Source organism: Glycine soja, chromosome 12, assembly GCF_004193775.1.
Source record: "Glycine soja cultivar W05 chromosome 12, ASM419377v2, whole genome shotgun sequence".
NCBI lineage: Eukaryota > Viridiplantae > Streptophyta > Magnoliopsida > Fabales > Fabaceae > Glycine > Glycine soja.
This window is the reverse complement of record NC_041013.1, coordinates 7,118,235-7,240,130: the sequence shown is the minus strand read 5'-3', so window position 1 is coordinate 7,240,130 and position 121,896 is coordinate 7,118,235. Positions and strand designations below refer to the sequence as shown.

The following is a 121,896-nucleotide window of genomic DNA, read 5'->3' as shown; positions in this document are numbered from 1 at the left end:
CACTGATATACAAATTACTAACATTTTTGCCTACATAAAAAAAAATTTCGATCATTCTCAGAAAAGTGATATTTATTTGGAAATGAAATATGTCTAAAGCTACCATAATGCATTCGGTCTTGTTTTTAACTATTTATTCATGGGGCACTATGCTAAAAAGTTGCTCAAATTCATATATGATAGTATCACAAAATATCCAACATTCATTAAAAAAATCACTCATTATATTATTCATACACTAAGTTCAACATTGTTGAGATGAGAGTCTATTACAAAAAATTCAAGTGATTCATGTTAACTAGAGATAATATTAAAATAGAGTATATAAGTAGAGAAAAATTCATATTCTATGAATTAATTTTTAAGGTTGAATTAAACTTAAATCTTCATTTTAAAAATTGAGAAAAATCTAAATCCTACATTACTAGAGATAGTGCCAAAATAGTATATATATATATATGAGTTAGCTTTGGAAGTTAAATTAGATTCAAATTCACATTCTAATTAAGATGGTAACAAAGTTTATCCTAGATTCATTAAAAAGGATCACCCATCATATACTATTCACACATTAAACTCAAAAGTATTGGACATGAGAAGTTTGGACATACAATTATGTATTTTTAGAGAAATTTTTTTATCACTCATAATGATTATTCCTAGTTCGAATAAAATTGTCTCCCGTAAAAAATAATCTTAATTTATATCAAGAAAATGAAAGTATTATGCATTCCCTCCTTATTTATTAATGACGATAAAACTTGGGTAATGCTAATATGATGTTTACTTTATTGGTCAGTCTTAAAATAATCTTAAGAAAAAAATGTTTGAATTCATATATTTAATTAAGATTCAGATTCTCTAAAATAAGTAATATTTATTTACATTAGAGGATAAAGTAAGTAATCTTAATCATAAAATCATAAATGTATTAAAATACCTACCAAAAAATGAATGTATTAAAATATTAACATTTGATTATCTCATTAACAACTGAAATTACTTACTTTACTTTTATGCCCTCTAAATAAGCCAAATTCTTGTATTTATTTATATAGTTAAATAATTATTTGAAAGTAAATTTATTGCATGAATCAATTATGTTTTTTTAAATTTTATTTAATTTTTCAACCAATTTAATTCCATGCTAATTAAACTTATCCAAGAATCAATGATGTCTCTCAAATTGATGACCAATGCGAATCTTTCCTAATCTGATGACTAGTATTGATTAGAATTCAAAGTTAAGACTATTCTAGGATTCTCTCTAATAAATGGGGCGAGTCCTATTTTTTTGCATGTCATTTTCAATCCCCTCCCATTAGTCTCCCCGTAAAAGAAACAAACAATTAAAGGACAAGAAGGGGAAAATAAAAAGTAAGGGCTAAAAAATAAAGAAAAAAAGAAAAGGTCCATAAAGACAAAGAAAGCCTCATTCCTTAATCAACCATATTATAAGTGCAGGGTTTCTATCATAAAGTCTGAACACACAGACACATACATAGCCCTTTTCTGAGGAGGAGAGAATTTCACCAAATCAAGGGGAAACTCTCTGAAGAACATGGGTTTGATGGAGTGCAATGTGGAGGACAATAAGAATCTATACCTTCATGCTCCTACTTTCATTGAGTGGCTTAAACCATGTTCTTCTCCTAATTCATATCTAAATAATTCCAATACAATATCATACTCATCTTCTTCTTCTCCTTCTTCATCTTCTTTTTCTCTTACTCAGAATGAGTTTGTTCAGGAAACTATCCAATTCTTGCCAATTTTAAGTGAGAAGGCCTCAAAAGATGAAGATCAAAGTTTTGAGGTGAAAGAGGAAAAGGTTGAACAAGTAACTGTGGCTTTGCACATTGGATTGCCTGACAGTAATAAAGGGCATGCTGATGAGGTTGATGAGAAGATGATTTTCCATGTTAAGGAAGAAGAAGAGTCATCAAAGAGAAGCTTCCATGGTTGCTCCTTTAACAACCAAGAGAGAAGGTTTTGGATTCCAACTCCTGCACAGATCCTTGTTGGACCTATGCAGTTTGCTTGCTCCATTTGTAGCAAGACCTTCAATAGGTATAACAACATGCAGGTTAGTTCAATTGATTCTCAACTTCATCTCATATCATAAATTTACTCTATATTTTGCACACAAATCAACTTAATTTTTATATATAAAAGAAGTGGAAAGCTATGTAAAAGGACCATGTGGAAGAAAGAAGAGGAATGAAAGAGTCGCAACTGTGAATTAAATTTATAATTATTATTACTATGTTTCTATTATTTTTTTTAAACATATACATCATAATATGTCTAACTCTGTAAAGTTTATAGGTGTTTGTAAAGAAGTCAAATAAGTATAAATATAAGCTGATTTTACATTGTATGAAAAGTTTGATCAATTTTAATTTATTTTTAAGTATTTGTTGATAGTTTTTTTAAACTGTGGTGGTGGAAGTTAGGGAACTCATGTTGAGATTAGGATCTATTTCTAGGCTGTCAAGTAAAGGGTTCAGCAAACAAATATAGATCACCACCGTAAGAGAAGATATAGTTGCACGTGCTTGATCTACCTTTAATTTCCTTTGAGGGGAACATGATCATAATAGTCACGATTTGGTTCAATTAAAACTGAACATATACTAATTACTTTACGTGATTTCCCCGTTCTTTCTTTTCTTTTTCTTTTTAAAAAAAAATGAGGTTTCAAGATTTATTGTGTGGAGGAATGTAATCTTAGTACTAACAAGTACTCTCAGATCAAAGACTTTGGCACCCCACTTACGACAAACTTGGTTGTAGATTTGATCATTCACCTCAAAAAATGGCTTCAATTTCATTCAGAAAAAAATAGTTCTGAATACAATAAATTTTTAAGTCCTTTGGAAGGAAAAGACAAGTATAATAATAATAATAATAAAAATAATAATATTAATAATTAATTAATTAACAGGCCTATATATATATATATATATATCATGGGGATATATAATTATCACCTAGCTAGGCATTTCAATTTTGTACACATATTCTGGAACCGGGTAGCACTGGACATCTTTAGTGAGTTAGCTTACCTAGCTATGGGCTAGGTATTGAGGGAAGAAAAAATCTTCTATAATTCTTCAACTATATATGATGTTGTTTTTGTTTTCATAATTTTACAATCACATCAATTTTCTTTTCTTGTCATATATGCATTCCATCAAAACCAAACCTATGAAAAGAGTCAATGTTTCTTTTATTTTTCCTCAGCTTCTTAATTTTGTACAGCATTCCGTAGTTTTCAATATATATAGCTTGTGTGTATACCTACTGATGAATTTGAATTGCCTGCATTCTTATCCGCGCCAAAATGAAGTAGATGCTTTACATGATAACGATAACGATGATAATAGTTAAGAAGAAAACAACTATATAATTTAACTTTAGTAACAACGTATACATAACCATTTGATACCTTTTTTCTTTTCTTTATCCTTTTAAATGAAAGGCTTCTTTTTCATCCCATAAATTTCAAAGGGAAATTATAATAATCTTGATCATGCATGCTTTTATATCCTTTCCAATTGGAGCTATTATATATGTCGGAGAAGGTGGCATAATTTATCACAGTAGCTAGGACTAGGATCCATAACTACTAGGCTTAAACCAAGGTTAAGAAAACTATTCAAAACATTGGATTGTCGTTTTAACTAACTAATTACTTCTGTATATTTATAAAAATATTTCTGATTTTAAATAGATAGATATCGAGAGATTTATACATTTCACCGTTAAATCATGGGGCTAACTACAGCTGTAGCTTTTTGACGAGAATTTGACATGTTAGACCCATCACTAAAGAATAAAGATAAACAATTATTTGCAACAATGGCCACTGCTAGGATATATAAAGGACTAAAGGACGATTTTGCTTGGTCAAATATAGCAGCCTTGATTATTTTCTAAAACACGAAATAAAAATGAAAATATAGGCAATATTTCTGTAATTATTTGTAGTTATAAGAAATAAAAATATCACACAATTTTTAAAGCCAAACAAACTTTTTAAATGAATTCACACAAAATGTAACTTCTGAATACTAAAGATTTAAGGAGGAAAAAAAAGAAACTAAACAAACTCCTAGTTAATTTCAAGCAAGTTTAATTAAGATCAATTAGTACTAAGCTTGCATATACTCTAATAATTAATTCAACTAGAACCAACTTTTTTTTTTTCATAATGTGCAGATGCATATGTGGGGGCATGGATCAGAATTTAGGAAAGGACCAGACTCACTCAAAGGAACACAACCAGCTGCAATGTTAAGGTTACCATGCTATTGCTGTGCTCAAGGATGCAAGAACAACATCAATCATCCAAGGGCCAAGCCATTGAAGGACTTCAGAACCCTCCAAACCCATTACAAAAGAAAACATGGGACAAAGCCATTCATGTGCAGAAAATGTGGGAAAACATTTGCAGTCAAAGGGGATTGGAGGACTCATGAGAAGAACTGTGGCAAGTTGTGGTATTGCACTTGTGGCTCAGACTTCAAGCACAAGAGATCCCTAAAGGATCATATTAGGTCTTTTGGAAAGGGACATAACCCTCATCCTCCCTTTGAAGCTTTTGAGGATGAGAAGGAATGCATTACTGGCTCTGATGAAGATGAAGTTAATGCTCATCATACATGATCTAACAACATTCTATAGCTTATTTCCTTTATTATGAAGATATGGTAGTAGCAAGGTTTTAAATTGCGATCGCAGTTACAATTTCGTCGTGATTTTTGGTGTTACCGGAAATTACAGACAAATGCGGTTGATGCAATTAATACCTTGAGTAGAAGTGGTAATTAATGTACTAGAGGGTTTGGTCACTACGCTTGTGCTCAGTAACAAAAAATTCTCAACAACTGCTGAGGCATGAAGACTCAGGGAAAGGTTTGCTACCGAGCACTTGCAGGGTGGTGATAAACTTAGTTATATCAATAGAGGTTTGGAGTAGTTTGCTTTTGGTTTAATTAATAAGATGGTTGCCTCAAGTGATGAAGCAGATGAATTTTCTTCTCATAGCAACAGAGATTAGTGTTATGTCAAGTTTAGTTTTTTTGTAACCTCTTCAATATGGAGGAAATTTATCCGCTTCATTACTAAATGGTAACCCTCACTCATTCTAGGACTTTATTGTATGTAAGGTCTTGTTAAAATATCTTTGTGACGCTTTGATGTGAATTAATTTGCTGCTATAAATGGATAGCCAATGTGTGTGTTTTTTTCTTCTTTTTCTTAGAGGAGCCAATTTGTGTTATTAATATGTGTTTTATAATCTTTTACCATAGAATAATCTTTAAGCAATGCTAAATGTGAAACCAAGTTAAGATGGCTGAGCTATATGCGGCGTTATATATTATATCATTTCCATTAGTGAGTTTCATTTCATATAATATAGACATTTTTTTTTCAATTTGTTTTTAACCTATGTCCGTGATGAAGTTATAGATACAAATTATATTTTAGTTGGAATATGATAAATAGACGCTCATATTCCAGTAGACACTAAAAAATAAAAGAAAAAGAAATATAAGTATGATAATTAATATGATGTAATAGGAAAATTGACGGATATAAATAAAAAATGTTAATAAAATATTTTAACTTTGAAATTATAAAGTGTTCATGTATTATTTTATTTATTAAATATTTTCTTGATGACTAAGTCAAAATTTACTATTTAAAAAATAAAATTAATGCCAAGTACATACCTTTTAATTATGTGAACACGGTCATATCATATTCACTTCATTTTTATGAGTAATGTATTATTACAGTAACTTCTATATATATTTATTGGCTTTATTACATAACTTACCTTATCATGACCACGTTCAAAAATTATTATTAATTATGAAAACTTATTATAAGAATAACATTAATTATTCTTTTATTATCGTATTATATATAATCATTTTATTGTACACATACATAGTGTTCTGTTTCTGATAATTATGCAGATGTAAAGATGTGAAACATGATACAGATAGATGTGATGAACCAACCATTTTTGGTAAAAGAACCATTCAATTATTATGCAGAAGGTAACATCTTCCTAATCCATAAAGGTTTTATACAATGTTTGAGTGTAATTATTAACTGCCGTTCATTTAAGGAACATTAAAAAGTGCTTATCTATAATGCACGATCTCTTTTTCCCTTAACACTTACCCCAAATAATTTACGAGCTAGGGGAAAAAAAAATCATAAAAAGCTTATAATTTTATAGTGGTGACAATATATAGGACTTCATCGACATCAATATCATAGTGTAAGATGATGGTTATGTATATAATAAGCACCAAATTTATATATATGTGAAATTAAGTGGTGTAAGTTGGGATTTGTTTTTTTTTTTTTTCCTTTTCAAAGTAATATACCTGCTCTACTTTCAGGTCACTGTGAGAGTCCATTTTGGGGGGCCTTGCCCACCAAATCATCCACCGATACATAGCTACAGAGATCAATTACCCAATATAAAATCTCAGAACTGGATATAATTAATTAGTGTGAATCCATGTCTCATTCTTAATTAGATTAATATTATTTGGTTAGAAAAATTCCAAACATGGAGATTAAGAATATGTGTGTTTTGACAAGCGATCATGAGTTAGAAGGACCTCCTTTTGTTTTATATACAATATAAAAAAAAATCCTTAACACGTGAGGGAGATAATGAAAGGGAGAGAAAGAGTTTGAAATTTGAGTTTTTTTTGAGATAGTCTTGACCAAAGCAAAAAGTAGTAAAAAAAAAAAATGGAGAGTGTGTATTTGGTCTTGAAAATAAGGGACCTCCACTAAGTTTTGTCGGGGGTAAGAAAACGTTGGAGAGGGGAAAGATCACAATTACTATCTTGAGCAGCATTATTATTTAATTTGCTAAGTAGCTATGTTCTTTCATATTTAAAAGTTACATTTTCCCTGTGCCAGTAGCCTTAATCTCTTAATTTAACGACTCTTGCTGCAATTTTTTTTATCAATGGATCGGAAAAGCAAATAAAGTGTCAAAAAATTTATAGCGAGTCACATATTTTTATTTAATCAATTGAATTAAATTCTGTTGAGGGTGACTTTTGCTAGTTAAGTTAACTTAATCTAAATTAAATCTGGTGATCTTTGGCAATATCCTGCTCAATCAAAGTATCTATCCCATTTTATGTCGTTTCATCAATCAGTGTCAAAAGTAGGTTTAGAGTTTCGTCCATCCTTTAATTCAGTTAGTAAATACCCCGGAGGAAATTATTTCTTTTTTAATCGTTATATTCATATGTATAACTTCTTAATGATATTTCTTTTATTAAACACAATATCTCGAGTGGGTGTTAAAAGATAAAAAGCTTGATTTAGTTTCCAGCTTGTAATATTAGTTGGGCATTTTAATTTTTTAATTTTAATTTTTTAATTAATTATTTATTTATTTTTATAAAAATTAGTACTGTAGTTTTTTTTTTTATCGTTTAGTATGAAAAAAATTAATGTGAACGAATACTAACGGATATTAAATTTAACAAAAAAGTATAATTTTTCACGTGAAGAAGTTTTAAATTTCCATAGAAAGAGATAGTGACATTTAATATTGACACTGTGTTGAACAAAATTGCCATTGAAAGAGAATGTCTTTGGCGAACTAATTAGATCATGTAATTTTCCATATTATTTTAGGGAATTCTTTGATTAACTTATTATAAAATTCAACTCGTTTTATCCTCAAATAAATAGATTTTTGAATATGAGAATGTAAGATTTTATCTATCTATATTCTTACATTTTTGTGTTTCTAATTTTATAGTATTCCATTTAATTTATAATTTATAATAATAAATTTACAAATCCAAAAATAGATTCGGAATTCATTGCAAATCAAATTCAAATTAATATAACGTGAAACATAAATTAATCCAAAATCAAATTATGTGCACCAAATAAAAATTGAATTTGCATTAATGTGAGAAATTGATTGAGATAGTATTAATCAGAAACATCTCAATTCAATTAAAATGAGAATAGTAAAACTAATAACAGTACAATTATTCATTTATAGATACTTTCATCACTATTATAAACTATTCCCTCTAAGAAAAAGTGATCAACTTTTCCTTCACGATACGTGTTTAATTTAGCACAATAATGTGTTAATAACTCCATTATCATAGTTGTTGGGTAAAATTTATTTCTACAACCATCTCATTTTCCTTAACGGAGATGATTGTTGAGTTTTTAATATGTTTGGGTGTAGGATAGTTACGCGAGTCTAATATAATATTTTCTCCTTCTTATTATAATTGTTTGTGTAAAAAAATTCTAAAATAATTTTTATTTTAATTTTTCAATATAAAATTAATTATTTTTTCACTTCTATAATATTAATGGTGAATAAAAAAATTATGAATAAATTAATGATGATATAATATTAACTTTATAAAATTATTACATTTATTATTATTATTATCTGTATAAAATAACTTATTATTTTGAGATATAGGAAGTATATATATCCTTTCATATCACAATAATAACAATTCATTGAATATCAGTTTTATATTTATTAATTCTTTTACTATTTTTGGAGTTATAAAATTGTCTTGTGATTAAAGGAAGAAAAGAGGAAAAAGAGAGTGACTTTGAATCTCAGTTACTACCAAAAACTAATTAATAAATTACTCCATGTGTCCACAATAAGTAATGATGAAAATATATAAAATCAATTCAGAATAATATTGTTTCATAGAATTTCTAGATATTGCAACGAAGGAGCACATTTAAGTCAATAGCTTATTCAAAACTGAAATGGTAAAAGATGTTACCCACTTACTGTTTTAATGACATCTGAAGGGCTTATAATGCTGGTGCTACTCAAGACTCCTCCTTATTATTACTAATTAGGTGCTTAACAAAGACATTGGACTCTCGTTTTTGGATACAGTGATATTCAGTACGTTTCTAATTTATTCTAGCATGATGTCCAAAGATTATGCTGTGCAGAGTTTTTTGAAGTGGTGGAGGTTAGATTCTTGAAGTGGTGATGGTTATTCTACTCAAGTCAGTTCAATGTGGGAGCATGTCTTGCTCAAGGGCGTGACTTTCCTAGCATGACAATAATACTATCCAAATACTACAATTGAAGCATCCAGATTTTTTGTCATTGAAGAAAGTGTGCAAGATTTATTCTATCAACCTCACCATTATTTATTAAAGGTATCATGGCTACGCATTGATATTTAGCTACATTTCTTTACTTTTAGGGATATAGCTTATTATACACTGATAAAAGTTCGCGGAAATATATTAATAAAATTTATTTATATTTAATAAATGATATTTTTAAAATATTTTTAGGAATGTACTCTCAATTAATTATGATAGCTAATTCAACATGTAAGCAATGATCTATGAGTAATTATAATTATATTAGAATATGAGTTTAGGACTAATTTAATTTAAAAATTAGTTTATAAAATAAGAATTAATTTTTATTTATATATCTTTATTTTTAACTCTATCTTCAAGATATTATCTTTAGATGTTTTGAAGTTGGATGCGCATATCTTGTGGCTCATTAAAGTGAATCTTCATTCAATAAAAAGAATGAGAAATGGGATGATGGGAAGGGTGGTCCTGTCGATCTGGGTAGTTTCTTTCCAAGTGAGGTCCGTTTGTGAACTTGAAATTGGTGATGTTACTTGGATTGGTATATGTGGTCATTTGAAGTGAATAGAATAATCATCCCATCAACCATTTTCATTTGTATCTTATAACAAATAGTTCGCTTTGCGATTGTCAGCTGGAATTGTACCAATTAATTATTAAAATAATTTAAGTTTAAGGGATTTTAAATTCACCATCTTCTAGTCATTTCTTTTTATGAAAGGAACTAGTCATTTCTAGACAAAAGGATATTAATATGATTTCAATTTTACTAAAAAATATTATCATATTATGATCTAAGATACTATATGTTTTTATTTATTTCAGACAAATAAAATAAATTTTATATAATAATAGCATGATAATTATCATTAGTTTAATTCGAATTTAACAATATATTTAATATATCTATAATTTTTATATGTAATAATTATATAATGTTTTATGTGTTTTGTATATCTCGTTTATGATAAGTGAAAAAAAAAATACTTATGAAATAAATAAATATTAAAAGTATAATTAAAAAGATAATATTATTTTAAACTTGTAAATAGAAAATAAATATTTTAAAAAAAACGTAAAGTTATAAAGAAACAGGAAGAAACACATATCCGAATAAGTCGAGAGCTATACGTGACTCACATCAATTCATTTATTTAACAAGTATAATTTTAACTCAAATTCAATTTACTTAATTTATGAAGTATGCACAACAAATTAATTAATAATAATTTCCAGTTGATTCGAAGTAAACCCTATCTGTGACTATCGCCAACATATATGATTTATCATTCAACTTTTAACAGAGGTATTTCTTTACCATAAAAAAAATATTGCAAGTTCATGTTTGCTAGAGGACACACAATGCCGATAGGTTCGAAAAGCTAAGCTCAGATGCGTGCTTGACTTGAACTTGTCTGCATGTTAACTTTTTCAACCCATGAAGTAAACACCAACTCCTTTATCTTTTGGGGAAAGAGAAAAAAAAGAAGAAAAACAGAAAAGTTGTTTATCTCCTTCCTCGAATATATAAGCACCGTTTTCTGACGCCAATCCAACCGAATGGTGCATGCAAGGGTCAGCAGAGTCAGATTAAAGGATGTGAACAGAAGAATAATTGATGATGAATGGAACAAGAAACATAATGGCATGATTTTCCCACATGTCACCGTTTAAAGCCTCAAAATGTACATAGTTGGCCACGTGTCAAGAGCTAGCAAACGTGGCATGTTGTTGTGACGACAAGAAGATTTGGTTTTCTTGTGAGAACTGAGAACTCAATGTACGTGGCAGTTCAGGGCTGTTGTTGTTGTCTCAGTTGTTCAGAGAATCAAAGCTTATTTAGTGCACATCATATGCGAGTCCTCAGACTCTGAACTACATGCTTTTGTTCATCATAGTAGTAGTGGAGAGGTCTTTCATTATTCAGTTGGATTTAGCACCACCAAGATGAAGGTTTGTTCTTGTTTTCAGTGTGTGATTGACATTTACTTTCAAAAGGGGTTCTTTCTTTTCCATGTAGCCAACTTGCTAATAATAAAGAGTTGTTTTGTTTTGTTGCTTTTTGAAAGTTTGTTGTTTTGTTAGTGGTGTAGTTCTTTGTTTGTTTAACTAGTTAAGGTGGTGCTTTTTGGGGATTTTGAAGGTTCAAGAAACGAGGTCGCATGTTCATGCACTTGGGGAAGAAGAGAAGGTGATGACAAGGAAGCAGAAGGCTGAGTCCAAGGCACATGAAGTGGAACATTCTCCAAAGAAGGCCAAGGTGGAAAAAGAAGATGGCCACATCAACGGGAAATCTTATACTGGCGTTGCAGAAGAATATGATGAGTTCTGCAAAGCCACAACCGAGCACCTTCCTTTGGAACAAATGAGAGACATTCTGGAGGCCAATGGCCTTGATTCTTCTGGCTCTGATCTTGAAATTACAAGAAGATGGTTGGTTTTGGTTTAAGATTAGACCCTTTCTTGAAAGTAGATTTTCATTGTTAATGACACAATTACAATTACCACCTTTTTGAACAGCCAAGACTTGCTGTTTTATGGTGCATTGGACAAATGCTCGGTTTGCAATGGGAGTTTGGAGTTTGATGGCAGACGTTATGTTTGCAGAGGGTTCTACAGTGAGTGGGCTAGTTGCACTTTCAGCACCAGAAACCCTCCAAGGAAACAGGAACCCATTAAGTTACCTGATTCTGTTCAGAACTCTCTGGCTTCAGACGTGACAATTCTCCCTACTTTTTATTTTGTTTTTCCTTCGTTGTGTATTTCACTGTTGTTGCTTGTATCCTAAGATTTTGTCTTTCTCTTCTTTTTGTTGACTTGTTTTCCTGTGTTTGCCATAGTTGCTAAAGAAATATCAGGACCCGAGTCACAGGCCTCACAGGGATCTAGGCTTAGCAGAAAAACCCTTTACTGGAATGATGATCTCTCTGATGGGTCGTCTTACTCGGACACACGTATGCTGCTGCACTGTCACTCTTGTTTTTGTTGCATTAGTTACTGAATGGATTTTGTTTTTGGCTACTCAGCATTATTGGAAAACAACTATTGAAAAGCATGGAGGGAAGGTGGCAAACTCTATAATTGGTAATATGATAGTTGTACTCTAGATTTGATAGAGTTTCTTTTGTCATCCTTTTGTTGCTGGGAATTACCATAACCTGGCTTGTTAAATTTTTCAGGGTCAACTTGTTTGGTAGCTTCACCTGCTGAGCGAGAACGTGGTGGCACATCCAAACTTGCAGAAGCCATGTAAGTGCACTAGAAGTTTTTTAGGAAACGTTATTGCTTTGTTTTAATCCTTATTAGTGTGATAGGCTAGCTATCTCTGTTTTGTTAGGTTCCATGTCATGAACATTGTGAGCAGCAGTAGATCTTTAAGCATTTCTGTTCAAGAACACCCTTAGCTGCTATCTGCTTCTAGCTTCTATCCTGGAAGGAGAGGTTACGAAGTAGCTCGAACAACGGGAGAGGTCAAAAAACGGCTTTTTCTTAGGCGCAGGCCAGCTTTAATCGAACTCAGGTTCAGCTAAAGAAGATCCTTTCCTGCTTTCTCCCGTCTCAGCAATATCATTGTTTACTTTGACTATATTTCTCTCGCGACTTCCTTTCGAAACAATTCTTTCTGCATGCCCGTCTGTACCCCCACTACCTAAACTGATTATTATGACCTCCTTCAAGTCTAGTAAAAGATTGCTTGGATCCGGTATTCCTAGGAGCTCTGGTAATAGTCATTTGTCCCCTTCCATCGTACACCCAATGCACAGACATGGTACTAAGAAATTCATTTCTCAAACTCAAAACACAAAAGGAGTGGAGTGTGTAGATGGGCTTTGAATAAGAGTTGGGTGAACTATTGCAAAGGATGGACGAGATTCTGGATTACCTGCCGGAAACTCTGATGACCAAGTTGCTTCGACCTGCCTTTGATGGCATAATACGTCCATAAACGATCTTCTTTCTCTTCTTAGTCGAGCGGAGACCTGGAGACCTGCTAATCTGCCCTTCCATTCGCCATAACAATTGCCATTAAAAAAATGATCACGCAAATAAGATACAGTATAATAACTAGGCTTATAAAATGGGTAATGTGCCACATTAATATTAACACAATAAGCATTCCTAGTTTAACTATTAATGTATCTAACTCCTGCAGGGAGAGGAGTATACCAGTGGTTAGGGAGGCTTGGTTGATTGACAGCATTGAAAAGCAAGAACCACAACCTTTGGAAGCTTATGATCTTGTCTCTGATCTTTCTGTGGATGGCAAGGGTATCCCCTGGGACAAACAAGATCCTGGGGAAGAGGCTATCGAATCACTCTCAGCAGAAGTATACAATTTACTATTTCATACTGTTATTTTCTTATCAAGAAATAAAATAACACATGGAGCTCCCTTTTATTTGTGTTTGATTAAATTTGGTCTGTGGTAACAGCTCAAGCTTTATGGGAAGAGAGGAGTCTATAAAGATACCAAGTTGCAGGAACAAGGTGGAAAGATATTTGAAAGAGATGGGATACTATACAACTGTGCCTTCTCTGTTTGTGACCAAGGGCGAGGACTGAATGAGTAATATTATGAAGACCAATTTCACTTATAGTCCATATTGACATTTATAAGATAACTGTGCCTAATTGGTGATGTTAATTTGGAGCAGCTACTGTGTCATGCAACTGATTGTTGTCCCAGAGAATCGTTTGCATCTGTACTTTAAGAAAGGGAGAGTTGGGGATGATCCAAATGCAGAGGAGCGATTAGAAGAGTGGGACAATGTAGATGGTGCTCTGAAAGAGTTTGTGAGGCTCTTTGAGGAAATAACAGGAAATGAGTTTGAACCTTGGGAAAGAGAGAAGAAGTTCCAAAAGAAACCTTTGAAGTTTTACCCCATTGACATGGTACATTACATTTCTATTCCTTCTCATAAATTATGTGTCCATGCCACCTCTTTCAGCTAACACACAGTACTATGAAATTGCATAGGATGATGGAATTGAAGTTAGACATGGGGCACTAGGTCTTCGGCAGCTGGGGATAGCAGCAACACACTGCAAACTTGAGCCTTTGGTTGCAAATTTTATGAAGGTCTTGTGCAGCCAGGAGATATATAAGTGAGTACAATATCTCTGAAAACTATCATGCATGATTTTACTTTGTATTTTCAAAATAACCTGCCTTGTTATTCAGGTATGCATTGATGGAGATGGGTTACGACTGTCCGGACCTTCCAATAGGAATGGTTACAAATCTTCATCTGAAAAAATGTATGTACACGAGCAACACTAGTTTCCTATGTCTCTAATGTCCTTCAGAAAAACTGACATTAGAACCTTATCAGGTGAGGACGTTCTCTTAGAATTCATAGACAAGGTGAAATCATTGAAAGAGACTGGGCCCAAGGCTGAGGCTGTGTGGACTGATTTTAGCCAAAGATGGTTCACTCTGATGCACTCCACAAGGCCTTTCAATTTTAGAGATTACCAAGAGATTGCAGATCACGTAAGAACAATTAGTCGCCACCTTTATTGGTTCAACTCAACAACTTATTAAAATGAGTCTTGAGTCTCGTCCTTATTTTCCTAGGCTGCTGCTGCGTTAGAGGGGGTGAGAGACATAACCCAGGCTTCTCACCTCATAGGAGATATGACTGGCTCAACCATTGATGACCCGTTATCAGAGACATACAAGAAATTGGGTTGCTCAATTTCTGCCTTGGACAAAAGTTCAGATGATTACGAGATGATTGTGAAATACCTTGAAAAAACTTATGAGCCGGTCAAAGTTGGTGACATTGTAAGATAAGAACTTCCTGCTTTGTGTGTTTTATGCAACCATGCGCATATCTTGTTGAGTATTTACTTCCAATGAACTTCAGGAATATGGGGTGTCAGTGGAAAACATTTTTGCGGTTCAAACAGGTGGTTGCCCTTCCTATGAAGACATTATAAAACTACCAAATAAGGTTCTTCTATGGTGTGGTAAGACACGCTAGCATATTGTTCAAATTGAATGGAAAAAAAAAACAACTCATTTGTGATTAGCTTGGTTCTTCTGAATGACTACAAATTTCTATGATGCAAGGATCACGAAGCTCAAACCTCTTGAGGCACTTGCAAAAGGGATTCTTGCCAGCAATATGCTCATTACCTATTCCGGGTTATATGGTAATAGAAAGAGAAATAGTCATTCAATTTTAGTGTTTGTGAACATCTACTCATCCCTTGTTATTTGCTTTTGGCAACAGTTTGGCAAAGCTATTGTCTGTTCTGATGCTGCAGCAGAGGCTGCAAGATATGGTTTTACTGCTGTGGACAGGCCAGAAGGATTCTTGGTTTTGGCCATTGCTTCTCTAGGAAATGAGATTACCGAGTTGAAAACCCCACCTGAGGTATCCAAAATGCACTTACAGTCACCTTTTCAACTTTCACTCAACTAATATATATTTGTTTTCAAAATTTTTGACACAGGATGCATCATCTTTGGAGGAAAAGAAGGTTGGAGTGAAGGGACCGGGGAAGAAGAAAACAGATGAATCGGAGCATTTTGTTTGGAAAGATGATATAAAAGTTCCTTGCGGTAAACTAGTTGCCTCAGACCATCAAGATAGCCCCCTGGAATACAACGAGTATGCTGTCTACGATAAAAAGCGGGTATGACCAAAAATCTCTCAAGTATGATTCATATTATCAATAAAGAAGGAAAAAAAAGAAAAACATACATAATTCTGAGATCTGTGCACTTTTTGCTCACAGGCACGCATAAGCTACTTGGTGAGAGTGAAGTATGAAGAGAAGGAAGAGAAGGGTGCGGTGATTGACACAGCTGAATGATGGGACCAAAAAGGATGTAAGGGAAGCTTTTCTTTTTTGTGATGCGGGAATTGAAAGCTATGACCATCTATGTACTAGTGGTTTCTCTAGTTAGTGGAAGATTTATGTCATTTTGATGTATATTTACATGTGATAAAATAGGCTGTATGTGGTGTCACATTTTGATGTATGTATAGGTAAATGGCCCGTTAGTTAGGGTAAGTAAATATTTTGTCCTACACATGACGGCATGAGAATGGAACTACATCTAACACTATGTTGTTTCAGTCCTAGTTGACTACTCTGTCTGTATGAATGAGATGATATAGTAGAAATGGTATAATGATGTCCTTTTGTTTAACTTGACCGTTATCATCAATGGCAACTATGATAAAGAAAAGGTTTTGATCTATAAACCATAAGAGTCGTTAAAAATAAAAATCAAGTTAATACCTCTAGCATTTGGCCGAATGTAAGCGTCATTGAAACATATCATGGAAGAATGAATCCCAAATGGCCAGACGCCCTGCATATTTAAATGGAAGAAGCGTGTTATGAACTGTAAAATAAGAGGAATCCATCATCAAAAAATAACAAGGGCTGCACTTTAAAAGTGCGTTCAAATTAAAAATCGATTAGTTTCATTTGCAGCCTTCAAAGTTGTTAAAATGTTGCATTTCAGCATCCAATAAAGTGCTTCGTATTCCCTTTCTGTACCAAGGACGTGGCAATTATCACTTTAACTAAAGGATAAAACAGGCAGAAGATGATGTCTATTACCTAAGATGCCCGGCATCTCTTACCATATCATTTGGTTTAATTTGAATCTATGATGTCATATAAGATGCCAAAAGCAAATCATTTTGATTCAATTTGAAGGCTGAAGGCATGCACAACAGAATATGGTTAGCTTAGTCATCATAGCCGGCAAACAAAATTACCCAATTTTGAAAGTGAATCCAGTCTTGAATACACTCACAAATAACACATGGACATGCATAATCATTGATGGAGTCAAAGAACTGTATTGATCTAACCAACAAAATTTACACTTGGTGTTGCCTTGAGGCTTCATGTTGGACAGTACAACACAAACAACAAAAACGAATCTTGAATCAGTATTTTGCTTTCCACTATCTGTGCATTTCACAAGTATTACAATAACAGAACAACAATTCACAGAGGCCCTCCACCACCACTTGCAGCAGCAGCAGCAGTTCAGCACCCATCATTGATACATGACAACAGGAGGAACCTTAAACCTATCCTCAAGAAAGGGTATAGGCCTTTTCCCATCCACAAGGTCCCTATAAAACGCATACTCAGCCTCATAGTCATGCAAGTGAAGCTCAGCCTTCTGGTTAGTGTGGTAATGGTGCTTAGCAGAAGTCGATTTCCCAAACCCAAAAATGCTAACCCTATCACAAATCCCCAAAGCCAGCATCACAGCCTGCATCCCTGAAGAGTAGTGAAAAAGAGAACCATCATGAGCCTCTCCCCACTTCTCCAAACCCTTCCCACTCTCCTCCACAAACCTCTTCAACGAATAGTACTTCACAATCCTCGCACACAATACATCAAACCTAGGATCAGTCACCAACAAAGGAGCCTTGTGAGAAGCATTGCACACAGTGTAGTCCATGAAATGCAAGGCTTGACAAATGTACATAACAATCGGAACACGGTCACCATAAGGGTGGCAGAAACACCCTCCCCTTCTAGCACACAAATGCAAGATGTTACTATTCATGAATGAAATGCTAGTTTTTTTTCCAACCTTGGTCTCAAAGTGATCAACCCTAGCATTGTTCAACCTTATCACAAACTCATGGGAATCAATTTCACTACCATAGTCTCTATTCAACAAAATTCCGCTGTTTCCAACTACGGCACAGGAAGAGTATTTGTTTTTGTTATTGGTTTGTAGTTTGTTGTTGTTGTTGTTGTTGTTGTGTGAATCAATTGGAAGCTTAATTGACCGAGTCAACCCGGACATGATACCGGGTTGGAATCGTCGCTTCCGGAACCAGTCGTGGAGGACCTTCCGGAAGTCGAGCCAGGAGCGGTAGAAGAGCGGCGACCGGATAGTCGCCGGGAGTTTGGCGGCGGTGACTCCGGCGCTGCCGCGGTCGTGGTGGATGAAGCGGCGCCAGGAGACGAAGGTGCGGTGGCGCGCGTGGCTGCCGAAGTTGCCATCAAGGAGGCTCTGGATCTCCTGCTTGAACTTCTCCTCGCCAATTTCGACGGCTGCGTGGTGGAGGAGCGTGGCGTTGAGCTGCGGCGGCGGCGGAATATGGCGGCGGATCCGGACGCGGGATTCGAGCTCGATGGAGAGGATGCCGCGGCGGAGGACGGCGCGTGAGGTGAGCGTGGCGGCGAATACGAGGAGGAGGAGGAGCGCGAAGAGGGGCCGAACGGTGCGTTTCATCGGAAAATGACTCTTCACAGAGAAATTGAAATTAGGTTTCGTGGTAGCTAAATGTGGAAAGGGAAATGGATCCATGATTGGTTTTAGGGTTTCGGTTTCAGATCCATCTTTTTCTTGGCTTATCTTAGGCATGAGTAAAGAAGAAAAATGAAAATGAAATGCGGTGATAGTGAGATCTTTTTTTTCCTATGAAGTTGCTGCTGGGGTTAATGTGAATAGCATTGGGAATGTGGGAGTTGAAACTGTGTTTGGGTCAAAAAGTGATTGTCTTAATCATTGTAGAGTTGAACATTTGAACAGAAAGTGGAAAAAATGGAGAGTGAGTGAGTGAGTGAGGTGAAATAGAAGGCAATATTGTTAAGTGATGAAATAGGTCATGAGGGTTTATAGGAGAAGAATGAATATTTGGTGTAGTTGTAGATGCTGAACATTGTGTGAGTTTGAGTGCATGTAATGGAGTGAAAAATTAGTGGAGGTGGAATAACCAAGCCAAACCAAAACAAAACAAAACAAAAGCCTAAATGAGAATCTAGATTATTAAAATGTGTGTGTGAGTGTGTGGTGTGGGGGAAGGGAATGCATGAGAGGGGGGCATGTGTTGTTAGAGCACATTAAAAAAAGCATGTTTTCTGGGTCATGGGGATGGCAAGTGGCCACTATGGGGAATGATAGTGTGCTTTGCAAGGGAGTGATGATTGTAGAAAAAGGGATGAGGAGTGGGTCCATGTGCTGGCTTAGTTTAGAGATGCCATAGATCTAATCTACCATTCTTGCTACGAATGAATGGATTGAAATAGAAAATAGAACATGGATGGGTAATGGGTAGATAGATCAATGATGTGAATGTGTTTATATAATTGGATTTAGGAGTGAAATTCAGGTATCTTGATTTCGAATTTTGCCACAATCTCTAAAAATCAATGTGGATGTTTTATATAAATTGGGAATTTGGGATTTAAGAGTCGTTACGCGTGATTTCGAATTTTGCAGATCTTGCTAAAAATGGACATCTTTTTTCTTGGTTGTGTTCATGATGTCATTCAGTGTCTTACAGCGCGCATAGGTTAAATTTTGGCACCGCAAAAGATTATTAATAAAGAAAGAAAAGAGGTTAACTTTAATTAGTGCTACGCTAAGAAGACGACGAAACGAAAGCCATGTTGGTTAAAGGTGTAAGATCTAAGGTAAAGAATCACCTAAAAGTAGAAGAGGATCTTGTTTCTATTTTTCACCCTTTATTAGAGAATTACCTGGTTAAATTAAATAAATTTTTTAACTAAAACTGGGTGAACAATATAAGGAAGTAAAATTATTATGAAGTTATAATCAATTTATACGTGAACTCACTGGGGTCAGTCAGTTTAATGAAGGAAGATTTAGATAATTTGAATAAGGATTTAGGTTCAAATATTAATTTTATTACTGTACAAAAAATTAATTAATTTATTTTAATTTTAACTTTTGAAAAAGGTTGAATTTAATTTATTTTTATTTTCTTTTCTCATAAATGTTAATTTACAAGTTTATCTAAATTGAACTTAATAGAAAATACTGAGATACTGTAGTCAATTCAAAATACTAATGGCATGGCCTAGGCATTTTTGGTGTGATGAATTAATGGCTCTAGGCGATTATTAGGCTTCAAATATTAAATTGAATTTTAAAACAAAATATGTTTAGTTGAGATGTAGCAATTATTAGCAACAGTGTAACAATTTTAAAACAAAATAGTCTAGTAGAGATTATTAACAAAATGAAAATTTTTTTGTATAGACAAGCGTATTTTTTTTATTGTTGTATATTTTAGGTTTAGTATAATTTATATTTTTTCAAAAAAAAATTATTCACTTTAAGTAAAAAACAAATTATTCAATTTCTTATGTAGCCAAAAATTATTTTCTTCGTATCCATTTGCAATTGCTATTTATTCTTAATCACCACCGTCATTACTGTTAACCGTCCATATCTATTGACATGTATTCCTCATTATTGTCATCGTTTTCTTTACCATCAATCGACCATCGTTCTTCTTACTGGCTATTATCATTATTATCTAAGTTTCTACCACCATACGTCAAAAGGTTAAATTTATTTGGTTATTAATTTTTTAAAATTTAGTTTACTTATTTATGTTTTAAAAAATTTAATTTAATCATTTTTTTAATTTAATTATTTATCTTTTGAAAAAAATTATTTAATCTTTTATCTTATAATTTTGATTCAATTTGATATCTTTATTTATTTATTTAATTTCATCCTTCAATCTATCTATTTAACATCGATTTCGTTAATCTTTTTTAATTCAACTTTTTTTTTCGGTTTTATTTTTAACAAAAAGTTCATTCTTGAATTATTGATACTGTTAATCTTAAATTAATTTAAGGACTAAACTAAAAAAATAAATTTAAAAGATAAAAGACTAAAACGAACTATAAAAAATAAGACAAATGATTAAATTAAAAATTTAAAAAAAAAAGAACTAAATTAAATTAAAAAAATTAAAAAACTAAATAAATCATTTAGTCTTTATCAAATACAATACATAAAATAGAGGCGCTTGACATTGAGGGGAGTAAAATAGTACTCCCTCCGTTGCATTATGATTATTGTGTAAAAAAAATATCTCAAAATAATTATTATTTTAACTTTTTAATGTAATATTAATTATGTTTTTATTTATATTTTTTATAATATTATATTATTAATGATGAATAAAAAAATTATAAATAAATAAAAAATAATATAAGATTAATTTTAGAAAATTATTATTTTATTTTATCTATTTTTTAGTTTTTATTTATATAAAATAAACTAAGACAATTATTATTATCTGGGACGGATAGAATATCATCTAAGAGGGCTAAAAAACTCTAATGGTGTTATGGGCTTCTCCTAGGAACTTTTTTTTTTTTGACTGAGCTTCTCGTTGGAACTATAAAATCATGCAAGATTTAAATGAAAATTTAGGAAATATTTGTTCACTGAAACTATTTGTGCTATAGCAAGTAATAATTAAATTATATTACTACTATTTTGATTCTCTTATATCCTTTCTTGGGTAGTTGTGTGCCGCACAAAACACGAGAAAAAACGAAGAAGAAAGAGATGGGAACTACCATAACCACTGAAACACATGTTGGAGTCAAAACATCATTATCTACATTATCTCCACGGGAATGTTAGGAGAATATAGTTTGTATATAAAACATTTATCTAATATCGAATGAAATATAATTAAATTTGCATCTTTTCTTCCACGGTTTCACAAGTTATTCTCTTTTGTCTCCAATGCTTATTACTTTGTCTGGGAATAAAAATTGACAATGTTGTGAAGAAACTAGTAGTAACGAACGAGTGAAATTAGTTTGTTGTTTGAGAAACGGTTAGCTAGTTGATGAATTGGCCTGTCAGTTGTCGATAATAACCACTGAAACGCATGTTTGAGTATTTTTTTGCTTCAATTGTAATTAGAATGTTTCACTTTCCATAGGTATTACGCATATTTGATTATAAAATATTAACTTACAAAAGTAAAAGTAAAAAATTATCAGCCCTTAATTAGTCACAATTGATAAGCACACCAAATCAAACTTAGTCTTGAGATTGGTTTTATTTTTCCGAGTTCATGAAATTGGTATATGTAGGAGGATAGTCCAAATTTATTTCGCTATAGTTAATGTAGGTTATAGCATTTCTCACGAAATAAGTCACATCAATTAATATCATATATTATCTTTCTTTTTTTATTTTAAGTAATCAGTTCTTTTTTTAACTGAAAAGACTTGTTAAAGTTTTTTAATAGACTACTAAAGGTGATAAAATAGACTATTTTACTTGATGTATACTAGTTTAATGCAAGTTATTATCATCAACACCATTATGATATTATCATTATGGTTATCATATGTGATACCATCACAATTGACCTCCTCATCAAAATCATTATCATTATTAATTTCACTAATATTAAAAATATTGTCATTGTTGTCAACAATTAACATCACTCTTTCACAATCAAATCTGATAAGTGAGATTCCGGGTAAGTTGTTATTATCACTGTTATTTCTAAACACATATGTACTTTTAATCTAGTTTTAATAGAATATGAAATTTTTAAAATGAGTTTATTTTGAAACTAAAAGATAAAGAGAAAAATTAAAATTAGATTTTTAAAATTAAAAGCCAAGGGTGTGCTTTATTTGCATTTTCATTTTTTGTTTTCATTTCCTGTTTACTGTTTTCATTTTCAAAATATTAGAATTCTAAAAACATGTTTGGTTTGACGTCTTGTTTTCTGTTTTCAAGAAATAAAAACACTGAAAATGTGTTTTGAAGAGGAAATGCATTTTTAAATTTGCTTAAAATTACATTTCTTGCCACCGCATTTTCATTTTACACAAAATGAGATTCTTGGTTTCAAATAAAAACGAAATTTTATTATTTTCAGTTTTTGATTCGTTTGAGAAAATATTTTCACTGAAAATAAAAACAGAAATCCAACCAAACACATTTTCATCACTATTTTCTATTTCCATTGAAAATGAAAACACAGAAAATAATCAAACCAAACACCTCCTTAATTGTTTTTAAAACTTAAATTTAACTCAAGTTTTGAAAATTTTAATAAAATATGCATTAAAGGAGGAGTAAAACAAAGCCTTCTCTCTCAATATTGATTCAGCAACCGAAGAAATTAATGGAAAGGAAAAAAGGAATACTCGTAAATTGTAGTAATTAGTAATACAAACAAGTAGCACCGCAAAGTCTTCTTCTCCTTGATGAAAACAATTACTTTTTGACAGAAACGCACATTCAAAACTTCCATATTAACGCTGTACTACTTCTTCTTCTTCTATGCCTAATGTAACCCACCACAAAGATGGTTCTGAAACCGAAAACTTGAAACCCATCATCAATCCACAGTTAGCAACCACAAAACCTAATCTCTCCCAATGAAACGCTCCCTTCGCCCCCTATTCCTGCTCCTCCTCCTCATCATCCTCTTCGCCGCCATGCTCACCTCCCGCGACATCCTGCGCCATGGCATCCCCTCCATCGACCTCGAATCCCGCGTCCCAATCCGCCACCTTCCGCTGCCGCAGCTCAACGCCACGCTCCTCCGCCACGCCGCCGCCGAGATCGGCGAGGAGAGCATCAGCCAAGAGATCCAGAACCTCCTCAACTTCCGCCACTGGCTCCACTTCCGGAGTCTCCTCCAAAACTGGTTCCGGAAGCGCCGATTCCAACCCGGCATCATGTCCGAGCTGACTCGCTCAATTAAGCTCCCAATTGATTTACACTACAAACTACAAACCAATAACAAAAACAAATACTCCTCTTGCGCCGTAGTTGGAAACAGCGGAATTTTACTTGACAAAAATCACGGCAGCAAAATTGATTCCCACGAGGTTGTTATAAGATTGAACAACGCTAGGGTTGATAGCTTCGAAACCAAGGTAGGGAGAAAAACCAACATTTCATTCATGAAAGGTAACATCTTACATTTGTGCGCCAGAAAAAGAGGGTGTTTTTGCCATCCTTACGGCGACAGCGTTCCGATAGTCATATACATTTGTGAAGCGGTGCAGTTAATGGACTACACTGTGTGCAATGCTTCTCACAAGGCTCCATTGCTGGTAACTGATCCTAGGTTCGACGTGCTGTGTTCGAGGATCGCCAAGTACTATTCCATGAAGAGGTTCGTGGAGGAGAGTGGTGGTGTGGGGGAGGGTTTGGAGAAGTGGGGTGAGGCTCATGAAGGTGGTCTTTTCCACTACTACTCTTCTGGGATGCAGGCTGTGATGTTGGCTTTGGGGATTTGTGATAGGGTTAGCATTTTTGGGTTTGGGAAAACAGATTCTGCTAGGCACCATTACCATACTAGCCAGAAGGAGGAGCTTCACTTGCATGATTTTGAGGCTGAGTATGATTTTTATAGGGACCTTGTGGATGGAGATAAGCCCATTCCCTTTCTTGAGGAGAGCTTTAAGGTTCCTCCTGTTGTCTTTTATCAGTGATGTGGATGCTCTCAATTGCTGGTGGAATTGGTGGAGGACATTTTCTTTTATTAGTGAAATTTTAGGTGACTTGGTTATGAAGACTTCAGATGGAGAAGATATATGAATATTTGTATGACTATATAAATATATATCCAATTTTTTCATAATAAAGTCCAATATATAAGAAAAAGAGCTTTAAGAAAAATGTCAAACATAAATTAAAAACAATAGATTGAAATGATAAATTCAAGTTTATACATAATTGTAAAAATAAATAAAGGAAATACTTAATTTTCGTTCTTTTATTTAAAATATATAATTCTGGCTTTCTATCTTAAAATAAAGACATTTAATCCTTTAGTTTTATAAAATTTTAAAAATGTTTATTATTAAAAAAATAATTTAATATAATTCAAATTTAATGATGTGAAATCATATTATTTGTTTAATTTCTATTATTGTCTCTTAATAATCTAATATTTTCAGTCTAATAGAATGATAAAAATGACAGATTTTACAAAAATAGAAGATTAAATATTTTTATTTTAAAATAGAGAAATAAAATTGTGGATTTAGAAAAATAAGAAGACTAAAAATATTTATATTTTAAAATAAGAAGATTAAAATTATAGATTTTGAAAAATAAATACCAAAATTATATTTAATCATAAAATAAATTAGACAGGGATTTATAATTTTTTCCATGGGGTCCCACTCTTTTATCACTGGCCTAATAACTCGCATATGGAAAAGGTATTGTGAAAACTTATAATTGATGTGTCTTCTAAGATTCAAATAATAATTTATCATTATTTTATAAAAAAAAATATTTCTCTTTATTGGATTATATCCCCATTAATTAATTAATATACTATATTTTATGTATTTCATCAAACATTAAAAAAAATTCTTCCATTAAACTTGTCAAATAACGCAACAATTTCATAGGCCTATGCAAAACAAAAGCGGACTCTTTCATCTCGAAAGAAACTTTATTTATCTATTTTGCCACATATTTTTTATCATAAAATTAAAGATAATGTGAAAAAATTTATAATAAGTCATATATCATATATCATGTTATGTCAAACGAATTATACTTCTTTTTACTTTTGTCAATATATATATATATATAAAGAATAAAAATATATTTCTTAAACTTTTTACTTTTGTCAATATATATATATGTATAAAGAATAAAAATATATTTCTTAAATCTTTCTAGCATGAAGATTAATTAATTAAGAGATATTTAATAGTAATATATTATATTAGATGTTTAAAAGAAATCAACTTGCGATCTATATATTCATGGTAAAAGTAAAAGAAAAGAATAGTAGGAAAAATGCATGTGCTATAAGACTAAGTAACGTCCATAACTGAAATTGAGGAAATATTTACAACATTATCACCACCGCTTTCTCGGTTCCTTCCTTCAAAAACCAGTTATAACTCCCACACCATTTCTTTCTGTTTCCCTCATCACTCACTGCACCAAATTTCGTTCTTCCAATGGCACGAGTGAACCTGGACGGAAACTCGATCCCGATGCTGGCGATATGCATGATCGGCGGCGGCGGGTTCATCGGATCTCACCTCTGCGAGAAGCTGATGGCGGAGACCAACCATAAGGCCGTCGTCGTCGACGTCTCGTCCGAGAAGATCAACCACCTCCTCGACAGGTCCCTCCCCTGGGCGCACCGCATCGAGTTCCACCAAATGAATATCAAGAGCGATTCCCGCCTCGAAACCCTCGTCCAAACTACCGATCTCGTAATCTAATATTCCCTTTTTCTCGCACTTTTTTTCTTCACATTTTGAATATTCTTATTCCGGTGGCTAACTAGTGATGGTTAAGAATGTGATTGAATTAATCTTAAAAAAATATTTCTTATAGTCGAAGTTTTGAAAAACGGTCTGCAATGCATATGTAATTGTGGTCACATTTTTCTGCGATTTCCCACAATATAAAAAATGTGACAAAGTTGTAATTATGTTAGCGACTGTAACTGCGATTTAAAACCTTTCATATAATATAAAGAGTTATTTTCTTCACGAGATAACATAGCTTGTTACTTATCAGGGTCAAAGTTTTAACTTGCAGTCATAGTTGTAGTTTCGTGATTATCCTTGAAATTGTGAAAATTTACGAATAAGTGCAGCTGATCTAGCTGCAATTGGTGTTGCAATGCAATGACAGACTGATCAAGTGATGACTTTGCAGTTGTTACTGCGATTGTGGTTATGATTTCATCTCAATTCTTGATATTGTGGAAAATTGTGTACAAATGTGGCTAATTAATACAACTGCAATTAAGGTTGCAACACCTTGACTTTGTGACTATATATAACTGTAGTTGCATGTATTTTTTGATACCTTGGTAAAAAATGTTGCTATCGTGTTATGTCAGCACTTCTAGATGTTATCTGTTACGAGAAATTACATATAACTATGGAATATGTCTTCATAGAAATTACAAAAGTTTTAGTGTTGCTGCTGGAATTATGGTTGTAGTTCACAATATACAATAAAAATCATAAAAAATTATGAACAAATGTGTAGATGCAGCTATTATCGCATGGCAAGACTGGTAGTAATGAACTGAAATATAATACTTGACTGTTTTGATGAGTTTTGTATTTTGATTATTTTTTGGATGTTCTTTGTTTCAGACAATCAATCTCGCTGCAATTTACACCCCCGCGGATTACAACACACGCCCTTTGGACACCATCTTCGGCAACTTCATTGATGCTATTCCGGTGGTGGGTTTTGAATATTGAGTTGTTGTTTCTTGAAATGGGTGCTCTTCAAGTTCGAGTTTTTACGTGCACGCACGCGTATGTAACTGTGTATGCAATTTGATTGTTCATGTGATGCAGATTAAATATTGCACTGAGAACAATAAGCGTTTGATTCATTTCTCTACGTGCGAGGTTTACGGGAAGACTATAGGCAGCTTTCTCCCAGAAGAATATCGACAGGTAGTTTATCAATGCTAATATAATTTCTGCTTTCTAAATGTGATTTTTTCCTTCTTAATGGGTTTCCAAATAAGAGATGTAAGGTTGACTTGATGATAAATAGTGAAGGGAGGGAGGGATAGGTTGTGGGTTCAAATCCCTTCCGTTAACAAAAACTAACATTTGTCCATAAAAAAAATGGGTTTCCAAACATGCTAGAAAACATATCAGACACTGTTTTGGGATTGTTACTTTTTTATTTAACATGAATCTGTATGATGCAGGACCCCAAATATTTCATGCTCAAGGAAGATGTCACTCCTTGTATTTTTGGTCCGGTTGAGAAACAGAGATGGTCTTATGCTTGTGCAAAGCAAATGACTGACAGACTAATATATGGTACACAATAACCTGGATTTTTCCTTTGTTTATGATAATTATTATGATTAAATTTCCTTTCCCTTCTTAACTTAGTCTTCAGTACTAACCTATAGCTGAGCACGCGGAGAATGGCCTCAAGTTCACCATTGTGAGACCTTATAACTGGATTGGTCCAAGAATGGACTTCATTCCTGGTGTGGATGGCCCAAGTGATGGTGTTCCTAGAGTCCTAGCTTGCTTCAGTAATGTAACATCAGCTAGCTGGTTTTGTTTTCTGTTTATGTCCTCTTGAATCACAATCTTAGCGAAACTATTGTTTTTCACAAAGCTTCTTGTTCCAGAGTCTCCTGCGTGGCGAGCCCCTCAAACTTGTTGATGGTGGGAGATCACAGAGAACCTTTCTCTACATCAAAGATGCAATTGATGCTGTTGCGTTAATGATTGTAAGTTCAGAAGTGAACTTCCATCATCCATGTTGCTATATGAGTTTGCACTGATGTACATGCCAACATGACACAGGACAACCCTGAGAGAGCAAATGGGTATATCTTCAATGTGGGGAACCCAGACAATGAAGTATCTGTGAAGGAACTAGCTGAGCTTATGATAAAGGTAACCCAAAGCTTCAATTCTAGTTGTTCTGCTTTCTAAACTTGGTCTGTAGATAAGCTCCTTGACTTTGTTTTTTACAAAAAAATAAACTGATTTAGCTCTTATTGTCTTTTACATTAAGGCTTATGCAAAGGTGTCTGGTGCACCTGCCTCTAGTCTATCAACCGTAGATGTTAGTGCAGAGGATTTCTATGGTAAAGGCTATGATGACAGTGATAGGCGCATCCCTGACATGACAATTATCACCAAGCAGCTTGGTATTCAACAATTATTCTTTTAAATATATGTATTTTTCAGCAGAATTTTAACATTGTTCTTAATGTGTATTCTTCTGGGTTTCAGCTTGGAAGCCAAAGACACTTCTTGAAGAACTGTTAGATGTAACCCTCCAATATCAACACAAGACATATTCTCGTGCTATCGAAAGAGAACTTTCAAAACCGTCAAATTGACTACAAATTTTCTTGGAGATTCAGCTTTATTTTTTTAATGTAAACACGTCAAGAGGCAGACAAATGTACATGTTGCACTAATTGTGAGGTTATAGATCACAAATCAAGTGTATATCTATAGTCATATATTTTGTTAACTCTTTCCTGTAAAACTATAGCTTTTTGAATTAGAATTCTTCCCTTTCTCTATACTTTCTCTCCCTTTTCTTGGGCTACTATAACACTTTATCACTTATGCAGATATATCATTTACAATATTTCAACATTTACATTGAAATGCATATGACTTCTCTCTACATTGTTCTACCTTCTGCATGTATGCTGATGCTGATTTGTCAAGATGTATAGTGTTCAGTGTTTAGTCAGCATTGATCAGTGAAATTTCATACATACATTAAATCAACAAGTATCCTGAAGGTAAGAGATCTCTTGATGAAATTTCACACCAAACTTGAGCAGAATGTACCTTTAAAATTTTGTTTGTTACACTTGATAATCTCAAGCCAAATCCAATTCAATTTTCATATAAAAGAAAGGCAAGTTCCAAGCAATGGAGCTGATTAACAGTGATGCTTGTCCAGTTATGAGTCTTATGACAAAATTAATGCAACAGAAATACACTTTCTAAGATGAAGTTACGCAACACCAACTATGTAAGCATTCCAAGAATCTTGTTGCTGAAAACTTGTAGCCTCTTCATATTTTACATTCTTTCCCGCACCAAACCCCTCTGTTCTCATAATTTCTGTGGTGTCTGGCATCTCTCGAACCCAAAAGTGAACAGACCGAAATCCAGCCTCTTCTAGGCAATCCCTAATTTCAGGCAATGTCCACCTGAATCACAGCATCACACCTCTTACGATGTTAAAAATTACCATAATGCACAATAAAACCAAGAATGCAATTGAAGATTGAGAAATACTGAGCATAATTTTCAACTCAAAAATGGAAAATCATTTATGAATTAATGTTGGAAAAAGAACAAACAATACAAGAAGTCAAGAACTTACAACCGCCAGCTGTATGAAAATGCATGGCGAAGTTTTCTTTGTTCCTTCTTCATATGAAAATGGAGGCTAATCCTTGTCTTCCGTTGAATAATATCAAATTCAGCTTGCTCCCATACATACTACAGATTTGATTACAACGTTCACATCATAAAATATATACAGGATAATATTCACAACTTCAATATTGACAATCAAAGAAATTCAGTAAGAATATACTTATTTTCATGTACTAATAATATATATGATGCCATTGTGTTGGAACTTGGAAAAACATAACATCCTTGTCCCACAAGTAAAAGGTTCTAGCTCCTCAAATCTGGTGTCATGTAAGTTATATATCATAAGCATGTAAAAATAAATAACTACAAAGGTCAGGGAAAAAGCTACAACAATGGCAAAAGAGAAGAAAAAGCTAAAAGAGAACTGGAATAAGAAAGTTAACCGTGAAGCTCTGACATACCTGCAAATTCAATAGGTCAATCATAAAAGACTTGTAACGAGTGAAAATAATATCAAGGGTAAGATATGGGAAAATTCAGGATCATGTGGCAACAAAATTGAATACAAGTGGAACAATTTTAGTAAAGAATGTTAGAGTGTTTATACTACTCTACGTATCGACTATTTATCTGTCCAGTGTTCCCCGTGCAGGTGTGTCAAAATTTCTTTAAAGTGTGTCCAAGTGGATCAAATCCACATTATCCTAGAAAGGAAATTCCACATAGATTGTGGCAAGGCAACATCTTCATGTTAGTCTAATAATTGTTACAAATTAACATCAAGAATATTATACCGTAAAATTGGGAAATCTTCTCTGAAGCCTCAACTTGTGCTCTGATGACGTACCCCCATATAAATCCATCACAAAAATTCCACCTTTAGTTGACAAGGCCTCACGAGCATGCTTGAAATACAGAACCAGTTCTGCTCGTTTATGTAGACAACAGCAGCTGTAGTTAAAAGCACACACGATATCTCTTCCAGGCAGTATTATGTTTCTCTTAGTATACTTGTCATCTTGAGCAACAGAGCCTGTTGGAGCATCAGATTCTGGCACATCAGTCTGAAGATTTTCTTCATTCTGTGACAGTGAAATGTCACTTACCAGCTGCTGAGGATCTATTTTTACAAGTTTAGACTGAAGAGGTTGTAGGACATTCCCATGAAAGAGAGACATTCTTGAAAATCCATCAGCCCCAACTTTAGGTATGTTGCTTTCCATGCACCAATTGAGTGCCTCAAGATCCAAATCTAATCCTACTACTGTTCTTCTTGAATCACTGCGGAGCCATTCTGTACTGTTAAACATAAATCACTGTCATGTAAGTACACTGGGACTGACAAAAAATAATCAATGGACATCAAAAGAGAAAATGGTTAACAGTGCATTTGGAACTGTGTTACGAAACCGCGTTAGGGTGCCATGACCCATTAGTCACAATATGTAGTGCACAATTGGACAGCCTGAATGTAGTTCAAAACACACACTGAATGAATAAAATCCCATTTTGAAATAGATTTTCCCAATCGGGCATTTAGATTTTATAAGCATAAATGAAATAACAATAAGAAATTTGGGAGTAAAAAATCCCAATTAAAAGGATGCCATTCAGGATACAAAGCAACCACATTTTTTAAAACCAAATCAGAATTTGATATGCACATAAATAATGAAAGAGCATAATTTATGCAAACTCATGATAATATATGGCAAGTGGTCATAACTCATAACCCATAGATTTTGCCTGTAGTATTAGTGATAGTGCACAGTATTTCTCTAAATATGCTAATCTCTGCAAGACAACTTCTAGTCTTCAACTTAGAGTAAACCATTTAGATTGTGAGTGTTGATCACTTTAGGCCTGACTTTACAAAATTCTAACTCAAGTTCTTGACTTTGCAAAATGTCATTCACTTTTAGTCTTTTTTAGTACGAAATGAAGTAGAAAAGAACCGTGTGTTTGGAACTGTGTTTAGAGAGACGAGCGACCAATCATTCGCTACATATTATAGATTCCGTGTCATGGCACCCTAACTAGAGTTTGTAATGCAGTTCCAAACACTAATGAACGACTATTTGCAAAATCCAATACTAAAGGTAGGGATTTGTAATTCGAGGAACCAAAGCAAGTGATGGTAATAATAATCTCAAGGACTAACGAGGGTTTACTCCTTCAAAAAGAGATAACAATTTAGTATGTCCAAAAGAGAGTACTAATAAACTAAAAGAGGCATAGCTAAAAGAAAGAAAGAAAATACAAATGGCAGGATATACCTAAGAAGCGCCGTGCCACAGAAATCTTCTTGAAGATGGAGGGGCATCCTTCCACCCACGTACATGAGAAAGAACTTTTGCAAATAACTTATATCTCCTTTGGGTGACTGCACAAACACAAACAAAAAGCATGATTCACTAAGCCACATTATGAACTTTTCAATCAACACAAAACATCACACAATAATAACCCACCAATTTGGCTGCTAGGGAACTCAAAAACACTAAGAAACACATACATAACTACCAAGTTTGAATATTGTAAATTTCATCATTCATCTATATAATATAACCAACCAAACCAAGCAATCCCATTGACAAAGATACAATTTTTTTAAAATGGGGACACAAACCTGCACAGATTGTTGGTAAAGGAGGAACTTGGAAGGCATATCATGAGATTGGTTTTCATGACCTTCTTCTTCTTCTTCTTCTTCTTCTTCTTTTTCCTCATTGCTGTCATCAGCACATTCTTCTTCAGATGGTGAGGGTCTTGGAGTGTCATCAAAATCATGGTCCTCTTGAAGATAGTTGAAAGACCCTCTTCCACGGTGTCCCTTCTCGTGCCTCTGCTTCTGCTTCTCTCGTTTTCCCATTTCGCCGCTGAAAAGTGAAACCCCCACTCTCTCTAACGTCAACTCTACACAACGAAAACTTTTTTTTTTTTTTTTTGTCGTACATAATTTATATATTGATGCAAATATTAGTTTTCTTACAATATTTGATTCTTTTGCATTGGTTGAAAATTATTACTAAAATTTCCTTAATCATTAAAATTCTTGATTTTTAATCTTTATAAATGAAATTTTATTTAACTTTAATATTTTAAATTATCTTTATAAAGACTTCAAATGTGTTTTTGTATTTTTTTTTCTATTTTTTAATCCAAATATCTATTGTTTTTTGTACAAATAAAAAAATCACTATTAGGACTCACTATTAAGTCTTTCATTTTAAAATTATTTTTAATTAATTAATATTATTTACGATCAACACTTTTAAATTTGAAGGCTAACTATTATTTCATAGAGATATTTTTTCTCTATTAAAATATATTTATTAATTAAGACGTTATTTTTAGGTTATCACGTTTTATATATTTTATATTATTATTTTAATTTGATCAAAATAATTTTTTACTACGACTGCCAATATATCATATTGGAATTTTTAATAAATGAAAACAATCATTCATTCATTGAGATATTAGTTTTTTTAACTTCATTGTATTGCAAAATTTGTTGTAATATTATTTCCTTGATTTAATTAAAGTATAATTGTTCTTGTCTACGGCCTAACACTATTGATAATCCTAAATCTTCCAAAAATATTACCTAAAAAAATCTCCTAAAATATCTTCTTACTAAATCTCTGATTTCTTTTGCATTGTAAGTGTTGAATGTTTTTAATATTTTCAACCCATTAAATACATTTTTTTTTATTGAAAACTTTCTTTATAAAATACTTAGAAGATTTGTAATAGAACTCAATTATGCACCCGCAAGCTGTTTGAGTTGTCTAATTAACTGATCTTTACCTTACTCATTCTTTATTTGATTAATTTACTCTAAAATCTTTTAACGAATATTTGTTTTATGGAATTTTTTTTACTGTCGGAAATGTTATTCTCTGTATATAACATGATAATATCATTCTTTGATATTTTTTTAAAAGTTGCTCGGTTACAATTTTAATATTCCTGAGAATATCTTTTAAAATTCAAATAATTTAAATAAAAAATACACAAAAAAGAAATTAATTATATTTAGAAAATAATTCCCCTCATTCCCATAATAAACATGGGTCATGGACATATAATATTCTCATGTTAATTTCCCAAAAATAAACTTTTAATATATGAAACAAATGTACTCTTACATAAATATTTTCATTACCACATTAAAAAATATTTAAAAATATAAATAATAATAATCGTTATTCTTTTGGTTGACATAAGAATAGGCATAACGATTAAAACTAAACATGAGAGTAACTATTTGTAACTAACCCGACTTTAATAAAGATAAATCCCTTTCGATTGAGATTGAATTTGAGTTATTAGCTATAGTTTCTAAGTTTCTTAATATATTTTAGTTTCTGAATTTTTACCTATATTTTAATTCAAATAATATAAAAAAAGAGAGAGTTGGACTAGTACCATACATGACATGTCCAATCATGTATATGAAAGAATCCATTCCTTAATATACACAATTTGATTGTGTCAGCTTTTATCTTTTAATAATTATCTTTTTTTCTTTATAAACACTTAAATATATTTTTCATATTTAAAAAATAAATTATTTTTATTTTACTTATTAAATTTTTTTTTTTTTCATTTAAGTATTCAATATTTTTTATGTTTCACTTTTATATCTATCTTTAATCTCATTTTGTGAAATAATGACGTGGCAGACAGAATGTCACGTTATTAATGCATAGTCACTAACACGTAAGCAAAACAAAATGACATGTTGTTGCCTCCACTTTCGGCACTGGGTCCCAATGTCATGTGTCCAATTCACCTGTGGAGTTGCCCCACTTTCGACACCACCACCATCACCACTATTGCCACGACCACCACGGTGATCCCTTTGCTCATAATCAAGATCATTTGTGGGCAACTCATACTAACAAATTGAACAAGAATTATGCAATTCCAACAATGGCAAAATGCAATCTGTGTGATATATATACTTATAAGGGATTTACTTCGCAGTCTCACCAAGCTCGAAGGTGTCTTTGCAAACAGTGCACTACGAGGAATCTGACGCTAGTAGCTCCTTAATGACAGAGATGTCTGACAAGCCCTTGACAACGGACTTGGAGGCCGGTGGGGTGTCGTAGTGGTTAAAGTTGTTCTTAGTGAGGTGTTGGATCAGCTCCTTAAGGCCTGACTCGAAGAAGTAGTTGTCATGGGTGATGCCGGGAAAGCGAAAGGCTCCGCCAGGGTCATTGGAATTGATCACGAGTTGGAGGTTGCAACGCTATTAGGGTTTGAATATAGTTATGGAGGAAGACGAGTGAGTTTGTGATAGAGGAAGGGATCTTTGGAAGAGGAGCAAAAGAGAGAACGAGAAGGGGAAGGGGAGATTTGAATTTTTAAATAATTTAAATAATAAAAAATGATATGAAAAGTTTGTTATTGTTCCGTTGATTAGATGTTGATGACGTGATACTCTATCTGTTACATCATTACTTCACAAGATTGAACTAACTAACAGTAGATACTAAAATAAAACATAAAAAAATATCAAATACTTAAATGGAAAAAAATTACATTTTAGGTAGTCAAATGAAAATGACTTATTTTCCAAATATAAAAAATATATTTAAGTCTTTAATAAATAAAGAAATGTCCACGAACTATGATAATATGAAGGGAAGTCGTGATCTCTCGTAGGATAGTGTTTTGGATCTATGCCAAACAGTGATTAATGAACTTGGCTGGGAAACAATGACTGTCTAATGACAAAAGCCAATGATGGAGACTATATACTACAATAAAATTTCAAAATTATTTATTCACTACAAAATTCAATAATCTCCAAATCTCATCAACAAGATACAGGGGCTACACTCTAAGCTGCTCATAATGTATGAGCCAGAAAATAGTAGGTGCAAGAATACATCGACTAGATGTTCTTGCAAGTATAGAAGTAGAACCACTCTAAGCAAGTGGATGGTAAGTATATCAAAGATTGATGAAAAACCGGCATGGATTCCCCTCCAATGACTCCCTATACTCGATTTCTTCAGCTTGGTTTATATAGCCTGTCCTCACAGGAAAGCCGACAGAAGACTCCAAGCACTATTCCCTGGTAGAAAACAAATTAATAAAATCAGAAATTAAAAAGAAAGAAAAAAAGGAAAGAAGTGAAGAGTACTTTGCAAACCAAATTATACTTTCACCCAATTTTGAAACAACTCAAACATGAAGATAAAAATCATTATACTATAATGTGCACATCATAACTATCGTGACTTTTTTTCCATTTTCTTCCCTAAGACGAGGAACTGTGGAACCCCCCACCCCCCGCACCAACTCCCGCTTTAGTTTTTTTAGCCCCCTCCTTTATCTTTGAGAAAATTCTGCAATCAAAATGATTTTCTTAATTCTTCTGTTTATCATAATCTTGATCTAGGCAGTAACCCGTGCCAACAAATAACCAGACAGCAGTGGGAGGGTAAAATGATGCTATGAATAATAAAATATCAAATATTGGAGATGCGCAGGAACCAGCACAGGTCAGACATAAAAGCTATGGCATCAACATCAGATTATAGAACATCAATACATAATATGCATCAATTCAATCAAAAACCCAACACCACACAATAGCTATTTTATGCAACAACTATTGCTTTGGAAATTCCACATCGGCAAATTCATCATGAAGTTAAAGCAGATGACCTCTAATGCAAGAACAAGCAATCATGTCTCACAAATTGACATGCACCAACTTAGGCAACAAGTTTTGCAAACTAACATCCTTGCCTGGATAAAACATTTTATGTGATTTATTGCATAAATAATAACTAAGTATTTGCTAAATAAGATGCGCGGAGAATGAATCATTGATTTTTTTAAACTGTTCAGGCAAAGCAAAAGAGTGTTTTAGAACAAAACAGAGGGTGTCGGGGAGTGTTTAAATGTTTTTGGTAAAGTATACATATGTTCTGTGGTTTTTGAATTTAGGCATGGGTAAATTCATTAATCATTACTATGAAATTCATCCAAAAGGTTACACAATTGACAACAAATACATGTTCAAACAAGAATGTATGCACTGACAATTGACATGCATAATGCACCAACATAAGCAATAATCTAGGCAGACGAGCCTTCGCCAGGAAAAGCAGATAAACTGATTTCATCACCAACCGACAAAAATTATTTCTTCGATAACATGATTTGGTCCGCACTATGATTTCCATAAATTGATATAGCATATAAAGACGCAAGATCTTACACACCAGCCAACAGTTGAGTACATAATTCAAGATTGCTGCTCTGAGCAGCAAACAAAAATACATCCTTTCATTTAAAATCACATCCATATTGACATGTGGCTACATCTAGGGTTTCCAAAATTGTAAACTCTTGTAATTTCTCTAGACTAGGTCCATAAACTATACATCCCTAATTCCTGCAGCATCATTGCTGCTAGAAATGACCTATGATCATAAATATTAGGGAATCAATAATACTCAACTGGGATTATGATGGACAGCATCCAACTGTTCACATTGACTATTCAGGACCCAACCCAGAAATGTATTAGTTTTGAAATTCTTTTATTTCATCATTGAATGCGTGTTTGGAAACACATTTAAACTTTAAAGAGGATAAACATAGATCAATTGAGCCTTTGATGCAACTTCTACTGTGGAGAGTGTTAACAAGGATGTGTGAATCTGGAGTAACGGACATGGTTCCAAACTATCTATAAGTAAACTTTTCATTATAATTTAACGCTACCAATTTATTTTTAAGATAAAGGTTCCATCTTATAGCATGTTTGGATTCCCCTTTTTCACCGACGTGTGCATGTCCATTCTGAAGCATTATAGAGTTGTTTCTACTTCATTTGCATAATATGACATGAAAACATAAATACATGTGCATTACAGTTGAATGTTATTCCAAACGCACACTGAATCTATACTATATGCCCAGGGATGGATCTAGAGGGGGGGGCGAGTAGGGGTTCGAGCCACCCCACCCCCCTCCCCTCCTTGGATCTTTTCAAGTATATACATATATATATATTTTTAAATTAATTAGTATAAAATTAATTTTGTATGTGGTTATTATAATAATGGTTGATGTTAATTAGTACAAAATTGTGTAAGATTAGTTGTGTTGTTTATTGTAATGATTAAAGTGATAACTAGTATAAAATTATGCAAAACTAGTTGTATGTTTGTTGTTATTATGATAACAATTAAAGTTGTCATCATTTAATTAAAGAAATTAGCTTAAATTTTATGTGTAAAAATAGTAAATGTTTTAAAAATGATTAAATATATTAAAAGTTAGACATTTAAACAATTATAAAGGAAGAAAAAAAAATTTCCCGCCTCCCCTTTATAAGGTTTCTGGATCGGTCCCTGTATATACCTAATGCCTACATTCCATACAACTAACTACAAGTAAATAACCTAATGCCCTACAATACAACAATGCCAAACACATTAAGTGCATAGAGAGGATCAAAGCAAAGCAATACAAACAAAAACAGCATCACACATACCACTTAATAATCGACCCGAAAAGAAAATGCTGCATGATGGGGACCTTCTCCAAGACCTCAGCTTTATACATCTTGAGCAACCCACTGTTCACCTTATTCCAATTGGGCACCCCACTGATATCATCCAACATGGGTGAATGCTCAGCAAACACCCCCTTCTTCACCTTCTTGACAAAGGCAATGCCAGCAAGGTACATATACTCATTAGAGAAATTCTCCAAAATATCCTCATTGTGAATGGACTTAGGCTTCATATACTTGTGATCAATCAACTGCGAGGACCCGAATATGAAGGGCAAAAAGTGATAATCATCAAGCCCCCACACACCATGGGACCCAGCAGGCTCCAAGCAGTACTGCAGCTGCAGCTTCCTCATGAGGTCCAGGTACTTCACAAACACCCTGGCCACCACGGCGGGGTAGTCCTCCACTCCGATGACCCCGAGCCGCGCGAGGCAGTACAGCCACGCCGCGAAATTGGTCTCGTGGCCGGTGCCATAGTCGATGCGGCTCGAGTTCCCGAAGGAGTCGGTGAAGTAGGGCACGAGTTCAACTGTTGCGGGGTGGAGATTCTCCGGTAGGAGGGTGAGGATGAGGGATTCGGCGGAATTGGACATCTTTTCGTGCCAGGTGCGGTAGGCGACGTTGCCGTAGCGAGCGGATTGGGGGACCGGGGGGGTTTGGTCGGCGATTAGGGTTAGGGTTTGGAGGATGGAGAGGAGGGAGGTTGTGGCGGGGGAAATGTGGCAGGGGTCGGAGATTTTTTTGGCGCGGATGGATTCGGAGAGGGCGACGACGAAGCCGAGGAAGTTTTTGCCGGAATCGGAGGAGTGGAAGCGGCTGATGTCGTCGGGGGAGTGGATGCGCTTTGTGGGGAGTTGGAAGTGGTGGGGCGGGGGCAAAATGGGAACTTTTTGGGATTGTGGGACCGGGGAGAGGATGATGGCGCGGGTGGAGTTGGGGTCGGGGGGGATGGCGGGGGCGCGGATGGGGCGGTAGGTTGGGGGAGGGGAGGTGAAGGTGGGGGTTTGGGGAGGGGGGGCGAAGGTGGTGGGGCCGCCGCACTTGCAGCAGGTGCCGGTGGCGAGAGGGGAGGAGGACGAAGGTGGGTGGTGGTTGTGGTCGCCGTCGTCGGTGTGGTGGTGGTGGTGGAGGTTACCAGAGTCTTCCATGGTTGCGATCGATGGTGGTGGCGATGTTGCAGTGCAAGTGAAGGGGAAGAGAAAAAACTGAATGAGTGCGTCCGTGGGCCCGGCCCAGTTATAACCTTGAGTTTTCGTAAAGGCCTTTGATTGATTATAATGTATTATTGAGTGTATATATTTTTTTCTTAATTATTTAATTATATTATATATTAGAACATTAACCAAACAAATTATATCAAGGTGGTCCACCCCCTAGCCTTGCTTCGCAAATATACACTAAATGACACATTAAAATGAATTTGAGAAAAGTTAGAATTCACACTAATATCTATAAACAAATCTTTAACCTTATTCATTCTATATATATGGGGGAGGATTTACGTGTCTCATCCTTTAAAAATATTTTTTAAATAGACATTGTTTGTCATTAATTATAAACACACCTTTTAATAAAGATTTGAACCTTAATTTGTTATGTAGTAAAAATAATAATCCTTTCATTATACCTATACTCAATGTTTAATAGGGGACAACATGATGAAAGGAAACACAAAATTTGAAATTTAAATTAAAAGAAAAAATCAAATTTTTTGTAAGTTAAATTTCTTTTTGTTTTTATCAATTTTTTTACCAAATAAAAAATTAACTATTATTTGTATTTTCTTTTATTTATGCCCTATTGCAAAAATGAATTATTGTCTATATTTATTTATTTCTTACAAAACACCCAACTTCCTCTAGAAAAAACAAAATAATTCAAACGCAACGCATTACGCATGCGAGACGGAATTCTCCGTAGTCTCCCTATTCGCGCATTCACACATCTAACAACCAAAACCGTCAAAAAAGATCGAACGGTTCATAATTTTTAGGAATAAATCTATCTTAAAATACGAATCCAAAACAAAACACCATTTGATCTTCATCGAAGGATCCCAATCGATGAACGTATAAATCCGTAAACACACGGAATCCGTCTGCGTTCGAAGGAAGGTTCGACAGAAGAATCTTCTCTGACTCGCCCAAACCAAACGCTTTTCTCTTTCCACGCGCAAACAAAACACCCTTTCCTTCTTCTTCTTCTTCGTTCCGATCAGATTCTTCGAATTCTGAATCAAAATTCATCGAAGAAGAAGGAGAAGGAGATGTATAGCAATTTCAAAGAGCAAGCAATAGAGTACGTGAAACAAGCGGTAGATGAAGACAATAAGGGAAACTACGCGAAAGCGTTTCAACTTTACATGAACGCGTTGGAGTATTTCAAAACGCACCTCAAGTACGAGAAGAACCCTAAGATCAAGGAGGCCATCACTCAGAAATTCACCGAGTATCTCCGCCGGGCCGAGGAGATCCGGGCCGTCCTCGACGATGGGCCCAGCGGCCCGGCCTCCAGCGGGGACGCCGCGGTCGCCACAAGGCCCAAGACGAAGCCCAAGGACGGAGGCAAAGATGGAGACGGCGAGGATCCCGAGCAGGCCAAGCTACGGGCCGGGCTCAACTCCGCTATCGTTAGGGAAAAGCCCAACGTGAAGTGGAACGACGTCGCGGGGCTTGAGAGCGCCAAGCAGGCTTTGCAGGAAGCGGTTATCTTGCCCGTGAAGTTTCCGCAGTTCTTCACTGGTGAGGATTTTGACTTTTCAGTTTTCTTTTTGTTTGAACGATTGAAGGAACTTTGATGTTGAACATTTGAAATTTAAATTGTTCGAATGGAATGGTTTCAGGTAAACGACGACCTTGGAGAGCGTTTTTGTTGTACGGACCGCCGGGGACGGGTAAATCGTATTTGGCCAAGGCCGTTGCCACAGAAGCTGATTCTACGTTTTTCAGGTAGATTTATTGATATCCTATTGTTTGAGATTAGTTAAGTACCTGCTTTGGTGAGCGGTTGCAAAATTGGTTCTGAATGAAATAGGTTTTGATTGAAATTTATTTTGAAGTGACATGATTTATGTAAGGAAAAAAGTTAACCTAAAGGCATTGATTAGCCAATCAAAAGTGGAATTTCAATTCAAAATTTTGAACTCAATCAATTTCTCATTGCGGAACCAAATTTTTGAACATTTACTAAAACTACATCAACTGATATTTCAATGTGGTTTTGAATCATTCAATGTTAATCCAAACACGCACTGAGTTTGGTGGATGAATGTGTGTGCATATGGATGATTTCACATAATCATCAACATTGTTATTTTTAACATTTTCAATTTCTGAGTCTAATAGTTCTGCTTGTCAGTGATTTTGTTTGAAAAATAAGGTCGCAAATGTAAGTGCTTAGGTTAGGTGGGCATTTTTTTGCTACATGTTTTAACTTTTTAATTCTTCACCAGTGTTTCTTCGTCAGACCTGGTTTCAAAGTGGATGGGAGAAAGTGAAAAGCTGGTCTCAAATCTTTTCCAAATGGCACGTGAAAGTGCACCTTCTATCATATTCGTTGATGAAATAGACTCTCTATGTGGTCAGCGTGGAGAAGGGAATGAGAGTGAAGCTTCAAGGCGTATTAAAACTGAGCTTCTGGTGCAGATGCAGGTAATGAATTTATGGTGTCATGGTGTAGTTACGTTAATTGGAGTGATATTTTAGTTGACATTTGAATTGCGTTATCCTGAACAAGTCAAGAAGCTTGAGTCCCAGTTTATGATGTAGCTGTCCTGTAATGCTGTATATATGCATCATTTATTGAAAATTTGAAATCCTAAAAAAATGTCTAGAGTTTAAATACTATGAAACATCGATTCATTCTACAATAGTTGATTTGAAGAGCAGAGTTGAGCTAATTCAGTTTCTCCTTATCAATAGTTTGGGTCTTTTTGTTACATTTGATCATGCAATAACTGCAACTCTTGAAATATCTTGATCTCTATTGGTTCCTTTAATAAGCCATCTGACACAAATGGCCTTTAACAAGATATTTATAAAATATCTTATTATATCTTTTTTGTCTTGGAATACTTTAGAAAATCTTAGGTTCTATCAATTCGTTTCGTTGTTTCTTTGGGTTAGTAGGCTTGTCGTATTAGGGGGCTTGGGCTTGTACTAGTAATACTAAACTAGTCATAGATCCATGTCATAGAGATTCGACAAAGTTTAACGTTGGTTGTCGAAAGCCTAACACAACCCTCTCCTTTTATTCGGGCTTGGGACCGGCTAAGAATAGCAAAGCTACCCTAGGCAGGATTAGTAATACTAAACTAGTACTTCACATTTTTTATTATATCTAGGACTAATGAGAAGAGTAAATAGTATGATTTTTAGTGCTTTGAAAAAGGAGAGAGGGAGACCGAGAAGGATATTAGAGGAAGCTTTTAAAGAATTTTGTGGTGAATAATATCTTTGAAAAGTTGGTCTTTAACCAAACTGAATGACGTCCTGCGATCAATTTACTATTATAGCTAGGCCTAGGACTATTGTATCTATCATTTATTACACACAATATCAATCTGAGAATATTATTGTCTTTATTCTCTCTTTCTCCCTTTGCCTACTACCTAAACATTATAATTCAAGCAGTTCTTATCCTTGACTTATGCTGCAAATTTGTTTTAGTTTTCCACCATTGTGCATATTGCCTTGTATATCCACATCTATTATATTCCATTCTTGCTTCTTTTTTTGTATTTCTTGGTTTCCGGAGTTTTTAAAATCCTAGATAATTATCTTGTTAGAAAATAGAAAGTGTGGTTCTTGACATAAATTATTCAATATTTTAATGGTGTGAACATTTGCAGTTATTTTTTTTTGGGGGGCATCCATCATCACCTGACTATTATACTTGGCTATAGTATTATTATACTATTTTTTGCTGGTAAAAAAATCTGTAAAGTAACTTGTTTGATGGTTTTTAGTCATACAGAAAGTTGCACTCAGCTTTTTGACTAACGACTTAAATCCGGTTGTATTTAGCTTCTTTCTTTAAGCTGAACATAGTAGCTTGTAATTTTTTTCAAAAAAAAAACTGTTCAATCCCTCCCCCAATAATTACTATTTACTATTATCATGCATCCTTATTTTCCTAATTCAGAAGATCCAAGGTTTCCAACAGCTTTGGTGTCAATTTTCTTTTTCGTGTTTGTTCCTAATCATAATGTAGTTTGTCCGCTTTACATTGTAGGGTGTAGGACACAATGATCAGAAAGTTCTTGTTCTAGCAGCTACAAATACACCTTATGCTCTAGACCAGGTAAGAAGACAATAGTTCTGTTTACTTTTTTTATTTTTATTGAGTCAATGGGATGCCGTTTTGGTTAATCAACTTGTAATTGCAGGCAATAAGGCGGCGTTTCGATAAGCGTATATACATACCCCTACCTGATTTAAAGGCTCGCCAACACATGTTCAAGGCATGGGCAATATACATGATGATGTTCATTGGTCTTATTGTGTATTGTGAACCTAGCAAATGGCCTTACAATGTCTTTTTCTTGGTTGATAAATTGAACAGGTGCACCTAGGAGATACTCCCCATAACTTGGCTGAAAGTGATTTCGAACATTTGGCTCGCAAGACAGAGGGGTTTTCAGGTTCAGATATATCTGTCTGTGTAAGTTTGACTTCTATATTTAATACCTGGTTAGAATAATGATCATTTTATTTGGATTAGTGTTAAAGGTAATTGGACCTATTCTACAGGTGAAGGATGTTTTATTTGAACCTGTTCGCAAAACCCAAGATGCCATGTTTTTCTTTAGGAATCCTGAGGATATGTGGATCCCATGTGGACCAAAGCAACAGAGTGCAGTACAAACTACAATGCAGGATCTTGCTGCGAAAGGACTTGCTTCTAAGGTATTCAAGATGCTGCAGATTTTGATGATAGTAGGACTGCATAACTTCTTTTTCTAAATGAGAATTAGAGAATAAGAGTTTTTATGTTCTTGTGTGCTGTACAGATCCTGCCACCACCTATATCGAGAACAGATTTTGACAAAGTACTTGCTAGACAAAGACCCACCGTAAGCAAGTCTGACCTTGATGTTCACGAGCGATTCACAAAGGAATTCGGAGAGGAAGGATAATTCTGACAGAATTTTTCTTCAACCATCTTCACTAGTTTAAACATGTTATGATTTGTAATTTACAGAGCTATTGGATCAAGTGAAATGCATATTTTTACTAATCATAATTTGTGTATAAAAACAGACTGATGAAATGATCAGAAAAATAAATTTTATGTGAATATGTGATTCCAGTTACTCATGTTGGTCGGCTTTTTGAATGTAGATGTCACAAATTTTATGATAGTTATAGATTTGAGTTTTTTCAGATTCCAAGCTGGGGTGAGGGTTGACAATTTCAGCTGCTATGCTTCACCCAGCCGCAAGAGACAAACTAATTTCATCACTAAAGATGCCGATTAAGATATTCGTTTAACTGTAAAATCAAGATTTGAGCAGGTTGTTCAACCAAATGTGATATTACTTAGCAATTCAAATTAGTCCTAGAAAAGCATATAAATTGTCCTAAACGTGGTTTATATATGCGAAAAATGCTTGGAAAGGTCATCTTTATTAGATGTGACTTGTAAGAGAACAGAAGGCATTGCTAATGATGACACGGTCTGAAATTATCAATGGAAACAAAAAAAATTTGGCCACCTCTGATTGTTTGAATCGTAGGGACGGCCAGTTGATAATTTGAAGAAGTGAATGGCATGTAAGCTGTCTAGTTACGATCAGTTCCAAATGTGAGGAGGTGATCTGCCAACTAGATATATTAAAAAACAAAATAGGTTTGTTTACATATTTTGCAGAGGGATTAATTAGGGAAAATTATGAAGTAGGAAAAAGAACTAGTGTAAAAAAGAAAAACCACATTAATTAGAAGGATTCAGCCATTCGTCTCTGTATGTGCATACAATACCAGAACTTTAAAGTTTGATATGGCCCAGTGGTTGGAGAGGGGAGAAGGGAGGAGGGAGAGTCATGAGTTCGAATCCCCCCAAGTGATATTTTTAACAAAACTAACCTTTGTTGATACAAAAAATACCAAAAGAATCTAAGGATGGAACATTTTTGGCAGAGCACCTAGTAATGAAATATAGCTTATATTTTCTATCTTTTTATTTTTTTTTAAGAATCTTAATTGCACTGTAGCTTATGGTCTGTAAGCATATGCGATTTGTGGTTGCCAATAACATACTCTCAAAGTTCAGACAAGGGAACCACCCATCGTCCTTTGCAGTTTAAAATATTGAAAAATTTGTATTAGTTCCAAATAAGGTAGCTGTGAATGATACAAGTATCAATCCAATAATTGCTGTTTATAATTCGTCCAAATGATGTTAGTTCGTTAAATATATATTCATCTTATCTCCTCTTGTGAATGTCATTTAAGTTTTTGAAGAATCCTAAATGTACAATAAGTTATAACCAGAAACATATAAAGCCGGCAATGATTATTTTTATATGTGTGACATGACATATAAGTTGGTCCGTGTATGCTATAAAATAGGTGAATCACCAACCAAAAAATGAATCAACATTTCCACATCTAGCATCTATTCTGGACCCCTTCAACTTATCATGAGGTTTGCCAAAATTTTGAGCTCTTTCACCCTTCTGTTCATTGGGTATACTTTGGTGAATGGATCCACACCAAAGGTAAGGAGCATATTCACTTGAACTTAATGCATGCTGTCAACGTGAGTTGCATGCATCTACAGCCTATGAGCTACATTACTAGCAGCTCCTAACTACTTATATAGAACAAAACTAACTTTGGGATTTGCATTAATGTAGCATTATATAGTTTACATGGGAGATCATTCACACCCTAATTCAGAATCTGTAATCAGAGCAAACCATGAGATACTAGCTTCAGTTACTGGAAGGCATGTCACTCAATTTAAGATAAAACTCATGGAATTCATTATAACTAATGATGTTATTTTAAGCTTGATTTATTCAGAATGGAATAGCGTAGTCTAACATAGTCTTCCTCTGTAAATTCTTTGCACTTTTTAGCCTCAGTGAAGCAAAAGCAGCAGCACTCCACCATTACACTAAAAGCTTCCAAGGTTTCTCAGCCATGATTACACCAGAGCAAGCTAGTCAACTTGCAGGTATTTATTCCAGTGTTATACCCTTCTGTCTTTATCTTTCCCACTATATTGGCCAAGGAAACATTTTGAATAAGAGATGGAAGACTAATTCAATATTTTGAGAAAGGCTTCTCGATTTAAATGGGGTGGCTCCAAGCCTCCAACAATTTGGAGCCGTATATTTTCAAGTTTCAGAGTGATAAGCATATTCTATATGGAATTCATTCACCACTTTCTTGATCAGGCTCTGAATGACGTTTTGAATTGTGTTTCAGAATATGAATCAGTATTGTCCGTATTTGAGAGCAAAATGAATAAACTTCACACAACACATTCTTGGGATTTTCTTGGATTAGAAACTATCAGTAAGAACAATCCTAAAGCACTGGACACCACATCCGATGTCATTGTTGGTGTTATTGACTCTGGTAAATACTTTCTCTCATACTATCTTTTTTCTTTCATTTTGATTACAATGAGTGACTCAACATTGGTTTTCAGGCATCTGGCCGGAATCGGAAAGCTTCACTGATTATGGACTAGGTCCTGTGCCCAAAAAATTCAAGGGAGAGTGTGTTACTGGTGAAAAATTTACACTGGCCAATTGCAACAAGTAAAAACTCTTTTTGGAATTCAAAATCCATCAGACTGATTTTTAAATTGATGTACTGAATATATATATTGATTATTGAAGTAAATAAATTATGAACTTGAAGCTGTTAAAGTGTAATATAAAATCATTTTTGTGTTTACATCTAATAGTTTAAACTTTTGGGATAGTTGATTTATGACATGGTATTAGAATGACTATGACCAAGAGGTCTAGAGTTCCATCTTTACCAGTTACCACCCTTATTCTTCTAATAAAAAAATGAATTTCAGCTCAAGGTAGATGGATCTGTGTATTGTCCACCCTTCAAAGTTCAAGGGACTCTAACATCAGTGAATGAAGACTTATCATACAACTATTCATGTTTCCTCACCTAATAGCTTAAACTTTTGAGACAGTTTATGTTTGTGATAATAGCTTACTCATGATATGCTATAGAAAGGTACAAATTGTCATTTGCTAACTATGTCACCTCACCTGGAGTTTGGATTTTTCAGGAAAATTATTGGTGCTCGGTTCTATTCAAAAGGGTTTGAAGCAGAAGTTGGTCCTCTAGAGGGCGTTAACAAGATTTTTTTCCGGTCAGCCCGGGATGGTGATGGACATGGAACACACACAGCTTCCACAATAGCAGGCTCCATTGTTGCTAATGCCAGCTTATTAGGTATTGCCAAAGGAACTGCTAGAGGTGGTGCCCCAAGTGCGAGACTTGCAATCTACAAGGCCTGTTGGTTTGATTTCTGTGGTGATGCTGATATTCTTTCTGCCATGGATGATGCCATCCATGATGGAGTTGACATACTGTCTCTTTCCCTTGGCCCTGATCCTCCGGAGCCAATTTACTTCGAGAATGCAATCAGTGTAGGAGCATTCCATGCATTCCAAAAGGGTGTTCTTGTTTCTGCTTCAGCTGGAAACTCTGTTTTTCCACGTACTGCATGCAATGTTGCTCCTTGGATCCTCACTGTTGCTGCTAGCACAATTGACAGGGAATTCAGTTCCAATATCTTACTTGGTAACTCAAAGGTCTTAAAGGTGAAGTCAATAACACAAACCATTTCTTAATTTATCAACAGCATACATCTAATGCATATCAGTATCAGTTAGTAAATCAAGAAAGGTTTGCATCTTCAGGGTTCTTCTCTGAATCCAATAAGAATGGATCATTCGTATGGTTTGATATATGGAAGTGCTGCTGCAGCTGTCGGAGTTTCAGCAACAATTGCAGGGTATATGCTACATTATATGGCTAAGCACAAACTTCATTGTTGATAAATGTTTCAGTTTCTACATAACTTTTTGCTTCTTGGTGTCTACTCTCTACTCTTTACTCTAGACGGAAAATGAGACAATATTTGTTGCAAATCTATTTTTTTTTCTTTTTCTTTTTAAAGATAGACAACTCTAGTCTCCTTATCTTCCATATCATTAAACCATTAACAAAAAAAAAATGTGGATATTTAGAATCGCACGGCTTGTTTGTTTGACTCCCAATAGCAAAAACTTGAGTGTCATATTTTGCATAAAGTATCAGAACTATTCTTGGGTGATGATTTCAACTCAAGACATTTGAAGTGACATGATTCAATTTTTTAATCTTAACTCTAATTTCTTTTGTTAACAGCTTCTGCAAGAACAATACTCTAGATCCTACATTAATCAAGGGTAAAATTGTAATCTGCACAATTGAGAAATTCAGTGATGACAGACGAGCGAAGGCCATAGCAATAAGGCAAGGAGGAGGTGTTGGAATGATACTTATTGATCATAATGCCAAAGATATTGGTTTTCAATTTGTCATCCCAAGCACTCTCATTGGTCAGGATGCTGTAGAAGAGCTTCAAGCATATATAAAGACAGATAAGTGAGTTTTAAAAGTGTCATAAGTGTGAAAAAAATCTCTAATATCGAATTTAGTCACACTTTATTGTCAAAAGATTAATCCATGAAACATCGCCTGCTAATGCTTTTATTATGTCAGAAATCCCACTGCTAGAATCTACCCAACAATAACTGTAGTTGGTACCAAACCTGCTCCGGAAATGGCAGCTTTTTCTTCCATTGGACCGAACATAATAACACCAGACATTATTAAGGCAAGTTTACTCAGTAGACTATATGTTTAGACCTGCATGCACCAGAGATCCTCTTCCTAGTTTGATTTTATGTTGACACACCCAAATAGGAAAAAGAGGATATAGTGTTGAAATTTGATCCTATACTAATATATGTAAAATGGTTTGCTCTCATCCAACTATGCAGCCCGACATCACAGCACCTGGAGTGAATATTTTGGCAGCATGGTCTCCAGTGGCAACTGAAGCCACAGTCGAACAACGATCCATCGACTATAACATCATTTCAGGAACATCAATGTCTTGTCCACACATAACTGCAGTTGCAGCAATTATAAAATCTCACCACCCACACTGGGGTCCTGCAGCCATAATGTCTTCAATAATGACAACAGGTAAGTTGTTCTTGCTACACAAGTTCTTGTCAACAACAAAAACCATGAGAATAGATGTTTGTAAGTGTGATCATCCTAAATCAATGCTTTTGTTCTGATAATTACAGCAACAGTTATGGATAACACACGCCGCATCATAGGAAGAGATCCAAATGGAACTCAAACCACACCATTTGACTATGGATCTGGACATGTTAACCCAGTTGCATCACTTAATCCTGGATTAGTATATGAATTTAATTCCAAAGATGTTCTCAATTTTCTATGCAGCAACGGGGCAAGCCCAGCACAGCTTAAGAACCTAACTGGGGCTCTTACTCAATGTCAGAAACCTCTTACAGCTTCCTCCAACTTCAATTATCCTTCAATTGGTGTGTCCAACTTGAATGGAAGTTCATCAGTGTATCGTACAGTTACTTATTATGGTCAAGGGCCAACGGTATATCATGCAAGTGTTGAAAATCCATCTGGTGTGAATGTTAAAGTTACACTGCAGAATTGAAGTTCCGGAAAACTGGGGAAAAAATAACTTTCAGGATTGATTTCTTCCCTTTCAAGAATAGCAATGGAAATTTTGTGTTTGGTGCTTTGATATGGAACAATGGCATTCAAAGGGTTAGGAGTCCTATTGGTCTCAACGTAGTATCTACATAACATTGAGTGATTATACCTTAAGAAGATGCATTTATTTATACCACTTTGATTTCTGCAATAAAAAAAAAGCTCAATAGATATCATTGAGGATTTCCATATAGCGAATTCTCCACAAGCAAGACTGGATCTTTATGTACCAAAATTGTCTGAGTCAATGACAGCAACATTGTCAATTTCTATTGCCTGTGATCATTTGCACATATATTCTCTGACTTATGGCAAACTTTTTTGGTCTTCTATTACATGTGTCAATGGTACTGCTCATTGTGTGGTTTATGGAAGGTTAAACTTTGTGAAAGCATGGTGTTGTTTTATGTAAACGTATTTTAAGGTTAATAGTTGCCACGAGTTCTCAAAACAAAATTATCCAACAATTACATATGAAGTCTAATGATTTGTATGTAATGCAATGAAAATTTAAAAATAATCTATAATATAAATTTTTTGCAAACTAGAAATTTAAAAATAATCTATAATCAAGAATATAAATTTTCTATGAAACTCATTAGATAGAGTGACAGTGGGTTGCACATGAACCGGATCCATTTCTTTATAGATGTATTTCATGGTTGGCTTATCCTCACAATCCACTAAAGACAGCTCCGCAAGTAAGGGAAAAGCACCCCTCAAGAGTGACCAATTCCTAGAATGCGTTAAAAACAAGAAATATGAACACAAAATTCATTATTTATCTAAATCAAAGGTTCATATGATCCAATAATCACCATTTACAATTCTTCCACATGCTGTTATTTTGTTAAACATATATCCATCTTATTCCTTTTATAAATGTCATTTGCTTTCTAAAGAATCCCAAATGTACGCTAAGTTATAAACAGAAACATATAAAGCCAGCAACTGATTTTTTTTTTTTTTTATGCATGACATGACATATAATAATTGGTTCGTTTTGGCTAGAAAATGGACCAATCACCTACTATAAAAAGTGTCACCATTTCCACATCTAACTTTCTATTCTGGACCCTTTGAGAGTATCATGGGTTTTGCCAAAACTTTAAGTTCTTTCACCCTTTTGTTCATAGGGTATACTTTGGTGAATGGATCCACCCCAAAGGTAAAGAGCACATTCACTTGAACTTGATGCATGCTGTCTACGTGAGCTGCATGCATCTACAACCTATGAGACGCATTACTAGCAGCTCCTAACTACTTACATAGAAAGAAACTAACTTTTGAATTTGCATTGATGCAACATTATATAGTTTACATTGGATTCACACCCCGATTCAGAATCAGTAATCAGTGCAAACCATGAGATACTAGCTTCAGTTACTGGAAGGCATGTCGCTTAATTTGAGATAAAATTCATGGAATTAATCATAACTACGGTTGTTCTTTTAAGCTTGGTTTATTCAAAATGGAATAACTTAGGCTAACATAGTCTTCCTGGGCATATTTTTTACACTTTTCAGCCTCAGCGAAGCAAAGGCAGCAGCACTCAACCATTACAGTAAAAGTTTTCAAGGCTTCTCGGCCATGATTACACCAGAGCAAGCTAATCAACTTTCTGGTATTGCATTCCACTATTATATCTTTCTTCTTTATCTTTCCACTATATTAATTGTACTAGAAAGCATTTTAAATAAGAGTAATTCAACTTTTTTTGGTTTAAAAATGTGGTATCCCCCTGTTAAAATAATGTTTGATTCGCTCCTCATTTTTTGGTTTTAAAAACTGTTTTCTGAAACAATTTCACACTGCTCCATAATCAATTTCTTATCCAAAATCCATTAAAATTTGAAAATTGTTACCAAAACATGTGTTTAAAAATTAAAACCAAAAATAGAAACAGCTGAGATATTTTATCTTCTTCTTCAATCAAACACACCATTACCTGCTAAAGCTCGAATGATGTTTTGAATTTTGTTTCAGAATATAACTCAGTAGTGTCTGTTTTTGAGAGCAAAATGAATAAACTCTACACAACACATTCTTGGAATTTCCTTGGACTAGAGACTGTCTACAAGAGCAACCATATATCACTGGACACTGCATCTGATGTCATTGTTGGTGTCATTGATTCTGGTAAATACTTTCTTCTACACTTTCACTTTTTTCTTTCATTTGGAATACAATGAGTAACTTATCATTGTTTCTCTTCTCAGGAATTTGGCCAGAATCGGAAAGGTTCACTGATCATGGATTAGGTCCTGTATCCAAAAAATTCAAGGGCGAGTGTGTTACTGGTGATAATTTTACACTAGCCAATTGCAACAAGTAAGAATTCGCAAACCAATTGCAAGTATGAACTCACTAACCAACTTGGGGACACGTGATTTGAATCCCTCTTTTTTGGAATTTAAAATCTTAGAGTACCAGGTATTGTCTTGCCTCTGATGTGGATAATAAAGTTCTGTAAGACATGGATCATCTACAAAAATAAATAACTTTAGTGATGGATAAATTTGTGTATAATTTTTAAAAATTCGTCTCTAAAATTTTACTGATGGCAATATTAGTGACGAAAATGCAATTTTGTCACTGATAAATTATTTTCTCGTTATCATGTGGGCTCTATTCATGGAAAGCCCAGAATATGGAAATTGGAAAGTATACACATGTGAAAATAGAAATGTACTGTGAGGGGAGAGTTAGTTACATGTTGCTGAGTTGGCCAATTTGTTGTGATATACAACATGCTAATAGCGGGAGGGGTATGTGTGGGAGAGGGGTCTAGCCATTTTGTTGGTTGTTTTATGCAGAGAAATAGTTCTCTCTGAGGAGCCTTGGCTCTGGTTTGTCATTGTAAGAGCTCAGGCTCACAATCTTTTCTTCATCAATAATAATCTGTCCTTAATATCATTTTGTTTCTATCAAAATCCATCATAGTCGGTTTTTAAGATTGATGTACAAAGTCTCTACATTGTAGTAAATAAATTATGCACTTGAAGTTGTCAAAGTCTAACAAAATCATTTATGTTTTCAGTTAATAGTTAAACTTTTGGAATAGTTGATTTATGACATGATATTAGTGTTGGAGTACAAGTGTGAGGTGAAATCCCACATCTAGTAGAAGTGAAAAAGTTGAGCACCATATAAGTGAAGAGAAGATCTATAAACTTGAGTCTTAAGATTTTGGGTTAAAGTGTGGTGTCAAGTTTTCTTGTGTGGTTGTTCATTGCTCTAAATCTAGAGATTTAACATAACATACAACTATTCATGTTTCCTCACCTAATAGCTAAAACATTCGAGATTGCTGGTTTATCATAGAAGTTTTTAAAGTTATTGGTGCACGGTACTATCCAAAGGGGTTTGAAACAGAAAATAGTCCTCTAGAGGACTTTGCCAACAGGATTTTTTCCCGGTCAGCTCCAGATAGTGGTGGACATAGAACACACACTGCTTCCACAATAGCAGGGTCCATTGTTGCAAGCCAGCTTATTTGGCATTGCCAATGGAACTGCTAGAGGTGGTGCCCCAAGTGCCAGACTCGCCATCTACAAGGTCTGTTGGTTTGGCTTCTGCAGTGATGCTGATATTCTTTCTGCCATGGATGATGCCATCCATGATGGGGTTGACATATTATCCCTTTCCCTTGGCCCTGATCTTCCCCATCCAATTTACTTTGATGAGGCAATCAGTATAGGAGCATTCCATTCATTTCAAAAGGGAGTTCTTGTTTCTGCTGGAGCTGGAAACTCATTTTTCCAGGTACTGCATGCAATGTTGCTCCTTGGATCCTCACTGTTGATGCTAGCACAATAGACAGGGAATTCAGTTCAAATATCTACCTTGGTAACTCCTGTCTTAAAAGTGAAGTCAATAACACAAACCATTTCTAAATTTTAACACCAATATACATCTATTGCATATCAGTACCAGCTAGTAAACCAAGAAAGGTTTATGTGCTTTCAGGATTCTTCTTTGAATCCAATAAGAATGGAGCAATCATATGGTTTGATATATGGAAATTCCGCTGCAGCCACTGGAGTTTCAGCAACAAATGCAAGGTACTTCTGCATTATGATGCTCAGCGCAATCTTCAATCCTGATAAATGTTTCAGATTCTACACAACTTTAGACTCTTTAGGCAAATTCAAGTCAGTATAGTGAGAAAATGAGACAATATTTAGGATAAATCTGAAAATTTTCCTTTTAAAAGATGGACAGCACCAATTTCATTTAACCATTATCCAAGAAAATTGTGAATATTTAGAATCACACGTCTTGTTTCACTCCCAATAGCAAAAGTTAGTGTCATATTCTGCATAAAATGTATAAGGTGATGAATTTTAATCCCAAGACACCTGGAGTGACATGATTTAATTTTTAATCTTAAACCCATTTTATTTCTTTGTTAACAGCTTCTGGAAGAACAACATTCTAGATCCTACCTTAATCATGGGTAAAACTGTGATCTGTACAATTGAGAATTTCATCAGTGAAGACAGACGAGAGAAGGCATTAACAATAATGCAGGGTGGGGGTGTTGGAATGATACTTATTGATCATAATGCCAAAGATTTTGGTTTTCAATTTGTTTTCCCAACCACTCTCATTGGTCTGGATGCTGCAGAAGAGCTTCAAGCATATATAAACATAGAGAAGTAAGTTCTAAAAGTTTGTTACAAAAGAGAGAAAATCTCTAATATCAAGTTAGTCACACTCATTGTCAAAAGATGAAACATTGTTTGCTAATGTTTTATTATGTCAGGAATCCCACTGCTAGAATCTACCCAACAATAACTGTACTTGGTACCAAACCTGCACCAGACGTGGCAACTTTTTCTTCCATGGGGCCAAATATAATAACACCAGACATTATTAAGGCAAGTCTACTCAGTAGGCTCTATGTTTAGACCTGCATGCACCACAAATTCTTCCTAGTGTAACTTTATGTTGACACAAAAGAATATAGTGTTCGAAGGTTGATCCTATACTTGTATATGCTAAATAGTGTGCTCTCATCTAATTATACTGCCTGACATCACAGCACCTGGAGTGAATATTTTGGCAGCATGGTCACCGGTTTCAACTTTAGCCACAATTGAACAACGATCCGTCAATTATAAAATCCTTTCAGAACATCAATATCTTGCCCACATATAACTGCAGTTGCAGCAATTATAAAATCTCACTACCCACACTGGGGTCCTGCAGCCATAAAGTCTGCAATAATGACAACTGGTAAGTTGTTTTTCATTCATGCTACAACAAAAATCATTAGAATAAATGTTTGTTATTGTGATAACCTTAATGAATGCTTTTCTTCTGATGTTACAGCAACAGTTATGGATAACATGCACTGAGTCATAGGAAGAGATCCAAATGGAACTCAAACCACACCATTTGACTATGGATCTGGACATGTTAACCCAGTTGCATCACTCAATCCTGGATTAGTATACAAATTTAATTCCCATGATGTTCTCAATTTTCTGTGCATCAATGGGGCAAGCCCAGAACAACTTAAGAACCTCACTGCGGCTCTTACTCAATGCCAGAAACCTCTTACAGCTTCCTACAACTTCAATTATCCTTCAATTGGTGTGTCCAACTTGAATTCAAGTTTATCAGTGTATCGTACAGTTACTTATTATGGTCAGGGGCCAACATTATATCATGCAAGTGTTGAAAATCCATCTGGTGTGAATGTTAAAGTTACTCCTGAAGAATTGAAGTTCTCGAAAACGGGGGAGAAGATAACTTTCAGGATTGATTTCTTCCCTTTCAAGAATAGCAATGGAAACTTTGTGTTTGGTGCCTTGATATGGAACAATGGCATACAAAGTGTTAGGAGTCCTATTGCTCTCAATGCTATCTACTTAATGTTGATTGCTTCTTTGCCTGTATCATTGTTGGGTTTACACCTAAAGAGAATGCATTTATATCACTTTTGTCTGCAAAATAAATAAGGTTCAATAGATATCAATGGATTTGAAGATTTCCATATAGTTAAATCTCCAAGAGCACTATGTGTATCATACTACACCAAATATTATCTGATAACTGATTCAATGGCAGCAATACCAATTTTTATTGCCAGTGATCATCTGCACATAAATTCTCAAAATCATGGAATAAAAATGTTCAGTTGTATTACATGTGTTAATGTTAATGGTATTGCTTATTGTGTTGTTTATGGAAGGTTAAACTTTGTCAAAGCCTGAATCTTGCAACTTAAATTGATTTTTTCAAGGTCTTATATATTTTTAATAAATTTAAATCTCACCCATACTTTTGCTTCTTTCTAAATTTGGTTTGAAAATGAGTTATCAAATCGTGCTTGAACCAATACCGAATAAAAAAGTTTGTAAAGCACCTATGATACCTTACTACCGCATGCACTATTGGATAACAACCAGCTTCAGTGATGAATATTGCAATTTCAATGGATAAATAAATCGAAGCAAAAAAAAAAAAACTATTTTGTTAGTCCTAATTATGGCCAACCGAAAATGAAAATTGGTAGCCTATAAGCATGATCACTTTGCAAAATATCCAGGTCGGTATGCAGTGTTGTGAGAATAGTACCTTTTTTTTTTACACTATACAAAAGTTTTTTAGTAATTCGTAAGGAGAAACTTTGCAATTGGTTTTTGGTTGAAAACATAAGTGATCAATTGTGATAAAAAAAAATGGTGTAATTGTTAATTGTGGGGGTTACACTCGTGTTTTCTTGTACAAAATAAGGTGATTAGTAGAGACATTAAATTATTTTATATAATTAGTTATTTAATTCTCTTATATGTAACTTGTTTGTTGATTTAAGAATAACTAATTAACAGACCCAAAATGTTAACTGTGTTAGAATCTCAATTGTATAAAATAATTTAATGTTTCTACTAATCACCTAACACAGTTAACAGACCCAAAATGTTTAATTCTCTTAAATGCAATTGTTGCTTTCAAAGTTTAAATAAGATTTAATTCTGTCGAACCAACTATGCTTCTGTACAAGAGAATTCTTAATTATAGTTTTTTTTATTATTATTATTGGAGACCACTGTCAATAAATTAATAGGTTAGTGGCTTTATTTAGAAGCAAAGAAAGGAAGACTAAAGAGAATGATGCATCATCTACTTGGGGACGTTGTTAAAGTGGCATAGATGAATGACAAGAAATAGTATATAAGATGCATCATCTTGGGGACGTTGTTAAAGTGGGGGACCATTTATGTTAACTGAACAAGCCCTTGTGACTGATCAACTTGGGGACGTTGTTAAAGTGGCATAGATGAATGATGCATCATCTACTTTCACTTGCATGAAGCATAGGAAATTCTAACCATAAATCCAATGGGAAGCAGCAACGATAAGCAATTATATGCTTTCTAATGATGAGCAATCTTAAGCTGTACACTCAAGTTCTCTATTCTGATCTCACTAACTGAGCACTCTTCTAAGGTAGCAAAAGTTTATTTGTAGTTTCTTTTTTCTTTTGATAAAGAAGTTTATGTGTAGTTTCTTGCATCTACTTGGAGCTTGCTTGTTGAATTCAAACGATTGGAAATTAGAGCCTGCTTATTTAAGGAGGAAACTTCTGCTCCATGTAAAATCAAAATTTCTTGTTAGTTTTGTCTAACAGCTATGGAAAATCCATATATGTACAACCTGTGTGTGCTGATAGTAATCTTAGCTGTTTGATTTGTGAGATAATAATGTTAGTGGGAGTAGCAACCAGTAAACACATGCTTTACAGGACAAAACTCAAGTGCAGTTTCTTAGGTATTTTTAGTATTATTCTTCAATCAAAGTTGAAGTTTTAACAATCGGTCAGAGAACAACACCAAAAACCCTTGGGCATTGCTACGGGCACCCAGCAAAATTGTTGGTACACCTAACAATTGTGTGATTTTTCCATTTTATCCTTTCATAAAAGAGGTAAGTCTCATACGGATTAGCTCAATTTGTAAATGTTGACTTTCGTTTTATTAGTCTGACCAACTGAGCTAATAGGTCAATTATGTTATAAAAGAAATAATATTGTTATATATAACACTAAAATATTTAATGCATATGTAAATTTAAATAATAAATTTTATGACAATTAATTTTGATATAACTCATACGAATTAGTTAATTCATATGTTTTTTTTATAAATAAAAAATTATTTACTATTAAAAATATAAATAAAATAAATTTATTAATAAATTAAAAAAATATGAATTATCTAATCGTATGAGTTATATTAAAATTAATTATCATAAAATTTATTATTTAAATTTACATGCATATTAAATATACATTAAAAAATTTAGTGTTATATATAATAATATTATTTATTTTATAATATAATTAACTTATTCGCTCAGTTGGTTAGAGCATCGTATTAATAATGGAAAGTCACATGTTTGACTCTTGCTTAAATTATTAATTTTAAATTAATTTGTAAAATATATTTTTGAAAAAAAAATTAAAAAAAACTTAAAGATTTTTTGAAATTTTGTTTTAATGTTGGGTGCAAAAACAATGTGACTGACAACACTCAAAACACTTGTAAAACTGTATTAAGTTTTGCCTCTTCAAAATGACTCACCATTGTGTTTGACGCATATAATTTTAGACACATTAGGAAGATGCACCAAGGAGAAAATTTTAGACACATGTTCTACTTAATAATTTTTATAAAATATAAATCAAATGATTTTAATTATTAAATTATGGGATATTTTAATCTTGATGAAACATCTCAAATATTAGATAAATGCTATACGCATATTTTTTCTGATTTTAAAAAGTATAATATATTAAATAAAATTAATTGATGAAATATGAGGTTTTACATTATATAATTTTTGTAATTTGGTCTATCTAATGAGAATTTTAGATTTAACAGTTAAATGTTAAGTTTATTAAAATTTAATGTCAGTAAAAAAGTTATTTAACAAAGCTTATTCTTGAAATAAGTGAATGCAATATTGTGTTGTATAAACACACAATTTCACTTGAGTCGGTTAGGATTGTAACGAGGAACAAAATGATTTATTTTTGACTCATTTTTAAAATATTTTTTTGGGATTTATCAATACCAATATATAAAAGAGGATATAACTTTTGTCTAACTGTTTTTTGTTATTCACATTTTTTATTTTATTCTTATTCTTAATAATATTAAAGTAGTAATAATAATTAATCCTCTTTAATTATACAGATTAAACCTAACCTATTAATCAAAATTATATAATCACCTACTAATCAGTCTTCACTTTCATTAGAAAATGTTACCTTTAAAATATTTCTTAAATTAAAAATTTTTCTTTTAACTTATATTAACTTTCACTATTTTTATATTATTAACTTCTATTTTTTTTATTATTTAAAAAATTTAGAGAGGCACGTTCTTTCCCCAGTAAGATATAATATGAAAACTAATTATCCCGCTAAGCATGTTTGAGATAGACCTATTGAAAGGGGATGAAAACTCTCCCAACATCTATTTATTTTCATTTACGGTATTTGAACTCAAAATTTTATTTTAAGAGATGGAGACCCCTATGCTATATCACTTATTCACTTAAGCTGGTGTTAGAAACTCATAGTTTAACTTCCCAATTCTTTTTTTTTTCTTGTCCAGTTTTTTTTTGTCTAAATTTTTTCCATAGCTTCAATAATTCGTGATTGTTCATGTTTCAAAAAATTTCCTTTTTTTGGTTAGTCAAAATTATTCTTTTCTTTTTGTCTACAGTCAAGAAAGTTCATACCTACGACCAACCAAATAATGTTTTTGGTGCGGTAGAAAATTTATTCATCAGTTTAATATTTGAATCATACACCTGATCACATTAGATCTTTTTTATACACACCTACATTTATTTTATTTCATTTATTTATTATTATTTTCTTTCTTTTTTAACAGTACGTTAATATTTCAGTATTTCACGTAAATTGATAAAACTAGCTTCTGTCTAACGTTATTTTTAACAGCACTTATAATTTTAAGTAAACTTTTAACTAATTTCTCTCCGAGTGATACATTAGTAAAGTGCATATTAATTGTAAAAGTTTATAGCAAGAATAGTTTATATATATTTAAGTGTTGAATACTTGTTATAATTTTTTTTTTGGTTAGTTAAAAGTTTATTCAAATTTATTAGTGCTGGGAAAAACCGAAAGAAATTAACGTATAATTTTGTCTGCCATATTGGTCTTATGAATAAAAAAGAACATCTTATTACAACAAAATTCAAATGTACATTTGAAAAAGCAAAAAACCTTCCATCTTCAAGTGAATACAACAATTTTTAAATTAGTTTTTTTTTACAGAATTTTAAAACAGAAAACCAAATTCAATCATTTTCTTTACAGCAACCAAATTTAATCAAATAAAAAAAATTATATATTTATTTTTCAGATTTTTAGATAAATTTAGCAATTTAAATAAATTGTTAAGTGAACAGTATAGGTAATGAGTACAACTACATATAGATAGCTCGTGACTAGGGGTGGAAATGAGTTAAGTCAAGCCAAGCTTTATTAGGCTTGAACTCGGCTTGAGTTGAATACGTAAGGCTTGATCTTGGCTCATTACCTGTCATAGACTTTTTTTAAGGCTCGGCTCAGCTTACATAAAAGTCTGGCTTGTCCCACGAGCCTATTTAAAAGCTTGCTTAAAGACGTCTTTGATTTAATTAATTATTTTAAAACCTAGTGAAATACTAACTAAAAAAAGAAACTTATAAAATTTTGTATAAGTAATGTACAAATCAAAAAATAATTGATAAACAAAATCATATTGAATTCAAGTCGTTAAAGCACAAAGTATATCAAAAGAAAATAAAAAGAACATAATATTAAAAAATGTATGGATTAGAGATGATTTACACTAATATAGCCAAACAAAAATTATTATTAGTTAAATTAACAATTTTTAATCCAATTTTTGAATATATAAGTATATTAAATATTTTTTTTAAAAATATATCTACAATAATTTCATCTTAGTCTACTTAAGTCATATCTTATATACTATTGATCGAGGCCGTACCCGAATCAAATAAACATTAAAAATGCAGTATCTAGGAAGTGATCCTAGGTCGTCTCCCAATGAGCAATGGTCAACCAAAAGTTCATAATAGATAGTAATAAAACAGTAACGAATTGGGGGGTAAACATGTTTCCCCTTAATTCACAAGCAAGTCTTTTATCTTAAGTTATGAGAATTTATCCTTAATCAGTTCAACCACTTAATCCAACCCTAAATTAAATTACTAAGCGAAAATTAAAATAAGGTTGTCATTATGTAATTAAACAACACATACATCAATTAATCATGAATGAAATTGATCATTAAGCATGAACGTAAATTAAGCGCAGAGACAATTAATCAAGCACTAAGCATGCATGGATTAATAGCAACAAATACAAAGTAATTAGTGAAGACGAAAAACTGATCAGTATTCACTAGTAATAACAAAACTTCAAAGAGAATTGTGCTTGATCCTCATGAGAAAACAATGTTGGAGACTTAGCCTTCCATTAATCAGTAGAAACGAAACTGTAGATTGAAACCGAAACGAAATTGCAGGAAATGAATTTTATTCTACGTGAAAAGTATGCATGAACAATAATAAAAACTGGAATTCTAAAATCCTAGAATTATTCTACTCTCCGAAAAAAAACTCCCTAAACTAAAACCTTAGTGTTGTTATATAGGTCCTCAGCCCTAAAGCTCACAAATCTATTTTAAGTTCAAGCCCATAAACGAAATAAAATAAAATCTGGACAAGATAAGATAAGATTGAATGAAATAAAATCTGGACGAAATAAAATCTAGATAGAATAAAATCTGGATAAAATAAAATCTAGATAGAATAAAATCTGGATAAGATAAGATTTGATAAAATAAAGTTATTATTATTATTATTATTATTATTATTATTATTATTATTAGTTAAACAAGCCGGCTTGTCAAGCTTAACAAGCTTTTTTTATAGTTTGAGTTTGGCCTTTTTATCTAAAAAGACTTTTTAAAAAGATTGAACTTGACCTTTACAGTAAACAAGCTGAGCCGAGTCGAGCCTTACATAGGCCGAGCCGAAGGTCCTCGACAAACTGCTCGACTCATTTCTACCCCTACTCGTGACCCACGCTTGCATGAGTTCGATAGATCATCTAATGACACCCTTTACACTAATTGGACATTTTTATTATCATGGATAATTTTGATTTGACTATTTGTTTACAGTTATGAATTTCTAATTTGAAATGCTTATAATATATATATTTCTTAACACACTATTGTCACGTCAATAATGTTAGTCAGTGAATAGTTAATATGAAGATCAAAATTCCTAATTAAAGTATGCACTTATATTTTGACCCGACTTTAAATCTAAAGGGTATTTCTAATAAGCAAAATGTAAAATATTTATTTTATGTATCTTAAGTTATATTAATTTTTATTTTTTTTTTATTTTTAAGAAACATGAATTATATTATTTGTATAATATATTTAGACCAAAATGTCAATTAGATTTTTTTTAATAATAAAAGAAAATAAAATTATTTTTTATTTTAAGAAACTCATCAAATATTTTTCATTAAAAATAATTTAATATTAAGTAGTACAAAAATTATGACACAACAATACGGTTCAAAACACGTGTCTAAATGTTATTGATTGAGTATTAAATTGAAAAAAATGGAAATAAAGTTGAGACAGAAATCAAAGGCTGTTATGGTGATAAGAGTTTTCGTACATTTATGCATTCGAAAAGATTAACACTTTTCCTTGATTTAAAGGACACACGTCAACCTTTCACATCCATTCCCTCGTTTTCTGTTTAGGTTGGTGTGAGTGGTAAAGATTCTAGTCACTTAAAATTAAATAAGGGTCTGAATTGTTTTTTTTTTTTTAAAATAAGGGTCCGAATATTAGTAGTAGATTCTAGCTCTTAAATGAAGCAAAAATAATTGAGAGAGATCTACATCTTTTGCTTTAAAGAAGTGGTGTTGCCTTGAAGAGAACATATGCATGAAGCTATTGCAGATTTTTAAATTTGTTTTAATTAAATATGAATGAGATTGGGAGAATGGTAAACTGCTACTATTTAATTGCACTACCGATCGGAAAGTTGATTCAAGTGATATATGTCCAATTCATTAAGTTGCATATTGGAGTTTATATATAAGAAAAAAATATGTTGGAATTAATCTTTTCATATTGTATCTTCCCAATATGAGATGATACGCGATCAAAGATGAGTTTATATTATGCACTATCACTGTAATGATTTTTTTTATATTGTTAAGTAATTAAAAAATATTGTTAATATAATTTTTTAAATAATTATTATAAAAATAAATAATTTTTTTATAAATAATAATTTATGATTAAATAATAATATAAAATATTCCAATCTTATATAAAAGAGATAATTATCTAATTCATCAAAATCAATAAAAATAGTTAGATTTATTTAATTTGTAATAAATTTTAATTATATTTTAAAATTATCTATAATATTAAATAATTTAATATATAATTATTTTTTGAAAGATAATTTTTCAAAATGATTTTTTTATTGATACAAAGCTGATATTATTTTCTCTTAGTTTAAAAATGAAAATGTGTCAGAACTTGAAGAAAATATATCTTGATTATCTTCCCAAGATGAGATGATAGATTGATCTAAAAAGAGAGAAATTGCTAGTTGCAGCCATAAATGTAGAGCTGAGGTTAAAGGGATGGGCTGTGAGGCCTCATTAATGGGCGGGCACATGCACATATAGAATCAGTCAACTCTCACTCTTTGGTCATTTTGTCTCTTTCTCTTCTAAATCACACCAAATTCAATGAATGGGAGCCACTACGAAGAGTGAAAGCCAAATTCAAAGGTGGTTGGAGCTTGCTGTATTCATGGTTTATTTTGAGCTAATTAATAAGGGTTGGCATGTCAATTCATTATTACCTTCTTTTTAGGATAGGATAACTGTTAGTATTTAATTTTTTTTAATATATTATTTGTTATTCTTTTTCATCAATGTTTTTAATAAATACTATATTAATTTTTAAATTTAATACTAATATTTTTTTATTTATTTAATAAAATTAATTTTATAAAATTATCATTTATTGTTTGATTTTAATTTTATTTATATAAAATAATCTAAAATAATACTTATTTTGTGACAGAAACAATAAAGAACAATGTGTGGTATTACTATTTCATTCCCATTTTTTTATGTTTAAAGTTGTTACACGTAGATTAAAAAATATTTTAATAAATGTAAATTTATATTAAAATGCCCTTATTTAATTTCATGTGTAATCATTAGTAATAATAAATTAATATTTCAACTACCTACTTATCCGACTGATAAAAAAAAAGTACTTACTTATCTCAGGCCAATTCCAGTAACAATTGTAATTTAATTTGTATTTACGATTTAAAATAATTTTATATTATTATTTAATAAAAAATATTATTAAATTATTTTAAGATAATTATTTTAAAAATTAATAAATTTATCTTATATAATTAAATAATTATATAAATTTTTTTACACTAATATATAATCCTTTTTCTCTAACAATAAATGTCAGCTGCCAAAATTCTTACTATACTACGGTAGTAATTTGCCACCAAATTTATTTTTACTACGGTAGTATCTATTAAGAACTTAAAATAGGGTATTCAGTAGATGTGGCCAGCATAAGTTGTGTGAAGATTTCTGCCAGCTTAAATAAAATTTTGGTTTCCTATTTACTCAATTTACCATTTTATTCTTCTTAACTTAAAATAAAAATATTTAATTTTTCTATTTGAGAAAATTTTATTTTGACCCAAATTTGCCAACATATTCATGTAAAGTATTATCATAAAATTATTTTATTAATTAAAATATAAAAAATAAATGTAAGAAAAATTAAAGATTGAACTAAAATTATAAATTTTAAAATAGAGAGATCAAAATTGTGAAATGGATATAATAAGAAGACTAAAATTGTATTTAAGTCTTTTCTTATTTAAATTTTGGACGGCTTTTAACTGCCACAATTTTTAACTATCTAATTATATATTTTTGTAACATTCATGGTGATTTCAGAAAGTCTAATGTGTTTTGATTTTTGATTTATCTTTTAAGAAAAATTTGTATCATTTTTGGCGATTCTGATTTGCCAGAAAATTTGTCACAATTAAAAATTATTAGGGACTTTAAATAGAAAATTTTCAAGCACAAATTATACATGTTATATCATCACTTAACAATTAAAATTAACATCAAAGACTAAAAATAAAATAGAACAATTTATAAATGACTAAAATCAATAAAAAAAATTATGATGGACTAAAAACATGAATCAAGATAAAATGAGGGGGAGACATATTTTACCTTAATGAAACCGAGATGGGTTGACGAAAACAAAAGTCATCTTTTGTTTTTCTCTAAAACAATGAAACGACAAACGTACTTTTCATTCCTGCCAACAAGAAATAACAAAGAGGACTTCTTTATTAAAGTTTGCTGAAATGAAAGTTATGTTCTTCAGATGAAGAAATTGACTTAAGTAACTAGCTTGTGGTTATGCCTCCTCCTTTATCACTTTGTTAACTATTAGATCATAAGCATTTGTTCACGACATTACCTTTCACTCTTTCGCTACCTATTAAGATATTCAGTGTTCACTCAAACTACTCTATGTGCTGGCTACAACCCTCAAAGTCAATTAACATCCATATATCGATCATTGTCCAAATTCAGCTTGTTAAAGGCTCTTCGTTCACCTACTCCTTTAAGACCACATGGCTAGAAGACTAGATTTTTCTTTCCACAGACTATAATGAATCGGAGGTCCATGCTTTCCCACCATATTATATGTATGCAGCTATTTCCAATTCTTGTTCATGTGAGCAAAATCTTACCCATACACATGCAAGACCGAAGCACAGTAATTAGCGTGTTGAAACTCACTTGTTGATTGAAGGGGGAAAAGAATATCAAATTATCAACATTGTAATTGATGAATAGGACGTTGGTTTGATTGCTATGTACTGTTGGTCACCATCGGTTTGGCAATTTCTCTCCTACCAAAGCCTATAGGGACTACTCACCTAAAGCCCTAAACTAGCATTAAAGTTTATCCCAGTATATTATTTTACGACACTAATTAAATAATGGAATAATGGTCCCTGACATGGCGTGTTCAATGTGCTTGCATGTAGCCTTCCCACCTAGTCTACGTTGGAACCTTATAATTATGAGTTGCAAATCTGTTAGGAACAAGATGCTCTGTCATGAAAACTTGTCATAGGGGTAATTATCATTTTAGAAGTAGTTATTGTGGTTGTTATTATAGCGGTTATCGTAGTGGGAGTGCGATTATTATAGTGGAATTGCGGTTATTATAATGTGGTCTCGACCTGCTGGACAGCAGTGGTTCCCTTAAGTTCGAGACTAAGGACAGTCTCCAAGAGGAATAAAGGAAATAATAAACTTAAGCCTCAATGTTCTACGTTTTATTTAATGTCTCTTGATATTTAAAGACCTATCAAATATGTATAATAACCGCAACCCCACTATAATAACCGCACTCCCACTATGATAACCGCTACAATAATCACTACAATAACCACCACAATAACTACTTCTAGAATGACAACTACTCCTATGACAAGTTTCCATGACAAAACATCTTCTTCCTAACAAAATCACAAATGAGTTTTAGAAGAAAATGGACCAGAATTAATGACATATTTAGTTAAAATTTGCAAAACTTAAGTTCATGTTAAATTTAAGATTGTAAATTGAGTTTACAAAAATAATCCAAGTCTTACTTCTATAAAATTGAGTTTTCAAACAAATTTTTATGTATAAACATACTTTTTTGGAAGTAATCAAATATATCACCAAATTTACCTTTCAAATTGAGTTTGGAGCTTTTCAAACCGAAAACTAAACATAACTTAAATGTAACTATATAAGACGGTAAGCCTCTATTTGGTACAATGGAAAGAGGTTGGGAATAAGTGTGGAAGAGGATGGAAGTGAGTGGAAGCTAGTTTGTTGGGTTAATGACAACTAGCATGAAATATTTTTAAAAAAATGAGCCCATTGTTGTAGAGTACTGCACTTCTAATTAGAGAAGAAATGATGCTTTTTCCTTCACTGTGCTTCGCAATTTCCATTAGCTTCAATATTCAACACAACATAGTACCCTAATATATATATAAAAAAAAACTGTAATAGTGATGAATACGAGTAAGAGGATAGTTAGATATTCATCTCCTTCTTCATTCCCGTTTAAAAAAATTCACATAATACCCATACCCATATATATACCCAGTCAAAGTAAGTCGGAACGGATTAAAAACCATACCCACAAATTCAGTTATTTGACATGGCTATTGCCTACCTTACTTTCCTTTCCCACAAATTCAGAGTCATGAGTCCAAATGTAGAGATATATTATGATGAACAAGTTATTAATCCAAGCTAAAATCCTACTAACTCTTCGACAAAAGACCCACAAACAAAATTTTATTTGAACCAAATAAAATAAATACTACTAAAGAATTGAAAAGTTTGACCAAATTAAAACGGAGGTAAGGTAAAAAGTTTTTGAGGAATAACACAGTAAATAAATATAAACTTGTAGGCCTTAAAACTCAATAAAAAAAAGTGTAGGTCCAAGCAATAAATAATAGTATAACACCTATGATATATCTAAAGTTTTTTTTTCTTTCTGAAATTGAAACTGTGTTACCTCATTTTATTAGTGATCAAATTGTAAATACAAGTAAGAATTTGATCAAAATCTCTAAGACTTGCATAATCTGTTGCCGCCCTTGCTAGGCTGTAGGCTACAACATCGACATATCTATATATGTACAAATTGTATTGAATAGTTTGGATAATGGGAGAGAAGATATCTACATTGAAGAATGATGATAAATTGACCTAATGGAGTTACTTTCAGAAACTATTTTTTAAAACAAGTCTTTTTTTAAACTATTTTTGGAGTGGGTATGTTTTTATAGGTAATTCGCCATGCAAGTTGACGACACACGTGAGTCGTCATGCATGCTGGCGAAACAACGACTAACGTGGAGCAGGTTTCGTCATTGGCATTGGCAAAACACGTGAGGTAGCGATTTTGCAATCGACGGTGGCTAAATAGGGTTGACGTGGCGCGCACATGCAGGTCGTAGTAGCAGAACGTAGCTGAGGGTCACAGAAGGCAACAACTTTTCAGAGGTTGTCGCCATTGGCAGTGGCGAAACACATTTTCAGAAGATGTCACCATTCGTAGTGGCGAAATAAGCTTCACGTGAATGTCCCGTTTCCTTTATATAAAACGCTCTCCCGAATGAATCAACACATACATTCATCTGCTTTCCTGGTACTGTTCCGCTTGTGGTAGTGGCGAAAAGCTTGTGCTGGTGAAACGTTTATGGTGTGGTCTTCCCTTCGTTGTGTCAAATTCTGGTACCTTGCTAATATTTTTTGTGTTCTGTTCATTGTGTTGTTGATATTTAAATTATTTATTTTTGGTATTATAAAGTTGTATGCTATATTTGTTTTACATATATATGTTAATATTATAAAATTATATGCTAAGTTATTATTCAAATATATATATTGTGTTAATTTTGTACATATATTGTTTAAATTTTTCTTTGCATATGAATTTCTGTTATTTATTTAAATTTGTCTTTGCATGTATTTTAATTTATTTGTATAAGATATTTAATTTAATTTTTGTTATTTGTATAATATATTATGTTATTATCCCTCAAGTCACACGGTTTAAATATCTTGGGTCTGTAATACAGGATGATGGAGAAATTGAAGGGGATGTGAATCATCGCATTCAAGCAGGATGGATGAAATGGAGAAAAGCATCGGGGGTGTTATGTGATGCAAAGGTACCGATCAAGCTAAAGGGAAAGTTTTATCGGATTGCGGTAAGACCGACGATTTTGTACGGAACAGAATGTTGGACGGTCAAGAGCCAACATGAGAATAAAGTAGGTGTAGCGGAGATGAGGATGTTGCGGTGGATGTGTGGTAAGACTCGACAGGATAAAATTAGAAACGAAGCTATTAGAGAGAGGGTTGGAGTAGCGTCTATTGTAGAGAAGATGGTGGAAAATAGACTTAGGTGGTTTGGGCATGTAGAGAGAAGACCGGTAGACTCTGTAGTGAGGAGAGTAGACCAGATGGAGAGAAGGCAAACAATTCGAGGCAGAGGAAGACCCAAAAAGACTATAAGAGAGGTTATCAAAAAGGATCTCGAACTTAATGATTTGGATAGAAGTATGGTACTTGATAGAACATTATGGCAGAAGTTGATCCATGTAGCCGACCCCACTTAGTGGGATAAGGCGTTGTTGTTGTTGTTGTTGTTGTATAATATATTCTGTTATTCAAATATATAAATTCAAATATATATATTCTGTTATTTATTTAAATTTGTCTTTGTATGTATTTTAATTTATTTGTATAATAATTTAATTTAAGCCACGACGAAACTTTAGCAGATTTTGCATGTGTTTTAGCCACAACGAAAGTTTCGCATATGACTCTTCCCAATCGCCATATTCAATTGTAATCACTTTTTGTTTCGTCATCCATGCTTTTTTGTACGAAACCTTATAGGCAAATTCATTGTTTATCCTTTCTTGAATCAAAGAAACTTTTATTGATGGATCTTCTCTAATTATGCCTGTTAATAAAATAAAAAAATTTAAATAACAAATAACGCAAAAGTAGGATAATATGAACATAAAAAATGTACCTACTACATAACTGACAATTAAATCTGAATCAAGCTTCTCGTGATCTTGTGTCATACTCATATTCAGACATGTGTGTGGTCCACCCCATTGTGTCACTTTCCATGAATCAGTTCTTTTAGATAAGATTGCCCTCATATAAAAAGGGCAAGGACACTCTGCACTTTTATTCGGGCAACAACGATATATTTGTGTAATTTGGTTTCAACAACTTTAAAACTTTGATACACCTTCATAACATATTGTTTCAGTGCATTTTTTACCGCATCTTTACTATCAAAATTCATGCCAACATATAATTCTTGCTCAACATTAAAACTCGAAGGCATCTCCAAACCGCAAATGTCTTCCTCATCAGGATGACTCCAATTGATATTGTTATAATGCAAAACATCATTCCAAAATTGATTTTGAATTCCTTTTACACCTAATAGTTAAAAAATAAAATTCAGATCAATATCACAATCATATTTATTTACCATTAAATACAATTGTCATAAAATGATAAATGTATTCACCTATTTTTTTACTTAATAAAATATACCTTCTGTTGGGTGAACAATTGTAACTGGTTAAATCATGTCGGTGATTTCATCGTCTATATCAGATATACCATCAACACTATCATCTTCATCTAAAGACTTTTCAACGTATGAGTTAGACACAAGATAATCATCATCATCATGTAAATTGCTTACATTTCTTGGCGGTTTCGACTCATTATTAGATAAATTATTTCCACATGATGTAATAGAATTTGCATAATGAAACATAGAACCGCCAACGTCTTTTTCTATGTACAATTCTAGAATTGACATTTGTTCTTGTTGTTGAAAACTTTCGATCATAGTTTCAACATCTTCGTCATCACAAATTTGCAACGCAACATATTTTCCTGAAACTAAAAATCTACAACTTATAGAAGAAATAATTTTATTATTTTCTAACTTTACCTTATCTCCAATTTTTGTTCAAAGCATTCAAACTAATTCCACGTTTAATTTGAACCACTTTTTTACTGCCTTCAAATATTACACCATCATTCTCTTCATATACTCTTCCATTGAAATACAAAATTGTTATAACCGAATTCATCGTATACCTACAAAAACAATATTATAAATAATTAATCATACCAACAATAACTTCAAAATAAAAATATCTAATTACAAAAAATACTACACTTAAACTTCAGATTAAAACTTCATTCTAACAAAAAAATTATTACTTCAAATAAATAATTTGTGAATGATGTCAGACGAAAAACTTGAAGGCTTTCAAGGTAGAAAAAGTTCAAAAATGAAGGTAGAAATTTTAACGCAGAAGAAAGCGTCAACGAAGGCTTGTTATTTAAAGGGTCTGCACCACATGTTTCGCCACTCAAAAAGGTGAAAGCAAAACTGCACCTATTTCGCCAATAGTAATGGTGAAACGTGCAAGGCACTGCTGCACTGCCATCTCTGCTCATCTCTGTGCACCCTGCTGCACCCCTACCTGGGTCACGTGTTTCGCCAATGCCAATGGCAAAACCTGCTCCACGCCAGTCACTGTTTCACCAGCATGCATGACGACTCAAGTGTGTCGCCAACATGCATGACGGATTACCTGTAAAAACAGACCCCCTCTAAAAATAGTTTCAAAAGAGACTCGTTTTGGGAAATAATTTCTAAAAGTAACCCATTAGATCAATTTGCCAAGAATGATAGCACCTAATTCAGACATGTCAAGACTTGTTTAAACTTAAAAATAATATTGTTTTAAAAAATGCTTATATAAAAAGCATTTTTAAGAAGTATTTTTAAGCAAGGGTGCTGCCACTTTCAGCTCTACTTCAGACACCCCAAACCAATTACATTAGAAGCCTCCTGGAAAGCAGCAGCAATATTGCACTTTAGAAACCCTATGCGAGGAGCAGACCAACTTATGTTACGACTCTGTGAGGTGAGCTGAAATTTGCTGCCAACTAGAGCTCTAACCTGGATCCAAACACATAAAAATTGCTTTCCACTGTAAACAATTTGGTCCACTGAGTTATGTTTACCTTCCCATATAAACTCATTTTGATTTCTCCAAATGCTCCACAAAAGAGTAGCAAAAGAAGGGAGTTGAGATTGAGTTGAGACCGTTCTTCTCATGAGCCCAAATCCTCTCATCTCTATCAACAAAATTGATTTAAAGGGTTCTTAATATGTCTGCCACATCTTGCTCCTCAAAAAGTACTTTGACAATATTCTCATTCCAAGTTTTTTCACCATCAAACATGATTATCTTTAACTGAAAGGTCTTTAGTATCGGGAATGGGAAGCCTTGAACTCCAACATCGTCTTTTATCCACGGCATTGGCCAAATGTTGATGTAGGAACCATCTCCTATTTACCACCACTGTGAAAAGCAGATACTACGTCAAGAGTATGATGGATTGGACCCCACCTTAGCCTCCAAAAAATCTCCTTTCGGATAGTATTTAACTTTGAGCAACCTTAAAATAATGGTATCTGAGTTGGTTAAAAGGTTCCAAACTTATTTTTCCAACAGAGCAAGATTGAACCCATAAGTGTTTCTGAAGCCCATTCCCCCATCTCCTTTGCCATAGCCAATTTGAAGTTAAAACTTGAAGTCCAAGTCGGTTGAAAACTAAAGACAAGCGATAATTAACTAGGTAAAGTTAAATAGATATGATAGTGTTTCGGATTGGACTTGAAGTTTAATTCAAATAATGGTCAACCTTGATCTAAGCCTTAGATTAATCCAAATTGCAAATATGGATCATAGTCAACATTTAAGTACAAGACCTCTAAGATTAACACAAAATATATTTATCTGCAAGAGATCTTAAACTCTAAGGAATCCAATCTATTTCATACTCATATAGTACAATCATATGTAACATAAGCATTTATTGTATATATTATCACTTTAGTAAAATGTTTATTATTAATCTGAGCATCAAAATGATTTTTACAATACTTACTAATTTTTTCATGGCGTGAGGTCTCATCAAAAAGTTTCGTTTCATAAGAAGATCTTGAACATTAAGGGTGTGTTTGGTTTGTATTTTCATTTTCTTTTTTATTTTCTTAAAACTGTTTTCATTTTCAAAATATTAGAATTTTGAAAATATGTTTGGTTTGACTTCTTATTTTCTGTTTTTAGGAAATAAAAATATTGAAAATTTATGATATATTGACTTTTTGTTTTTTTTTGTATTTTTAGATTTGCTTAAAATTACATTTCTTGCTATCGCATTTTCATTTTACCCAAAATGAGATTTTTGTTTTCGACTGAAAACACCAAAAACGAAATTTTATTGTTTTCATTTTCTGGTTGTTTTCTATTTTCATTTTCACTGAAAATGTTTTCAAAAATCCAATCAAACACATTTTCATCACCATTTTCTGTTTTCAGTGAAAATGAAATACAGAAAATAGTCAAACCAAACACCTCCTAATATATCCACCTAGAAGCCTACTTCAACAAAACTTTACAAGGGTCTAATTTCAGTCAACAGTCCACCTTAGACATGTTGACTTAATTAATTAATCTTGAATACATCATATAGTGTTATAAAACAATTCCCACATTGCTCTTATTGGTAGAAAGATAAATATGATAAATGGAAATAAAAAGAGTAAAAATAAAGTGAAAAGTAAAGGTATTTAATTGAAAAGAAATAAAAAAATAAACAAGGAAGAAGATAAAGAGGAGAGTAAAAATATGAGATTGAAATAGTACAATAGGTCCACAAATTTTAAGTTTATTTCTTTGATGCATATGCTGTAACTAATAGAAGTGACTTATTTTCATCAGTATGAGATTGTTTCCCTCGGCGGTAAGAAACAGGGTGTAAAACTAAATCAATGAATAAAAAAGTTAAAATACATTTTATCTCCGTATTTCAGTATTCAGTTAATAATGCATATTGAATTTATGAAAAAAAATTGAATTCGATTCTCCCATGATACACTTTTGGAGAAGAGAAGACAGAGAGCTTTAAATTATTGACTAAGTCTTGAATTGAAAATTAATCCAACCTAAAAAATCAAAACTTATGGAAATACTTTGAATCCTACGGAAAATCAAAAACTCTAATTGCAGTGTTAAAAAAAAGTTTAAATATTTTTTAGAAAGAAAAGAACGACACAAGTTTAAAATCCATCAATTCACTGCTATCTACTCTTAGACAAAAGACACGGACACGTATTCTATTAAAAACATAAACAAAAATTGAAGCCAAGTAACACTATCTATTGTGGGAACACTTGAACACTCAAACTAACGGGAAAACAACTTCATGTTCAGCTTATAATCAGAAAATGAAACGATCATTTTAATTTTCATTAGGATATTTATTCCACGAGGTATTCGTTTCTTTTGTTGCATCTGTTTACTAATTAATTATTCCTTCATCTGTATCTGCTTCTGTCGTTATTGTTGTCTCTGTGCTGGGTAGTTGTACCGGTTATTATTGCTCTACCATTCTTTTTTTGAGAGGAGTTGCTCTACCATTCTTGAAATGTGAAAACTTCTGTGAACGAAATTATAGGTCTAGTTTTAGGGTAGCAAGTGTTAAGTTAACAAAGAATGATTATTAGATAAAAAAATCGCATAAATAGTTTAGAGAAATTTTATTTATCCAAACGCATATTTTTAATAAATTTTCTGTATAAATAACGTGTCTCTTCCAGTAAAAAATAGTAATTTAATCCTTGCCAATAGCATAAATTATTTTTTTTGGACGACAACATAAGTTAATTAAGCATAAAAAACATAATAAGTTAATTTCAATTTTAAAATACTATGTTAAATCTTGCTCATAAATAATAAATTTATACTAAATATAAAAATAAAAATATTTAAGAAATAATTTATATAATTTAATATTTATATATTTTAATATCTCTTTTGTCTTTCATCTCTTTATCCTATTTTTTTCATTTTTTTACCACATCACAAATTTTTATAATTTATTTTAATATTTATATTATTTAATATATTAAAATAATACTATATTATGAATTTTAATATAATATAGGTGATGTTATAAAAGAATGGAAAAATGGGAAGATAAAACTGATTATTTATTAACATTTATCGCATAAAATATTAAAAATTAATTTGATACAATTATTAATTAAATATTTTTATCGTAAATATTTTAAACATTATTGCATGAGTTAATTGTACTTTTGATCTTCCACCATTGTGAAACACTTGATTTATATTTAATATTCAATCTTAATTACTATTTTAATTATAAATAAATAAATAATAAAGATATTATTATATCAAAATAAATAATATAACATTATTGATGTAGTAGAAAAGGATGAGGTATAAAAGGAGATGAAAGAAAAGAGTGGTTGTATGTTTGATTGCATGAAAGAAAACATTTTTTTATGTTTATTGGTCACATTTATTATTTATAAACTTGATTTAAATTTAAATTTAATAAGTATTTTAAAAATGAAATTAACTCATGTTGTAATATATATATATATATATATATATATATATATATATATATATATATATATTGTTTACATTATGACTAAAAAAGCATAATGACTTAGTAATTTAGGTGGTAAAGAAAAAAGAGAAACTTGAGTTCTAGTCTCATCTCTACCAAACTCCATGGTTAACTAACGGTCTACTAATGAAACAATTAAAATTGCTTTATTTTAAAAATTGAGAAAACAAAAGTGTAATATAGGCTAAATGTTTTAATTCTATTAAATGCAATAATATTGATCAGTTTATATTATTAATTGACGATTTTATATTTTAAAGGAATGAAATTTGATCATTTTGTTGAATCATCATTATTAAAAGATTAGTAGCTTTCGTAAGGAATGAATACTGTGACTTTCTTTTTGTTTTCTTTAAAGATTTCTTTCCTTAAAAAAACATTAAAATTTAATTTCTTTAAAATTAAAAATAGATACTTTTTAAATTTTAAACAAAATACTATTGTTTTGTGAACGTTTAACCCTAAAGGCATCAAATATGAAATTAAAGATCGAGTAAGAGGATATTAGACATTTGAATTGGCAATAAACAGATAAATGAAAGATTATGAAAAAATATTAAAGATAAAAAGGACAAAAGTAAAAAAAATAAAACACATTCAAATTCTTTTTTGTTTGTTTGTGTGTGTGAACCATTAGGAGCTAAAATAACTAAAAAGCTACTTGAAATTTGTACGTCAAGTCGTCAACTTGTAAAGTGTTGTGGGTAGTGTTAGAATATATGATATATATATTTTATATTTATGTATATCTTTTATTTTAATTATGTAATTAATCTTGAGAAAAGGAGATATACATAAATATTGAATATATGTATCATATATTCTAACAGGTAGTTGTTAGGTGGTGGCTTGATGAATTGAGACTGCACGATCACACTCTTCAAAACCAGGACCAAATTAATAAAAATGGTTACTCATTATATATAAACTAAAGAGATTGTTTTTTATATAATAAATTGTTATTAATAATAACAGTGATGGAAGTTTTAACATTAATCGTTAACTATATATAATGATTAACTTCTTTTTTATTTGTAAGAATAAAAAATATGTATTAAAGATGTATTTACAAATAAAAAATATGTATTAAAGATGTACAATTGATGTATTCTACTCAATTAACTAAATTAAACTTTATCCTTCCCTATACTGATTAACAACTAAAATGACAGAGAAGTGACTGAAGAAGATTTTTTGGGAGGAAAGTTTAGAATATTACAAGACAGTTATTTTTAGGTAAGGTCAGAAAAAAAAATACTATTCTACTGTAAAATTTTATATGCCGTACGTCTTCTATTAAATAGGTTGAATTAAAACCATACTCAAATTTTACCTTTATAAGAATGCACGTTGTAATGGATAAGTCAAATCTCAACCTAGAGATGATAAAATGAACTTGAATTTTACATGTATTTATAAAAGTATATGTATATAAAGAGGATAATGACCTGATTATTGGAGCTGGGAATGTGGGAATGGAAACAAGTATTTACCTGTATATTTTTGTAGAAATGAATAAAGTTATAGATATTATAATAAAGTAGAGTTGTGTGTATAGATATAAATATATAAATAATAAATACTAGATTGAAGATTAAAATTGTTATTGGTGTGGACATAAGATTAAATAAGAATTTTTTTTTTTTTTTAACATGGGTATGGAAACACATACCTTAGGACTCTACTCATTGCCGGTCAAACCAGTGTTGGCATGATTAAAGAAGGTATGCTGCTAAAGTTATATACTAAAATGTTGCTGCGTTATTTGGTACTGCAATTTATTGACTTTCCTGAACCACAGCACAGAAAGAAGAAAAAAAATGCGAAATTACTTGCGTACACTCCATCTCATAAATGCTACATGCCGATTTCTGTGCTTATATGAAGCGGCTAAATTGGCATAACATTTCGCCCACCCCCTTGTGTCTGCCTCTTCTGAAACGCCACTATTTCTGCTTTCTCTCTCATTAATAATAATATTATTGCCTTACACTTTTTCCACAATGGAGTTGGGAAGCATACTCCATTTTCTTCAGGACAAGAACATTTTGATCACTGGAGCCACTGGCTTTCTTGCCAAAGGTATGCTCCATTTCTATTTAAAAGGGTACTAAAGTAATGATGTGTATATATGCACTTTGCACATGATGTACATATTATTGGTGCATGATGTCTTTGGCTGTACTTTGTTATATGTTTTTTCAGTTTTGTTGGAGAAGATATTGAGGGTCCAACCAAATGTTAAGAAGCTTTACCTTCTTCTAAGAGCTGCAGATGCCAAATCTGCCACTCATCGCTTGAACAATGAGGTAAATGCACAATATTATTAGTTAGGTTCTGTTTAATTTGGTCCTTTACTAATTTCATTTTCTCTCTCTTGGGTTGAAAATGTGTATATCTATATAGACATAAATAACCATGGCATTATTCTTTTACCCTTTTCTTATAGTTAGTTAGTTAAGCATTAGCATTTATGATTGTTATAAACCAAATAAATTAAAGGCTTCAACAAGTAGATATTTATGTGTTGCTTTTATATAATTTATGTTATTATTTGGAGTCGTACAATTAAGTACATGTTTGGATAGGTTTTGGTTGTTAAACGTTCTTTTATATAAAGAAGAATATTCTTTGTATGTTTTATTTTGAATACACTTTTTTATAAAGGGTATAAAGATTATCCAAACATAATAGTGGTCTCACACACTAGCTACCTTTCTCACCATGTCATAATATAATTAAGCTTGTGGCTAATATATTCTAATTGTGTTTTGTTTTTGGTGTAGATCATAGGGAAGGATTTGTTTAGGGTACTAAAGGAGAAATTGGGTGCAAATTTTAATTCCTTTGTCTCGAAAAAGTTGACTCTGGTACCCGGGGACATCTCTCGTGAAGACTTGGGATTGGAGGATTCCATTCTAAGGGAAGAGATTTATGATCAAACAGATGTCATTATTAACTTAGCTGCAACAACTAACTTTGATGAAAGGTATATTGTATATACTAAAACATCATAGGCTTTTATGCCTATTTAATGTTTTTGTTGCCCTGGCCTTAGTTATTATTTTCTTGTTTCTTCTTTTAATTACTATCTCACCTTAAATTTCAGGTATGATATATCGTTGGGTCTAAATACCTTTGGTGTTAAGTATGTCATCAACTTCGCCAAAAAATGTACCAAACTCGAGGTTCTTGTGCATGTATCAACAGGTTCGTATCAGTTTATGTTCAAATCAACCTCAATTAATGGTTAGGAAGTGAACATTAGCGTCACGAACGTAGATCAACATAATAATTATTGTTACATCTTATAATTTCAGCCTATGTATGTGGTGAGGGAGGCCGAGAAGGGCTCATATTAGAGAAACCATATCATTTGGGTGATTCACTGAATGGAGTGTCTGGATTAGACATTAATGCAGAAGAGAAAGTTGTGCGTGACAAATTAAGTGAGTTACAACAACTGGGGGCCACAGAAAAGGAAATTAAAGAGGTTATGAAGGACTTGGGCATTAGCAGGTTTGTCAAAAATCTAAAATATTATAGTTATTAATTTATTGTTTTTTTTATCAGCTGAAATAAATGGGTAGTATAACCCAAACCCATATACCTATAGTTCAAGTGCACATTAAAAAGGCCTTCACAAACATAATAATGGTTCCTTCGCTGATTCATAAAAAGGAAATTAAGGTCCTTCATCTTTTAGATGTTTAGATTATAAATTTTATTATCTGTGTATACAAAAATATCCATTAAGAAACTAAGATGTCAATATTTTAAATGAACTTTAGTATGTCAAAAAATTAGTTTTTAACTTTCGATTCTAGGATATTATTTGTTCACCCAAAAACTTTATAATTTTACTTTCTAAATTATTAGTATGATGAAAAAAATATTTGAAACAAAATGATTTAAATATGTGTAGCAATAGACACATGAGAACTAGTAGAATACACACACTCTTTTTTTTCCACTAGAATCTACACTTAAATTAGTATATTCCCACTTCACCCCTAAAACCTGAGTTGATTAAGATCAGGTGACTGATGTTCAAGTTTAGTATATCACTTGACCTACCATGGAATCTCTTTAGGTTTTCCTTGAATGTGACATGGAAATAAAGAGTTATATATTGTAAATCACATTTTGTAGGGGTCCCATATAAGAATAGTTTAAAGAAGAATATATCCAATTCTTAAGGTCCTATGATAAATAAATCTACGTATATATAAGACTAACTAGAAACCACCGAACCTACAACTACCCAAAGGAACATATTACTATATACACGATTAGGTTATGTAGGGCCCGAAGACTGTGTATATTATAATTTTCCAATCCTACACATTTATGAGGAAGCATTACATCCACGACGCTTGGACGAACTGAACGAATGATGTAATCGAATTCTATAAAAGGCGGTCATATGTCATTTTGCAAACACATGTATGAAAGATGAATTAAATGGACCTTTGACATATATAGCTAGAACCAAAATTATAAGCACCAATGGAGTGTTTGTTTTGTTCCATTCATGTCTTGCGTGTGAAACACCAAAAAAGCCATTTTTGTTCCCTACTAATGGTAAATAAATAATTTTTATCAATAAATATTAGTTATTAATTTATTAATTTATTAGTTTTTATTAGTAGAAAAGATTCAAACTTGTGATATCTTTTTTTCTTTCTTTTTCCTTTAAGCATCAAGTAAACCTTATAATTCTTAATGCTAAACAAATATAACTAACTAATTGCTTCTAACTAATTAAGAAATGTTAATGCATTCTAATTGCTTAAAAAAGTGTTCAATAAATTTTATATTGTTAGCATAATAATGCTTTCTTTTTAATGAAAATTTCATATTTTTATTTTCTTAACTATAATGTCTTTATTCCATAAAAAGACTATAATGTCTTTAAGCTAATTAGCATTTGCCAAAGTATTATTCCTGGGTGGTTTATTGAAAAAAAAAATGTAGCACTATGAAATAGTGTAGATGGATGTAACACTAAGAAATTAAGGTACGTGTAATGAATCAATGTGGGGCTTGTTTGGCTTGCTCCATCAAAACCCCAAATTGACTTTTTACCAAACAGCACTAACTCATCCAATTCCATATTGGCTAAAGATATTTATCTATTTATTTATTTCATATAGGAGAGTGATGTTTACAGGTCCTGGTTCGAACGAACGAACGAACAAGAAACGGGAAACATAAATTGACACGTACAAAACCCACCCACTTACACTTACCCTTTATGAAGAGTCGTTAGTCCAATTATGGCTCTTTCATTACTAACATTTCCACGCCAACATGTGGTCAAGCGTGAAATGACTTCTCCCCATGGATCATTTTCTTCATGACACATTAATTAAAAATACTAAGTGCATCCTAGCATTAAAGTTTATAAACTTTTTTTTATCTGTGGGTTATCAAAAAGGTAACATTAGGAATTTATCATAACTGACTTAAATTCCATTAACTAAGTTTATAGACTGAACTTGAAAATCTATCACAAGTCTTACTTTTTTTAAATCTATTTTTTAAGTAAAAATTTACTCTCAAACATACTTTAAAAATATAATCAAATATGATTAAAAATTATTTTTACTCTTGAATGTATTTTTAGAATTCTCTTTCCAAAAATCTAAACACATCCTCAAACACATAACATATATTAGAATTTTTTATTTTTATGAAATTAACAAAAAGTTATTCATATGTTATATATGTAGTTTGTTGGAATCATGACATATTATGATTCTTTTCCTTTTTTTTTCTTTTAATTTTTGCGTTTAAATGACATGTCAGAATTTTATACCTTAATCATTGTCATATGTGTGTGTTTAATTTCTTCAAAGTTCTCACGTCAGGTTTTGCAAATTCTTTTCCTGTAATAAATTGTATTAAAATACAACTTGTGGCACATTATCCTTTATGGTACTAGCTAGATGCATTTCCTTTTGTTTTGCTTTCAATTTTAGTCATATATACTGATAAACAAAATATATAGTATAGAAATTGTGGTTTTCTCCTGTAAAACATGTTAACAGAACTTGTGAGTATGATTACCTCTTACTAATGTTTTGACTAAAACAAGCATAATTTCTACACAATTGTTGTAATAGAAAAAAAATTATGTTCTAAATTTTTGACAAATCTAACTAATGAATAAAAATAAAAAAACACTTAAAAAGAGATAAAAGCTATTACATCTTCTTGAATTTGTTGCACAAATGGTACGATATAAAATCAAGTGTCACTCAAGGACACTCTATATAACTTTCCTTTTTTTTTATTGAGAATATAACTTTCCTTTTCTTGAGTTTAGTGATAACGTAAAAAAGACTAGTAAGAGGAAAACTGGAGCCTACCATAATGTATAGAATATATACGGATCATCTAAATATAGGTTAATATCTTTCAATTTAATTAATGAGTGGTCCCAAGTGTACTCATATGAGGTGCATGTCTTGATGAGTGGTCTCTCTGCAATGAAGTGAGACTATAGTACTAAAAGAGAGAAAAAAAAATTGTAGATATAATAGATTATATGACTAAACATAAATAGTGAGATGAAGAGAAGTTATAAATTTTAATTCTATTCTGAGTCTCCCACCATGCTTTTAACAAAAACAAAAATTGTCAGGAGAGGTGTGGAAAAATGTGGGAATTAATTGACATAGGAATAACATTACTCTTCTACTTTGAGTTTTAGTATTTTTTTTTTTAGATGAGTTTATGTTTGTTCAGAAGGTAGAATGGTTAATTTTGAAGTTTGCGTTTTAAATTTAATTGCTTGTGAACATAAAGAAGCATGCCAGGACACTTAGTTTAGTGGCCCAAATACAAAAGAATATATCTAACACTTTTCTCCCATATTTACTTTCACGATATATAATTCCAGATCAATCCATTACAGATGGACAATTATTTTTTGTTCGTTGCTAATTAATTACTGGTTTAGTCTCATTACAGATTGACATAACTGTGTTGTTGTGTATATAACTTATCAGGGCAAAGTTATATGGATGGCCAAACACATATGTATTCACCAAGGCAATGGGAGAGATGCTTGTGGAGCAACTAAAAGGAAACTTATCCGTTGTGACCATTCGTCCCACCATTGTTACCAGCACATTCAAAGAACCTTTCCCTGGTTGGGCTGAAGGTGTAAGGTAAATCTTTGTTTAAATTTGCCTTCCTCAACACATGTTAAGTATTGAATATCCATTTAGTGATGATTTATGTGCATATTTGAAAAGAAATAACCCACTAGGATCGGCCTAGTAACAGAGATTCAGCTAGTTTGCATGAGGTCTTAGGTTTAACTTTATTGTTGTTATTGTACATAAAAAGTATTTTGAAAAGAAATTAAAATAGTGTATTTTGTCCAACAAAGTCCAATGAGATAAAATCAAAACTTACAGTTCCTAATGGCAAATTCCTTTTATTTTTGGTTACAGAACCATTGACAGTTTAGCTGTAGCTTATGGGAAAGGAAAATTAACATGCTTCCTTGGAGATCTCAAAGCAATTGTTGATGCGGTGAGAGATTTTACATGATCAAGCCCTTAATTTATTAATGCTTCATTGTGATTAATTTCTGATCTCAGCTTAATATCACCAATTTAATAAGCAGATACCAGCTGACATGGTGGTGAATGCAATACTTGTGGCCATGGTGGCTCATGCAAATCATCCTAGTGATGATGTTATATATCATGTTGGTTCCTCTGTTAGAAGACCACTAAGATATGGCAATCTTCAAGAGTATGGCTTTAGATATTTCACAGCAAAACCATGCATAAACAAGGATGGAAGGCCAGTTAAGGTTGGAAAAGTTACAGTGTTGAGCAACATGGATAGCTTCAGAAGATATATGTTCATTCGCTACCTGCTTGTGTTAAAGGTAAAGGGTTCTTTTGTAGTGATCATCATTCATCACCAATATTTCACCATCACTCAAATTTCATAGCAAAGTTTTACACACTTTTTTTTTTTTTCATTTAATAGGGACTTGAGCTGGCCAATACTGCATTTTGCCAGTATTTCCAAGGAACATATCTTAATCTCAATAGGAAGATTCAGATTGTGATGCGGTTGGTGGACCTTTACAAGCCTTACTTGTTCTTTAAAGCTGCGTAAGTGTTAGTTATTAGAATCACTCTCTATATGCTTCAGTTCCATGCAGGTCCAATCGTTCTAGCTTTTTTTTATCATGTACCTGTGTTGCTTAAGGGTAAAATTTATTTTTGCTCCCTCAAAATTTGATTTAAATTCCCATAAAAATTTAATATATTTGTAGTCCTTACATTTTAACAGAAAAACGTGGTTTTAGTTTGCCACCAGGGACTAAAATTGCGCAACTTTTGATTCATGTAAAAACTAAAACCATATTAAATATTTACAGGGACTAAAACTGAATTTTGAGAGAGATAAACAGATTTTATCCTTCTTTTAAATATTTAATGCTTTATAAGGTATAAACTTAGACCAAAAAAAAAATGTTATGGCATACAGATTTGATGATATGAACACAGAGAAGTTGAGAATGGCAGCAAGACAAGGTGGGGTGGAGACAGATTTGTTTTATTTTGACCCCGAACTGATTGATTGGGAAGATTACTTTTTGAACATCCATCTTCCTGGTGTGGTGAAGTACATTTTGAAGTGATATATAGAGCTTTGAAACTAGTAATTTTATTATGTTCAAATTTGTACTAGCTAGAAGAGTCACATTATAGTTATGTTATTTGATTCTCAAGGGCAGTATAATTGTGTTAGCTAGCTGCCAAATGTGTTTCAAAACTTTGATCAAGTGTACCCAATATCATATATTTTAATTTTAATTTGCTTATCTCTCAGTCTCTTACAACAAGTAACAGTCCAAATACTTTTTTAGCATGGTTTGTTGGATATAAAATCAGTTTTTCACTTTTCCCTATTTTCTTCCTTCCTGTGAGTTATAAGGGAAGGTTAGTAAGTATTCCTTTCATTTATTTAATTTGTATTAAATATAATGTCAACATTTAATAATGATTAACATGCCACATTAACGATTACCAATCGATTAACAAGTGAAATTGCTTGGGAACGGATCAGACCTACCCAAATCCTACTTATAAATTGTTCACTTCAATGACATTTTTATTTGATTATGTTATTACTATGATGTATCCATTAGTTTTGCCAATAATTAATTTTCTCTAAAAAATTCAACTAATAATTTTTAGTATAATTTTTTTTCTTACCTTATTTAAGAGAATCAAAATCATTTTCATTTGTACTAACGACTATTGATAATTCATTTGGACTAATGATTATGATAGTGCATTTTCATTTGGACTAACATAGATAACGGTGAATTCTCAATTTTTATAATTGGTTTAAATTATTCTCTTTTTCTCTATTTGTTTTTCCTTTCTTTTTTGACAAACCTCAAATAGTTGCACAGATTGGACGTGTCCTGGTCTTGGTTGGAAGTGGAAAAAAAATTAGAAGTGGTGATTCTGAGTTTGCATCGATTTGTGAAGTTGCGAGGTGAAGAGTGGGGAAATTTGGGGAAAAGGGGTTATGGGATGGAAAAAGCGTATTGGCAGTTGGATCCAATCAATGGTGTTTACGATTTGAAAAATTCATGATATCACACTCCACTTCAATTCAATGAAGAATGTCCAAATAGAGTGTGGTTATCGACTTTATGCTTTTTGAAGTTCGTGTTGGGGGTTTAGGGAAGAGAGTTACGTGTGAGGGAGAAGGAGATGAGTGGGTAGTTTAGGGAAAATAAATGTAAAGGAGGCGTATTTAGCACATATGGAAGCTGTAAATAGCACAAACCGTGGAAGAACTTATGCAGTCCAAACCCCCAACCCAAGACTTCTTGTTCTAACCCAAAACTTTGGAAGCCCGATGTGGTCAAGAGCCATATGCAATTCAATAAGAACACTAGTAATAAATAAATCAGGGTGTTTTCAGTCTAATTTGGTACCATTTTTTAAAAGAAAATTCATTCCAACAAAATATAAAATGTTAAATTTAATAAATAATTTACATAATTATTATGCTATATTATTATTTTATTTTTTTGAAAAAAAATTGTTAAAATATATTAGTTGAAAAATAGTTTTTTTTTTACTTCTATTTAGCATTATTCTTTAATATTAACAACTCTTAATAATATAAAAATAATTTAAGTATCACTTAATATTTAATACTTTTTTAACAATATTAATACATCATTTTTTAACATATAAAACTAAAAGTAATATGTATACTTTGATTACAGGGAAAATAGAATGTTATGAATTATCATTTACTATTAATTACTACAAAAAAAATAATATATTACAAACTTTTGATAAAAAGAAGTGTATTATAAATCACATACTATAATTATATTAAAAATTAACATAAAACTACAAAAAATATTAAGCAATCATCAAGTAAAATCTATTTAAGTATAAAGTGTGGTTCAATTTCATTTTCACAACATGAACACACACAAAAAATGAATCAAACAGCATAAAAATGTGATTTTTTCAATTTTCAATCTGATAAGTTTTAGTATGTTTTGATTGGTTAAGTCGTTCACAACAGCAAATTTAATTTTGCACACCTTTAAAATAAAAGGAGAGTTTCTATTTGCACTATCTCTTATTATTACTAATATGCTCCCTTTTATAATTATGTATCGCAAACTATCCTGAAATTTGCTTCTTTATCACCAGTTAATTGTTCTCCAACAGCTTCCCTTGTGTTGCTTCCTTATGCTAGACAAGCAATGTGTTGAACGGGTGTATCAGCAATTGCCTATAATGAGTGTTTAGGACTGTTTATTTTCAGTTACAATTGTTTTTATGATTCCTTTCAGTTACCATAGCTATTATGTTAGTGGTTATTGTTTTGGAAGTCAGTTATTATTTTTATAATTTTTTTCAGTTGCAAAAAATCTCTATTTAAACATATTATTATTCAATAAAATATGTGTATTCATTTCCCTTCATTCTGTGAGTTAAGTTTTTTTCCAACAAATTGGTATCAAGAGTCTTCTTCTTAAGTGGGACCTGTGAGTGAACCGAGTGAAACCCACCACAAAAAGTCAAAACACCTTGCTTCAATTCATCAAATTGATGGATTCTGAAAGACCATACACAGCACTAGCACCACCTCTGTTTGATGGTGATAATTATCAAATCTGGGCAACAAGAATGAAGGCACATCTGGAGGCAAATGATCTTTGGGAAGCTGTTGAGGAAGACTACGAAGTTCTTCCTTTACCAACCAATCCAACAATGGCTGAGATAAAAAATCAAAAGGAGAGGAAAGCAAGAAAGTCAAAGGCAAGAGCTTCTTTATTTGCTGCTGTCTCAAAAGAAATTTTCATTAGAATAATGACCATCAAATCAGCATATGAAATCTGGAGTTTCCTCAAGAATGAATACGAAGGAGATGAAAAGATTAAAGGAATGCAAGCCCTGAATCTGGTTAGAGAATTTGAGATGCAGAAAATGAAGGAGTCTGAAACAATTAAAGAGTATGCTAACAAACTTCTTAGCATTGCCAACAAAGTAAGATTTCTTGGTTCTGAATTTTCTTATTCAAGAATAGTTGAAAAAATACTGGTGACTATCCCTGAAAGATTTGAGGCTACTATTACAGCCTTGGAGAATACTAAGGATCTGTCAAAACTTACCTTGGCAGAACTTGTAAATGCATTGCAAGCTCAAGAGCAAAGAAGAAGAATGAGGGCTGATGATTCTGTGGAAGGAGCATTCCAAGCTAAATTGCAAAATAACCAAGGAGAGAAAAACAAGTGGAAGAAATACAAGAAGAAGAATTTCAACACACAAGAAGCAGTGGCTAACACTAGCAACAAAAGTAGAGACAACAACAGAGGATTTCCTCCTTGCAAGCACTGTGGCAGAATGGGTAATCCTCCTTTCAAATGTTGGAGAAGACCCGATGTTAAGTGTAAAAAGTGCAACAAGTTGGGGCATCATGTGAGAATTTGCAAAAGCAATCTTCAACAAAAGAATGAGGCTCAAGTTGCAGATCAACAAGAGGAACAACAATTGTTTGTAGCAACTTGTTTTACAAGCAGTAGCTCAACTGAATGTTGGCTAGTGGATAGTGGTTGTACCAACCACATGACCCACGATCAAGAGCTTTTTAGAGAGTTGAATAGATCACAGGTATCAAAAGTTAGAATCGGAAATGGTGATCTTATCACTGTTGAAGGAAAGGGAACTGTAACCATTGAAAGTTGCACAAGTACAAAATTAATTTATGATGTTTTGTATGTACCTGAGATTGATCAAAACTTGCTAAGTGTGGGACAATTGGTTGAGAAGGGGTTTAAAGTCATCTTTGAAAATAAACACTGTTTGATTAAAGATGTCAATAACAAGAAAATTTTCAGTATCAAAATGAGAGGCAAAAGTTTCTCACTTGACCCACTGAAGGAGGAGCAAGCAGCCTATCCAGCTACTGTAAACAGTACAGAGGCTTGGCACAAAAGGTTAGGCCATTTTCATCATCCAGCTGTGCTGAACATGCAATGAAAGGAGTTGATTCATGGCTTACCTCACTTAGATTCTAAATTACCAAGCTGTGAAGCATGTCAATATGGCAAACAAGCAAGATTACCCTTCAAACAATCAACCTTGTGTGATTGTACACTTTATAACTCACAACTCAATACACACATATCAATACACATGTACTTCACCATTCATTATAGGTTCAATTTGTCACTTACTCACAATTTAAATTACAATTTTATAATATCAATATAATAATTTATACAAAATTTTTCCCACAACATGGGAAGTAAAATCCCTCAAACAATCATACATAATCATATTAAAATCATTGAATCAAAATCATAGATGAAAAATACAAAAACATTAAGAGCACTAGTTTATTAACTCATTCGTATAAGAACATCAATTGGTATGTCAAACACAATAATATTATATTTATAATGATAAGAAAAAATTATAATTCAATAAACATTTCAAAATAAATCAAAAAAACATCGCCAACAATAGCCAACACTTTCTCGGATATGAAGGAACCAAAATCTGCACGCCACATTTCTCTTAGCAACTTGAACAAGTCCTTCCCAATAACCTAATATATGTATATTTCTGTATATATCGTGCGAAGATAATAAAGAAGAAATTATTACAGCCTATGACTACCACTATATATAATCTTTGACAATCTTTACATAAGACATGTTTTCTTCGGATTCCACTGTAAACAATAAAAGTTTTTTTAAAATATAAATAAATCTTAATTATTTATGTTTTATTTAATGAAATTGTTTTCAAAATATTCTTTATTTAATAAGTTTAAAGACTTTTTTATGCTTAATATCAAATTTTAATGAATGATAATTTAAAAAAATATCCATTTTGTAATTAGGACTCACTTTTAACAAAGATAACTAATTTTTTCATAAGCCTAAAATATGTCTTATTTTACTTATAATTGAAACGAGAAGGAAGATTACATAAAAAAAATTTATAATTGAAATCAAGTTTTTTTAATTCTTTTTTGTCTATTAAGGAATGGTTGGAACAATAGAAGTATGGTGATCCTAATAACTTTTCCTAATTACTAAGACTCAATGTAACTTCAAGGTACTACTGTTAAATAGTTACAGAGAAATTCCGTACCTCATCGTGCAAGCGTTGGGTAGTTATATGAGGATTTGATGATCTTAAAAGAAGGTATAACTTTTTGATATTTGGTTGAACCCTTAATATCTTCTCCACGAAAACTGCATTAATAAGAACAGCTAGAACAACATAATGATATCGAACTAATTAATCCTCCCTTACTGAAAATATAAGAGTGAGAGATAGAAGAAGACGTACGTTTTGCTAAGAATCCCGTTGCACCGGTAATATACAGCCTTTTGATGAAATAGTATTCTTTTTCAATAAAAATATCACTAAGAAATAGTATTGATATTCCATTATAAATATCTTGTGAAAATCAAAGTTATTAATTATTCCTTTTAATTATTTTACTATATGTAAAGGTATAATTGGAAAAAAAAAATACAGTTACATTTGGTATTGTAAAACAACCAAAGTTTTGAAGGAAATAAAATATTATACCAACCAAATTTCAGGAATTGAGAGACCAATTAATTAGAATCTACCCCTCCATTCCTATAAAATTTGGTTGTTTTTAGTATTTTATCTTGCGAGTTAAATTCAGTCTTCTATGGGGTAATTTAACTAACATATTAACTATTTGTAGAATTTTAAAAACCTGAATTGTAGCATAAATAAATTTTTTAGTACATGGCTTGATGAAATTTCATCAAGATGTTGTGTATTTGTTAATTTCTTGTAAATATATAAAATTACAATCAAAAGTGGAGTTGATGCTAAAGTTTGACCGATGGTTTCTTGTTCCTCGGTGATGAAATGAATAGCAGACGACCATGAAAACACCAGCAAGCAGTAATCTCACCCAAACAAAATGCAATTAAGTGATTTGCAATAACTTTCAGCGTTAAGCAAAAACATATTTGTTGTGATTTAGAGTATTTCATTTGCGACTTAAAAAGCTTATCTCCAACTAGTATGTACATACGTACATGACTCAACCACAACTGAACATACCTACTCTCTACGCCGCCACCAAACATAGGCGGCAAATACATTGCCACCGCCGGACACCAAGTTATTCTTTGCACCATGGATCGTATTCAGGAGATAAGGTGAGGCAAATCAGGAAATTAAAAAAACAAAAAGTCAAAATTACCGTTTTTGAAACTTAAAGGAAAGGTGTTTTAAAATTGGGTAAAACCTAACGTTATATTTTAAAATTAAAAAACGAAAACTTACGGTCATCCTAGAAAGGTTCGATAGAGTATCAAATCATTAGGGTTAAATATAATTTTTTTCCTTATTTTTTAAAATATTTTTTTATTTTAAAATAAAGATATTTAATCTTATTTTTTAAATTCCATTATTTTAAAATAAAGACTTACACTCCAGTTTTATAAAATCCACAATTCTATTCTTTCAATCAAATTCAAAAATCAGTAAAAAAAAATTAACTTAATATAATCCAAATGTAATAATACGACATAATTTATATACTCTACGTCATAGTACGTATTAATATCTTCACAGTCACCTAAAAAAAAGAACTAAAAAATATATAATAAATAAATGACTATTCTAAGATAGGAGAATCAAAATTATAAATTTTAGAAAATAGAAAAATCAAGATCACAGACCGGATGAGTACAGTTTCTAAATTATTTGTTAAAGAATGAAAGAATCTTTAAAGACGCAAATTAACGAAAAATCTCGAAAGATATCTTCATTCAAGAATGAAGTAAAAGATAATGTCTTTAAATTCAAGTAGGCATAATTAACTCTAATTGCAGGGCAGGAACAAATGGTTCTAAGTAAAATTTCTCCGCCACCCACCCCAATCCACTGGCGTGCGACTGGGTTCCAAAACAAATCAAAATTTACCTAACAAATTTTTAGCATTACAACCAAGTTTCTTCCAATTACAACCACCATATCAAAATATCACAGCACTCATATTACGCCAAAAAATGCTGGCACCCCAATCATCCAAAGTTGGACCCTCAGGATATTTTACATTCGGTCTTCTCTCCTCCTCGGAGCACACGTGATGATTTCATCAACTCTAAGGATCATCTCAGCTGCCTCTGTTGAAGATAGCAATACAGCTTGCTTGACTTTGAATGCTTCGCATATCCCCCGTTCAGCCATGTCTCCAACCTTCCAGAAATACAGCACAGGCCAAAGTAGGTTAGCCAGACAGAAAATAGAGAGCACAGGATACTTTTCTCAGACTAACATAAACCAAGGTAAAATCCTGCTCTTACTAATCAGTTACAGACACACTAGTTTTTTTTTTATCAGCAAAAAATATGTATAGTATTATATAACGGTACCAGTGGTACCACACCAAAGACTATGTTATGCATTACACAACGTAAGTAATGCCTAAGGTTAAGTATGTATAGCAAAGTTGGATATAAATACTACATAACCCAAGGCAAGATAGCATCCGTCACCTATCACACTCTAGTTAATTAAAGGTATAGATCCTAAGTAATCCAGCATTAGGCACGTAACCAAGATGAACATGTCCACCAGGGATGTAAACAACAGACAGATATATATTGGAAATTTAGATGAGACACTTCAAGCTATATACCAAAAAATCAGTATAACCAGTTAATGGGGAAATCAAAAAAAGATCAGCTACCTACATAAAGACAACAATAAAACATTACAAATTAAATCAAAAAACATATGAAGATATTCCTGTGAGTGCACCTTGTACAACCAACCCAAGAGTAAAAAGAAATGTGGCAATATCATACATCCAGAATCCAGATGTGGCAATTCAAAAATGATGCTAACTCAAATAAATTCAACCAATACTAGTTTCAATACTTACAGAGCCAGAAATAACATCAATTCCAGCAGTACAGCCCTCCTTCTGATGCTCTGCACGGAGCTGAGAAATCAACTCAGCACTGTCCAAACCAGCATTATCAGCAATGATTGTTGGAATAGCCAAGAGTGCACGGGAGAATGCCTCAATAGCAAGAGACTTCTTTCCAGGAGTTTTCTTAGCCAATGCATCAACTTCTTTTGCCATCACCATCTCAGGCCACCCACCTCCAAGCAACACCCTGCTGTCATTGACAGTCTGAGATAGCACACACAAGGCATCATGCAATGACCTCTCAGCCTCATCAAGAACATGGTGGCTGCAACAAAAGTAGACATATCATACTTAGAGTGCAAATGAAAAAAACATTCATTCAAGTTTGTTGAAAAAAAAAAAAGATGTCTATTCATGCATAGAAAACACTCCAACACATGTCCAGCTCACAGTGCATCGATTGAAAAAATCAAAACTGGACAGGACTAAATAAAGAATAAAAGGCATAAACTAACTCAGTATGATGCTATGAGCACACATGAAGTCATGAAGACATGCATAAAAGCAAGTAGCATTCAAAATTCTAGCACTCAGAAGTTAAATCATTGGGCTCAATATGCATATCCAATATTCTGAAAGGAAATATATACGGGATTCTGGATGTGAAACTTCAATAAATCAGCATGGAAACAGCAAAAACGGAAGTAATATAATCCACCATGAATAGATAGTGATTATACTTGAATGGAACAAAAGATTAAAAAAAATCCTACTGCCAAAATATTAAAACTTCAGCTGACAAAAAGATTTGATATAATATGTTATCAACAATAAAATGCCTGACTATGTAAAAGAACACTTGAAAGGGGTTTTAAATAATAAAAGAGTAACAAGTACCTAGCACCTCTCAAAACTATTGTACATGCCTGCCCCATAGCAACACCAGAAAAATGAATCAGTTTATCCTCGCCAATCATAATCTCCTCAATAAGGTCGCAATGCCCAAGCTTAACAGACTCAGGATTGTCAAAGGTTGACGCAATTTCACCACCAGTTACCAAAGCCAGACGCTCAATACCATCAAAATCAGCATGCTCAATAGCCAATATTCCTGCATCAGCAAAGAGCTCCTCTGGAAAATTGTAAATCAACTGTCTGTTAACAAAACAGTTGATACCATGACCTATTATCTTCTGCACCTTTTCTCTCATTTTCTCTTTCTCAGCTGTTTCAATCTGAGCAACTCTAGCCATAGAATCAACACGAACACGTGCACCATATATCTTCACTTTGTCTGTGTCCATGGCAGTGTTTGCCACCAGTATCTTTGCATTCTCTATACGTTTGGGTTGTCCAATACCAATTTTCTTGTCAAGAATGAATCTGACCAAAACAAATTTAAAACAGACAGAGCTTACTTTTTACCCAGAGTAATGCAAGGATAAGCAATGCTTGGAAAATAAATAACAAGATTACTAATGCAAAATTATTCATTATGCAGGTAAGTGTAGAAGTTTATAATTTTTATAAGCATTTGACTTTATTTAAATGGCTTGAAAACTGCCTGTGCAACTCAATATGAAAAAGATACACCAGGATTCAATAAACAGGATGAAGCATTCCTATTTGCAAACTTCAAAATAATCTAACTTTAAGCAATATTACCCTTCATCTAAGAATGAATCCATTAATGAGCCTCCAGGTTTCTTTATAATCTGGATAGATTCTAAATTGGTGCTTCCCTGCATTTGAAACACATCGTTAAAAAGCTAGATACAAGAAATGAAAACATGAAAAGACATAGTTAACTTAATCACAATATAGCTCAAACTAATAAAAAAATCCTTTGAGGAATAATCACATCTGTTTGCATAGTCTGCAGAATAAAAAAATTGAATAACTATATTACAAGTTAACAAGTCAACTAAAGAGCACTTCCTACTTTAGATCATTTAAAAAAGGAAAAAAATATCTTCTCCAAATGAAAACTGCCATAATCCAGAAAAAAATTACCAAGTTCAACCAATTATTTCTGAGTCTTCACAAAGTATTCCAAACTCACTATTATGAAATCATCTTAAAACACTTAGTTCATTGTTATTTATGAAGTGGAAGAAATTTGAATAGCCACATTCATACTGTAAAAAATTATTATAAAACTGTCGAATCCTATTCATACACAAGTTTTTTGTAATCTAACTTCCTAATAACATACTTTTAAGTAAGTTTTCAGTCAAGTATGAAGAAAAATATATAGATCAAGATTGAATCTAGTATTTGAAGGCGAAAACTTGGCAAACAGCACAAACACTACTAACAAAATCTACCAAGATTGAAAACTGGCATTCAGTAGGATAGGCACAGTTCACCTTTAGTCTCATTACAGCATCCACAGCTAATTTTGCAAAATGCTCCTTGTCCTGTGAGAGAATCTTGGAGCTCAAAGTAGTCATTGCAATGTTCAATAAGTCTGACCTGAATTTCTCTGGACATTAAAGTAAATTAATGTATTAAATAATAGTAATAACAATGAATTAAAAGGTTACAGAGACAATGATACAACCCTGAAATATTCCTATCCAAAGGGGGATGAAACAACAATACCAGAATCTGCTTTATTGTCCACAACCTTCTCCAACAAAGCATTACGAGCACACTCTGCTGCCATTCGAAAACCTAAAAACAATGCGGAAAAAAAGGAAGTATAGATGAGGCAACACTGGAAGTTGGAAAGAAAACAAAAGATTGAAAATGGACATTATTTCATTGATTACTTTTATTACTACCTCTCAATCCCAACCATTAATTAGAAAGCCGGAAGGATTAAAATTTTAACACAGTAGGTTTAACATTCACTAGCTTCAAAGGAACATTCAAAGATGCTAGACATAAAAGGAAGACATGCTATTTAAAATGCAAATTAGAAATGCATGATGCCCAATAAGGGCGTGTTGCTTTCTTGTCCGGTATAATTACTTAATGGGTAAATTGCCTCGTACTCACAATGTGAATCAATAAAGTTGCAGTTAGAAAATTTATCAATAAGAAAACACCAACAAAATTTGCATCATAAGAGCAGTTGGACCATTTGAAAAACAAAGAAATGAACCTGATATTATTGTCATCGGATGAATCTTGGTTGCAACCAGCTTTTCTGCCTCCCTTAAAAGTTCACCAGCCAACACAACAACTGAGGTAGTTCCATCCCCAACTTCATCATCTTGAACTTTTGATATGTCTAACTTACATTAAGGATGATTATCTTATGATTTAAACATGCAAAGAAAGATCCACATCAATGCTCTAATTAATAACAGGACAGGTATTATAAACGGTGACCAAGTACGCGAGGCTCCCACCTAGTGTGGTCTGGATCAGGTATATACACAACCTTACCCCCACCCAAAACCCACAAGTAGAGAGGTTGTTTCCAAGATTTGAACCTGTGAACTATATAAGTCAAAAGCCAGAAACATTACCGATGTGTCCATGCTTGTCAAACTCTCAAGTTAACACCAAGACTCTTACAATTTTACGATTTTAGGTAAATAAAACAAGTTAACTCAACGTCAGATTTTTCTGGGTAAACTCTGCTAAATTAGTGTAAACTCACATAAACTCTCGAATGATGAAGCGAATTTGGATACAAATGTAGTTTTTGCCCCCCATTCACCCCAATAAAAGTATTTTACCAAGGCTCATATGGATTTGAAGAAATTAGCTTTTTATTTAAATGTTTTCACTTTAGTAACTTATGTATTTATGAATTTATATATGATTTGGTCATTTATGTTACTTTGATCTTATTTAGTACTAATGTACTACCTGACTTTATTATTTTAGTTTGTTAATTTGCTTTATTATGAAGTTTAAATGTTAAATTATTTTTGTGTAAATATTTTGTTGAGCATATGTCAACAATAGGTTTTTTTTAATATTGTTTTCACATTATGTAAACTCTTCCAACTTTACAAAGAGTTTAAAAGTCAACTCATAGAGATAAGTCTACGGAAGCTCCACAAGTTTACATCTAGAGTTTGACAACCTTGGATGCACCAACACTCACTTTTCTGGATGGCTATTATGCAATTGCAAGTTACAAATTGCTGGTCACCTCAAAGATAAACATGTAGCATATAACATTACCACCGGCTAAATTATTCAAAAACTTCTGCCAAATCCAAGATTAACGGGGATTCAGGAAGTCAGAGAGGCCAGTTTTCACATTGAACTTGTATGTTACTTTTCAAGACCAGCTTAAACAGAGGCATGGTTGGAAAGTTGTGAATGTCTATTTTTAAACTGTGTTTCCAGTGTTATCAATGGCAGCAAGTGGAAGGCAGAAGGCCAAAATTCCACCATATAACATGCCATTGCAGCCTATGGTGCCACCATAGTGGGCCTCCCTTCACGAATTGCCCGTGGTGGTTGGCAACAATTCTACCACACAATTCAGCCATTGCAGCAGTGGCGCCGCCATTTAACAACATTGGTATTTTCATTTTGGACTACCAGCAATGTCTAATGAGTAAGCAGAATTCAAATTCTTCTTGAAATGATAGTGAAGCTACATCTTCTTGGATCTAGCTGAACACAAGATTTGAATATCCCCCAGTTGGAGGCATGATCCAAAGTCATTTTTGATAAGCCACTCTCCTATACTTAAGGATGTTCCAAGGCCACTACTTATATGATTCTCATGCAGAAGAAGTTCTGGAGTTACTATTTTGAGGATTTAGAAGAGCCTTTTCTGCTTTTCTTCACTTATGCTGCATCACATTGGTGAGTTCCATTCAGTGATGAACTGCAACAAAGAACTTTTGTATCTCTTTTTGTGGATTCAGATAGAATATAAATGCATCTATCTAAAATTCTAACGTATATTTTAGTTTTTGCTCCAGACAGACATCACTTTGTTTTAGTTTGTTATGGAATGGAACCAGGACTTTGACATGTACTTTAGAAAATTCAAAACCTAGACTTTTTGCTTTGTAATCATTGCAGAGTTTTCCACGGTTAAAAATTATTAATTTAGTAACTTTCAAACCCTATTAATAGCATGAGCAAGCATTTCACATAGCTCTTTCCAAGATCCAACAAATTATAAGCTGCTTTCACCACAACAATAAAAAAATTACAAGGATACCAACAAGGACTTTAGCAGCTGGGTTATCAATATGGAGGGACTTCAAGATTGTAGCGCCATCATTCGTGACAGTAACTTCACGTCCTCTACCTGTTGACTGCAAAATTTTATCCTGCAGTTATCAAATCCAAGATATATAAATTAGTTATGAGTAGAAAATAAAATCATTTATTACCACCACATATAATGAGTGAAGAGGAGATTTTACCATTCCCTTTGGCCCCAAGGTTGTCTTCACTAAGTCAGCAATAGCCATGGCTCCAACAAAAGAAGCCTGCACAAGACCAAATCATAATACACACGGAGATAGAGTTAACCAACTTTCCCCTTACTCAAAAGGAACAGCACATGCTAATATTTTCTGGTACATATCAGAAGTAGTATATCAATCTTAACAAACCAAAACAAAACATAAAATCATTACAAGCTCACCATTCTGGCACGCTCTCCTTTTTCTTCACTAGCTTCATTTTTAAAAATGTTATCAATCTACAGCATTCACCACAAAAGAAATCCTCAGCTGAAGGGAAAAAAACGAGTAAGGAAAGAAAAATAACAAATTTAGTAGCTAGTAACTTACCGCCATTACAGGAATTCAAATGCAATCACCTGAATAGGGAAACATATCCTGTCAATAATCAATCATAGAAAAAGTATCTACATCTACATTCTATACTAAGGGAAGGCAGGCCAATTTGAAAATAATATTAACAAAAGCGCATAAAAAAATGGAGGCAGAGCCCCCCTCACCCTAAGGAGGCACTTCCCTATACATATATAGGGCCTGATTACATTGTTTGTTCCTTTCACCTTTCACAATAAACCACTCCTCTCATAATATATATCCACTCAGTTTACACTTATTAAAGCTACCTTTAAAAAGAGTGATTTTTCCTATATCACAATCTACCATCAAGCTACAATATAACACAAATCTACCAAAAGAACTGAAGAAAACCTTAATCAGTTAAGGTTGGCCCTAGGTTAAGCACTGCAAATGCAATTTTTAGTTCTATTAACTAACGCGTTCATAAATCTAAGTAAAATTAACGTCCAAGTATTCATTCACATCATCCTAACAAAAAAAGAAACAATCGGAGTTTGGCTCGGACAACAGAGAGGAGAATGGATTTATGCGAAGGTGAGAAATGGAAGAAAACACACACGATTTGAAATGCGAAATTGATGCACTGCGCAATGGAAAGGAACTTTGCGAACGAAGAGAACAACGAGAATTGAAATGCATGAAGTAGTTAAAATAAGCAAAAAAAAAAAAAAAACCGAGAAAAAAGAGAGAGAGCGACCGCGGAAGAAAGTAGGGTTCGAGAAGCGACTGAGAGTTCAGATGCGAATGGAGAGCGCGAGGGTTTTGGGCGTGTGAAAATATGGGTTTATACTTCACAAATACAACCTTCTAAAACGTTTCGTTTTAAGTTTTAACCCACAGTTTTTTTTTTGTGAATTCCCACGGCATGATGATGACTGGGCTTACTCTTATTATTGTTGGTAATTGTTATTTCTTAAGGCAATTGCTTCTTGCATCCCACAAAATACTTCCTGCACCTCCTATAATTTTGAAAATTTTACAATATCTCGAAACTACCCTACAGCCTCCTTTGTTGATGTTACAGATTAGGTAATCTGTAAGGTAATTTTTCCAGATCCCATTATCCCTATTTGTGATAGCTGCATTCTATATTGGGTGATCCCAAATGCCATAAATATTCAAAATTTTGTTATGAATTATCTAATATGGAGTATTTTTTATCAATTCCATATTAGGTAATCCATAATATAACTTTTTATGTTCTAGATTGCTCTTTTTGGATTATAAAATTTATATTTTGGATTACCTATTCCAAAATTGATGAAAATACTCCTATTTTGAATTAATCAATCTGTAATGGTGACCAACAATACATTTGGTGCTTTCTCACCCATTTATTATTGATTATATACTTTGAGGTCCTTTTGTCACAAAACTCCAATGGTCCCATGAACCAAAAGCTTGAAGCTTGTGAACCTAAATATGCGACAATAATCAAACTATAAGTTATCCTTTCTACGTTGAAGGGATACAAGAATCCTTTGTGTGGTACTATATATAGTTTTGTCCCATCTTGTGGCATGATGGCTTCCCACTTCTTAACATGTCTAATGCCAAATACATGATCCACCAGATATTTTACAACAATAAGTCACTGTATGTGTCCAATGTCGTGTTTTTAAGTTCAAACACTAAGAATTTGTCTTCCATGTACACAAAATCACACTCTTTTAGGTATGGGGTTGGCTCTTGCTCCCAACCCAAGTGAGATATTCTTGTTGTTGGGATGTGACTTGCACAAAGGGGTGGTGAATGTGACAGTGGAAGATGAAGAGTGTTGGATTTGAGATGGAGGTTAAGACCTTTGTTAAGGTTTTGGGAAACCGACGGAGAGAGAAGGAACCATCAATGACGGAAAGGACGTACAAAGGGAATGTGCACTGTTATGGAGGTAAAGGCAATTTTGGGATTTTAAAAATCATGGTGGTGCAATTAGCAAATCATGGAGTGTTGGTCTTCACTCAATTTAACTTATTGGGCTTATTGTATTTGGTATATGAATAAAATATGGGCCTTTTCAGATTATGTAGTTGCTTGTATGAAATTTTTTATTGGCTTTCTACACCTTCAATGTTGCTTCCTATACTTTTTTTAAGCTCTCAAAATAACTTATACAGAATAATAATCATACCAGTGTCCCCATCTAACTTTAAAAAATATAAAATAAAAAAAATATAAAAAAAAAAGATAATACCTAACTCCTCTATTATTAAAAATATCTATTTGAGTCTCTCTAGTCTTATCCCTATCAATCATCCACTCAAGTTGCTTGTAATTGTGTGTCAAAAAACAAACAAACCAACAAATTATCTAAGTATAATTTTGAGAATCCTTAAATAAAGAAATATAACTATTATAGCTAGGCAGTTAATCATGTACCTCCAAAAGAAAGTTGAATGAACAAAAATGTCCAATTTTTTCTTCTATCTTCCTCCTCTAGTATCACACGTCGACCCTCCACTTGCTCTGTGTCGCCCTTCACCCTCCCCTCCAACATCCTCTAGTAATGTTGTCACCCACCACTACACCAACTTCAAACTCTGATCCCATCGCCCCACAAACGACCCATCGTCACAAAAAACCGCAAATCAAAACAACACAATTGTGCCACACTAGCACACCGCACACCACCACTGTGAGACACCTAGAAAGGAAATCACATATCTAAATCATCACCATGAGAAACGGTTTGAGTAAGAAGAGTATATGAAGGAGGGGATTATAGTTTGAGTTTTGAGTTTGAAGCTTCTCGCATTAGTTATTCTAGAAGAAGAAAAATACTATTTTGGAAAAATTATTCTTGGAGTGTTTATGTAATAGCTATTTCAAAATACATATACACTTTCAAAAAAGCTATTATAGGCTAGGAAAAATCTCATTCCATAGTAGTTTTTTATAAAGAATTTTTCTATTCCGAAATAGTATTCCAGAAGTGTATATGTACTCAAGAATAACTATATGGTTTTGGAATGGGCATTTCAGTAAAAAAGGCTAATATGACTTCTCTTGCACTTCGATGGGATTTTTGACAAAGTGGTGAGGAATGGAGAGCAATGAGGCACAACAAAGGAATGAAAAAGGATGGGAGGATCTAGTGGATAAGCATACTCGGAAAGTGGTAGCAAAATGCCCCCAGTGACAGATTGCAGCCTTGCATGGTAGTTTGAAGATATTTCAAAATTGAGAGGTGCAAGATTCAAAAGCCTTGTAGCTATGTAAAAATCAAAGATAACACAAGATGAAGAACACACTTTTTGTTCATTTTAGGCCCTCGTTACTACAAGGAAAAGCTTGCCCATTTGAACCTCATCTTATATCAATTGGACCATGCCTTTTGGTTAAAAATAATAGGACAAAATATATTTTTAGTCCCTCAATTATTCAAGGTTTTGATTTTTAGTTCATGAACTTTTATTTAACCAGTCTTGATCCTCAAATTATTTTTTCATTTTATTTTTTTTCCTATCGTTAAGTTTCTTTGTTAAATGATGTGGCATTGAATTTCTAAGGGTGTATTTGGTTTGCATTTTTATTTTCTATTTTCATTTTCAAAAGATTAGAATTCTGAAAACATGTTTGGTTTGACTTCTTGTCTTCTGCTTTCAAGAAATAAAAATACTGAAAATACGTTTTCAAAAGGAAATATATTTTTAGATTTGCTTAAAATTACATTCCTTGCCACCACATTTTTATTTTACCCAAAATGAGGTTCCTGGTTTCAATTGAAAACGAGATTTTATTGTTTTCAGTTTTTAGTTCGTTTGAGAAAATATTTTCACTGAAAATATTTTCAAAAATCCAACCAAATGTATTTCTATCACCATTTTTTATTTTCAATGAAAATGAAAACAGAAAACAGTCAAACCAAACACCCCCTAATTATTTTAAAATATTAGTGGTGATTTTTATTTTTTGACTGTTAAAAAGCAACATAAGTTGATTGGCTAGTCATTTAAAATGTGTTTAATAATTTTTTTGGCCATTAAAGACCGCTAGTAATTGCATTCCTAAACAGTAAATCTCAAACATATAATACCTTCCAAATTCCAAATGAAAACGTTAACTTTCAAAATACTAACTTTTCCTCAAACAAATTCATGTTTTTGTCGTGTTTCCATTTTCCTTCAAAGAAAACAAACCCTCCAAACTCCTCCTCACCGACGACGACCTCTCCATCGTCATCGCCAAGCCCAACTGTAGCGGCGGTGGCAATGAGCTCCTTTCTTCTTTCGTCAGCCGCTAGCAGAACCGCGACACCAACCTCGATCGGGTCCTCATCCCTTTCAAGCCTGTCGCCTCCATGTCCGATAGGTCACTCACTCCCCCACCGCGACCTCCCCACCCCACCACCATTTAACCGTGGCGGCACACCAATCTAATATGTGTTATTTGTTTTAATGAGAAATTTAAGTTTTGAATTCATCAACCAGTGGCTTGTTATCTCACATGAGTCACCAAAAAGAAAGGATTTTGGTTCAATAATGTATTTTTACTTTTTAACTATGATTGTTTTGACTCGTATGCTTGTGTGCAATTGTTATCTATTCAGTTTAGCTTTTGTTATTATTTTGAAGCTTCTTGCTGAGATAGTTAGTTAAACTACTTGGTGAAACTGAGGAATATGGTCATGGTGTAAACAATTTTTAGCAGTTTCTTAACTATAAGATTTTTTTTTCCACAAATCAAATATCACATCATTAGTTAACAAATTAGACTATAGAGACTAAAAACAAAACAGAAAAATAATTCAAAAACCAAGATCAATCAAATAAAAATTTAGGAACTAAAAGCAAAAACCTTAAGACCCATTTGGGGTGAACACCCATTTGACAATTGCACTTTTTGTTACCATCAATACCATCACCTCTATCATCATCACCAACATAGTCATTATCATCACTATCAATACCACCTCCGTCACCACTATCAATATTGTCACAACCATCATCACTACCATCACACCACCACTAGCTGCTGACACCAACACCGCTACCATCATTGTTACTGTCACCACTACCAACGTGACACCACCATCATTGTCACCGTCGTTGTCATCACTTCTATCACCAATATCATCTCTGTTATCACCAATATTGGCATCGACACCATCGACATCACTATCACCACTAATGTCTCTATCATCTTCATCATTGATACTATTATCATTGTCATCACTCCCCACACAAAAGTACTTTTAAAATAATTTCAATATGATATGAAACTTTCAAAATGATTTTATTTTAAAACTAATTATATTTTAAAACCTAATTTTAATTTTTTTTAAACTAAAACTAAAAATTGATTATTATTTTTAAATTTTCTAAAACTCAAACCTAAAATCCACCCCAAACATAATAGAGGGGAAAAAAATATTTTGTCCAAAATAATATTACTAAACTAAACTACAATAGCAAAATGTTCCTCCTATGCTTTTCACCAGACCAATCCTTGTTTGGTTGCTATAGTCTTTGAAGAAATTTTCAATAAAAAATGATAAAGTCTTTGAAGAAATTTCTTACACACTCACATATCGTGTTAATACAGTAAAATTGTATAGTTGCTAAATCTTCGAAGAAATTGTCAACAATAAAAAGAACAAAGTCATTGAAGAAATTTCTTAGAAGCAAATTATGCATGGAGCCCGCACCCGCCTCTACGTACATACATACTTTTATCCACATACATGTATATATAAATCCTCATTCCCATAAAAGAATGAAACTTTATTAGGACATAAATAATGTAAATTTCCATGATCTTACAGGCAAGAATGCAAGACCAGGACCAATGTGAATTAATGACGATTTTCTGTTATGATTTACTGACAACAGATACAATTCCAGATATTCTCCGGCAAAACAATTTAAATAAATCCATCAATTAGGATTTGTTTATATTGTTATAGTAGTATTGTATGCTACTTCAGAATTGGTCATAATAGTGACCTGTTGTTTGATTTTCGCCCCCACATGGGAGATCAAAAGTCTCACGGCTCTTTGAGATGATGAATAAAAAACAGGAAAGAATAAAATCCACTGAATCGGATTTTTCAACAAGCCCAGTTGGTGTTTCATTCTAACTAGACAATCACTATGGATATATAAACCTGCTTTGATTGGTTTTTGGGTCCTATCAGGCAATTGGATGGTTATCTTAGTTACACGTATATCTAATGTCTCTTGTTGAAAGGATCCTCGTCACTGGTGACATCATTTTTTTTTTATCACATATTTTCACTTTTTTTTTTATCACTTAATCTTGTTCTAATAATAATAGGATTATTTCAGGTCAATCATTGTTAACTATAACTATAATGACCAGTTAGTACATAAAAAACTTCAACCCTTATTAATTAAAAGTACTGATTAATTATAAGATAAAATATATTTTTACTTTTCAAAATAATTTGAAATATTAGTTTTAGACGTTCCTGGAAAATTTTACTACATATTTAATACTTATATTTTAATAAAAGCACGTTTTTAAGTTTCTAATAAATAAAATAAAATCATATACAGATTATTTAAATTACAAATATATTTCAATATATATTCTTGGTGTTGAAAGGATCATCGATCACCAGTTAAGTCATTAATGTTATTCAATACTAATAATGTTTAAAAATATATAAAACAAAATATATTTTTTTTCTCAAAATATTAATTTCATTTTCCAGAAGAAATTAATAATTTTTATATTTATAGTTAATAAAACTACGTGTTTTTAGTTTATGATAAGGCACTAAAACCATATACAAATTCTAAGTGTTGTACTATGTCAATATCTCTCGTGCATAAAAAAACATTTAATGGAAGAGATTAGTTCTTAAATGAATTTCATTTCCACGATAATTAGTTTTTAATTTTTTTATCAAAGAATACATTGATTCACACCAAAAAAAAAATATCTCCACGTCTCTGTTGTTGAAAGCGCTATCGTCATCAATTACGTCCTTTTATTGTTGTTGTCGCACATTTGCGACTGAAGAGTCATTAATGTTTTTTTTAAAATAATGTTAATCAGTATTATTGTATTAATACTGATTAAAAATAAAAATATAGTATCTCCAAATTATTTGAAAATACTATTGATTTTAATTTTAAGAAGAAAAACATGTTGTTAGCATTTGAGACCAAAATTATATCACTTTTGATAGATATAAAAACTAAACTTATATTAACTTTTTATAATAAAAAAATAAATTAAAATTTGAAATATTTTGAAGAAAATAACATGTTGGATCCAAAAGTATATATGAAAATATTATCAGTGTATTTTATTATGATCCTTAATATAATTTCATCATAATTTTTTACTAAAATATATTTATTCATTAGTAGTATTTTTTTTTTAATTCTACTCATTATGAAGTTCCTAGGACGGAGGGATGTTGTAGTGGGTCGGGGGGGGGGGGGGATCGGAATGGCCCCCTTGATTTTTTACAAGTTACATTTTTTAATATATATATATATATATATATATATATATAATATTAATATTAAATTAATTATTTGTATTTTGAAATTAGATATTGATATTTTAGTGTTACTTAACTTTTATTCTTTTATTAAGCATTTTCTTCTCCTTTTATAATTATTATTGTGAAGATTATGACGTCCTTTCACCTTTTTAGATGAATATTCTATTTTCTTTTAAAGTTATATTATAGAGATAATTATATATTTTTTTACACAAAATATTTGAATATTATTTTTTAATAGTATTTTCAATTTATCACTCATTGTTTCAATGATTATAAATAATTGCATTTACAAGACTTTATTAGTATTTCTTTTATAATAAGGAATATATAATTCGTGAAAGTTATTTTGTGACATGTAAAGTTATCAATATTTGTGTTTTTTTTAAGGCAATATTTGTAATCTTGGATCTTAAAAAACTTTTAATTCATCTTACGATACTAATTAATGATTATAAAATTAATATTTTGAATATATATATATATATATATATATATATATATATATATATATATATATATATATTGTATATTTGATGAATGAAATTTGACTCCTTTACGATATATTCCTGGCTCTGTGCTTGACTGTGTATGTGCATAACAGCATATATTAGATAAGATATCCCACCAGTCCATTCGAATCTTCAGATTTTAGATAGTTCATTCAACATGACCCTACCAACTTATACAAATCAAGATCAACAAAATCATAATGATTATTACTAGTATAATAATAACTAGCTGAAGTTGAGTTGTAATTTTATGAGTCACGTAAAACGTGCAAAACATGTATATAAATAATGGAGTATACGTAGACCATATATTTTCCACAAAATAGAAAAATAGGACAAGATTGTTGATTACTGACTGCGCATGTGTACTGTTTTGGGTGAACCAATGTTGGAAGATGAACGCTCTCGATTTTGGGTTCATAAATATCAATATCACTGATTTAGGATGAGTGTCTAATTACAAGACATTCAAATTAAAGGCTTAATCAATCAAGAAGTAGCATTTACCTTTAACAAATTTTGATAGAATCACCTTCATAATTAACTTCTTTTATAACCATTACTCTCAAAAAGTAACATTTACCTTTAATAAATTTTGATTCTTAAAATAAATATTTTACATTAGATGGAAACTAAATTACTCTATCCAACTAATTAGTTTATAAGCAACTCAAGTACCTTACCAAACACACTACCTTAAAAATAAATATAATTTGAGGAAAAACAAAATTTACCTAAAATTAAAAGACTAAAAATAAATTTAAGCCTTTTAACTGTAAAATCAATTGATATTTTCTTTCTTTTTAACTAATAATTCAATTATATATATATATATATATATATATATATATATATATATATATATTATTTTGTAATTCCTTAATTTTTTTTTATCAAAGTTTAAAGTTTTCGTAATCATAGAATATTTATAAGTTATTGTTAAAATATTGTTTCATTAATTTAAATAATTTTTTTATATATTTCTAAAATCAAATTTTCAAATACTTATATTCTTAATATTTTTATTATCATCCAAATAAAATAAAGTTTTACCAACTAAATTAATATTTCATATTTATAAGTATTTGTAAAATGTCATAAGCAAAAAAAAGTATTTGAAAAAATGTACAACAGATTTGATGATGACGATTTGACCAACAAAACTTTGTCGGTAAATAAACTCATATTTTAAAAGAAAATGAGTTTGATGTCTGTTGTCAATATAATTTTTTTGTTGATAAATAATTTATAGATGATAAACTCTGAAGACCTGACTTATATAAAGTCTTGTTATTATAAGAAAAATATCACGAATTAACGATATCGATACATGCCATATACATATGAAAATTTGTTTTATGTGCGGCTTTTCACTTTTCTGGGGTCAATAGAAAACATTTTTGCAATTGATCCCAAATTTTCTGGGTATTGAAAAGTAAACAAACTTCTTACTTTAGGAAAAATATGAAGTCGTGATTTGAATAAGACTAAATCAATGACGCACAATCAAACCTTTTATGTGCGGCAAATTTTGAATGAAAAGTTCAAATAGTCAAATAATGATAAATAATATATAATTCGAAAATTTTAAATATTTTTTGTTTTTATATTATTATTACTTTGTTTGTTAACATTAATGACATCTCCACTAAATGCGTAGATTACTTGAAATCTGACATAAAATTGTTCTAATTTAAAAAGAGATTAAAATAAAGTTATTTTCAATAAAAAATACTTATGTTCTATAAAAAAAACAGCAATATTACTGATCATTGGTTTTAAAAAAGTATACAATTAAAACTTCTAAACTTGAAAAGGTCATTGAAATATATTAAGGATATGATTGACTGGCATAACTGTCTTATTTGGTTTTATAAGTCATTCGATGTATTAATATAATATGTGATAATTTTATCATATTATATTGGTCCAGTGCATCTTTTTATATCGAGAAGATAATTGGGTTAAGTACCAATAAGATAGTTATACACACTTTTACTTGGTTAGGAACCAACATGAAAGTCCAGCGCATCTTTTTAAATAATATCTTTTATCTTATATATTGATTTTATAATATTTTTTGCATATAAATTTGAAATCAAATAATTATTATTCAAATATTTTTTAAATAAAATATCTGAATAATAATTATAATTATCTTATAGAACTCTTTTATAATTTTACAATATGTTTTTACGATTGTTAGGATTTCAATATATACATATATAATTTTAATGAAATAGTGATTTTATGATCATTTGATTATAATGTATAATCTTATATCATTATTTGATCCATGATAAAGACAAGATAAAATAACACAATAGATGTTTTGGTGGTTATGGGTAAAACTTATTTTATTTTTATCTTGTCTTGCTTTTATCTTCATTTCATTATTATATTCTATTCCAACATAACTTGACCCAACGGGTCCCAAATTATGGTAGGAAAATTTTATATTATTTTCCAATTATAAATTATCTTACAATTAAAAATTATTCACATTTATAATATTACTTTGAAAACCTTTATATTAATAATATGATAAGATAAACTCTGATGTTATTTGTATTGGTTGCTAAGTAAAATCATCTAGGTGAAGTGAACTAATTGATGCAATTGATAAAGTTTATATATCATTTGAAATAGTATAGGGTAGAGAAACAATTTTGCTTCCACGCTCAACAAGATGCTGTTGTCTGATTGAAGTTTCATAGAACACAACAAAATCAATAAATTAATAATATTATTACATGTGGTTGAATTTTGACTCTCGTATTCAAGTTTGGGTGCGAAGGGTGATATTTTTTTCTATCCAAGTTTGAAATGGTTTATGGTTACATTGTCAAGATTTGAACTTAACCATCACTTAAAACATGTGATAATTAAACTTGAGTTGCCTAAAATGCATGATTCATGAAGGTCGAGTGGTAGGTAGATGCTTCATCATTCAAGAAATTAAGGCATGTATGGTAATATCCAGTAATAGAATGCACATCAAGTCGAGGAAGGTGAATGAGAACAAAAATACAAAGGCTGCGTATGTAAGGAGTGTGGTATAGTATAAAGAGAAGCATAAACTCATATAATAAAATAATAAATAATGGGAAATGTAAAGTTTGCTGCTAACAATACAACTTTTTTGAAAATGAAATTTGTTGCAAAAAGAAACGTGATACACTAGAAGATATTATTTGAGTATTGATTTTCATTGGCTGCAATGGTGGGAAATGGGAACATTGTGAGATTTTGTATGTATGCACAGCTAGCTAAGCTAGGTGCACGGCGCGTGTCAGTCTTTTTACCTGCAGCATTGCAGCAATCTTTTGCTAGCTGCCGGAAAGCCACGGGCCCATGCATGGCCACCATTTTATCATGGTATATCGATCAGCAAATAAGTCAACCAGAGGATAGTTTGAGTGTAAATAAATAATATATTAGAATTATGAGAATTTTTTATTAAAAAATATTAATTTGTTAAATTTGGTAGAAATAGGATTTAAATTTAGAATCTCTTATTTTTTAAACTCTTATTCTTAACTATCAAATCAATCTCATGTATTCTAAAATTATGAGACGTATAAAAATGAAGATAAACTCATCTTACTTGGATTTTATTTCCCAAAAAATATACTCTTCGAAATGAGTAAAAAACTTAAAATGTGATTAAATCTTAAATTAATAATTAATTTGATTGATTCAAAAAGGATTAAAACTTACAAAAAAATATCTCAAGGTCTCGTTGAAAAAACTAAAAAGAAAAAACTCATCTCAATCCCAATTCGTTTCATGCTTATCATTATGTTCTTGGATATTAATTTATCAAAAAATTATATGTACGTTGCCATTGCCGACAACTAGCTAGCTAGTAGCGCCGAAAAACCAATCTGCATGATGCAGTAACAGTCCAAAAACAGTGTCTGCATGTCTCAGTCTGTTCGAATCTAAACACCTTCATTTCCATATCCAACTATTCCTCGTGGGATTTCGGTTCCACATGGTTTAGTTCTTTAGTTTTAATTGAATACGTACTAAGCATTTCGTATATATTTTTTCCGCAATTTAATTTGTTGCGTTCATTTTGCGAACCATTCCTTTTGCAAGATGAAGAAAGAGTTTGAAACAATCGGCTTCTTTTTCTTTTCAATATTAAAAGTTAGTAATTTTTAAGTAATAATGTGACTGTGGGCTAGCTTAATTGGCTCTTCAAATTTAGTATAATAAAATAAATAATATAATAGTATGTTATAATTTTATTAAATAATTACCTTCAATATTTGATTGACAGGTTTATGTTAATGCATTCTGTAATCTTTGAATTGTCTAAATTTTGTCTATGTGTATTGGTAATTATTCTAATTCTGGAACCTTTGAATTGCCAAAATGAAATAGAGCCATGTCAAAATGAATTGGTAATTACAGACTGGTTGTTAATACCATTGATAGATATGTAAATCTTATGTGAATACGCAAGAGAGTGGCAACTTAAAATGTCTCTGTTAGCAGCATTTGATTTGGTCAACAACACTTCTTTTTGCTGTAAATTATAAGGAATGGAAATACATAGAGCGTGTATAGTCTCTACAATGCTTATACTTTTAGTGTTGACAATGTACAACATAAATACTTAGGGTGATGCTGACTGATAATGCACCTTGGAATGCTATAGCTAGAGATGCTAAGAATATATTATCTTTTATTTGTATAAATTTTTTTGTTGTGTTCTTTCTTGTATCAACGATTCTGGCATTTATTCTTAATTCATGTTACTGTTGCGTCTGTGTGATTGTTCTATAGGATGACAATCTATGTTAGGTCATATATTTACAACTTGTGTAGGTTTAGTAAAATGTAAAATAAAGCTGGATAGTTAATTTGAGCTATTCTCTTGAAAAAAAATTAGTGTGGAAAATACTTCTATCAATTATTTTCGGTGTGGCAAATAAAGTTGGATAGCTAATTTTATTATTATAATGGATATATGCTTAATCTCTCATCTACAAATATCCTCCAAGTTGTTATGCCATTGGATTCTCTTGTGGGCTATAGACTGAGCAATACACTCACTAGACAAGAGCATTTAATTGTTGTCAAATGAAAAATCATGTAGCAAAATTTGGTAATGGATTCTCTTGCATTGAATTGTTTGAACATGGTTTATAAGGAACTAAACGAATGGGATTCAAGAAATGGTTGCAATATTCCTAAACATGATTGGTCATGGAATAGACAATAGGATGATACAAGAAAGGTCTCAACACTCACAAGAGTCTGAAATTAGACATTTTCATAAAGTATTAGTTGCTTGTCTTAGACTAACCTTCAAATACATCAAACCAAAAGATTTTAGGTTTCGTTATGTTGATCCAAAAATTAAAAATTATCAACGGTATTGACCATTTTTCAAGAATGTTATAGGAGCAATGGATGGTACTCATATATCATACATGGTTCGTCCTAGCGAATAACATAAATTTATTGGACGAAAAGGACACCCAACACAAAATGTAATGGTTGTTTGTGATTGGAACATGTGTTATATATTTGCATTATTAGGATGGAAAGACACTCCACATGATGCATGTTGTTTGAGAATGTCCTCACAATTCCCATCATGAATTTTCCTCATCCTTCTCTAGGTATATGTTTCTTATAATTTAAATTTATTTAGATTTGAATGGAAATCGAAATTTAAATGACAATATTTATTTTTCTTTATTAGGTAAATATTACTTGGTGGATTATGGTTATTCAACACCAATAAGATATGTTGGTACATATAGAAGTAAATGTTATCATCTCTCGGATTTTAGGCGCCGATGTGGAATTAATAATTACAATGAAATATTCAATTATTGTCATTTAAGTTTAAAATGCACAATTGAAATGACTTTTGGGGTATGGAAAAATAGGTTCACAATTTTATACTAGATGTCTAAGTTCAAATTTAAAACAGAGTTCAAATAGTTAGTGTAACAATGGTTGTCCACAACTTTATTAGAAGAAAAAACAATATGAATTAGTGTAACAATGGTTGTCCACAACTTTATTAGAAGAAAAAACAATATAAATTTCAACGTTATGAAGATGAAAATAATTCTTATATTTGTGAAGAAAGATGAATATTGTTCGAGATTTAATCATAGATAAAATTATAGAACATACATAATCTAATTAATCATGTTATTTATATTACAAATGTATTATATTTTTTATCGTGTACCTAAATTTGGAGTATAATGAATTAATTATTTTTGTTTGATTGATTATATTTTATTTTAATTATTGTATTAGTTTTTATTTCTCATAACTTGATTAGTTAAAATATATTTTTTATGTGTATATTTTAATAATTTTTGCAAACTTATTGTTTGTTATTAATAATATTACCACCAATTTTTAACAAGATGTAATAATATATTATCAATTCAAATATATTAATAAAATAATGAAATAATTTATTATAGTATTTATATTATAAAATCTATGCATATTTTGTTAATTATATAGTTCAACATACTTTTCCAACAAAATCACTCAAACAAGCTTTTTTAAAAAAAAAGTACTTTTAGAATAAAATTATCCAAACATAAATCAAGTTACATCCAACTTACTTTTATCTAAACTTTTTAAAAATCTTAGTTTAGTTGAACTTAACTTTTTAACTTTAATCCAAACACATTCTCAATTATTCTCAATTGTACAACTCAAATTTGAATATTCTAATTATTCTCAATTGTACAACTCAAATTTGAATATTCTAATTAAGTAAAAATAACGATGAAAGGCATTTTAAAGCTTTACTTTGTGAAAGATTCCAAACAATGGATGAAAGGCGTTTTAAGGTTGTTTTCAATCCTTTCATAATTTTCCCTTTGTAAATCAACTATTCCAAAGGAACCAAAAGAAAAATAGCAAAGGGTTATATTGCTACAAAGACAATAAAAGAGGTGTTCATGGATTGGATTGAGTTGGGTTTAACTAAACCTATCACCTAACCCGATCAAAATTTTATTGGTTGGATTGAGTTGGGTTTGTGTAATTTTTTTACAAACTCCAACCGACCCAACGCCAATCATAAAAAAAGTTGGGTCAGATAGGGTTAATTAGGCCTTAATATAAAATTATTTTTTTATTTCTTAAAATTTATAACAATAATTTATTTTTGCCTAAAGTTTTATAAATATGTAATGACTAACACTCAAAAAAGATCAAATTGTAAAAATATTTGATTAATAGAATTAATGATTTCAATGTTAATATAATATTTTTATTTTAGATAAAAATAAAGTATCATATTAACATGCAAAAACATAAGCAAAATCAAGGAAGAGATAAAAATGACAACGTAAAAAAGAAAAAAATATCACGGGTGATTTAATTTAATAAACTTTGTGAGCTAAAAATTACTAAGAGATTTTGTTTTTAACAATTAATTTATATATAATGATAAATTAAATTATATGATATGATATGAGTCAAATTCAAAAAATCAAATCTTAATTGTATTAGATTGAATTTAACTCAAATACTTTAAAAATTCAAGGTAATATAATTGTGTCAGATTGAATCATGGATACAATCAAAATCTCAAGCACTCCTAGACAATAATACTTTTTTTGTTATATATCTTTTTTTAATACTTGGGATATGTGTGTCACTTTATGTATATATTTTGTTTTTTCGTCTTCCTTCCGCTCTCTTGCCTTCATATTTTTGTCAAAAACTAAAATATTATAACAATTTGTTAGTTTTAAGTGATTCACGTAACAAAGAATGCATAACACGAAAATGGAAACATTTGTATTCGTTCTTTCGTTTGGTAATCAAAGAAAGACAATTGCTTCTTGCATCCTCACAATTGCTTCCTGCACCTAATTAATTCAAAATGTAAAATTATATTTTGAAATAATCCTTCCAAAAGCTTAAAAAGATGTATGAAACAAATTTTAAGGTGCAGGAAGCAACTGCATCAAGAAAGTGACCCTAAACCAAGGCCATTAGATTTTATGTTTCGTCCAAGATATTAGATATTCATTAAATATTAAATATCGTAGTCAAATGCTACAATAATATATACTTAAATTAAATAATATGAATAAATGTATAAATACTCTAGTATTATTATGTGTTTTTTAATTATTTATTAATCAAAGTATATGTTTGAAATGCATTAATTTCAATGTTAATACAATATTTATTTTTTATTTATTAAATAACATATAATGTAATTAAAATGTAATTAAATATTATATTCATCAAATATAATATATTTTTGAAATACCTATTAAATGTAACAAATAACTAGAGAGGAAGAATAAGGATGATGATAATTAATATATAAAAATATGAAACTGAAATTAAGAAAGAGTTTCATATTCAAGTATTTTTTATTTATTTAAACAGCATTCAAGTCTATTTTACTTTTCTATAAATGAAAAGTCGTATATTTATTTTTTTGACTGAAAAAGTTGTATATATTAAATATAATATAGTATTAATTAGAAATAATAAATTAATATTTTTAATAAATATATGAGTTTTTCAGTCAAAAAATAAATATATGACTTTTCATTTATATAATATATTTAATTAATATATGAAAACCTGCAGTATTTTTTTTATTAATACAACAATTTCATAACATTACAGTAAAATTTAATATTAGAAATACTTTTTTAAAACTGAGAATAGTTATGTGTAAATTAATATTTTCAAATTAAGTGACTTTATTTATTTGAGAACCATAATAAAATTTTAAAAGATGTTATAAATGCTTTAATTAAAATTGAAAATATTTGAAATAAAATTATTAAATTCATATTTATTATCTTTCATTGTTTAAAAATTGTTAAAAATATTTTTCTTGAATTTTTCTTACATCAGATCAAATTAAATAAAAATGAATGTAACATTTGATCTAATTTACACAAATTAATTCGAATTTAATATTGTATTGACTTTTAATCATTTAAGTATGCGTTATGGAATTATTTTTCCATTCATTCACTTAATTTTGTTTTCAATATTTTTTCTACAGATGTTAAATTACTGATCTTCACAAAAGTGGTTTAGTGAAATAATCTATGAATTGTTTTTTATGAAAATAATAATATTATTATTTTTATTTCATGTTTTGTTATGCAGTTCATTTGTTTATACAACTTTTTTATCTTAAGAGAGTAATATTATCAAAATTAAATTTAAATTTTATTAAAAGCTAATCACATTTAATTATGTTTTATTATTCCTTATTAATTAATAAATAAGTTTTATATTGTCCCAAGAAAAAAAAATTAAGTTTTATATTATGGACATATGGATTGACCATAGATTTTCTTTCTTTCTATAATATAATGAATTATAAAATTGCCAATGTCATTTTTATGTAATTCGAAAAAGTTCTTCTTTCAGATTTACCCGTGTATCACATGGGTGCTATCTAGTTAGTTTCATTTTTTTTTTATAGATACAACAATTAGTGACATTCAGTCAAAAAACAGTTGGTAATATTAAATTTTACATCCATAATGTTAAATACTTTATTAATTAATAGTATTAAATGCTACATCAAATCTTATTTTCAAGTGAAAAGCTACAATTTATTATAAGGAGTGTACAGCGTGAAATGAGAAGAGTGTTAATAATAGAGAAATATATTTGAATCATATAACTCTACGTGAATAAATAGGGATGTGTTTGTCTTGTAAGTTAAATAAAACTTATAAGATATGAGCTAGGAGCTAAAAGGACAAATTTTAAAACTAGTTTGATTGAATTAAAAATTTATGATAAGATATTATCCTTACATAATAAAGATCAGCTCCTATCTATTACTTGGATATGGTATGATTTCAATACCAAGTAGCTTATTGGGTCAAAGGTTATCTTAGAAACCCCTTTTCCAGTCGAACCCAGATCGATCAGATACTGAGACTATGGGTCGGGTCTGCCCATAGAAGGGTTTCTAAATAAAAATTTGTAAGAAGGATTTCAAGCAAATTAATTGAGATAAAAATGGAAAAATAAATTTATTATAAGTTAGTTAAAATAACTTATGAAAATAAGCTAAAAGCCACTAAAATAAAACTAACCACACCAACTTATAAGTTAGTCGTACTAGCTTACAATGCAAGCTCCTAAAGTGACTTGTCCGACATGCATTCTCTAAAATTAAAAGTTATTAAATGATCATAAAACTACTTAAAGTCACATGATGACTTTAAGATTTAATCTTAATAATCTTGTGTAATTGTATTGTTTATATATTTTCTTTTTACTCTTTCATATAAATACTCCTCTACACTTGAACATGGTTTTTGCACCAAAATTGTCTATTAACGTGAGATACACAATTTTAATTATTCAACCCTTAATGGAGTAAAAATCACTTCACAACAATTGTAATTTTGAAACTACTTTTAAAGTATATTATATCCGGAACTATGAATTAATTAAGAATTTAATGATTATAAACTCACATTATAAAATAATATTATCACAAAAATAAATAAATTTATCATATATACGGTAAATTGAAATTAGATAATTATGTAAAAAAAAAATTACATTATTAATGCCTAATTTAGTTTTTCATTAATTAATGCTAAAATCCATCTCATTCCCATAATCGTAGTAGCAATCCTAAATGCGTGTTCTAATCGTGGGCATTATAAGGATTCCCTAGGCTGTTCCTTAATTGTCCTCGACATGAGGACTCACCCTTGCCGACTAAAATCCTTTAGTTTTTTTAAAGTAAACCAAATCAAAACGTGCAAAACTACTCACCAGCGTTGAATGAAGTGTTGGTGAACGAAAGTGATAGTTGAACTCGTCCTGTGAGAGCTCAGCACTCACACTCACACTCACACTTCTATCTGGCCCAAAATGCCGACATGAGATAAACAAAACCATAAACCTAAGCCATCTTGAACCCCCCCGAGTTGATGCAACTGGCACCAACTGACGGCTGGCTGGGGCTGTAAAGTGTCCAAACACAGAGCCGAAATAATAAACAAGTTTTGGCCCACACACACACACTAACAACCTAAACCCTCACGTGGTACAAATAATGGCCCCACTACGACCCGTGTCTATGTCTGATTATTTTGCGCACGCTTTACTCATGCCGCTTCTATCTTTCCTCGAGTTGACTACTACGTCTTTTACGTGTCTATATGTCAAAACAAAAACCACTACCCATTGTATTGCTTTAGTTAATTGTAGTAGCAGTACAGTGAACCCAACCCCGTTATATATATCACACATTCCAACCCTTCTTCTCCACAGTTCCATCCTTCACTCCAAAAAAATACTACTAAAGAGATGAGTTTTGCAGGTTTTCTTTCTCTTCAATCAATGTCTGCTACCTGCGGCTTCTTCTTCTTCTCCTTCACCCTTCTCTTCTCCTTCTTCTCCTTCCTCGTCTTCATCTCCAGGATGAAGCCCTGGTGTAACTGCGATCTTTGCAAGAGCTACTTGACGGTGAGTTGGCTGAAAAAGTTCCCCAATCTCTGCGACTGGTACACTCATCTCTTGCGTAAATCCCCAACCGGCACCATCCACGTTCACGTGCTGGGGAACACCATCACCTCGAATCCCCACAACGTGGAGCACATTCTCAAGACGAATTTCCAAAACTACCCCAAGGGAAAACCCTTCTCCACCATCCTCGGCGATCTTTTGGGAAGAGGAATCTTCAACGTCGACGGCGAATCGTGGAAGTTCCAGCGCAAGATGGCGAGTCTCGAACTCGGCAGCGTGGCGATTCGGACGTACGCGATGGAATTAGTCAACGAGGAGATCCACGCGCGACTGATCCCGATCATGGAGTCAACCGCGCGTGGCGAATTAAACTCCGTCTGCGTTTTGGATTTGCAAGATATACTACGAAGATTCTCGTTCGACAACATATGCAAATTCTCGTTCGGGCTCGACCCGGGTTGTCTCCTACCGAATCTCCCAGTCTCGGACCTCGCCGTCGCGTTTGACCTGGCCTCAAAGCTCTCCGCGGAACGCGCCATGAACGCGTCGCCGTTTATTTGGAAACTAAAACGACTCCTCAACATAGGATCCGAGAAGAAACTGAGAGAAACAATTAACGTCGTAAACGACGTCGCAAAAGAGATGATAAAGCAGAGAAGAGAAATGGGGTTCAAGACGCGGAACGACCTTCTCTCGCGGTTCATGGGATCAATAGACGACGACGTTTATTTAAGAGACATTGTGGTGAGTTTTCTATTAGCGGGTCGTGACACCATCGCGGCCGGGTTAACGGGCTTTTTTATGTTGTTATCGAAAAGCCCGGAGGTGGAGGAGTTGATTAGGGAGGAGGTGGGCCGGGTGATGGGCCCGGGCCAGGAGTTTCCTTCGTTTGAGCAAATCCGCGAAATGCATTACCTGAACGCGGCGATTCACGACAGCATGAGGCTGTTCCCACCGATTCAGTTCGATTCGAAGTTCGCCACGGAGGATGACGTGTTGCCAGATGGCACTTTCGTGAGAAAGGGCAGTAGGGTAACTTACCACCCTTACGCGATGGGCCGAATGGAAAATATTTGGGGGCCCGATTGTCTTGACTTCAGGCCCGAAAGGTGGCTGCGTGATGGGGTGTTCGTGCCAGAGTGTCCCTTTAAGTACCCTGTTTTTCAGGCTGGTGTAAGGGTGTGTTTGGGGAAGGACTTGGCTTTGATGGAGATGAAGTCCGTTGTGGTTGCGTTGGTTCGCAGGTTTGATATTCGGGTCGCCCAACCGGATCAGGAGCCCCGGTTCGCGCCCGGTCTAACCGCTACTTTGAGAGGGGGGTTTCCGGTTCGGGTTTGTGAAAGGAAATGAATAGATAAAGGAGTTCACAACATGAATGTGAATGGAATCATGAAATGAATGAGTGAATGAAGGAACAGTTTTCGTGTAAATAATATAATGTTGCAGTTAAATCGAACGTTTTTCTTTTTTTCTTTCTCCTCTTTTAAGCTGGCGTCTTTTTGAATTTGCGTTTATGTTTATTATTGCCCAGTGAAGTAAATACTAAAGCCATTGCAAATTTTGGATTTTTCTTGCTTGTCTTTCTGTTCTTGAAACTTGTGATAGTAACTGATTACCCGAAAGAGGTGGAGGATAAGTGGATAAAAGGGTAAAAAAAAGAAGGGGGAAATTGTTCCATATATGTTTAACGTGTCTTGTTGGGGTGATGACTACTGAGAAAGGAATTAATGATAAAAAAAGGTTTAATTGGAAATTATTACTCCATATTAAAATTAGTACATTAAAGTGTATTGATGATATTTTAATCAATGATACTGGCTACTATTTCTTATTTCTTTGTTCATGAAACTGTTGAATATTGTAATATCTATACACATTTACCTCTTACACTACAATTCTCGATTACGGCACTTGTAAGACGGAACCATTTAAGTTTTGTACAAAAAAATCATGTGTTTAATATAATAAGAATAATGTTTTGTGGCCATTCAATGTTAGTCTATATTTTAAGAGGGAAAGAAATAAAAGAGGGAGAAGTGATAATGTGATAGGTGATGTTGTATGACAAGTAGAGTGAAATAGAAATAAATAAGATGTTAAAAAAAATATTTATATTGTTTAAATGTGTATGTATAGTCGTTTTAAAAAAAAAATATGTGAGGAAAAAAAATATTTTGAAATAACAATTGTGTGATCATTTTTTGTTTTGTTTTTGGGTTTGCAAATTATTATTTTTAAAGTTATTCTCTTAAATTATTGTTTTAATCAGTTATCAATCTCATATTTAACTCTGGCCTTAAATGCCCCTAACATAAGACATGACTGCATGAGTGATAAGTTTGGCAAATGAGATCATTTTAAAATCTCACATCTTCTTTGTAATGCAACCTCTCTAGTGACAAATGTTTTGTTGTCACTTAACATGCTATTTCTTAAACTCTTATGTATATATCATTACTCCACTATTTAGATATGTTATCTATTTGATAAATAGTCATTACATGTTAGCTTTTTTACTTAGACATCAAAAGTTGCAAGTGACAACTATCACTTCTTATTGCTAAATTGTTAGGAAACCTCAGATCACCAAGTATTAATGGTCTTTTTGTTTTTTTAATAAGCAAAAGAGAATATAATGAAGATTAGCACAAGTAGTGCCATAATACAAGTATTGTGTTCACAATGGATTAATTCCTCCACTCTCAACACATAAACCTTACCACCTTTTCATACTTAATACATCAATCCATGAATTCTTTAAACACTTTTCCCTCTGGAATCTTATCATGTATAAAGTAAGATATTAAAGGTGAAGCATATTCCCCTCAATTACATTTGAAAGAACAAATTCCTTATATCTCAAACCACTTTACCCAAATGATCTCTCTTGGATCTCCTAGCTTTGAAAAGATTGGAACTGTGCAATAACTTTTGTGCTAATTCCTTTAACTTTTGCATGTAAATCTGATTTATCCTTCAAGACTCTTGCAACATTTTCTTTCCTCCACTTTGTCTTCAATTAGCCTATTGGTAGCACTACTACAAAAAACCGTTTAATAACACTAAAATAAGGCCTTAAACAACACTTTCATGTGTTGTTTGTCTCACAATTGTTAAAAGGGGAGTTGGTTTTAATAGTGTTGTTTAAGGACCCTCGTAAATAACACTTGCACTAAACAAGTGTTAGGACAAACATTGTCTATCTAAATCCTTAGACAACACTTTTTTAACTACATGTGATGTTTATTTAGGCCCTTAAACAAAATTATTTATCACAAGCGTTGTCTCATACATTAGGCATTTAAGAAAAAAATGACAGTTTAAAACTACCATAACTTGTGTATGTTGCAACATTTTTTTTTTACAAATTTACAATCCTAATAACAACGTTCATATACACTAAATGCATAATTTGCATACACTAAAATTACTTAAATACAATCTTCTATAACTAAATACTTTCGTAACAATCATTCTAACAACTAAACAAATGTAAAAAATTACTAGCTGCTTAAATACTAAAAGCAAAGAAAAGGAACACATAAGAAAAATCAATCATATTTCACTCCATCCATTAATATTAACAACAACAATGTGTTATCCTAGGAATTTCCTAACACTGAACAAAATTGAGGAAGATAAAAGTGAAGTGATCAAAATGTCACAAGAAGGGGTTGAATTGTGACTTTGTCAACTTTTCCTAAAACTTTAACCTTTCTGAACTTTTACTCAAAATTATCTTGGTGTTCAGCAAGTCTTGTCACAAAGGTTTAAACACTTAGAGAGTTAAACTTTTTAAGTGGTTAGTCACAACACTCATCATTAAATGTTCGATATGATTATGAGAGCCTAATATCAATGTTCATTTGCTTATGTTTGAAGGATCATTACATAGATAAATGTATCTTTTAGTTGTCATGAAAACACAGATTATGTAATGATGATTTATCACTTAGAAAGTTGTTATGCTAATTATAGTATTTAGAATGTTGTACTCAGAAAGACATTGTTCAGAATATTGCTTGAAGCTTTTCATGCACATAATCATTTTCATTTTTTTTCCTAAAAGTTTTCATACTTTGATGCATATGATTGAACTAGTGTAAAACATATCTTGTTATCACAAAGATGATTTAGTTTAGATATGTCATTTAACAAAATAGTCAAGCTTGTTATGAAAACCTTCTTATGCATGCATTTTAATGCTTAGAATGTTCTGATGCATTTACAAATAACATAATGTAAAGAAGAAGGGAAGAGGAGATTCAACACATAGATTTTTATACTGGTTCACCCCAACCTTAAGCTACATGTAGTTCTCACACAAACTGATGAAATTTTTACTAACAAAACCAACAACATGCTAGATTTTTACAACTAACAACCACTTGTTGGACTTCACACCATTTCCTTCACCATGTCACCATACCTAGTCTTGGCTTGAAGATAACCCATCTTAACCACAACTTCATAAGAGAGAAAATCCCACTATTCTTCACTTCTTTAGGTGGGCTTAACCCACAAAATGGTTCTCCCACTCTTGGGAAGCAAAACCCATTCAACCATGACACTCACTTGATCATGGGAGAGACAATACAAGTATTTCTTTCACTTCTCTAGGCTACCCAAGTATTATTTTACTTTAGCCTCTTCAAGCTGTCATCTTAGAGACTCTCAGTAAGCTATCCACAT

The 121,896-nt window shown here is 32.1% G+C and overlaps 10 protein-coding genes and 3 pseudogenes across 11 annotated transcripts; 9 read left to right on the top strand and 4 right to left on the bottom strand.

Annotated features, from left to right (window-relative positions):
• Positions 1–1,454: 1,454 nt before the first annotated feature.
• LOC114378643 (zinc finger protein WIP3-like) lies at positions 1,455–5,256 on the top strand. Its single transcript, XM_028337290.1, has 2 exons — positions 1,455–2,086; positions 4,225–5,256. Exons 1-2 carry the CDS (start codon positions 1,562–1,564, stop codon positions 4,669–4,671), a joined length of 972 nt encoding a protein of 323 aa, XP_028193091.1. The 5' UTR covers positions 1,455–1,561; the 3' UTR covers positions 4,672–5,256.
• Positions 5,257–10,586: 5,330 nt separating this feature from the next.
• LOC114379754 (protein ADP-ribosyltransferase PARP3) lies at positions 10,587–16,342 on the top strand. The gene is made up of 18 exons (XM_028338452.1): positions 10,587–11,130; positions 11,321–11,610; positions 11,698–11,893; positions 12,018–12,131; positions 12,204–12,261; positions 12,357–12,426; positions 13,331–13,505; positions 13,611–13,744; positions 13,833–14,070; positions 14,156–14,283; positions 14,360–14,436; positions 14,511–14,671; positions 14,756–14,965; positions 15,048–15,150; positions 15,254–15,336; positions 15,417–15,560; positions 15,640–15,822; positions 15,925–16,342. Exons 1-18 carry the CDS (start codon positions 11,125–11,127, stop codon positions 16,000–16,002), a joined length of 2,448 nt encoding a protein of 815 aa, XP_028194253.1. The 5' UTR covers positions 10,587–11,124; the 3' UTR covers positions 16,003–16,342.
• Positions 16,343–16,976: 634 nt separating this feature from the next.
• LOC114379755 (beta-1,6-galactosyltransferase GALT29A-like) lies at positions 16,977–19,207 on the bottom strand. The gene has a single exon (XM_028338453.1). It carries the CDS (start codon positions 18,539–18,541, stop codon positions 17,210–17,212), a length of 1,332 nt encoding a protein of 443 aa, XP_028194254.1. The 5' UTR covers positions 18,542–19,207; the 3' UTR covers positions 16,977–17,209.
• Positions 19,208–23,232: 4,025 nt separating this feature from the next.
• Positions 23,233–24,445, top strand: LOC114378161 (annotated as a pseudogene).
• Positions 24,446–25,810: 1,365 nt separating this feature from the next.
• LOC114380497 (UDP-D-apiose/UDP-D-xylose synthase 2-like) lies at positions 25,811–29,006 on the top strand. Its single transcript, XM_028339583.1, has 9 exons — positions 25,811–26,181; positions 27,082–27,174; positions 27,292–27,393; positions 27,657–27,771; positions 27,867–28,000; positions 28,095–28,196; positions 28,273–28,365; positions 28,487–28,622; positions 28,708–29,006. The coding sequence occupies exons 1-9, from the start codon at positions 25,921–25,923 to the stop codon at positions 28,815–28,817; spliced, it is 1,146 nt and encodes a 381-aa protein (XP_028195384.1). The 5' UTR covers positions 25,811–25,920; the 3' UTR covers positions 28,818–29,006.
• Positions 29,007–29,229: 223 nt separating this feature from the next.
• On the bottom strand, positions 29,230–32,760 carry LOC114380495. The gene is made up of 5 exons (XM_028339582.1): positions 32,456–32,760; positions 32,103–32,209; positions 30,621–31,125; positions 29,828–29,946; positions 29,230–29,651 (listed from the first exon to the last, which is right to left on the bottom strand). The coding sequence occupies exons 1-5, from the start codon at positions 32,696–32,698 to the stop codon at positions 29,453–29,455; spliced, it is 1,173 nt and encodes a 390-aa protein (XP_028195383.1). The 5' UTR covers positions 32,699–32,760; the 3' UTR covers positions 29,230–29,452.
• Positions 32,761–35,506: 2,746 nt separating this feature from the next.
• Positions 35,507–39,639, bottom strand: LOC114380461 (serine/threonine-protein phosphatase 2A activator-like). 2 transcript variants are annotated; one of them, XM_028339532.1, is made up of 2 exons: positions 38,360–39,639; positions 35,507–35,920 (listed from the first exon to the last, which is right to left on the bottom strand). In XM_028339532.1, the coding sequence occupies exons 1-2, from the start codon at positions 39,529–39,531 to the stop codon at positions 35,914–35,916; spliced, it is 1,179 nt and encodes a 392-aa protein (XP_028195333.1). In that variant the 5' UTR covers positions 39,532–39,639; the 3' UTR covers positions 35,507–35,913. The 2 variants fall into 2 exon arrangements, with proteins under 2 accessions (XP_028195333.1, XP_028195334.1); XM_028339533.1 differs by lacking the exon at positions 35,507–35,920 and adding an exon at positions 35,941–36,194.
• Positions 39,640–40,484: 845 nt separating this feature from the next.
• Positions 40,485–44,704, top strand: LOC114380124 (protein SUPPRESSOR OF K(+) TRANSPORT GROWTH DEFECT 1-like). Its single transcript, XM_028339064.1, has 8 exons — positions 40,485–41,124; positions 41,226–41,331; positions 41,835–42,033; positions 43,616–43,684; positions 43,770–43,844; positions 43,946–44,044; positions 44,134–44,289; positions 44,394–44,704. The coding sequence occupies exons 1-8, from the start codon at positions 40,650–40,652 to the stop codon at positions 44,517–44,519; spliced, it is 1,305 nt and encodes a 434-aa protein (XP_028194865.1). The 5' UTR covers positions 40,485–40,649; the 3' UTR covers positions 44,520–44,704.
• Positions 44,705–45,873: 1,169 nt separating this feature from the next.
• Positions 45,874–50,514, top strand: LOC114379381 (annotated as a pseudogene).
• Positions 50,515–51,274: 760 nt separating this feature from the next.
• Positions 51,275–56,252, top strand: LOC114380323 (annotated as a pseudogene).
• Positions 56,253–77,400: 21,148 nt separating this feature from the next.
• LOC114378457 (alcohol-forming fatty acyl-CoA reductase-like) lies at positions 77,401–84,375 on the top strand. Its single transcript, XM_028337051.1, has 10 exons — positions 77,401–77,590; positions 77,714–77,817; positions 78,295–78,497; positions 78,618–78,718; positions 78,829–79,027; positions 82,525–82,686; positions 82,975–83,056; positions 83,151–83,420; positions 83,525–83,652; positions 84,032–84,375. The coding sequence occupies exons 1-10, from the start codon at positions 77,512–77,514 to the stop codon at positions 84,183–84,185; spliced, it is 1,482 nt and encodes a 493-aa protein (XP_028192852.1). The 5' UTR covers positions 77,401–77,511; the 3' UTR covers positions 84,186–84,375.
• A 6,461-nt stretch (positions 84,376–90,836) lies between these two features.
• Positions 90,837–98,522, bottom strand: LOC114379324 (T-complex protein 1 subunit beta). The gene is made up of 12 exons (XM_028337965.1): positions 98,426–98,522; positions 97,702–97,730; positions 97,554–97,610; positions 97,330–97,395; positions 97,122–97,233; positions 95,085–95,213; positions 94,580–94,651; positions 94,345–94,460; positions 93,641–93,717; positions 92,873–93,358; positions 91,985–92,300; positions 90,837–91,296 (listed from the first exon to the last, which is right to left on the bottom strand). Exons 2-12 carry the CDS (start codon positions 97,705–97,707, stop codon positions 91,150–91,152), a joined length of 1,584 nt encoding a protein of 527 aa, XP_028193766.1. The 5' UTR covers positions 97,708–97,730; positions 98,426–98,522; the 3' UTR covers positions 90,837–91,149.
• Positions 98,523–116,989: 18,467 nt separating this feature from the next.
• On the top strand, positions 116,990–118,771 carry LOC114378221 (cytochrome P450 94C1-like). The gene has a single exon (XM_028336777.1). The coding sequence runs from the start codon at positions 117,046–117,048 to the stop codon at positions 118,552–118,554; it is 1,509 nt and encodes a 502-aa protein (XP_028192578.1). The 5' UTR covers positions 116,990–117,045; the 3' UTR covers positions 118,555–118,771.
• Positions 118,772–121,896: the final 3,125 nt, after the last annotated feature.

Excerpts from the sequence above, each read along its gene's own strand:
- LOC114380461 (XM_028339532.1), bottom strand. The coding sequence starts at position 39,531 with ATGGAAGACTCTGGTAACCTCCACCACCACCACCACACCGACGACGGC.
- LOC114378457 (XM_028337051.1), top strand. The coding sequence starts at position 77,512 with ATGGAGTTGGGAAGCATACTCCATTTTCTTCAGGACAAGAACATTTTG. Across the intron at positions 77,591-77,713 it reads CACTGGCTTTCTTGCCAAAG|TTTTGTTGGAGAAGATATTG; the intron begins GTATGCTCCATT and ends ATGTTTTTTCAG. Across the intron at positions 78,719-78,828 it reads TCTTGTGCATGTATCAACAG|CCTATGTATGTGGTGAGGGA; the intron begins GTTCGTATCAGT and ends TTATAATTTCAG.
- LOC114379755 (XM_028338453.1), bottom strand. The coding sequence starts at position 18,541 with ATGCCTAAGATAAGCCAAGAAAAAGATGGATCTGAAACCGAAACCCTA.
- LOC114379324 (XM_028337965.1), bottom strand. Across the intron at positions 95,214-97,121 it reads AGCTGCTAAAGTCCTTGTTG|ACATATCAAAAGTTCAAGAT; the intron begins GTATCCTTGTAA and ends AATGTAAGTTAG. Across the intron at positions 91,297-91,984 it reads TTGATGTTATTTCTGGCTCT|GTTGGAGACATGGCTGAACG; the intron begins GTAAGTATTGAA and ends TATTTCTGGAAG.
- LOC114378221 (XM_028336777.1), top strand. The coding sequence starts at position 117,046 with ATGAGTTTTGCAGGTTTTCTTTCTCTTCAATCAATGTCTGCTACCTGC.
- LOC114380495 (XM_028339582.1), bottom strand. The coding sequence starts at position 32,698 with ATGGGAAAACGAGAGAAGCAGAAGCAGAGGCACGAGAAGGGACACCGT. Across the intron at positions 32,210-32,455 it reads TTTACCAACAATCTGTGCAG|TCACCCAAAGGAGATATAAG; the intron begins GTTTGTGTCCCC and ends GTGTTTGTGCAG. Across the intron at positions 29,652-29,827 it reads TTTTCATACAGCTGGCGGTT|GTGGACATTGCCTGAAATTA; the intron begins GTAAGTTCTTGA and ends GCTGTGATTCAG.
- LOC114380124 (XM_028339064.1), top strand. The coding sequence starts at position 40,650 with ATGTATAGCAATTTCAAAGAGCAAGCAATAGAGTACGTGAAACAAGCG. Across the intron at positions 41,332-41,834 it reads GCTGATTCTACGTTTTTCAG|TGTTTCTTCGTCAGACCTGG; the intron begins GTAGATTTATTG and ends ATTCTTCACCAG. Across the intron at positions 44,045-44,133 it reads GTTCAGATATATCTGTCTGT|GTGAAGGATGTTTTATTTGA; the intron begins GTAAGTTTGACT and ends CCTATTCTACAG.
- LOC114378643 (XM_028337290.1), top strand. The coding sequence starts at position 1,562 with ATGGGTTTGATGGAGTGCAATGTGGAGGACAATAAGAATCTATACCTT. Across the intron at positions 2,087-4,224 it reads ATAGGTATAACAACATGCAG|ATGCATATGTGGGGGCATGG; the intron begins GTTAGTTCAATT and ends CATAATGTGCAG.
- LOC114380497 (XM_028339583.1), top strand. The coding sequence starts at position 25,921 with ATGGCACGAGTGAACCTGGACGGAAACTCGATCCCGATGCTGGCGATA. Across the intron at positions 26,182-27,081 it reads TCGTCCAAACTACCGATCTC|ACAATCAATCTCGCTGCAAT; the intron begins GTAATCTAATAT and ends TCTTTGTTTCAG. Across the intron at positions 28,623-28,707 it reads AATTATCACCAAGCAGCTTG|CTTGGAAGCCAAAGACACTT; the intron begins GTATTCAACAAT and ends TCTGGGTTTCAG.
- LOC114379754 (XM_028338452.1), top strand. Across the intron at positions 12,132-12,203 it reads GTCGTCTTACTCGGACACAC|CATTATTGGAAAACAACTAT; the intron begins GTATGCTGCTGC and ends TTGGCTACTCAG. Across the intron at positions 14,966-15,047 it reads CGGTCAAAGTTGGTGACATT|GAATATGGGGTGTCAGTGGA; the intron begins GTAAGATAAGAA and ends AATGAACTTCAG.